Source organism: Xenopus laevis, chromosome 5L (assembly GCF_017654675.1).
Source record: "Xenopus laevis strain J_2021 chromosome 5L, Xenopus_laevis_v10.1, whole genome shotgun sequence".
Taxonomy (NCBI): domain Eukaryota; kingdom Metazoa; phylum Chordata; class Amphibia; order Anura; family Pipidae; genus Xenopus; species Xenopus laevis.
In genome coordinates, this window is record NC_054379.1 from 18,238,511 (window position 1) to 18,348,118 (window position 109,608).

General features: G+C 41.1%; 1 protein-coding gene across 1 annotated transcript; it reads right to left on the reverse strand.

Annotated features, from left to right (window-relative positions):
* Positions 1–7,355: 7,355 nt before the first annotated feature.
* LOC108716491 (inositol-trisphosphate 3-kinase B) lies at positions 7,356–75,548 on the reverse strand. Its single transcript, XM_018262666.2, has 8 exons — positions 73,987–75,548; positions 67,093–68,316; positions 29,414–29,513; positions 27,324–27,537; positions 23,265–23,469; positions 15,076–15,177; positions 12,403–12,474; positions 7,356–7,794 (listed from the first exon to the last, which is right to left on the reverse strand). Exons 2-8 carry the CDS (start codon positions 68,173–68,175, stop codon positions 7,549–7,551), a joined length of 2,022 nt encoding a protein of 673 aa, XP_018118155.1. The 5' UTR covers positions 68,176–68,316; positions 73,987–75,548; the 3' UTR covers positions 7,356–7,548.
* Between the last annotated feature and the right edge of the window lie 34,060 nt (positions 75,549–109,608).

The following is a 109,608-nucleotide window of genomic DNA, read 5'->3' on the forward strand; positions in this document are numbered from 1 at the left end:
ATCTTGAAGCTGAACGACAATTGCCCTAATTTGGATCTGAGTGAAACCTTTAGCTGCTAGAGGATTGTGTGTGTCCGTGTGGGTAATAAGGCCGGTCTTGTCTGTACTGGTTATAGCTGTTCCCCCAACCTCCCCTTCCATAGGATTGATTGTAGCTGTTGCTGGACCAGTTTTGTCTTCCATCCCATCCTCTATAATGTCTATTATCACGATACTTATCTTTATTTCTTTGGTTTCCCATTCTCCAGTCTTCCACAGTTGGGGTTTGTTCTTGTTCTTTTTCAAGATACCCCTGGTACTCCTTGTCATTGGCTGGAAACCGCTGTTCAAACATCTTTTCATAAAGTTCCTGATCTCCAAGTGTCTCAGTCATCCTCAGTGATATCCTTCCACAAACCTGTTCACTGCACACTCCTATCTTCTATATTGAGCTTTTAACTTGTCCACAATCATATTTCATTTTTGTCGGGGTTTCTATCGCCAAAGGTGAGGGAGAGTGATCCTTTCACTGTGTCCTCGGCCAACCTGTAAATGGGTTGGTGGGTCAAACCCCCTCTTGAGATCAGGTTGAGATCGACAACTTGCTGATAATTTCAAAGGTTCCACGTTTCCCCCCCAATGATTTTCTTGATTATCCTAAATCTATTCTTCAATATGAATGGCACACATTTTTTGGATGTTAAAGCCCTTACTTTGGGAAATCTCCTATCCCATACCTCCCAACTGTCCAGTTTTTCACGGGACAGTCCCGATTTTGACAGCTCAGCTCGCAGTCCCGGATTGTTACTGATATGTCCTGACTTTCTCTTTGATCTTCTGCACTGAACAGCCAGAAAAAGATACAACGTTTCTAGCGTAATTGGCTTTTGGCGGAGAGTCCAGAATACGTGGCAGGTGCTCTTGTATACTTTTGTAACAATTTAAGATAAGCAGAGAAACAACTGTAACTATTTAAGATAAACAAATCTCTTAGGGAGACTGTGATGCAGCTTAAAGGGCATAACACATAAAAACCACAGAAATGTGTTCAAACTTTCATAACCTGCCAAATTTTGTAAAATGAACATGGTAATTAGGGGGTGTTCCCCTCTTTATATTTCCAAATGTTGGGAGGTATGCTATCCCCAAGCAGGTGTGAAAGAAGAGGAAGACGAATAAAGGTGATTCATTATGACAGGGAGATATTATGGTATTTTGGATTTTCAAATTAGAGACTAGAATTCCCAAAGGCTTGAATAAAAGCTCAAATATGAATTGATATTACGTTTTTATAAGCTGCATATTATCTTGAACTCTTCCAATTTATAAGCCAATGTGTTTTTATGTATCTAAACTTTGATTGGCTGTGAGAAACATGTGACTATTACTGGGTCTGTCCGTATTTGGGACACCTAAGATTAAAGGGATGGTTCACCTTTAAAGGGCATGTAAAGGCAATAAAAAATAAAATCCCGTTTTTACTTTCTTTAATGAAAAAGAAATTTATCTCCAATATACTTTAATAAAAAAATGTGTATTGTTTTTATAAGAAACCTGACTGTATGCAGTGAAATTCTCCCTTCATTTACGGCAGTGGATAGGAATTGTCAGACGGTCCCTAACTGCTCTGCAGTGAAACAATCATACTTATGAACAGCAGGGGGAGCCACCGCCTTACTTCCCAGCCATGCAGAACTCAAGCAGCTTTGTTTGTTTCCCTGTAGAGCAGTCAGCAACTGTGTAGAGATTTGTTTCCAACTCCAGCTGCTGGGACAAAGATCATCGAGCCAGATTTAAATAGATAAACTGAGATTCTATTTGGAGGATTATTTTGCTGCAGCCACTGGTTCTGCAGAGTTGGAGAAAGTTTATATTAAACAATACAAAAACTATAAAATCCACGTTAGATTACATGACAACACAGGACCCAGTGCAGTCTGTATATTCTGATTATTAATCAGTCTTGCTGTATCGGCTTCTGGCAGATATTATTTGTCTTGTGCTGCTTTGATCATTTATGACGATCCCTAAGCAGCCCAGACCACACTGAGCATGTGCACAGTCTTGGTCTTGTAAAGATGTTTAACTTTGGCCAACTTTGAAAACATAAATCATTTGTTTGATTAGGCTTGTGGTGCAGTAAGTTCATGTTTATGTTTAGTATACAAAATACAGCATTTCTAGCATTATTCTACTTAAGACTTTTCTTTGTTCTTTAAGTTAACTTTTGGTATGTTATAGAATGATTAATTCTAAGCAACTTTGAATTGGTCTTCAATATTTATTTTTTAGTGTTTTTCTTTTTTAATTATTACTTCATCGGATTCTTTGAAGTTTTCAAATTGGGGTCGCTGACCCCATCTATAAATAAATACTCTGTAATGCAACAAATGTATTGTTATTGTTACTTTGTATTACTCATCTTTGTATTCAGGCCTCTCTCTATGCATATTTCAGTCTTATTCAAATCAATGCATGGTTGCTAGGGTCATTTGGATCCTAACAACCAGACTGCTGAAGTTGCAAACTGGAAAGCTGCTGAAAAAAAAGCTAAATAACTCAAAAACCGCAAGAATAAAAAATGAAAGTCAACTGCAAATCATACTAAAAGTTAACTCAAAGGTGAATAAACCTTAAAGCCCCGAGGTCTGAAACGCGTTAGGCAATGCAATTTCTGATTGTGCTCCTTTGCCATATTATGGTTTAGCCTGAAACAAAGATGGATTTCTAAGTTCTTCTCTTGAGGATGTGAAGCTTTAGACCATGTGATAAATCCTCCAGGTATCAATGAAATCTGTGGATTCTGGCAAATGCCAGAGGGGCTGCTGTAAGATGCAATAGACGGTCACTGTTTATTGGACTGGTGGGGACTGTTTGGACCTCAGTATACTTGAAATGCCATGGACTATTTTGACTTCTAGTCTGGACACAGCACTTGGTATTAAGAGATGCCTGGCATTTTACTATGGTTTGAACCCTGGGTCTCCATTTATTGCAATGCCCACCCCAGACCAGCCAAAGCTGAAATCAGACCTTGATTGTAACATACGTGAGACAAAAGACAATTGCTGTTAAACATGAGCATCAGAGGGGTCCTTTCTGCCCTGTCCTAAAGGGAAAGTAATCCCTGCTTACATACTTGAGTTATATTTTCTTCTAAGGCAGTGGTTGTTGGACCCCCTGGAGGTCCAACCTTTGGTCAGGGGCAGCTACGTTCATCACAAGGTCCATGTGAACTTTGAGCTGGACTATCAGCTGTACATAAGAGAGTGAAGGGTCAATATGGGACAATACCCTAACCGTCCCCCAGCGCACACACACATACAGGGTCAGACTGGACCGGCTGGACACCGGGGGAAAAAACAGTGGGCCCTGGCTCTCGTGGATCCTGGCTCTCGTAGGCTCTGACCACCCTCTTGGCCTGTTGCAGCAAAAAATGCTGAGACAGCAACCCCGGTGGACCCCCCAGTCCGACCCTGAAGCCAGCCTCACAGTTCCTACTGCTCCAAACATGAGCAGCAGGGTCGTTTCGGCCCTGTCCTAAAGGGAAAGTAATCCCTGCTTACATACTTGAGTTATATTTTCCTCTAAGGCAGTAGTTGTTGGACCCCCTGGAGGTCCAACTTTTGGTCCGGGTCCGCTAAGTTCATCACAAGGTTCATATGAACTTCGAGCTGGACTATCAGCTGTACAAAAGAGAGTGAAGGGTCACTGTGGGACAATACTCTAACCCTCCCCCAACACACACACACCCAGGGGACCCAGCCAGGCTCAGACTGGGCCGGCTGGACATCGGGGAAAAATGCAGTGGGCCCTGGCTCTCGTGGGCCCCAACCACCCTCTCCGGTCCCTGCAGCAGCAAAAAATTCTGAGACAGCAGCCCCCAGATGGGCCCTGGGCCCCCCAGGCGGACCCTGAAGCCTTACAGTTCCTACTGCTCCAATTAAATGTTGCAAAAATACAAAATTGATGAGGATAAGCCCTGTGATTGGATGATGTAGCCACTAGATGGCAGCTATTGCCTGAAAATGTCTTTTAGCTAGTACAGTAAAAACCCCATTTTAAGTTTTTCAGGGGACCAGAAAAAATAATCCAGGAAAATGTAAAATCATGGAAATGTATTAGGCATAATATATAGATGAGACCACAGAATAGCAATGTAAAATGAGGGAAAACTTAAAATCAGGGGATGTAAAATGGGGGTTCTACTGTATATACTTAAAAACACAATTACTTAATGAGCACTATAATTAGGACTTGTGTTGAAATGACATTTTGACTATTTGTTTAATAAATCCATGTTTTCCTAGAGTTTTGCCATTATAAGGCACTAACTTAAAAGTTGGACTATTTACTGAACTTACAGAAAGTTCTAAATTGAAACTGGCCTCATATTTTTATTTAGAGAAACGACAAAAGCCATGGATATTTCTTAATGACAACAATAGGCAAAATGCAGGTTCAGCATAAGCCCAGTTCATTCAGCTCATGTTGCAAATAGGTGTATACCGCCTCAAAGGATAAGTAAACCTTTAAATTGAGTGAATGTAAAATTGATGAGAGTGTTATTCTAAGCACTTTTGCAATATGCAATCTTGGAAATAATAAAAAAAAATGAATACAAATTGCAAAAGTGCTTAGAATAGCTCGCTCATCAATTTTACATTCACTCAATTTTAAGGTTTACTTATCCTTTTAAATCTATAGTTAATTAGAGGAAGGGACTAGGCCAATTACAGTAGAATACTTTATGTAAATGTTGCACAGGGAATGTATTTGCTGTTACCTCTAGAAGGTGTTATTGCCTCCAGTTTCAACCTTGCCAGCCATAATCCCTGCACATAAACCTCCTATTGTGTTATATTCCCCCTAACAAAAAGAATATAGCTCCTTTCTCCTGTGGCATATCCAATGTTGCCCCCATTCAAATGGTCACCCCTAGTAACAACCTGGTCTTCTGCTTCCCATAATATGCACCCCAAGATGATGGGTATGGCCAGGAGTATAATGGGGATACTTCTAGCAGATCTTAATGATAGCCGATAGTACATAAAATCTTTTTTTTTAAGCTGTTAGGGAGATGCTGGCAATTCAGTAAGATGCTGTAATACTGCAACTCTCACCCTCAGGGAGTTGTAGTTACCTGCTGAAGGGCTGCTCATTGGCTGCAGGATTTGCCCTCCTTGTCAGTACTGGAACTTAGTGAACTCAATAGTAAATGAGGTCTTGGGTTGGTGATGAAACAGGAGAATGGGCGCTCGTGGAAGCTGCCAAATCCTGCTCATTGGCAGAAATCTCACGTCCGGCCTTTCCTCCCTGTGTCCATTCCTAAACGCAGCAATTTCATTCCTTAAAGGGAACTATGGCGAAATATAAGCTTCATCAAATAAGAAACTTTCTAAATACAACCAATTAAATATTCTGCATTGTTTCTGAAATAATCAAGTTTATCTTCACTATCCCTCTCTCAGCATCTGTTTCTCTTCATTCTGTCTTCATTTAGGAGTTGGGTGTCAGAAGAATGATCCAATATATCTTATAGAGGGGCTGTTTTTGCCTAGAAGATGTATTAGAGCTCACTCTATTAAAATCACTAGACATCATGTCTCTCTACATGCAGGATTTGTGCAAAAGGCAGTTATTTTGTTAGATTTTGTTTATACTGGAATCAGTTATTTGAGTGAGCTCTAATACATCTGCTAGGAAAGGAGCGCCCCTATAAGATATATTGGATCATTCATCTGACACCCAACTGCTGCATGAAGACACAATGAAGAGAAACAGATGCTGAGAGAGGAATAGTGAAGATATACGTGATTATTTCAGAAACAATGCAGAATATTTAATTGATTGTATTTAGAAAGTTTCTTACATCAATATGAGGAAGCTTATATTCGATTTTCATTTTTGCGATAGTTCCCCTTTAAAGGGGAAATACAGCAACAGTATATGTGACTTTGGGCTGTTACATTTATTTTCCAGCTTTCATACCTACTTATACTTATGTACTGAGCATGAATCCAATGTTGTGCTGAATAGTAGCTTTACAATAAGGTGACAGGGGCAGCTTTTATACTAACCACACCCCTGAGCCATCACTTTCCTTAGAGAAAAAACAAATACAATTGATGATAAATTCAATTCTATTCATGTTTGGATATTAATATTACATTAAGTTCATGTTATTTCCAAACGGCGGCTCAGTAAAGGCTGGGCTCATTGTACTTGATGTCACACGATGCTTTTATATTCCCGAACTTAACTAAAAAATAAACCAAGCACTCAAAACATCACTATGTATTTCCATCTGCTTAGTAATACGAGTAGTTTCTTTTGAATATGGCTATTCTATGTCATGGATTTTAGGTACAGGGGGGTCTGTAGAACTGTTATACCTGCTATCCCACAGAACCAGTCCCCTCCCAGAGACTATTCTCCACTGTTACTATAGATACCATCTCTCCCTACTATACCTGCTATCCCACAGTCACACTCCCTTCCCAGAGACTATTATCCACTGTTACTATAGGCACCATCTCTCCCTACTATACCTGCTATCCCACAGTCACACTCCCTTCCCAGAGACTATTATCCCACTGTTACTATAGGCACATCTCTCCCTACTATACCTGCTATCCCACAGTCACACTCCCTTCCCAGAGACTATTATCCCACAGTTACTATAGACACCATCTCTCCCTACTATACCTGCTATCCCACAGTCACACTCCCTTCCCAGAGACTATTATCCACTGTTACTATAGGCACCATCTCTCCCTACTATACCTGCTATCCCACAGTCACACTCCCTTCCCAGAGACTATTATCCACTGTTACTATAGACACCATCTCTCCCTACTATACCTGCTATCCCACAGTCACACTCCCTTCCCAGAGACTATTATCCCACTGTTACTATAGGCACCATCTCTCCCTACTATACCTGCTATCCCACAGTCACTCGCCCTTCCCAGAGACTATTATCCCAATGTTACTATAGGCACCATCTCTCCCTACTATACCTGCTATCCCACAGTCACACTCCCTTCCCAGAGACTATTATCCCTCCTGCACATGGAGTAAATATATGATGTGACCATGATCTTTCCTCCACCCTTCTTTCTCTTCCACAGGGCCCCACTATATAAAGGACCTGGGACAGAGGCTTGTACCCCGCTTCATTCAGATCTGGCCCTTGCACTGTTAGTCTTATCAATCCCTAGAAATAAAATCGAATTAAAATTATGAATGTATAAACTAAATAGGTCAGTTGGGTTAAAATAAGATCAGCCATGGTTATAAACTTCCAACCCCTCTAATAAGAAACACCAGAATATATAGATATATATTAAAAATAAGCATTGTCTTTTTTTTTGTTCTGGTAAGAAACTATGTACAAAATCTAAAAAGCACAGATTTTTTTTAAAATAGCTTAGTCTGTTTTCTGGCCTCCCCTGCAGCTGCTGGAGGAGTGGTACATCCAGTCCCTCCCATAAGGGGATAAAGAGGTGCGGTCCAGAAAGTGAGTTGTAGTGCTTTCCTAGAGTATCATTCCCAGGGATGGTGCCTTTAATGTGTTTCTTTTTCTTCTTCTTTGTCTTCTTCTTTCTCTCCATCTCTCACCATCTCCGTTAGGATGTATATCAAATTATCCAGACCCCCCAGGTAACCGTCCTCTCGGTTCCCTTCCACCCAGGAGTTCCGATGGGTTAGGACTTCCCCCTCTGGCAGTGGAGTGGTTTTACCAAAGTCAATCATCCACACCTTGGCGTTCTCCTTCTTATCATGGATAAACAGCAAGGAGCTTCCAATCACCTACAACACAAAGGCAGTCATTACGGCTCTGTCCTATCAGCTAGCTTGTCAGAGTCAGACCTTATTGGTAACTTATGGTGACAGAACCCATCAGGGACTTCTAATATCCTTATCATTTACAGTAGGGGGTACATTATCCCTTATAATACATGAGTGATACTCAGTGTTCCCTTTATAACTCAGCCTGGAGCCTTGTGTCTTTATATGGTCACAGAGCCCCTCAGAGTCCTATAGAGTAACACCAAACATGGCATTACAGAAAGTTTCCCTTTATATTAAAAGCGCATTGCGGTATTGTGGCGTAAAGGAGCTGATTATTAATTTGTTGGTGACAGCAGAAGAGATAAGGATACTTAGCTGGTGCAGAGCAAATGAAACCACAAGACATTTAAAACATAGAAACAGACAAAGGGTGAGACAGAAAATAACAGAACTAAATAAATAACAGGGAAATAGGATTATAGAACTTGGGTAATGGTGAAGGCTGAGTCCTGGAGCTATTATCCTTGGCACAAATACTGTGAACACTTGTTATGACTCCAGACATAAAGGAGAGTTTACAAATGGATAATGACACCTTTTGTGCCTTGACTGGAGGCCACAAGCTGCTTAGAACGTGTGTCTTTAAAGGAAAGGAAAGCAGCAAGGCAATTTATTGCCAATAGATTAGCCACAATTGTGCAAGCTATAACACTTTATTTATTCTGCAGAATGCTTTATCATAAACAGCTCTAGAATCTCTCTGTTTGTTTAGGATAGCAGCTGCTATATTAGCTTGGTGTGACATCACTTCCTGCCTCAGTCTCTCCCTGCTCACTCATAGCTCTGGGCTCAGATTACTGCAGGGAGGGGAGGAGCAAAGGGGAGAGGGAGTGGGAGAGAGGAGCAAACTGAGCATGCTCAAGCCCTAGCCCTGGAGGTTTAAGCTGAAAACAGGAAGTTTGATACAGAAGCCCATGTGTATACAATAGAAGGAAAGAAATGTGGTGTTTCTTTTGACAGAAGACTCAGAGCAGCATTACTTTGAGGGGTTACTAGTGTATTTATATAGACCTTTCGGATAAAGCTTACTTAGTTTTAGCCTTTCCTTCTCCTTTAAGAGAACTGGGCCCAGGGTACCAAGCTGAGAAGGGCCCAACCTGGGAAACATTCATTCTCTCATTGCTATTTAAAAAAGCTGCAGATGTTGATGAAGGTCAAACATTTACACTGTTTTGCACTGTGGGTTGTGGCTGTTGCAAAAAGCTGATTTCAAAGGCCCGGTCTCCCAGCTGTATAAGTGACATAAAATGGGATCTATTATTATTCCTAGTTATGGTATGTGTGTGGATAGTGCTGACCTCATTATATAACCCATGTACGGGGGCGAGTGTCCTTGAGGAAGTTGGGGGGCAGATTCCCACGTGTGCAAGTGCAGAGGCCATTACTCATGATAAAGTAAATAATCGTTGAGCCTATAAATAGAGGCTGGATTTTTCTATGAGCAGAAAGGCAGCGTGCGGAGCTGCAGGGCATCCTGTTTGAGCTTCCCTCCTGCATATTAAGACAGTGAGCTCACAGCATTCCTCAGAAGTCACATCACTGGCAGCGCTCAAAGATCCCGGACCCCCCAGGGTAGGGGCATGGCAGAGTAGAACATTGCACGGCCAAAGTTTCATGGCACAGACAAAATGAAATCCCCCTTCTAGTAATGATTCCTTTGAGCCCCAGGCCACACTCATGCACATATCAAATAGGTGAAGCCTGCAGCATTTAAAGGGGAAGTAAAAGTTCCATAACCTCTATACAGCAGACCTTGTGGGCACAAATGTCCAAAGTAAAACAGGATCCTAGACCATGTAGGTTAAAGGGATTCTGTCATGATTTTTATGATGTCCATTTTATTTCTAAATTACACTGTTTACACTTAGGGTTGCCAGCTTTAGTGAAAAAAAATAACCGGCCAGTGGGGGGCGGGTACAAAAAGGAGGCTGGCCATGACACAAAAGGGGTGGGGCTACATAGCGTGCTGCAAAAAGGGGCGGAGCAACATCGCAGTGATGTGAAGAACAGTACAAAAAAAGGTAAGTTCTGCGCAAATGGGGGCAGGCCGAGGGCTTTTTTTAAAGGATATTACAAATTACCGGCAACTGGCTAGGCCAGTAAAATACCGGCCGGGTGGCAACCCTATTTACACTGCAAATAATTCACGCTACAATATAAAATTTCATTCCTGAACCAACAAGTGTATTTTTTTAGTTGTAATATTGGTGTGTAGGTGCATATCAGGTCATTTTGCCTGGTCATGTGCTTTCAGAAAGAGCCAGCACTTTAGGATGGAACTGCTTTCTGGCAGGCTGTTGTTTCTCCTACTCAATGTAACTGAATGTGTCTCAGTGGGACCTTGCTTTTACTATTGAGTGTTGTTAGATCTACCAAGCAGCTGTCTTGTGTTAGGGAACTATTATCTGGTTACCTTCCCATTGTTCTGTGACTGACATTTATCAAAGCACAAGTCAAATGACTGGGGGCACCTGGGAAACTGACAATATGTCTAGCCCCATTTCAGATTTCAAAATTAAATGTAAAAAAATCTGTTTTCTCTTTTGAGAAAAGGATTTCAGTGCAGAATTAAGCTGGAGAAGCACTATTAACTGATGCTTTTGAAAAAAAACATGTTTTCTCATGACAGTATCCCATTAAGCCTTCCACCTTACCTCCTACTTGCACATTTCAACCTACCTGTGCCCATGCTATCCACACCTTTCAGGTCCATACTGGCATTTGGAAGCTGTGGCAAATGCTATGGGAGTGCATTATAGTGCACTTAAAATGCCAGGTCTTATTTTCGCAGTCTGGACATGACACCCTCCCTCTTTTCTGCACCTGTGCTGTCAGCTGGCTCTAGTCTGCACTACTTCTGAGCAAGTGGAGGGCAAAATAAACTGTAATCTAGGGTGATTTTATGGAGGGTTGGAATATTTTTGCCTGAGGGGCCTATACAAAATTGCTGACTCCTTGAGGGTGGCAATTTGTTAGGAACACCCCGCTGACTAAAATCCCTTGCCCTTTACCCTGAGCTGACAGGTGCCCAGCCACAACCCTCCTCTGGTCCCCCACGAGTACCTGTGCTTTGCATTATGACCTCATGACTATCTCCGGGTGAGGAGGCGGGACCTTTATATAATGGAAAGCGGGGCTTTCACACACACTCACTAATGTGCTGGCAAACAAACAGATGACCCGCACCTGACTCTAAAGCTGGCCATAGACGCACAGATCCTATCGGGGAAAGATCATTGCGTCTATGGCCACCTTCCTGCTCCTTCACCACCTGCACCCAACTCTAACCCAGCACATCTCTGTATTACAGACCTGCGCCCGCCCCGTACACAGGTGTAAGTGTATAACATGGAAAGACTGGAGGCAGAAGCAGCACATAGTAAGGTCGTGTGGAGTGGGCACATAGTAAGCACACACATAAACACACACACTTACTGTTTCAGCTTTGTAGCCACTACTGAAACATATAAACATCATGTTTATTCAAGGGATACCATAAAGGGCCAGTAAACTGTATCTATTAACTTTCCAATGGCATCTAGAGATGATGACTAAATACTGTATTCTATTTGCTTTGCTTCTGGCTCAGCAAACAGGTTCAGTCATATACAAGCTGCTACTGTCCCACATCCTTACACAGCCCTTCTGTACTGTCCCTCTTTATAAGAGCCAACAGTGGCTAAAGGTTGCCTACAACCATCTTTAATAAGGTGCCCACGTCTAACTGGTCTACGAAAGGGGCTGTGTAAGTTTTGAAACAGCAATGCAGGCAGCATTTTTAACCTATACCCTAATAAAGGAAGTTGTTGATAACCCGACTCTAACCTGATGTGGGGGATGGGAAGGTATTCTTTTAGCAAGAAGCTTATAGCCTGTACAGAGAGGTACCAAATAGCTATACAGCATAGAGAGATCCCATAAAACTATGGCAGCATAGGTATTCCCCTGTACTATGCACAATTCAGCAGGAGCAGCCCCTAAGTTTGCTCATTGCCTGTACAGCGATATACCATAAATCCATGGCAGCATAATTAAGCAGGAACAATCTCTTAAAACTGAGTTGGCAGCTTTTCTACCCATGTATTGACCCATCTCGACAGCCTCTGGATATATTTTGGGAAGGTTTGAAAACCCTGTCAGACGAAGACCAAATCTGCACATTGATGGGGTCCTCTCCCAACAAGCCTGTATAGACCTCTCTTATGATTTGATCACTGACCCCTGGAACAAACAATCAGATCGGTCCCATTTGGGACTGTAATGTGTAGGCGCAGCTTAAGTTTGCTCTAACTATAGCAGCATAGTTGTTCCCTGTAATAAGCCCAATTCAGCAGGAACAGTACTGTAAATTTGCTCATAGCGAGTTTAGAGAGATACCATAACATTATGCTGGCTCAGGTATTTATTCTCCTGTACTAATCACAGTACAACGGGACAGCAGGGTATGGTTGCACATCGATCCTTCAATAATCAGATTTATGGGTCTCTGAGCCCATTATTCTTATAAGATGCAGGATCATCAGTACCAGGATCTTATGTTAAATAATATAGTTTATCCCTTCTTACCTCGTGGGTCTCAAAGAAAGGAGACTTCTCCAGCATGGCACGCATGTCCTCCAGGCGCTCTAGGTACAACTTCTGAAAAGAAAGAAACATATACAGTTGTGTGTCACACATATATATATATATATATATTGTGATATGGTAAAAGGAAAATGCAGGTCAGTTCTGGGGTTAAGGGCCCCGGATGAAGTATATTGCAGTTAAGAAAGTGCATTGTTATTCTTTTTGAGGGTATCCAGGGCTGGAATGGAGGAAAGAATCTGGGCGGCCTTCCATTTCATTCCAGACTGACCTGGGTGTGGTGTTAGCAACATACCCATAAATGAGTCAGGTGTTTAATTTTAGTGTGTGTGAGGGGCTGAGAGCTGCTGTGAACTCAAGCTGGAAGTGACACAGAGATACAAATACAGATTTGCCTACTGAAACTACAAGCCGGGGGCCATTGCTTTTGCACACCATACCTCCCAACATTTTGGAAACAAAAAGAGGGACAAAAAAAGGTTAATTTTTTTGACCATGCCCATTTTTTGAGGCCACACCCCCTAATTAGCTTGTTCACTTTAAAAAATTTGGCAGGTTATAAAAGTGTGAACATATTTCTGTGTTTTTTTTCCAGTTATTACAGTTTTTCTAATGGAAGGTGAAATTGCCCTTTAAGCTGAGTCTAACTTTTCCCAAGGGACCTGTTATCTGATACTGTTACAATTACTTATTTGCTTATCTAGATACATTTGAATTGTTACAAATGTATCTTATCTTCTGTTGTAGCTGTTCTGGGCTCTCTGCCAAAAGCCAATTAAGTTAAGAAACGTTGTTGCTTTTTCTGGCTGTTCAGCGCAGAGAAAAACGGGGCTTTCCAGTACATATGAGGGACTGCAGGTTGAGCTGTCAAAAGAGGGACTGTCCCTCTAAAAACGGGACAGTTGGGAGGTATGCATCAGACACTGAAGAAACTGAGCTGAATCAGTAAGTGCTGGACTGTGATAAGTTTTATTACATTTCACGTGCTGAAACCTTGTGTTTATGCTGTCTGTTTTAATGGCTTCAAATAAAGTAGCCCAGGCTGAATTGGACTGAATTAAGGCTCTGTGTATTGATTCTGTGCTACAAAAAATGCCGTGGTCATGATTCCTGGTGATTCTCCAGCTAGAACTATAAAAGTAATCAGCCAGCATGCAGCCCATCTGCCATACACTGTATTGTCTGCCTAATAACAGACCCACGGGCACAGCACCAGGTGGGGGGATATGTACAAATGCCCTGACAGTGAGATAAATAAGTAAAGCGGCAGTGGAACAGTCTGTCAGTGTAAATAATCCTGCCAATCAGCAAGAGAGGAACAGATTGGGAGTCACAGAGCCAAATTGATAGGAACAGGCTAAGTCTACTTCTACCTAAAGGAAAACTCCACCCAAACGTGATTTCTTTTTCCGAAAAACACATTCATTACTAATGATGAGCGAATTTGTCCTGTTTCATCACAAAATTTGCGAAACTGTGAAAAATGTACACGTGTGACAATTTTTCTTGCTCCAAATGCATTAAAGTCAATGGGCATTTTTTCTTATGGCGACTTTTTCGTCATAATGCATTTGGTCAGGGCAAACAGGGAGATTAGTCACGCGGCGACAAAGCTCCTCTTCTTCAGGGCAAATAATCTCCCCAAACTGCCTTCCCGCTGGCTGATTCATTTTCTGAAGTCGCCTGAAGATTCCACTCCGAGTGCCATCCCGCCAGCGATTTACATTGTAGCCGACGGGAAGGCAGGGGAGTCAGTTTGGGGAGATTAGTTGACCCGAAGAATAGGAGATTTGTAGCTGGGTGACTAATCTCCCCGAATCTGTCTGTGTGCCCTGACCCTTAAAGTTTTTCTTATGGCGACTTTTTTGTCCCAATGCATTTTAAGTCAATGGGCGTCTTTTCTTATGATGACTTTTTTCTCCAAATGCATTAAAGTGAATGGGTGCTTTTTCTTATGGAGACTTTTTTTGTCCTAATGCATTAAAGTCAATGGGCGTCTTTTCTTATGGCGACTTTTTTCTCCAAATGCATTATAGTCAATGGGTGTTTTTTCTTATGGTCGTTTTGGATTTGCAGAAGGACAGCCCTACACACCACTTGCAGCACAGAAGTGAGTAGGACAAAGTGCAACACCTTGGATACGTTCCTTAGTAGACGTGACCAAGAGTGCTCACAATTGAGAGAATGACAAAACTGGGACCAAACTGGGGGTTCAAACTGAGCAAGCTCATTAAATGCAGCAGGAAACTCACCCAGTGTTATTATGGTCATAAATATATGTTACTTTATAGGGATGCACCAAATTCACTATTTGGGGTTCGGCCGAATCCAGGAATCCTTCATGAAAGATTTGTCCAAATACAGAAGCAAATCCTAATATGCGTATACAAATTAGGGACAGGAAGGGAAAAAAGGGAAAAAATTCTTACTTCCTTGTTTTGTGACAAAAAGTTACATGATTTCCTTCCCATCCTAATTTGCATATGTAAATTAGGATTCAGATTCAGTTCGGCCAGGCGCTAGGTTTTGGATTAGGTTCGGTCAGGCGCGAGGAGGATTGGGCCAAATCTGAATCCTGTTGCAAAAGACTGAATCCTGGATTTGGTTCATCCCTAGTACTATACAATATCCACATAGTGTGATGCCAGCACTTACCAAAATCTTTTGGTTTCCTTTAGTAAAACCTCGGAATGCCTCCATCACTTGCTCTCGCGTTTTGGTCTTTTTAAAGTCTCTGTTCACTGTTCCATCCTCATTCTGCAAAAGAAAAACAGGAAATGGGGGGGTCATATAAAATGAAATGGTAGAAGCCAAATCTGTGCTATTTTATACTAGATATTGGTAGATAAGCGACATATCTATGCTGGAAGAGCTACTAGAATAGCCTTGGGATTAAAGTTGGCCATAGACGCAAAGATCCGATCGTACGAATCCTCGAACGATCGGACTTCCCCATCTCCCGACCTGCCACTAACCATTCAGATCAAATAAAGTACAAAAGAACAGATCAGCCGATGTTCTGCCCCTGACAGCAATCGTACGAAAGTTATGTCCGACCAAAACTGGTGACAGTCTCCCTCTGAAAATCGTATGATCGGCAATACATGCAGAGTTATTATCGGCAGCCGACAGAAATCTTTTAACCTGTCCGATCGACCAAACGACTGATCTCAGGCGGACGAAAAATGTTGCGACTCTCCACACACAGTCCGAAAATCGTATGAATCCTCGATTCGGATCTTTGCGTCTATGGCCAGATTAAGTTGTACTTTTAGGGGCAGGTTTATCAAAGGTCGAGGTGAATTTTCAAATGAAAAAAATTTGAATTTCGAGATATTTTTTGTGTACTTCAACTAGGGAATACTCCAAATTCGATTGGATTTTGAAAAAAATGTGAAAATTCCAATATCGAAATTTATCATGTACTGTCTCTGTAAAAATTTGACTTTGACCATTCCCCATCTAAAACCTGCCGAATGGCTGTTTTATCCTATGGGGGACCTCCTAGAACCTATTTGGAGTGAATTGGTGAAAAATCGAAGTTTTTTGGGGGGGGGGGGAACTTTGAATCGAATTCGATCGAATGCGCTATTCCTTCGATTCGTACTATTCTATCAAAAACAGACCTATTTGACCAAAAAATAAACTTCAACTTAATTTCGGTTGGTCTTTTTGAATTCGAATTTTGAAGTTTTTTTCAATTCGAAATTCGACCCTTGATAAATATGCCCCTTAGTGTACAGGTATGGGATTCGTAGTAGACTTAAAGGGCATGGAAAGTCTAAAGTAGAATAAGGCTAGAAATGCTGTATTTTGTATACTAAATAAAAACATGAACTTACTGCACCACAAGCCTAATCAAACAAATAATTTATGCTTTCAAAGTTGGCTACTGGGGGTCACCATCTGGTAACTTTGTTAAACATCTTTGCAAGACTAAGACTGTGCACATGCTCAGTGTGGTCTGGGCTGCTTAGGGATCATCATAAACAAAGCTGCTTGAGTTCTGCATGGCTGGGAAATAGTCATGTGCGGGTCGAGAATTTCTCGACCCCCGCCCGACCCTACCCCGCCTGCTCCTTACCCGCATCCGACCTGGGCCCGCTGCTCCCCTTTATTTATAGACCCATGCCCGCCCTGCAGTGACGTCACAAAAGTGGCGGAAGTCTATAAATTCCGGCACCGGAATCCGGCAGTACTAGGTCGCCGGATTCTGGATAACAGGTGCCATACCCGTATATGAATAAAGGCTTATTTTTAACACTTACAGAATAATATTTTCATCCATATATAACAGGCATATATAGGAAGAAATACAGGTGTGGGATCTGTTATCAAGAAAGCCCTGAATTACAGAAAGGCTGTCTCCCATAGACTCCATTTTATCCAAATCTAAATTTTTGAAAATTATTTCCTTTTTCTCTGTAATAATAAAACAGTAACTTGTACTTAATCCCAAATACAGTATAATATAATTCATTCTTATTGGAAGCAAAACCAGCCTATTGAGTTTATTTAATGTTTACATGATTTTTAGCAGACGTAAGGTATGAAGATCCAAATTACAGAAAGATCCATTATATGGAAAACCCCAGGTCCAAGAGCATTCTGGATAACAGGTCCCATTCTTGTTCTCATACTGAACAAAAGGACCCTGGTTGCAGTTTAGCAGCAGCTGGAGGACTGCAGGTTGCACACCATTGGTGTAACTATAGAGCAGTGATCCCCAACCAGTAGCTCGTGAGTAACATGTTGCTCTCCAACCCCTTGGATGTTGCTCCCAGTGGCCTCAAAGCAGGTGCTTATTTTTGAATTCCAGACTTGGAGGCAAGTTTTGGTTGTTTAAAAACCAGGTGTACTGCCCAACAGAGTCTCAATGTAGGTTGACAGTCCACATAGGGGCTACCAAATGGCCAATCACAGCACTTATTTGGCAACCCAAGAACATTTTTCATGCTAGTGTTGCTCCCCAACTCCTTTTACTTCTGAATGTTGTTCACGGCTTCAAAAGGTTGGGAATCCCTGCTATAGAGGAAGGAAACCCCACAGTTTCACATTTCTCCCAACATTTTGGAAATAAAAAGAGGGACAAAAAAGTTTCCACGCACAGTGCGGCAATTTTTTGACCACACCCCCTACTTACCATGTTTATTTTACAAAATTTGGCAGGTTATGAAAATTTTAACATATTTCTGTGTTTTTTTCCCCAGTTATTACAGTTTTGCTAATGAAGGTGAATTGCCCTTTAAGCTGTGAGTCTAACTTTTCCCAAGGGACCTGTTATCTTAAATTGTTACAATTACTTATTTGCTTATCTCAAAATTGTTACAAAAGTGTCTTATCTGCAGCTGTGGCTGTTCTGGGCTCTCTGCCAAAAGCCAATTAAGTTAGAAACAGTGTTTCTTTTTCTGCCTGTTCAGTGCAGAGAAAATCGTAACTTTCCAGTACAAACGAGGGATTGCAGGTTGAGCTGTCAAAAGAGGAACTGTCCCTCTAAAAGCAGGACAGTTGGGAAGTTTGGTTTCAGGGGGGCCTGAGTGACAGTGGGGACCACATCACAGGCTCCTCTTCCTCTAAACTGAAGGAAAAACCCCCTCCCTAGCTGATCCTACTTTACCTCGGCGTGAGTGGGCAGAGACACAAACAGATGGCAGTTGCAGAGGTAGGAGGGATGGGTTTGCAATGCATGCTGGTTCCTCCAAACATTTTCCCCTGATGTCTATACTGAGAATATCTAAAATTATTACACAATTTATGTCTTTTGCATGTTATGTTTATTTTTTTCCCCAGGGGCCCCTCTGCAGCTGGTGGGCCCCGTAGTCCTAAACCTGCCCCAGACTGTGAGTGCCTTTAATAATATGGCATCACATTGTAAAGGTCAGCGTGGGTTTGTGGTGTAATTCGCTTCCTGTTCAGGCAATCGAGCATCACCCTAATTGTGAAACCAATGTGTCCGGTTCCTCTGCCAGCTGCCTATAATGCTGCACAAGTAAAGCCAACCCTCAGCGCTAGAGCGGTAGCAGAACTACAAATCCCTGGATGCTACTGCAGCGCTTGCAAAGGCTGAAGGAGCCAATACAGAATCACACATGCTGTTTGGGTTAGATTTTTAAAGGAGAACTAAAGCCTAACTAAAGAAGTAGCTAGAAATGGAGTACATTATGTTTTGAGTACCAGCCCAAGCCCTTTAGCAGTAAAGATCTGTGTCTCCAAAGATGCCCCAGTAGCTCCCGTCTTCTTTTCTGCTCATTCACTGCACCTGCTCTGTGCTGCTGTCACTTACTGAGCTTAGGGACCCACTCACAATATACAGTACATATAGAATAGAAATGTCATAATATAAGGCTGATTAGTAATTAATACAGATAATTACTACATGGCAGCACAGAAACCAGTGCAATTAGCATCAGAATTTAATAATCAGCCCTGTAGCATCAGTTTATATTTCAGACCAACCTCATTTTCTGCTGGATAATTAGTGACGAGCCCTAAGCTTAGCTTCTCAACAGCCAATCAGAGCCCACTGAGCATGTGAGTGTCACAGACACTTTCCAAGATGGTGACCCCCTGTGACAAGTTTGAAGTCCTGGATCATTGCTGCTATTGACTGAAACTTTAGGCTGGTGCAATAAGTTCAGTATATAAAATATGGCATTTTTAGATATATATTTTTAGGGTTTAGTTGTCCTAAAACTCTAAAAAGATGTGTATTGTTAACTGCATTTTGCATGGGTGCTTAGAAACCAGTGCAGTCTGAGGCCTATGCCAGTTAGTGTTTATGTAGCATGTGGATTTCACATATGCCCTGTATTAGATAAGTCACCACTGCTGCAGGGCAAGTTACAAACAAGGAATACAGTAAAGGGCACATTTATTAAGGGTCTAATTGAAAATTTGAATTAGAATTCAAATTACATTTTTTTATGGTCAAAACTCTCAAATTTGCATTGTAAATTATTCAAACTTGATTCGAGTTTTAATTCGAATTTTGAGATTTATCATACTCTGGCCCTTTAAGAACTCAAATTCAACTATTCACCACCTAAAACCTGCCAAATTACTGTATAAGTCAATGGGAGAGGTCCAGGGATCAATTTGCTGATGTTTGTAGCCTTCCTGACATTCAAGTTTTTTTTATAATTCAAATTCGATTGAATTGAATTCGATTCAAGTTTTCAGGTCGTTTAAATTCGTACGAGTTAAAAAAAAAACCAACTATTTTATTAATAAAATTTCGAATTTATGGGAATTTAGGGGAGTTTCAAAAAACTCCCATGAATTCGAAATTCGACCTTTAATAAATGTGATTCTAAGCGGCAGATTTATCAAAGGTCGAGGTGAATTTTCAAATTTTCGAATTTCAAGCTATTTTTTGTGTACTTCGACTAGGGAATAGTCCAAATTTGATTTGAATTTGAGAAAAATTCGAATATCGAAATTTATCATGTACTGTCTGTTTAAAAATTCGACTTCAACCATTCGCCATCAAAAACCTGCCGAATTGCTGCTTTAACCTATGGGGGACCTCCTAGAATCTATTTGGAGTCAATTGGTGGACTTTGAAAAATCTAAGTTTTTTTGGGGGAAAACTTCTAATCAAATTCGATCGGACGCGCTATTACTTCGATTCATACAATTTAATACGGACCTATTCGACCAAAAAAAACTATGACTTACTTTTGGTTCGTCTTTTTGAATTCGAATTTCGAAGTTTTTTCAATTGGAAATTCGACCCTTGATAAATATGCCCCTAAATGTAATTTATTTAAAATTTCAGTTCAGGCAGGAGACTTTTTTTTTCTTTTTAAATGCCACTCTGTCTAACTGTCGGCATGGGGCACAGAGACGGTTTGTAGGAATTACGTACACGTTGGGCCCTTTGCCAGACCCTAGGGATTTGCTGAGTAAAAGATTCTGTTAATGGAAAGATGAGGTACAATGTTATGGTGGGTCCATTCCTGTTCTCTGCTAGACACGTAGACGGCTGCTGCTGGCGTAACTGCCCCCCACTGAGTGTCACATTGTAATCCCTCTAACATGGGGGCACCAGAGGCCAAGAATCAATATTGGGCTTGTCTGAAGGGGACATAGGAGCTGTGTTTAACCAGACTGAAATGACTAAACTAAATTACATCAGTGAGGCCACGTTGTTAATCAGATTTATCTTCCCTTTTTTACTGCATATTATAGGCATGTCCTGTGCATGATACCCCCATACTTTACTGTCTAAAGGAAACAATATGGCAGATCCTCCCCATATGTATAAATTAATAATTCAGGTATGGTATCTATTATCCAGAATGTTCTGGACCTGAGTCTTTCCAGATAACGGGTCTTTCCGTAATTTAGATCTTCAAACCTTAACTGTCATGGGAAAAATTTTTTTTTCCAAAACGCATCAGTTAATAGTGCTGCTCCAGCAGAATTCTGCACTGAAATCCATTTCTCAAAAGAGCAAACAGATTTTTTTATATTCAATTTTAAAATCTGACATGGGGCTAGACATTTTGTCAATTTCCCAGCTGCCCCCAGTCATGTGACTTGTGCCTGCACTTTAGGAGAGAAATGCTTTCTGGCAGGCTGCTGTTTTTCCTTCTCAATGTAACTGAATGTGTCTCAGTGAGACATGGGTTTTTACTATTGAGTGTTGTTCTTAGATCTACCAGGCAGCTGTTATCTTGTGTTAGGGAGCTGCTACCTGTTTACCTTCCCATTGTTCTTTTGTTTGGCTGCTGGGTGGAAAAGGGGAGGGGGTGATATCACTCCAACTTGCAGTACAGCAGCAAAGAGTGATTGAAGTTTATCAGAGCACAAGTCACATGACTTGGGGCAGCTGGGAAATTGACAATATGTCTAGCCCCATGTCAGATTTCAAAATTGAATATAATAAAATCTTTTTGTTCTTTTGAGAAATGGATTTTAGTGTAGAATACTGCTGGAGCAGCACTATTAACTGATTCATTTTGAAAAAAAAAATTTTTTCCCATGACAGTATCCTTTTAAGACTACTAGAAAATCATATAAGCATTAAATAAACCCAAATAGGCTGGTTTTGCTTCCTATAAGGATTAATTATATCTTAGTTGGGATCAAGTACAAGCTTCAGTTTTATTACTATAGAGAAAAAGGAAATCATTTTTAAAAATTTGGATTATTTGGTTATAATGGAGTCTATGGGAGACGGGCTTTCCGTAATTCGAATCTTTCTGGATAACAGGTTTCCGGATAACGGATCCCATACCTGCACATTCAAATGGAATGTAAACCATCAAAATTAAGTCTGTGAGCAGAGAAAAGTACTCTGATGAGCAATTTATTAAAGGAATAGACACACCAAAAAATAAAAGCGTTTTAAAGAAATTAAAATATTATGTACAATTGCTATTCATTGGTAACAGTTATGCATTTGCTTTAGGAAGACAACTATAATATATGTAAACAGGCTATTGTGCATCTATGGGGGCAGTTATTCAAGCTAAAAAAAGAGAAAAGGCACAGGCTATTTAGCAGATAACAGATAAGCTCTGTATTCGAATACAATGGGATTCTACAGAGAGCATCCTGTATCTGCTATGTATCCTATGCTTTGAATGGCGGCCCCACGGCTACTGAGCAGCTTGTTTATATAAACTATAGTAGTGTTTCTAAAGCAAACACACCAGTTGTACCAGTGCAGGAGAATAGCACATTATATTTTCATTACTGTTCCTTTAAGAAGTGTTTTGTACACACAGTATCCTATAAAGTCTTATTGTACTGTAAAGAACAATGATATTGTCATTAAAGGCAAGTAATGTATGTGGAAGACTCATGTTCCATCATTTCCTTCTCCCACAGGAGATTTTTACTGCTGCTTGACCGCTTGTGTCGGATCTAATTTACAAGGCTTCTAACATTAGAAAAGAAAACTAGGAAATCCATGAACATCCTGCTGGTTAGCAATAATAAGGCAATTGTTCTATACATAGAGTATCCTTCCTCACAGGCACCTGGTAGTTAGGTGTAAGCCAGCTGCATCCAGTGGACATGGGGGGCATATTTATCAAGTAAAAAGTCCGACCAAACTAGAATCCACAATTGCACCTTAATTATTATTAAAAAAGCACAATTTAATCAGATCTGGGACAAACAGGAATAAAGTGAGCGAAAATCCGAATCGTATGAGGAATTGCTTGATTTTTTCTCGCTTTTTTTTCCGAAAAGCCAGAGTTTTTTCGGGATTTTTGCCCGAAAAGCCCGAAATAGTTGGATTTTCTGGCTAATTCCAGTGCAGTCCACTGAAACTTCAAAATAGGCTATGGAGTTCTCCCATTGACTTATAGGTAGGGATGCACTGAATCCACTGTTTTGGATTCAGAGGAACCCCCGAATCCTTTGTGAAAGATTCGGCCGAATGCCGAACCGGATCCAAATATTATTTGCATATGCAAATTAGGGGTGGGAAAACATTTTTTACTTCCTTGATTTCCCTCCTTGTCCCTAATTCGGTTAGGCCAGGCAGAAGGATTTGGGGGAATCCGAATCCTGCTTAAAAAGCCTGAATCCGAACCAAATCCTGGATTCGGTGCATCCCGGATTTTCAGATTCTGACTTTTTCCATCCTCGGGGTATGATAATCTTGAAAAATTTTAGTTTTTTCCCAATAAAAATTCGGATTTTATAGTAAAAAAAATTGGCATTCGGACTTTATTAAATAACCCCCTATGAGTAGGGAATCAGAGGGGCAAAATAATACTTCCTCCCTTTAAAAATGGAAACAAATCAAACAGCATCTTCTACAATCCTAGTTAGTGGCTCATAAAGAAGTATTCTGCAGGCTGCTATGTAATAAAATAAAGTTGCACCTTGATGCCTTCAATACGGAAGCCAAGAGTAGACGTGGAACTGATGGTCTCTCTCCATGTCATGTAACGGGGCTTGGTGACGGCACGTTGCTGGTTCTCCTCCTCTGTCGGGGCTTGCGGGTCTACCTCAATCATTTTGAGATACATATCCTTCCTCAGGCTGGGCTTCTTCCTGGCTTTCATCAGCTCTTCCTCTAAATAAGTCCTGGGAATAGGGAAAATGGACAAAGAACAATTTTAGCCCTACAAAATTAAAGATTAACCCCTGGGGCTGTAAAGGTCATCCACAGGCTTATAAAAGCTGTCCCTCGACCCATGTATGGGGCCTTCCTAATCAGGCAGGAGAAAAAAATATCCAGTAGGGGAGAACCATATTGGTGCATTGATACAACGAAGGAGTCTTCCATTATGAGCTGATCGTTGACCCTAGGGCCATACATTCAGTTCATCCTGATTTAGTCCAGTATGTCAGTGGCCAGATAGGGTAAAAATATCTGCTTTGCCACATGGTGTACCTTAAAGGAGAAGTAAAGGCTAAAATTAAGTAAGCTTTATCAGAAAGGTCTATATAGATACACCATTAAACCCTCCTCTGTCAAAAGAAACACAGCATTTCTTTCCTTCTATTGTGTACTCATAGGCTTCTGTATCAGACTTACTGTTTTCATCTTAAACCTCCAGGGCTAGGACTTGAGCATGCTCAGTTTGCTCCTCTCTCCCTGTCCCCCTCCCTCCTCCCCTCCCTGCTGTAATCTGAGCCCAGAGCTATGAGTGAGCAGGGAGAGACTCAAGAAGGAAGTGATGTCACACCTAGCTAACATGGCAGCTGCTATCCTAAACAAACAGAGAGTTTCTAGAGCTGTTTACTAGCTTGCACTATTGTCGCTAATCTATTGGCAATAAAGTGCTTCAGAAGCTTTCCTTCTCCTTTTACCCTGGAGTGGGATGTCAACATTCAATCTTCCCATTAGGTGATTAAGCCCTGTATCTTAAACTCAACATTCCTAGTGTCTACTGTGTACCAGCAGCTGCCTGCTGCCCGCTGAAAATGCACTACTACAACTGAGCACAGGCAGGGCTGCTTTCACAATGAGGTGCAACAACATTGGTAAATGTATAAGAGTTACTAAAAGAACAGGTCATATATTTCCATCAACAATGTTTGTCCCCTCTAGCAGAGATTACAGATTTAATGCACTAAACAGAGCAAGCTAATGTCCTCATAGCAAAGATAAGGGAGAAGGTTTGAGTGATTTTCCATTGCTTCTGGATTGCAATCAACCTACAGAGCAAACATGCATATCAAATGCAAACCCACGCATCCCACCCTCACAGTGTGTTCTATAGCTCTGCACGAAATGAGAGGCAGAGCTGCCTTTGGTTATCATCTCTCCTTACTATACCTGCTATCCCACAGTCACACTCCCTTCCCAGAGACTATTATCCACTGTTACTATAGGCACCATCTCTCCCTACTATACCTGCTATCCCTCAGTTACACTCCCTTCCCAGAGACTATTATCCACTGTTACTATAGACACTATCTCTCCCTACTATACCTGCTATCCCACAGTCACAGTCCCTTCCCAGAGACTATTATCCAACTGTTACTATAGGCGCCATCTCTTCCTACTATACCTGCTATCCCACAGTCACACTCCCTTCCCAGAGACTATTATCCACTGTTACTATAGGCACCATCTCTCCCTACTATACCTGCTATCCCACAGTCACAGTCCCTTCCCAGAGACTATTATCCACTGTTACTATAGGCACCATCTCTCCCTACTATACCTGCTATCCCACAGTCACAGTCCCTTCCCAGAGACTATTATCCAACTGTTACTATAGGCGCCATCTCTTCCTACTATACCTGCTATCCCACAGTCACACTCCCTTCCCAGAGACTATTATCCCACTGTTACTATAGGCACCATCTCTCCCTACTATACCTGCTATCCCACAGTCACACTCCCTTCCCAGAGACTATTATCCACTGTTACTATAGGCATCATCTCTCCCTACTATACCTGCTATCCCACAGTCACACTCCCTTCCCAGAGACTATTATCCCACTGTTACTATAGACAACATCTCTCCCTACTATACCTGCTATCCCACAGTCACACTCCCTTCCCAGAGACTATTATCCCACTGTTACTATAGGCACCATCTCTCCCTACTATACCTGCTATCCCACAGTCACACTCCCTTCCCAGAGACTATTATCCCACAGTTACTATAGACACCATCTCTCCCTACTATACCTGCTATCCCACAGTCACACTCCCTTCCCAGAGACTATCATCCCACTGTTACTATAGGCACCATCTCTCCCTACTATACCTGCTATGCCACAGCCCCTTCCCAAAGGCTCTTAACTCCATTCTGATGTTTGAGCATTTCAGAGCCACTCGATCTGTCCTGCAGGAATAGGGTTAATGTGATTTGACACTCTGTATGTGTTTCATTGATGATGTAAATCCTACACAAACAGAACAATTCTGTGCCATTTGCATGTAATTACGATGCTCTCAAGACATGGAAATAAACTCAGGTCTATATGTGGGATTTAGCAGATATGGCACAGAGGGGTTCCCAACTTTTCTGGAAAAAAATACCGGCCTATATATTTATCTTTTTACCCTATTAATAACAGTGGGATCAACCATCATTTTTACCGGCCAGGCCGGTAAAATACCGGCCAGGTGGCAACCCTAAACAGAGTTCCTGCTTAACCCTATGGGCTAGAGAGAGCCATGAAATGTTACAGCATCTAATATTTTCCTATGATTCCTCTAACATTCCCTGCCAATTCTTTGCAGCCCTTCACTCTCTGCAAACCCATGGGTGTTTTTAAAGGCAAATTCTACTTTAGGAACAAGGTATCAATGCAATGTAGGTTTTAAATCCTGAAATTATTCCAGGGAAACCCATTTAAGGGACAGTTGGCAGCTCGTGTTATTATTTGCTATGTATACTGTTCAATAGACAGCACTGAAGGAAGGACAGGGTGTGGGTCTATTATGGATATAAAGGATCTAAAAGGCTGTTGACAATGGAAAAAACATGGTATAGTGATGAACTGTAGAGCACAACAATGGGGGTCTACGTAAATAGTCTAAATAAGGAAGTGTTTCCCTTGAGCAAACAGGAAGAGGATACTGACAGACTCACTAAATGGCAACTCATAATCAGCAACTGCTGCCGGGCCTGCAGATCTCTAACTTCTACACACTGGCAGCTTGATGTCTCCTGCAGATTTTGAGGGTCAGAAAATGTCTTTCAGCTTCCCACCATCAGTTTAACGAAAGTGCCTCAAAATCCTCAATTTTTAGGCATTATCTGTTGCACAAATTTCCTTATAAGCAGGGGGTTAACCTTTATGGGGGCCAAGTCTGAAGGACAATAATATTGATATTTGAGGTAACTTATAGTTACCTTTGGAACTATAGTAGGGTGACTGTTACCCCAATGTTTCTATATATCTATAACCTTGTTATGAGCTAGGGGGGCCCAGCCTGAAGGCCAATTAGGGTGAGATTTGGGGTGAGAGCTTATTTTTGCCCTGGGTACCCCTGGTACTATAGCAGGGTGACTGTTACCCCAATGTTTCTATATATCTGTAACCTTGTTATGAACTAAGGCGGCCCAGCCTGAAGGACAGTTAGGGTGAGATTTGGGATGAGAGCTTATTTGTGCCCTGGGTACCCCTGGAACTATAGCAGGGTGACTGTTACCCCAATGTTTCCTATATACAGTATCTGTAACCTTGTTATGAGCTAAGGGGCCCAGTCTGAAGGCTAAATACGCATATAGTGCTTATGAAGGTGCTAAGCAGTTAGACCAAAGTAGCTGACACTTCACATTACACTTAAAATATTACTGTAAGCTGGGAACAACTGTAGGTGATAGTGATAGTAGAGAATGATTCTCAGCACTGCACAAAGCAGCCCTTAATTACCCTCTGAACATGCTTCCCTCAAGCAATCCAGCATTTCCTTGTCTGAAAAGATAACATTATACCTTTAGCTTATGAAGTATGACGTCATAACTCACCTGACACCCATCTTGCAATCCATAATGCAAGGGCTGTCGAATTCGCAGAGCAGATCATCCATTTGATTGTACCTCTCCCCATCTTTCAGCACATCGCCATGATAGGCCGGAACATAGGGCTTTAGAACATCATTCATCAGCTGACTGAGGCAACGCTGCTCACAGTCACAGTGTTTCTTAAGGATCTTCCCGTTGGCTGCCGCCTTAAAACTACCTGTGAGCCAATCAAATTCCAATACTCCGTTACTAACAACGCTTAGCACACCATTGCCTGTATACAATGGATATGTATAGCTATATGAACATAGCAAAGCCTCCACTAGGTCACAGCTAAGCAGCAACAGAGAGAACAAAAATTGTATTTAAACACAGCTAACAGCACAGCCTATACAGACAGACAGTTTGGAGAACAGAAAAAAGACAGAGCTACAGGCAAAAAGTGTTTTTAAATAAAGTCAACGGTGTGATGTACTGGAAATCACTTTCTGCCATTAGTTTATGAACAGAGGTATCATTTTAATAGGTTTAATCACCTTTAAGTTAATTTTTAGTATGTTAATAGTCAAGTTTTCAATTGGTCTTCATTTTTAATTATTTGCCTTCTTCTTCTGACTTTTAGAGAATATCCAACTTTTTCCAGCTTTTAAATAGGGGTCACTGACACCATCTAAAAAACAAATGCTACACATTTAGGGGCCGATTCACTTAGCTCGAGTGAAGGATTCGAATGAAAAATACTTAGAATTTCGAAGTATTTTTTGGGTACTTCGACCATCGAATGGGCTACTTCGACCTTCGACTACGACCTTCGACTTCGATTCGAACGATTCGAAGTAAAAATCGTTCGACTATTCGACCATTCGATAGTCGAAGTACTTTCCCTTTAAAAAAAACTTCGACCCCCTACTTCGGCAGATAAAACCTACTGAAGTCAATGTTAGCCTATGGGGAAGGTCCCCATAGGCTTGCTAAACTTTTTTTGATCGAAGGATTTTCCTTCGATCGTTGGATTAAAATCCTTCGAATCGTTCGATTCGAAGGATTTAATCGTTCGATCGAACGAAAAATCCTTCGATCGATCGAACGAACGTTTAGCACTAAATCCTTCGACTTCGATATTCGAAGTCGAAGGATTTCAATTCGAAGGTCGAATTTCGAAGTATTTTTTACTTCGAAATTCGACCCTTAGTGAATCTGCCCCTTAATGTTCAGTGGCGTAACTACTTGTCAGCGGGCCCTGGTTCAGGATGGGCACCCGGGACCCCATCAGGCGCTACCCCCTATGAATTGTGCTGTTGGTATGCATGCTGCAAAATCTCCCCTGCCCAGCCTCCCACAATAACTGTTATCATGGCTCCTGTGGGCCCCAAGGGGGTGTGGGCCCAGGTACGATTGCACCCTTTGCACCCCTGGTAGTTACGCCACTGTTAATGTTCCTGCTACATTTGATTACTCATCTTTCTTTTCAGATCCTCTCCTAATCATATTCAAGCCTTTTAAGGTGGCCATAGATGTAGAGATCCACTCATTTGGTGATGTCGCCAAATGAGCAGATCTCTCCCCGATATGCCCACATTGAAGTGGGCAATATCAGGCCGATCCAATCGTGGGCCCTAGGGCGCAACGATCGGATCTTAATGGATCCCATACAGGTGGTCGGATCGCGGGTCCTCTGCAATGGGATTTTTTAACCTGCCCGATCGACTTTCTGCCAGATATTGATCAGGGAAGCCCGTCGGATGGCCCCACACACGGGCCAATAAGCTGCCGGCTCGGTCTGTCGGCAGCTTTTATCGGCCTGTGTATGGGGGCCTTTATTCCAATTAGTGCATGATTACTATGTTAATTATAAAATATAAAATGAAAGCCAACTGCAAATTATCTCAGAATACCATTCTCTACATCATACTAAAAGTTAACTCAAAGGTGATCAACCGCTTTAAGAGCCAGTGGCATGGACTTTTTTCACTACAATGGGTTTAATATGTTAAGAGAATACACCCTTTAGCAAATATTGAGATTAATAGAAGCTTAGAGTAGTGGAGCTATAGCGCATCTCATGAAAGACCCATTAGTACTAAACTCTTTACCTGCATGCCCTGCAAGCTGTATCCATGGGTACTTCTTCTTGAAGGACATGACAATTGGTGACCATTGAATCACGTTTTTGATCTTCCGCCATGATTTGCTCTGAAAGACAAAACCAGTAGACAAAATCTAAGAATTTAACCTAAATATCCTTCTTTGAGCAAAATAAATGGAACTTTTTTTGAACTGATTGTTATACATTTGCCTTTTTTGCTGTTACAAGCCTGAGATTCTTTTTTATTTAGTGTATAATACAGAATGAATATGATAGGCTTAATTGCTCTTAGATTGTAATATGGGGCAGGGCCTTCATCTTTTTGTCTCTTTTAACACTTAGCACCTATCATCTTTAATTTAACTTTCTATTTATTTGTATTTATTAATTTATTGACCCCTGTTTGTTCTATCAATTTATGGTACAGGTATAAGATCCGTTATCAGGAAATCCATTATCCAGAAAGCTCCAAATTACGGGAAGGCCATCTCCCATAGACTCCATTTTAATCAAATAATCCAAATTCTTAAAAACAATTTACTTTTTATCTGTAATAATAAAACAGTACCTTGTACCTGTACTTGATTCAAACTAAGATATAATGAATCCTTATTGAAAGTAAAGCCAGCCTATTGGATTTATTTATTTGTTTCAATGATTTTCTAGTAGGCTTAAAGTATAAAGATCCATTATCCGGAAACCCCCAGGTCACGAGCATTCTGGATAACAGGTCCCATTCCTGTTCTGCTGTACAGTGCTACATCCATAATTAGAGCTATATTAATAAAAATATATACATACAATCAATCTGTTATGGCAGCCAGTATGGGTCACAGTGACTGACTTATGTGACATAACTAGTAATCGTATTTAACGGTCTCTCGATTTTATAGCACTATAGCTTGATAAAGGGAATGGATACTTTGTGCTGCCTGTGCTCTCAGGAACAAGACCGCTGAGTTAATAAAAACACTTCAATAACCTAATTCCACTTCTTTTTGAACTAGATTCTATTGAGGATATTGGCTTCACTGTTCTTGATACAGTGTGTACAAAAAAAATATTTAAAAAATGTAATGAAAATAGTAGACAGGTTCTTAGGATAAGGCCTCTATGTCGTGCTTTGAGTCCATGCACATATTTACCCTTTATAATAAGAAAAAGAGCAGAATGGATGGAAAATACCACTTTTACACGAGTGCTAAAAATAGTGACATTTACTATTCCGACGCTTGTTTGGCTTGAGACCTGTTGTGTACACAGAGCATTTGTTTCCAGGGCAGATGTGTTTGCACTGTTCTGTCTGTTTTCCTAAGCAATAGTCTCGCTGCTTTGGGTAGAAAAACACACGAGTATATGGTCAAAGTGTTTGCCTAGGGCATCTTTCAATGGAGAGGCTTTAAATGGAAAGTAGTAACTCCCACCTCCTGTATCTGCCAGGCAGTACCCAGCATCTGAAAAGTCACAGTGGAATTCTCATAGATACACTGTAGCAGCAATTATAAAAAAGTTTTGTTACATGGGCATCATTTCTCCCCCCACAAACGTTTTTTTCCGGCCCCCTCTTCAATTCTGCGCTGCACATACCCGGGGGTCACCCGTGATCCCCTGCAGCACATACTTGCGGGTTACCCGTGATCTCCCCTCCTCTAATACTACTGAGGGAGCAGACCCCTGTTGGGCTCCGTAATTTGTATTTTCATATGTTAAGTCTACTAGAAAATCATATAAACATTAAATAAACCCAATAGGTTGGTTTTTCTTCCAATAAGGACTAATTATATCTTAGTTGGGATGAAGTACAAGTTACTGTTTTATTATTACAGAGAAAAAGGATGTGGGTTATTGGAATAAAGTGGAGCCTATGGGAGACAGCCATCCCATAATTTGGAGCTTTCTGGATAACGGGTTTCCAGATAACGGATCCCATGCCTGTACTACCCTCACCAACTTGCCTCACAGTCACCATCTTGTCCAGCTGCCCCATTTTGATCTGCTCCTGCAATACTTGCTATCGCTGTACTCTTCATACCAACCCGCTGCCCTGCATGGTCCCCAGACTCCCCATTATGTATTTCCCCTCTAACTACATCTCTGCCTGTAACACTTTAACAACTGAGCAGGACCCCCTGACTTCTTTCTCTGGTTCGCTAAATGGCACTGATCTGCAGCAGATAGGGCCAAAGATTAATGGGGTGGTTTACCTTTAAGTTAACTTTTAGTATGTTATGCAATGGCCAACTTTTCAATAGGTCTTCATTATTTATTATTTATAGTTTTTTAATTTGTCTTCTTTTGACTTTTTCCAACTTTTAAGGGGTCACTGGCTACTTTTGATTACTCTATTTAGGTCCTCTCCAATTTATATTCCAGTTAATTATATTCAAATCAGTGCATGGTTGTTAGGGTAACATGGACTCTAGAAACCAGATTGCTGAAATTGCTAGAGCTGCCAGATAAAAAGCTAAATAGCTCAAAAACCACAAATAATTTTAAAAAATGAAAATCAATTGCAAAATGTCTCAGAACATCACTCTCTACATCAAAATAAAATGTAACTCAAAGGTGAACAAACCATTTAACTGTTTGAATGAAGAATTACGGACACTAAAGGAATAAGGAAAAAGAAGTGGATGAGAAGAAAGGATTAGATTTCATGAACAGAGAAGAGATGAGATTTAAGGAAACGGAGCTTCGGTTTACATGCGAGTGACGGATGGAAACTGTTAATGCCAAGATAACAAAGGGAAGTGCAAATGTTTCAGGGAAAATAAAATAAAATAGGAAAAAAAGTTGCTATTGAGAATTGGCAAATGTATGATGTAGTTTACCATGACATTCTGGGGTATTAAAATGCTCTACAGATTAATAAATCAGGGTAACGATGCTTCACCCCAGAAGGTGATAGGTAATCGGAATGTTTTTTTTTTTTTATTTTAGGCCACCCAGAAATTCAAGGGGTGGGTGTCTATGGCTACAAAGCCACCATTTTACTATATAAGAAGTGAGGAACATTGGTTACATGTATACATAAAAAGAGATGGTTCAACTCTAAGGGGGGTATTTATCAAGGGTCGAATTCCAAGGGGTTAAAAGCCTTGAATTCGACCATCGAATTGAAATCCTTCGAATTCGAATATCTAATTCGAAGGATTTAGCGCTAGAAATAGCATTCGATCGATCGAATACAAATCATTCGATCGAACGATTAAATCCTTCTAATCAAACGATTCAACCGATTTTTAGCGATCGATCAAAGGATTTCTATTCGATGCCAAAAACTTAGAAAAAGCCTGGAGAAGGTCCCCATAGGCTTATAATGCAATTCGGTAGCTTTAATTTGGCAAAGTATTAAAATCAAAGGATTTTTAAAGAGACAGTACTTCGACTATCGAATGGTCGAATAGTCGAACAATTTTTATTCGGATCGAAGTTGAATACCTATTCGATGGTCGAAGTAGCCAATTCGATGGCAGCCAAAAATTTACTTCGAATTTCGAACTTTTTGAAATTCGAATATTCACCCGAGGCTTAGTAAATCTGCCCCTAAGTAAACCTTTAGGGGCACATTTACAAAGCTCGAGTGAAAGATTCGAATTAAAAAAACTTCGAATTTCGAAGTGTTTTTTGGGCTACTTCGACCTTCGACTACGACTACGAATCGAACGATTCGAACTAAAAATCGTTCGACTATTCGACCATTCGATAATCGAAGTACTGTCTCTTTAAGAAAAACTTCGACCCCCTACTTCGGCAGCTAAAAGCTACCGAAGTCAATGTTAGCCTATGGGGAAGGTCCCCATAGGCTTGCCTGAGTTTTTTTGATCGAAGGATATTCCTTCGATCGTTGGATTAAAATCCTTCGAATCGTTCGATTCGAAGGATTTAATCGTTCGATCGTTCGATCGTAGGATTTGCGCTAAATCGTTCGACTTCGATATTCGAAGTCGAACGATTTTTGTTCCTAGTCGAATATCGAGGGTTAATTAACCCTCGATATTCGACCCTTCATACATCTGCCCCTTAGTATTTTGTAGAATGGCCAATTCAACTTTTCAATTGGTCTTCATTATTATTATATGATTTTCTATCATTTTTGAATCCTCCTGACTCTTTCCAGAATTCAAATGGGGTGGTCACTAACCCCACCTAAAAAACAAATGCTCTCTAAGGCTACAAATGTATTGTTATTGCTACTTTTTTATTAATCATCTTTCTATTCCGGCCTCTCCTATTCATATTCCAGTCTCTTATTCAAATCAGGGCATGGTTGCTAGGGTAATTTGGGCCCTAGCCACCAGATTGCTGAAATCGCAAACTAGAGAGCCGCTGAATAAAAGGCCAAATAACTCAAAAACCACAAATAATAAAACATGAAAACCAATTGCAAAGTGTCTTGGAATATCACTCTCTACATCATACTAAAAATTAACTCAAAGGTGAACAATGCCTTTAATAAGTTTGTTTGAGGGGGGGGGCAAGATATAACTGATCTGCGTACCTGCAGCAAAGAAATGGAAGGGATCAAGACTGGGGGAATAAAGGTAGTGCAAGATGGAAAATGGCAATATAAAAACACTAAAGCAAGTTGGTGGCAGTAAAACTACATACAAATGAAGTGCTGACTAAACCTGCAACCCTTTCACTGATGATCCGCCAACCTTAAAGCCTTACAATGAAATAGGGAAATGAAACACCTGTAATCTGAGCTATTCACAAACCCTGTCCATAATACACACGGCAAACAAATGCTTCCCAAGCCAGCTGCTGTCTGACTCGAACAATTAATTTTTATCAAACAGCTCACACTTCATTTTCCTGGAAACACGAAAAGAAAACAAAGTATTTCTATAAGTGGAACTCTTACTTTTAAACCGAGGGATACATTTGCCTGGTATTGCCGCTTATCTCAATTAGGAGCAGAGATTCATTGGCATAATACCTCAAAAGGGTCTTTGTTTTCTCTGTATGTATATATGGTATTATGGTCCATTTAATGTATAATAAAAATATATTAGAAATCACTGAGGGGTCTGTGACCATATAAAGGCACAAGGCTGAGTTATACGGGGGAACTCAGAGTATTACTCATGTATTATAAGGGATAATGTACCCCCTGCTGAAAAATTATAAGGATATTAGAAGTCACTGAGGGGTTCTGTGACCATATAAAGGCACAAGGCTGCAGACTGAGTTATACAGGGAACTCTGAGTATCACTCATGTATTATAAGGGATAATGTACCCCCTACTGTAAATGATAAGGATATTAGAAGTCACTGAGGGGTTGTTCTGTGACCATATAAAGGCACAAGGCTGCAGGCTGAGTTATACAGGGAACTGAGTATCACTCATGTATTATAAGGGATAATGTACCCCCTACTGTAAATGATAAGGATATTAGAAGTCACTGAGGGGTTCTGTGACCATATAAAGGCACAAGGCTGCAGGCTGAGTTATACAGGGAACTCTGAGTATCACTCATGTATTATAAGGGATAATGTACCCCCTACTGTAAATGATAAGGATATTAGAAGTCACTGAGGGGTTGTTCTGTGACCATATAAAGGCACAAGGCTGAAGGCTGAGTTATACAGGGAACTCTGAGTATCACTCATGTATTATAAGGGATAATGTACCCCCTACTGTAAATTATATAGGAAAACCTGAACACCCATTCTTTCCTGTGTGCTTATATGGAGGTCATAGAACTTCAGCATGGTTTCTAATATCCTAATTTTAAAAAAAGAGGGTACCAAGGTGACCAGTGTGAAAACTGGAAATTATTCCTCAGTAATCCACCAATTGGTTTTGTTAAGACTGTTTGTCAGACTCTTCAACAGACACATGGAGCAGCCATCTCCACCTCGGTAACATATAATAACAAGAAAATCTGGAGAGTCTTTGCAAGTATGTAGTTTTATTATCTCACTAAATGTTTCAGACCCAACTGGTCCTTCCTCTGGTGCATGTTATAAACGGTTTATAACATGCACCAGAGGAAGGACCAGTTGGGTCCGAAACATTTAGTGCGATAATAAAACTACATACTTGCAAAGACTCTCCAGATTTTCTTGTTATTATATGTGACCAGTGTGAAAACCCTCAGTGGGCTCCTGGTAAGGGATTCTGGCTTTCGCATGGCAGATCTACCAGAGGAATTAGAGATGCCCCATGAGCATTACTCCAACTGAGGGCTCCTTATGCCATTCCAGGCTACTCGTCTCTGTGTTTAAAGACCAGTGGGTGGTTGACCTGTGTATGACGTTAGCGGGGAAAGCACAAAACATTCCCTGCAGATCATAAAATAGACTAAGACCATCAGAAACAAACTGAACCGAGGCTTTGTCTGTAATAAAGAGAGAAATGTGCGTCGACAGGGGCCTCTAAATGGAACAGTTGCCTTTTGAATATTGATTTAATATGGCAGCGGAGAAATTAGGGCATCGCTGAAAGACATTTACAAAAAAAAAAAATAATCTAAAAGCGACGGGAAACCAGGATGAAAACAGTCATAAAAATCAATCCCTCCCGGCTTAGCTGAACTGTTTTATTGCCGCTTCAAAGCAACACAGAACACAGTGGAGGGTTTTGTTTTTTTTTTGGAACTATGTCATGACAAAAAGGTTCAATAAAAAGGTTATTTGTGGCATTGTCAGTCCTATTAACCAAATATGGTATTTATTTTCTCTTACCGACGGGAGACATGGACTCAGATTTGAGTAACACCGTCCTCGAAAAACTACGGGGGGCTGACTCATTTAAGATGACATTGTTTATATGTGCAATATCGGAGATTATATGATGGTCAGATCATTTTTCCACATTGTCTTTAAAGTTATTAAGTTTTAAGTATTGTGAGGTCATATTTGTAAGTCAAACAATAGTCATAAGGTTGGCCCAAGGGGGTTCTATTGGGTACAGCCAGTCATCCAGAAGTGCGTGGCCAAATTGCACAGTATCCAAATCAGCTGATACCTGGAAAATCAGTAGGTGTTGCCTCTTGATGTATTTAGTGCTGGGCAGATACATGGGTTGCAATACCAATATAAATATATTAGGGGACAGATACACCAATACAGGAACTATGCTGCTACATTATTTATTTAACACGTATATAAATAAATAATGTAGCAGCATAGTTCCTGCATTGGCGTATCTGTTCCCTCATATAATTATATTGGTATTGCAACTTCACTTTATCTAAAGTTTGGGAACCAGATATTGGAATAATCAAGAAAATCACAACCTGGTCCAGCAATTCCTGTATTACAGATACCTGGGTTATATATATATTATAATTTTTATAAACATCATAGGGATACTCCAGGGGCTCAGTGACTGCCTCTGCGATCAGGAATGCTCCCCAAAACAGAGCAGATCCGTAACATTTTATAGCCTTGTGTACAAGCCCTAAAAAAAGGAGGGTCGGACTGGGCTAGTGGGACACTGGGAAAAAGACTGACTCAGACCTGATCCCCGTCTGCCCTGTGGCGTCGCTCCCCGCTAACCTCCCTCCCCCGATTGCAGCAAAAGTAAGTGTTACGGTGAGAGGAGGACACTTGTGTGTGCAAGTAGCAGAGGGGTAGCAGAGGGGGTGTGAGGACCCCTAAGGTAGCCTCACACACCCCAGTCTGACCCTAAAAGCAAGTCCCTTATAGCCTTCTGAGGCAACAGAACAAGATGGAGTCAATAATGCCCAACCTGCAGACCTGTATTGGATGCTGAAGTCACCGCTGCTGCCCAACAGCCAGGGCTAAAGGCTTGACAATCTAACGTGGGCGCCTGCAAATATAGTTTTGCCTTAAAGGAACAGTAACACCAAAAAATGAGTATTTTTAAGTAATGAAAATATCATGTACTGGTGACAGTCCAATGCCCAAAAGCCCCTAACACACCAGTTTACATCTGTTCATTTCTTAAATGGTGCATACAAAGTAAAGCTATTAACTGCCATGTACAGACATGGTAAAGATCATCTTGATCCATATTGTGTCCGTCTTTCTGTGATCCTAGAAAATAACCCTTTTCAGGGCTGTTCACAGACTGTAAGTCCCTAGAAAGTTCCAGCCACCTCCCTAGTAGTTTCCATTGTAAGTTTGGCGCCAGACTCCCAGGGGAAAATTCACAAGCTGCACATAGGATCCTAGCGAGCAAACCTGTCTGACACTTCCACCAACAACACTTAATCCTTCCCTGTCAGGATCTGTATTTTGGGTGTTTACGAGGCAATGATTAACTGAGGGTTTCACAGCTACAGCTCTCTCCCTCCACAGGGGTTCCAAGTGGAGCTAATCAACCTGGGCCTGGAGTAAGAACAGTGTGGGAACTGTCAACAACATGCCACATAGTTACATCTTCATTACAAAGGCAGTACCTGTAATAGTACAGATAGTACCACAGCAGTGCGTAGTAGATAGAGAGTAATAGCATTTCGGGGATGACACTGTGGCTATGGGATAACATGTATAGTAGGGAGAGATGGTGTCTATAGTAACAGTGGGATAATAGTCTCTGGGAAGGGAGTGTGACTGTGGGATAGCAGGTATAGTAGGGAGAGATGGTGCCTATAGTAACAGTGGGATAATAGTCTCTGGGAAGGGAGTGTGACTGTGGGATAGCAGGTATAGTAGGGAGAGATGGTGCTTATAGTAACAGTGGGATAATAGTCTCTGGGAAGGGAGTGTGACTGTGGGATAGCAGGTATAGTAGGGAGAGAAGGTGCCTATAGTAACAGTGGGATAATAGTCTCTGGGAAGGGAGTGTGACTGTGGGATAGCAGGTATAGTAGGGAGAGATGGTGTCTATAGTAACAGTGGGATAATAGTCTCTGGGAAGGGAGTGTGACTGTAGGATAGCAGGTATAGTAGGAAGAGATGGTGCCTATAGTAACAGTGGGGATAATAGTCTCTGGGAAGGGAGTGTGACTGTGGGATAGCAGGTATAGTAGGGAAAGATGGTGCCTATAGTAACAGTGGGATAATAGTCTCTGGGAAGGGAGTGTGACTGTGGGATAGCAGGTATAGTAGGGAGAGATGGTGCCTATAGTAACAGTGGGATAATAGTCTCTGGGAAGGGAGTGTGACTGTGGGATAGCTGGTATAGTAGGGAGAGATTGTGCCTATAGTAACAGTGGGATAATAGTATCTGGGAAGGGAGTGTGACTGTGGGATAGCAGGTATAGTAGGGAGAGATGGTGTCTATAGTAACAGTGGATAATAGTCTCTGGGAAGGGAGTGTGACTGTGGGATAGCAGGTATAGTAGGGAGAGATGGTGTCTATAGTAACAGTGGATAATAGTCTCTGGGAAGGGAGTGTGACTGTGGGATAGCAGGTATAGTAGGGAGAGATGGTGCCTATAGTAACAAATGGATAGCAGGTAACACGACTAAGGACTACTCTGGTTTCATCCACTCTCACTAGCACCATGTTGAACCCCTCCTGGGTTTCAGAGCCCGGTGTTTACTCTTCCCTGTAAATAGTAAGGGGAGAACATTATTGAATTTTCCACTGGGAGCAATAAGCAATGTTTTCTCTTAATCTCTGAATGTGCGAGGGTTTCCCTTGGTGACTTTTCTTACTGTTCTCAGGTGAATAATCGATAAGGGCAGCGTTACCTTGTTGACATCCTGTTTGACATAGTCGGCTAATTGCAATGCGTGTGCAAGTCCTGACAGGCCGACCGTGCCTTAGAGCCTCTTCCTGGAACAAGTTGTATCAGGCAGAATAGGCCAAGAACCATTTAACCCCATTCACTGCCTGTTCCAGGGTGCAGAGCTGGGAAGCAGCAGGCGGGTGGGGGTGCACCTTTCCTTTTGGGCGCCTTAGTGCTTTTGCACTACTGTCCGGGTCTAAGTAAATGACACTTTGTAACTGACAACAAATGGTAGTGCAGCCCCACCTGTAGTACTACAGCAGGGAGCCTGATGGGGCTGTTCTTGGGGCAAATTCACTAACGGGCGAATTGTCACCAGCGAACGCTTTGCCACATTCGCTAGGCGAAAATCCGTTACCACTAATTCACTATAATGCAAAGTTGCGTCCTGAGCGTCGAATGCTGGTGGCGTTTCGCTTGCGTTACTTCAGCAGTGCGAGTGTTTCAAATCAAAATGCGGATGGGATTTTTGCCGAAATGTCGCTAGCGTTAGCCACTTCCCCCTATAGTGAATCTGCCCCCTTGAGAGGGTGACGGCAGTGAAGGTGATATGAAGCAAAGGCCATTGGGCGAGTGAAGCAACACACTAGCTCTCACATGTATCTGCACATTAAAGCATATTTCGAATTTTATTCTTTTGCAGCTGTACTGATGAAAGTGACAGGTTTTCTAACCGCAACTGTGGAATTTCCACTTACAGAAATGTTCTAATATTTACTGATCTGCAACTTTCCATCACCAGGTAATGCTCTGCAGACAGAGGAGACAGCAATAACAGTGACTCAGCTCAACCTAAGTGCAACAGAGTTTAATTGCCCCTTTACAGACAGCATTTATCTCTATATAACCAGAATTTATGCATAATGGCTTAAAGGGCACCTGTTGGCCAAAAATATTTTCCTCCACCAAAGGTGTGGGCTAACTGCATTCCAGTTGGGGGCTTCCTCCCGGTGCGAGAGTCCTAGCACTGGTGGGGCCAATTTTTTTAACTCTAAAAACGTACCGAGTGTCCATCTATATTTTTTGGATTTTTCTATTTATGGCATCTGTGGATAGCACCTGGGTCAGCTAACGTTGAAGGTGTGCTGGATGAAATGCTTTTCTGATGCAAAAAGACCCCTGGTGCTGGTGTTTTCTCTCTCTCTCTCTCTACGTTTCAGCCTCCTCCGAGGCCTTTCTCAAACTTTGAGAAAGGCCTCGGAGGAGGCCGAAACGTTAGTCTTGTTTTTACAAAAAAAATTTTTTTTTAGCTTCATATAAGTCCCGAGAGTGTGGTTCTTTCTTGCTGGTTGTCAATTGAAATTTTGGATACTTCACCCAGGCAATTTAAACCTTTATTCGTGAGTGCTGGCTACCCTGTGGACTATATATATATATATATATATATATATATATATAAAAGTTCAAAAGAAAGCACTCACGGCCTTGACCATCAGGGGTATTTCAAAGTGTATTTATTCGTGCATTCAGGACGACGGCTCCTTGAGAGCCGAAACGCGTTGATGCACCATGCACGAATAAATACACTTTGAAATACCCCTGATGGTCAAGGCCGTGAGTGCTTTCTTTTGAACTTTTATTGATTAATTGGTCAGCACCCGGCGAGAATTTCTCTGAATGGTGAGTGCCGTTTGATCTTTCCTATATATATATATATATATATATATATATATATATATATAGATATAGATATCTATATAGATATAGATATATATATAATGTCATTAGAGAGAGCACTAACGGCAAATTAGCAAATTTCAGGAAATATATTAAAGAAGAACATTATTTGTCCTTAATTGTAACGACGCGTTTCGATCCTCAGGGGATCGTCATCAGGATCCCCTGACAGTGTCGGACTGGGCCACCGAGATACTAAGTAAATATAAAGTAAATATAAAAGACTAAGATAATAAAGAGGTTGAGTGAGGAGAGGAGGAATAATAGTTTGGAAAGTGGGCCAACGGTCTAATGTTTTCTGGTGGGCCCCTGGCATCCCAGTCCGACACGGTCTCCTGAGGATCGAAACGCGTTGTTCCAATTATGGACGAATTAAGTTCTAATTTAGTATATTACATAAATTTGCTAATTTGCCGTGAGTGCTCTCTCTAATGACATTGCATAAATATTGGTGAGCACCCGGCCGTTGACGGATGGTGTGGTGAGTGCCAATAGGTTCTTTAGACCTATGAGTGCTCCTTCTTGAGGACTATATATATATATATATATATATATATATATATATATATATATATATATATATATATATATATATATATATATATATATATATATATTGATATAATGAAAATAAACAGAAAACAGAATACCTGCTAACCACCCACAATAACGAAGGCATAATGAGTCTGTGCACACAAAAATAAATATGGTGGTGAAACTAAGAGGCAGCAAGAAACAAACTTATAAAGGGAATACTCAGAAAGTATTTCTGTTCATTATCTTACGCTGAGCTCTGGGGGAAGTGGTTTCTGACCCCAAGGGGAAACGCTCGTTTGTAACAGGAAAATGGAACTCTGACTCTTTCCATTACAGCACAAACACTAGCACAGCGACAAGGCAAGAGCTCGGCGTGACAATGTAACGAGACAAAGGTCGGCTTTTATAAACTGCACAATAATGCAAGCCTACTCTGAAGGCTGGGGTTGGACACGTTGCAGGATAATGCTGGGAACCCAATTATTCATACTAGCTGGCCCACACAGTATCTGGGGGAAGCGTCTTTATTGGGGGATGCTTCATCTTTGTGGAACTTACATAACATGAAATTGCACATGGTGTTTGTTATTAGTAAGAATTCCGCATTTTAACACTCATTTGGCGACTGGGGTAGGGGTTTAGCTCTGCCACTTTAAGGATAATATTTCATTTTACACTGAAAGAGGAAACCGAGTGTTACCTCCTACACATCACAATAAATACATACAGTAGGCAGATATTGATTATTAAGGAGAATATAAATAAAGTGTACTTCCCCTTTACTGTCTGTAAGTAGAATCGTGCCCTTGGGAGTGTGCTATATATACATACACACATATCTACAGCTAGGGACCTGTTATCCAGAATGTTCAGGACCTGGGATTTTTCAGATAACTGATCTTTCCGACGTAATTAGGATCTTCATACCTTAAGTCTACTAGAAAACCATGTAAACATTAAATAAACCCAATAGGCTGGTTTTTGCTTCCAATAAGGATTAATTATATCTTAGTTGGGATCAAGTACAAGCTACTGTTTTATTATTACGGTGAATAACTGGAACAGTGAGTGTGACCTCAGGTCTCTTTAAAAATACTATATAAAAAAGTATTAACCCATTCGCGACCAGGCACTTCAATGGCAGCTGTAAATCTTTGGTGGAGATTGCGTCCCATGTGCCACACAGATATTCTTTAACCCTGGCCTTACTACTCGTGTATTTCACTGTATTTTACGTTTGTCTAGAATTCACACTCACAGCAAACGAGCAGTTTCCATATTAAAAATAACCTGGAACGACTCTTCTCATTTCATTAAAGGGGAACTGTCCTTGCTCTAATCACGCACCTGTGCTGTAGCCGCTCTTTTTCAAAACAGCATGGCAACTCGCTTCTTATCAATATACATTAATACAGGTTTGGGCATTTCAATACCGTATATCCCTGAGCTAAATATCCTACTAGGTATATATTTCACTGGGCATTTTTGAAATACGAAGGTAACATAATCTCTGCTTGGAACCAAAGGTCTGGTGGATAAGACGATGCTCTTACTGTGTCTCTCCTTGCTTCCAGATTCAAGGATGTGTTAGTCATGTTTATACACATTCACACTCTGGTCCAAAAGAATTCTGACTGACTCCCATCACTGTCATGTCTGTGTACAGAACCTCCATTCAACGCAGGGAGACTGAACAGTGGCATTATGATCTGTACATAGAGTTAGCTTGTTAGCAATATTTCTGTTGCAGGGATTCCCTGGTTCTTAAAAGGTAATTCTGTTTTCTACAGAAACTAAAAAAAAACTTTTGCAGCATGGTTATTCCACTCTAATTAGCACAATTTAGCAGGAACAGCTCCCTAAGTTTGCTCATAGTCTGTACAGAGAGATCCCATAAAACTATGGCAGCATAGATATTCCCCTGTACTAAGCACAATTCAGCAGGAACAGTCCCCTAAATTTGCTCATAGTCTGTACAGGAAGATACCATTGAACTATGGCAGCATAAATATTCCCCTGTACTAAGCACAATTCAGCAGGAACAGCCCCCAAAGTTTGCTCTTAGCTTGTACACAGAGATCCCATAAAACTATGGCAGCATAGGTATTCCCCTGTACTAAGCACAATTCAGTAGGAACAGCCCCCTAAGTTTGCTCATAGTCTGTACAGAGAGATCCCATAAAACTATGGCAGCTGAACTATCCCCCTGTACTAAGCACAATTCAGCAGGAACATCCCTCTATGTATGGTATACAGACAGATACCATAAGACCATAAAACTCTGCCAGCATAGGTATTCCCCTTTAAACGGGTGGTTTACCTTTAAGTTAACTTTTAGTATGTTATAGAATGCCCATTTCTAAGCAACTTTTAAATTGGTCCTCATCAGTCGTTTTTTAATTTTCTGCCTTTTAATTCTTTCCAGTTTTCAAATGGGGGTCACTGACCCCACCTGAAAAACAAATGCTCTGTAAAGCTACAAATGTATTGTTATTGCTACTTTTTATTACTCATCTTTTATATTCAGGCCACTCCTATTCATATTCCAGTCTCTCAGTCAATGCATGGTTGCTAGGGTCATTTGGGCCCTAGCAACCAGATTGCTGAAATCACAAACTAGAGAGCTGCTGAATAAAAAGCTCAAAAACCACAAATAATAAAAAATGAAAACCAATTGCAAATGGTCTCAGAATATCACTCTCTACATCATACTAAAAGTTAACTCAAAGGTGAACAACCCCTTTAATGACATGCCTATTTCCAATCAACAGTACATGTAAAAATAAAAAGGTGACATCTATAACTGCAACATAATTCATGGTGAAACGTCAGCACAGGCCGTAACCCTTCTCTTGCCTGAAATAAATTCTGAACTGAAGAAAGGCCTGGTTTTGTTGGCCTATATTACATGAAACCTGTTTCATTTCAGTAGGAAAGGTTTCTATGTTCGCTGTCTCTTTCTTTTCGATTTAGGTTGCAGCTAAACCACAAAAGGTTCCAGTCTCACAGCTCAACATATAACAAGTGTCTGGTGCTATCAATCTAAAGTAACATCTTTTCTAGGTGGGAAGCCATTTTTAATGCGCCCAGTGTCATGTCTCTGTCATTTAAATGGGTTGTTCCCCTTCCAGCACATCTTTTCAATTCAATTGTTTTCAGATAGTTCACCAGAAATAAAGACTTTTTTCCATTACTTTCTATTTTCTATTTGTAGAAAATAGAACCCCCATTTTACGTTTTTCAGGAGACCAGAAAGAAATGGTGTAAAATTAAATAGAAAATGTAAATTCAGGGGAATGTATTATGCATAAATATAGGTGGGACCACAAAACAACAATGTAAAATGAGGGAAAACAAAATCAGGGGATGTAAAATTGAGGTTTCACTGTAGTGATGTGACCCTAAACCGCCCTTCGCCAACCAGCTCTGCCCCGACTTCCAGCTTTCATTTTAAGGCCCACGCCGACTAGCCCCGCCCCACCCATGATGTCACAAAATGGGCGGAGCAGAAGGTGCGCATCTTTAAAAAATTAAGACGGAAGTCGGAAAGACGGCATTTTCGGGTGGCAGGTGGGTGTGGCAAATGGAGGTGCAGGGTCGGCCCGAAACTGCCCGACCCGTGGTTATCGGCCTACCTGCACATCACTATTTCACTGTATTGAAGATTAAACTTTCATTTATCACCTTATTATGACTTTTTAAAGTAGTTCAGGGGCGCTGACTCTGTAATGAAATTGATACATTTAATTGATATATTTCTTATGTTTGTCCCTGCTGAGCAGAATCCCTGAGTTTCATTACAGGCAGCTGTTAGAAATGATACAATAGTTATTTATACTCCAGAGATGCTGCTGAGAAATGTATCAACTAATGGAGCAAATTGTAACTGTTCAGAATCTGCACCTGAATTACTGAGCTGCCAGACTCAAACACCAAGACAGGAATATTAAAGGGGTTGTTCACCTTTAAATTTTCTTTTAGTATGATGTAGAGAGTGATATTCTGATATAATTTGTAATTGGTTTTCTTTTTTTTTTTTTTATTTGTGGTTTTTGGGTTATTTAGCTTTTTATTCAGTAACGCTCCAGTTTACAGTTTCGGCATTCCGGTTTCTAGTGTCCAAATTACCCTAGCAACCATGCATTGATTTGAATGGGAGACTGGAATATGAATAGGAGAGGGACTGAATAGAAAGATGAATAATAAAAGGCAAAATAACAATACATGTGTAGCCTTACAGAGCATTTGTTTTTGTTTTTAGATGGGGTCAGTGACCCCCATTTGAAAGCTGGAAAGAGTCAGAAGAAGAAGGCAAATAATTTAAAAACTATAAAAAAATAAATATGACCAATTGAAAAGTTGCTTAGAATTAAACTTTCTATAATATGCTAAGGGGCAGATTTTTCAAAGATCGAGGTGAATTTTCGAATGAAAAAATTTGAATTTCAAGCTATTTTTTGTGTACTTAGACTAGGGAATAGTCCAAATTTAATTCGAATTTGAAAAAAATTAAAAAATTTGAATATTGAAATGTATCATGTACTTTCTCTTTAAAAATTGACTTCGACCATTCGCCATCTAAAACCTGCCGAATTGCTGTTTTAGCCTATGGGGGACCTGCTACAACCTATTTGGAGTCAATTGGTGGACTTTGAAAAATCTAAGGTTTTTTTGGGGGGGACAACCTAGTATTCCTTAGATTCGTACGATTCAATCGAAAATGGACCTATTCGACCAAAAAAACTTCGACTTAATTTCTTTTTGAATTGGAATTTCGAAGTTTTTTCAATTCAAATTTCGACCCTTGATAAATATGCCCCCTAAACGTTAACTAAAAGGTGAACCACCGCTTTAAACTTTAATTCTGGAAAAAGGGCAAGAAATAAAAAACAAAAAAGGAGAACAATTGAAATTCAATTTAGGAGGAACAATCTGAAAACAACTAAAATTGAAAAAAATAAAAAACCTTCCAGTATTCATTGATTTTCAACGAGTTTATCTATCTGTAAATGTAATTGCAACTGAAAGTGGTATTGCATTATACCTTTCTGTTGTCCTGACTCCTGAAACAGCGTAGCAGAGGTCAGTTCTCCTCTGGGTCTGTTATTCAGCTGACTCCTGCTACAATGTTTCAGCAGTCAGAACCAGTAGTTGCTAAGCATTTCTGCTTTCAATAGAAACTACACTTACAAATTTAAATCTAAGGTAAAATCGATTAATCCATGTATTCATTGCTTAGCAGAGCTGGAGTGAAACAGGTTTCCCATCCCTGCCTTGAAGAGAGGAGCTAGAAGTTGGGCTCACCTACACTTGTGCATATGGTTTATCCTGTGAGCTAGCCCTTTCTATGTGGGGTCTGGATTTAGAAGGGAAACGCAGGTCTTGATGAATGCCAGACATTATTACTCTACTGGAAATGTTACGGGTAATGAATGCTGCAAACAAAACGCCAGCAAAAGAAGTATCAATTAATAATATCATTTAATCCTAATTGGGATATGACTATAGACTAAGGAACAGCTCTTCCATATTCCTGTTCCACCGGGCTGACTTGTACAAAGGGAAACCTTTGGGTCATTTTAGTTCTCTTCCCTCCAATTTTCACTTTATTGGGGCAATTTTGTGCGGTAATGGTGTAATTCTCGTGTGAAGAATGTGGAGGATCCTGCCTTGTCAGGGCGACTGCACCTATAACAGGGAGACAATTGTTCTGAAAATAAAAGGAACTGTTCCACTGAGTATCTACTTTATGATCCAAAGGTGCAATGAGAGGCAGGAAAGATTCCATGACTGCATGAGCACCTCTCAAGCACCAGACTAAAAATAAAATATTGTACTTTTATGTTTTCTGTTCTCATATTTATAAAGTACAGTATGAGGTGCATGGGTGCTATTGCCCATTGTTTCCCTTAAAAGGTTGGTTTACCTTATAGTAAGCTTTTTATATGCTATAGAATGGCCAATTCTAAGCAACTTTTCAATTGGTCTTCATTATTTATTTTTTACAGTTTTTTTTTTTAGTAATTTGCCTTTTCGTTCTGACTCTTTCCAGCTTTCAAATGGGGGTCACTGACCCCATCTAAAAAACAAAGGCTCTGTACTTACAATTCATACTTACAAACAGGGGCTATTACAGTAACATACTATGGTTTGATTGACTTTTATTAGCATTTATCTTTAATAAACCCCCTGCCCCAATCCCCTCTGGGGTGTATTGTTTACTGCGGGCACAGAAAGGTAAAAATAAATACTATGTTAAGAAAGACATCTGTCTACATTGCATTTAATAAGATAGGGGCAGATTTACTAAGCTCGAGTGAATGGTTCGAATTTCAAAAAGTTCAAAGTAAACTTTTGGGTACTTCGACCATCGAATAGGCTATATTCGACCATTCAACTTCGTTTCGAACGATTCTAAGTAAAATCGTTTGACTATTCGACCATTCGATAATCAAAGTACTGTCTCTTTAGAAAAAACTTTGACTTCATACTGTACCAAATTAAAGCTACCGAAGTGCAATGTTAGCCTATGGGGACCTTCCAGAGCACTTTTCTACATTTTTTTTGGTCGAATAGAAATCGTTTGATCGATCGCTAAAAATCGGTGGAATCGTTTGTTTCGAACAATTTAATTGTTCGATCAAAAGATTTTTATTAGACCACAGGATTGCCAAATTTGTTTAAAAAACGTCGAATTCGATATTCGAATTCGAAGTTTTTTAATTCGATGGTCGAATTTCGAAGTTTTTTGTACTTCGAAATTCGACCCTTGATAAATCTGCTCCATGATGTATATTTTTCAAATTACATACGAATTCAACTTAAGAACAAACCTGCAGACCCTATATCGTACGTAACCCGGGGACGGCCTGTACTCATCTTTCTATTCAGGCCTCTCCTATTCATATTCCAGTCTCTTATTCAAATCGATGCATGGTTGCGGGGGTAATTTGGACCCTAGCAACCAGATTGCTGATATTGCACACTGGAGAGCTGCTGAATAAAAAGCTAAATAACTCAAAAACCACATATGATAAAAAATGAAAACCAATTTATCTCAGAATACCACTCTCTATCTACATCATATTAAAAGTTAACTCAAAGATGAACAACCCCTTTAATTTAGATGGTACAGAGGGCATAGGCTATAGCCCAACTAAAAATTTCCTCCCCAGATGTCACTGTCAGGACACACCTAATTCAGAATTCAACTCCTGGAAGGAACAGCCTTTCATAGAAGCATTTCCTGCTGTTTACAATGGAGTCTGACAGGGTGTTATTGCTTTGAGCACCAACCCTGCAATTTCGTCTTTTCGTTCCCTGAGGATTACTCCAAGCTAAATCCAACTCTGCAACAAGTCATCATTAGAAATGGAACTTCTAGAATCAGTAGCGTAACTGGATATTACTGGGCCCCGTAGGAAATTATTTTTCAGGCCCCGGAAATGTCTAAAGGTTGGGCTGTTTTATTGAAATTGTATTTGAATTAGGGCCTTGTGGGGCCCCTATACCTCCTAGGACCCCCTGCAGCTGCTGGGTCCTCTATATGGTCACTGTCTAGAATATCACGAAACTAATAAAAAAAAATCCAGTTTAGCAGGCTGGGGTTAGATGTGTAAAGCGCAACAGCCAGAGCACTCTATAAAACTATTCTTGGGTTTCTTCTACTGCTCTTACACCTAAAAGTGCTTCTTTTCTCTACTTAGAGCTCTTTTGTACTGGGAAAGTGGTTTTCCTGTTGAGAAAATAATGTATAGTGAAAAATATATTATAATTATATAAGGATATGCATCACTGAACAACCATCATAATCAATTACATCACTAAGCACCGTTTTTAAGTATTTATTTTACTCAATATTCATGGTGCTTGTTTATTATAGGTATGGGATCCATTGTCTGGAAACCCCTTATTGAGAAAGCTCCAAATTACAAAAAGACAGTCTCTCATAGACTCCATTTTATCTAAATAATCCAAATGTTTAAAAATGATTTCTTATTATTCTGTAATAATAAAACAATACCTTGTACTTGATCCCAACTAACATAAACTTTATCCTTATTGGAAGCAAAACCAGCCAATTGGGTTTATTTAATGTTTACATGATTTTCTAGTAGATGTAGATGAATTACAAAATGATCCATTATCCGAAAAACCACAGGCATTCTGGATAATAGGTCCCATACCATAAAGATATTAGAAGTCACTAAGGTTTATGTGTCTATATAATGGCATAAGGCTGCAGGCTGAGTTATATAGTGAACTCGAAGTATCACTCATGTATTATAAGGGATAATGTACCCCCTACTGTAAATGATAAGGATATTAGAAGTCACTGAGGGGTTCTGTGACCATATAAAGACACAAGGCAGCAGGCTGAGTTATACAGTGAACTCTGAGAATCACTCATGTATTATAAGGGATTATGTACCCCCTACTGTATATTATAAGGATATTAGAAGTCACTGAGGGGTTCTGTGACCATATAAAGACACAAGGCTGCAGGCTGAGTTATACAGTGAACTCTGAGAATCACTCATGTATTATAAGGGATTATGTACCCCCTACTGTATATTATAAGGATATTAGAAGTCACTGAGGGGTTCTGTGACCATATAAAGACACAAAGCTGAAGGCTGAGTTATACAGGGAATCCTGAGTATTAAAATGTATAATGTATCCCCTACAGTAAATGATAAGGATATTAGGAGTCAAGCAGATGTTATACTGTTTATTTAGTTGTACATATTGTTTTGGTATAGGGTATTCTATACACATCATATCTGTGAATAAACATTATATGTGGACAAATCATCCAAGTACTTGTCTACTTGTTAAAACAGGAAGAAAAATAATAACCTCCCTCCAGGGTGTTCATAGTCTTGAAGGAGAGGGATATGGGCCAAACGGCAGGAACCCAGTTTGATATGGTTGTTGTCAGTGGAAACACTTACACCAGGCCTATGCTTTAACACAATCTAAAGTGTGATCGTTTCAGTGTATATTTACTTCCCCTTTGACTGAATAAGCTGTGCATTATGGGAAGATCCACATATCCTTGCAGCTAAAGCCTAGCAGTGCATTGCATATCGAGATGGCCAAATAAGCCCCCCTCACTGATCCCACTAAGCCCATTTTCAAATAAATAAAACATTAATGCTTTACAGTATAATAAACTCTGACTGGTGATAAAGACCATGCACTGCTCTGCTTCTGCCAACAATAATAATAATTAACATTTGCTCCTTCTGCCAGGGGATTTTCATTGTCCTAAGGAGAGGCTGTGGAATGTCCGGCTGTCAGAGATACATTCAGCAGGATACGAGATGATCCTTCAATGCACTTGAGACTGGGGCACATGTAAAACACCAGCATGTAGCTGTATCTTGTTCAGAGTTGATATATGGGGCAAATATTATGAGTGCAACATCTAGGGGGTACTTGGCTGCACACTGCTCTGCTCTGGTGTGGCAAAGCTTTCTCTGGCAAATAGGTTCTAGGGTTGCACAGAGCTGCACTGTACATTCTATTCTGCTGGGCAAAGTGTCTATAAAGGTGCAGAGCTGCACTATGCATTCAATTTTGTTGTGCAAAGCAGTCATAGAGGCACACAGTCACAGCAACATGGTATATTCCATTATATGGGAAAGCAGTTATATAGCCACATAGTTGCAGCTACATGGGATATTCCATTATACAGGAAAAGCAGTTTTAGAGCCACGTGGTTGCAGCTACATGGTACATTCCATTATACTGGGAAAGAATTTCTAGAGCCACATGGTTGCAGCTACATGGTACATTCCAATAAACAGGGAAAGCAGTACTAGAGCTGCACAGTCGTAGTTACATGGTACATTCCATTATACTGGGAGAGCAGTTCTAGAGCCACATAGTTGCAGCTACATGGTACCTTCCAATATACAGGGAGAGCAATTCTAAAGCCACACAGTTGCAACTACATATATTAATTGAAATTGTATTTGAATTAGGCCCTCATTGGGCCCCTATACCTCCTGGGCCCACTGCAGCCGTAGGGTGTGCTTCCTCTGTAGTTATGCCACTGATTCCATTATATAGGGAGACGGTACCTGGCATACCTCCCAACATTTTTGAAATAAAAACAGAGCCAAAAAGGTTGCCGTACAAATTCTTTTTGACCGTTCCAATTTTTGTGGCCACACCCCCTAATTACCATGTTCATTTTACAAAATTTGGCAGTTTATGAAAGTTTGAACATATTTCTGTGGGGTTTTTTCAGTTATTGCAGTTTTGCTAATGAAGGTGAATTGCCCTCTAAGCTGTTAGTCTAACATTTCCAAAGAGATCTTATATTGTTACAATTACTTATTTGTATATCTTGAAATTGTTACAAAAGTATCTTATCTTCTACTGTTGCTGTTCTGGGCTCTCTGCCAAAAGCTCGAAACATTGTTTATTTTACTGCTTGTTCAGTGCAGAGAAAAACAGGACTTTCCAGTACAAACGAGGGACTGCGGGTTGAGCTGTCAAAAGAGGGACTGTCCCTCTAAAAACTGGACAGTTGGGACGCACTACCTTCCAATATACAGGGAAAGGAGTTCTAGAATCACACGCTTGCAGCTACATGGTACATTCCATTATACAGGAAAAGCAGTTGTAGAGCCAGACAGTTGCAGGTAAATGGTACATTCCAATATACAGGGAGAGCAGTTCTAGAGCCAGACAGTCGCAGCTGCATATACATTCCCACATTCCCCCATGAATTCTAAACAGCATATACCATGATGCTGGCAGCAGTTTTCTCCAGAGTCCTGTTTAGTTCAGCTGACATTATTTGAAAACACAGTAGCAGTCAGAGGTAGCCCAGCGGGTGAAAGTGTGATGACTGCTAATTCTGTTGCATATGAGAATTAAGCAGAAGGTGGTTTTAGAGCACTGCTTTCAGTAATGAGGGCTTATCCCCTGGGAACCGTGCCAGAGCTGTGAAACCGGACCATTTTATACAGGTGACTGACTGGCATTAGCACTAATTATAGTCACATTTCTCAGGGTTTAGTTCAGTCATGACCTCTTTAAAAACAAAAACAAACTAAAAAAAAAATGTATATTTTACTGGTCAAACTACTGTTTGTTGTTAAAACAAACTGATACAAATAGATACTAATGTTTGGCTTATTCATTAAAGGTGCTTTTAGCCCAACATGTTTCTGCACTTCTGTATAGTTGCATTAAGCCCCATTGCATCTGTCCTGCTTCCTCCGCACCCACAGACTTGCACCCAAAGAATCGCACACTAATTCCATTTACTGGAAATAAGGAAAACCAGGCAGGATTCCCTTGATTGACAAGGCGACCGGCCAATCGCCCTGCCCCCTGACGTCACTGACACACCCACCTATGACATGACCCCGCCCTCTGATATCATGGCCCGCCCCCTGCCTGGTCTCAGCCTCTTAAAAAGGTGGCAAACCTAGATGTGTCAGCCAATAGGATTGAACCTTACTGTCCTGTACTAGGCTAGTATCCCAGCAACCGCTGAGTAACTTCACAAGGCGGGAATGGCTCCTTACACACACACACACACACACATACAAATATAAAGATAATTAAACTCATTAAATAAATGTGGTGATTTTGTCCCTTTTGGGTCAGGCAATATTTACAACTAAAAAAGCCTGTCATTCATAACAACAGCTGTATCATACTCCTGTATATGATCTTTCCATTCTTGCGATCCCCCCCGGCCTGTATGTTACTGACAGAAGATCACGTGGGCGCGCAGGGCAGGGCACAGAATGTAACATTTGCTACTTGGCTCTGCAGCTTCAGCTCTTTGTGGTCTTGTGCAAATCAGCTCCACTCTCTCAGGATGTTTAGCCGAGTGCATCTAATAGTAAACACGTGGTTTGACTGAAGGGATTTTACGCTGCAGAGAATTCAATAAGGCGTGTATACACCCATGCTCAGAGTATTACATCACAAAGCCATGATTTATAAACCTTTTGTTACGTGTACAAACTGTGGCCCTGGGCTTTTATATAACTACCATCTACTAAATGTCATCTTTCTTGGCAGTATGGGCCGTAACTGAGTCTAAAGGGAAAATATTCCCCATTAACAAGTATAATTTTCAGCTCTTCAGTTTTAATATTCTATAACAGTGTTGCTCCAGCCAAACATTGCTTGATTCAGTGACGTAACTACCGGGGGAGCAGGGGGTGCGTTTGGGCCAGGACCCGCACTCCCTCAGGGCCCCTGGCAGCTCGCGTGCCACTGGATTCCGGCAAAAATAGCTTATGTAGGGTGGCCCAGCTGCACGTCCCATGCCAGGGCCCGACCCCCTCTAGTTACGTTACTGGCTTGATTCCATCTCCCAGCATCTTCTATGAAGGAATAAAGATGGGAATGTGGGGAGAGTGGGAAATAAAGTCCACCAGACACAACCCTGTTAAACAGAATCACAGCTTCCGGCCTTAGTGGCCTAATGCAAGATCTCCCAGTTGAGTTTTTTGTCCATTCCTCCAGAATACCCCAACCATGTTCAGTTACACCCCACCCATATAACCCCAATTTGATTTATATACAGTGTATAATCCAGGTGATTTTTAGATAATCCAGGTTTATTGACATCTCTGCAATCCTTCAATGAGAATAAAGCATTTAGGATGACTTTGGCCTACTGCTCTATGTTCATGAGAAGCAATACAGTGATTATATTCTAATAGTGACCAACTAAACATCAATATGTCTCCACTCCCAATGTTTAATGAGAGTGTATTATCTACCAGCTAAACCTGCCCTATGTTAGATAATGGCATTGGAGAATCCTCTTCCATCTGTCAGTTTGTGCCGGTGAAAAATTATGGGTTCCAAAGGGATAATGCATTAGGATGTTTACATCCCTTTAAAAAATCTCATAGCACAATCATAGTAATAAACAAATACATCCGGCTACGTACATAGCGAGGCCGCAAGGTTAAAAATAAGAGTGTAAACCCCCCCCCCTCCGATTTATGTATGGATAGTTGGCTAAAGAGACATATGACACATAATTTGCATGTGTCCACCCATGAAGCCCTAAGAATTTGTCCATGAGCCAATGCTGTAGATGAGTAGAGAATGAGGTATTAACTGTATTTATTATAGCGCAGAGGGCCTCTAGGCGAGAAAAAATGTCGTAAAAAACGCCCATTGACTTTAATGCATTTAGACAAAAAAGTCGCAGAGACAAAAAAAGTTGCCACAACTCCCATCGACTTTAATGCAATTGGAGAGAAAAATCGTTGCACGTAAAAAAATTTGCTGCGCGTTGATGATAATGTGATTCGCTCATCACTAATAATGTAAAATCTTCCCTTGGCAGATAGTGTTGCTGTCAATTACAGTATAGAAGGACTCATCACATCCATTCTTGATTCATATTGGACTTGCCTATTAACATATTAACATTATATGCTATTTTCTAACTGAATGATAACCGATATATTAATATGGGTTATTGCCTATGCTAATATCCCAGTACAAGCTATGATTAAACTTATGTAGCAATTCCTGCTGAATTGAGTTTAGTAAAGGAGAATACCCAAGCTTTTATAGTTAATGGTTGGGCCCTGTTCTTGCTAATGTGCTTAGTACAGAGGAATACCTATGCTGCCATAGTTTTATGGGATCTCTCTGTACAGACTATAAGCAAACGCAGGGGGCTGTTCCTGCTGAATTATGCTTAGTACAGGGGAATACCTATGCTGCCATAGTTTTATGGTATATCTCTGTACAGGCTATGCACAGGCAGGTTTAGAGGGCTGTTCCTGCTGAATTGTGCTTAGTACAGTATAATACCTACTCACGACCTGCAAATGGCACAGCCAATTCGGCCCAAACCCACCCGACCCGTGGCTATTGGGCCGGCCCACACATCACTACTGCACTGAATGATAACGAATTCAGTAACACTAACCATGTGCAGCCTGTCAGCATGCATCCCAAAGCCATCACAACCCCTAAATGCAATTGGAAATGTCTTTGTGACTTTACTGCACATGTCACAAGTTAGTGCAAAGCCCCTTTACTGTTATATGACTATAAGCAGAACCCTGAGCAGGAAGAACCAACTGCTCTGACTGTCAAGAGAAAAGAGATGAAGCAGGAATGCTGGCTTTGTTGAAACACGTTCAAGGGAAGAAAAATGGAGGCGCCTGAATACACACACACAGCACCTCCAACAGCGCTGGCAGAAGTGGAACAGAAACAAAATACCAACAGACAATAGAAAACAGGATTTTCAACTACATTAAACATGGTTGCAACCAAAAATTCATAAGGCAATAACTAAATGTCCTGTACTCAGTGGAGTATTATAATACAAACTACTCTCCCCAATGGCCTAGTATGTGCCATTATCTAAATGTGATGTTCTCCTCCCAGTAGCAAGTTTTACTCACATCTAAATGTGCTGCTCTGTTCTCCAATGGCTTGATGCTTACAAATGTACTGCTCTCCTACCAAGTGACCTGTTATACCCGCCTCATTTGAATCTACTGCTTAATCTGAATGTACTGCTCCCCAGGGACCTGATATACCACCTCATCCAAATGTACTACTCTCTTACACAATGGCCTTATAGGAGAAGGTATAATCACCGAGGATTTCAAAATGTTAGGCACACCCCAGTAATTATAATGAATTTGCCAATAACCCTGGGAAGTAATCCTGTATGCAAAAAAGATGCACCGGCCCCGGGGTACTTCTGTAGATGCTCATCTTCACCATCTTCTACGGCTTCTTGCAATTCGTTCAGGGCTAGCACATGTGCAGTAGCGAAAGCAGAACCTGTATTTGAAAAGCTGGCAATTTCACTCTACTTTGCATGTGTCTGTCCAGGCCCGAAGAAAACAAGGAAAAAGTATCAGATTGAGGCAAATGGCTAATGCTAAGGCACTTTTCAATTGACCTTCATTTTGTCTTTTTTATAGTCTCAAGTGCCTTCTTCTTCTGACTCTTTCCAGCATTTATATGGGGGTCACCCATCTAGAAAAGGAATGCTCTGTAAGGCCACACATTTAGTGTTATTGCTACTTTTTATTACTCATCTTGCTATTCATATTCAAGTATTATATTTAAATCAATGCATGGTTAATTTAGACCCAGCAACCAGACTGCTGAAATTGCAAACTGAAGAGCTGCTGAATAAAAAGCGAAATAACTCAAAAAACCACAAATAATAAAACATTAAACCCCATTGCAAATTGTCTCAGAATATCACTCTCTACATCATAGTAAAAGTTAATTTAAAGGTGAACAACTCCTTTAAGGTAGGATGGAAACAGTACAGCAGGATGGGTTCACTAATATTACTTCTCATTGTTTCCCAGCTTGTAGCCTTTTTGTTATTGTTGAAGTACAAATCCCAGTATCACCCCACATCAGCCAGCTAAAGATGCTGGGAGTTGTTCTTCTACGGCAGCTAAAAGCGCCAAATGCAAAACAATGCTACTTTCTATAATAATGTAGCAACTAATAAAGACATCGCACAGTTAATGAACAACACAGAGTTGTATAGAGTTACTCAGTAGTCATGCACAGAGCATCTACTAAACACTACTGCACAAAGCTGAACAATAAAAACATTACTGCCAACCTCAAACTACCAATCTATCACCACAGGGCTTGCGCTCCTTCAGCCCCACTCTCCCCAGACTGTCACATTCAATCATTAACATCATTAAAGAAAAAATAATTACATTCTCGTGCAGACTTATTGAGGAATTATTGATGGGAAATGCAGAGAGAATTCAGAACATAGATTCCCTGCATGTTTTGTCCAATGAATATTCAACATCATCAGTATATATACTGTATGTGGTATGGATAGATCCCTCTATCACTAATGTATTATAAGGGACAATGTACTCCCTGCTAAGGATATTAGAAGTCACTGAGGGGTTCTGTGACCATATAAAGGCACAAGGCTACAGACTGAGTTATACAGGGAACTCTGAGTATCAGTCATGTATTATAAGGGCTAACGTACCCCCTACTGTAAATGATAAGGATATTAGCAGTCACTGAGGGGTTCTGTGACTATATTCAGGCACAAGGCTGCAGGCTGAGTTATACAGGGAACTCTGAGTATCACTCATGTATTATAAGGGATAATGTACCCCCTATTGTAAATTATAAGGATATTAGAACTCACTGAGGGGTTGGTATGTGACCATATTAAGGCACAAGGCTGCAGGCCGAGTTATACAGGGAACTCTGAGTATCACTCGTATTTTAAGGGATAATATACCCCCTACTGTAAATTATAAGGATATTAGAAGCCTGTGGCTGTATAAAGTCACAAGATGGTTCATTACAAGTCTCCGTGATTCTACACATCCTCTAGTAGCCAAATGTTCTACTGGTTTGCCTTTATTTTCATTAATAGCTCTTTTGGAAAACAAACAGATCTGCAATTGGAAGAACAAACACATTGAAAGCAACAAGTACAAACAGGTGCTTTTCATACTGTCATCGCAGACTTCTTTACATACAAATTATGCAAGAACCTCAAACTGGAAAAACAAATTACAAACAGGAGAAAGAAATTACATATTCAAATTGGTTTGAGGTTAAACTCATTAATAAAACAAATCATTCACCTGTCACCTATTTTTTTTTTCTGAACCGGGGGGGGGGGGGGAGGTGCTAATTTATTTAGATATATATGACGTTTTCATTGGTCTAATTCTCTGTAATGGGGAGGCCCATTTATCAAAGGTGGAATTTCAAATGCATGTGAATTTATTTGTACTCTAATAAATCCGAATATACTCAAAATTCGACTGGGAGGTTATTTAAGAAAAAATCCGAACGAATATTCCCGACCCAAAAACTTTAATAGAATTCAAATCAAATTTGACTAAAATCTAATTTAGTTTTTTCTCAAAAAAAACTTGAGTATCAGGAAAGCTATTAACATCTTCAAATGGGTCACTGGACCTCTGCTATTGACTTCTACAAGAACTCGAATTTGAATTGTTCCCAGGGTCCAGGTATGATAAAGCTTGAATTCAAAATCGAGTTTGGATTATTCCCAACCTGAATTTAAAAATCCTATTTGAAAATTTGAATTTCCAATTCAAGCCTTAATAAATATGCCCCCCTAATATTCATTTATGCGTAAAACGAGGCCACATTTTACTGCAGACCAAAAGAATACGGCATCACGGCATGTAGTTCATTTTAATTATGTACTATAATAACACATTGTTTGAATACTATTTCGTGTGTGAGATTTATCCTGTGATAAACTTATTATCCAATATATTATAAGGTCACCGAGTACAAAGGCAGGAGTAGCAGAAGATCTATACATAGTCTTTTATAACTAATTTTAAACTGTAGGAAGAAAAAAAAAAAACAGTCTGGGACTAGAGTCCCAACCTGCAAATACTATTATTTCCTATACAAGACTTTACATTCATTCCCACATCACCACTTATTCCAATTGTCAAACAGAGCAGACTAGGAAAATACACATGCTGACTTCGTGTTACTCAGCCACGTAAAATTCTTTGGTTCAGTTCACAAATTCCATGAAACTAGTCTCCAGCTAGGAAACTTGTAACTTCATGGAAAAATGACATTAGGGGGCAGATTCACTAAGGGTCGAATTTCGAAGTAAAAAATACTTCGAAATTCGACCCTCGAATTGAAATCCTTCGACTTCGAATATCGAAGTCGAAGGATTTAGCGCTAAACGTTCGTTCGATCGAAGGATTTTTCGTTCGATCGAACGATTAAATCCTTCGAATCGAACGATTCGAAGGATTTTAATCCAACGATCGAAGGAAAATCCTTCGATCAAAAAAAGTTTAGCAAGCCTATGGGGACCTTCCCCATAGGCTAACATTGACTTCGGTAGGTTTTATCTGCCGAAGTAGGGGGTCGAAGTTTTTTTTAAAGGGAAAGTACTTCGACTATCGAATGGTCGAATAGTCGAACGATTTTTCGTTCGAAACGTTCGATTTCGTTCGAATTCGAACGAATTTAACCAATTCGATGGTCGAAGTACCCAAAAAATACTTCGAAATTCGAATTTTTTTCATTCGAATCCTTCACTCGAAGTTAGTGAATCTGCCCCTAGGTGTATTGAGGCGACGTGGGACCTCTACTAGACCCATGTAAATTGGTTCTATCCTGGATACAGCAAAGGCAGCGCATGTAGCATCTGATGTACGTTCTACTCAAAGATAGAAAGCTTGCACATCTTGTAACCTTATAACACTGGGATAACAGTAGCCTGAAGGCAGTTAGGGTAATATTTGGGGTAAGTGAACATTTGATGCACATGGTGACTGTTTGACCAAAGAAATTGTTTTTTTTTGTTATACAGGGACTATACCTAGAGTTGCCACCTTTTCAGGCGATTTCTACCGGCCAGTGGGGGCGGGAACATAAGGGGTGGGCCGTGATGTAAAAGAGGGTGGGGTCATGTCCCGAGAAAAGGTACGTTTTGAGCGGAGGGCCAAGGGCTTTTGTTAAGGGTATTACAAATTTACCATCACCTACATTGCCAAATTTGGAATACCAGCCTCAGCAGGTGTTTTACCAGCTAGGCTGGTAAAATACCGGCCAGGTGGCAACCCCAACTGTAACTGAGTCTTTAATAAGCTTCAGGCTTATTGTAGGGGGCAAATTCACTAACCTCAGAAAATTCACCAGCGACGGCTTCGCTCACATCGCAACACTTCGCCAGGTGTAGATTCGCCAGGACAATGGAAATTCACTAAAATCCGAAGGCTGGCGAAGTTGTCCTAGCGTTACTTCAGCAAGCAAAGCGAAGTTGCGCTAGCATTGGCTAATTTGCATACAGCGGGAAGTTAAAGTTGAATGGACGTATATGTTGCAGCCAATACATTATACTACACAAGCCCAGGGAACCTTAATAAAATAAAATAGAGTTGTTATATTGCCCTACACATGAGCCCAGTGTAAAGTTTATGTGCCATATGTAAGGAAATGTAGGGGGGAAGCCGGGTACCCCAGAAAAGAATTACGATCTATTGCAGCCTATCACCCTGAAAAATAAAAAGTCGCCAGCGTTTTTGGGACTTCGTTAAATCCGTTCAGTAAAATCCGCATCTTAGTGATTTTTGCGAAGTAACACTCTTTCGTCAGAGCGAAACGTCACATGGTGTAAGAGTGCGAAGTAGTGCTAGAGTCTCCTTCACTAGCGAAGTTATGCCATCGTCCGTTAGTAAATCGGCAAAGTACCAAAATGACGTCACGCTGACGAATTTTGGCCAGCGTTAGTCACTTTGCCCTTTAGTAAATTTGCCCCTATGACTCAACTGTATGCAACAAAAATTTTTAAAAAATGAATTTTCAGTTATCATCCTCCTAAAATGTCATAAAGATACTGATACATAACAATAACAAAAAGTCTAAATCTTCCCCACCATAGGTGGTGAACATTTACAGTTCAGTATCATATATCTAGGACAGTAACAGATTGAAACACAGAGGGAAGCCAACTTGGAAGCAGAAAAAGGAACCTATTTCTTGTCTGACCCGTTAAGCCACCCACAAATGAGCTCCCCTATCTTATATCAATAACCTGGAGAACACAGATTCAGACCTTGAGGAGTAAAAAGAGATTGCTGTGAAACGAAGGGATAGAGGAAGAAAACGCAGCCAGGGCTCTATCACGGAAACCCTGCGGAATGGAAAATTGGCAGCTCTTGGGCTTGGGAAACTAATTCTACCTGTCAGGGCAGGGGGAGAGAACAAAGGGGGAAGGGGGGGCATTTGCTGGGAACGGCTGTAGGGAACGGATGAAAAGGACACTGTTCACTCATTTGAAACCTCGGTAAATTGATCCCTTTAAACTAAACAGTTGAGCGCTGTGGACAATCCTCCCCAGGATGGAAAATGTCGAGTCGCGGATATACAAATATTCTAAGCTCTTCATTATGGGGACCGGGGCTGATATTCCATCGTGATTTGTTTACTTTATATAGTGTAATAGGGAAGCCCTTCTAACTGCAGATCCTCTGTGCGGAAAGGCCTTTGATCTGCATATTTTGCAAACAAGCTCGTTTCCTGCATATTTACATGTTTGTTAATGCGATTTTATAGCAACTGAGGTTTCAGACTTTGAAAGTGAAATTTATTGTAAAACAATCTAAGAGCAGCACCAAAATTTATACAGACCACTTGCCCTTTAAGCACCTCCATAAAAAAAAAAAAAACGTACTCATTTGGTGTCGAACAAACAAACATGCTTGTATATGTGAACTTGTGTCTATGTCCATACCCTCAAACTTTTTTGAATTTATTGACCCAAATCTGCCCAAACCAAACCCCCAATCTGTACAAACCCAGATGTGAAAATCACATATTAGCCCTAACCACAACCACTTTTTTTTTTTTTTAAAGCAAGCTGAGGGGAGATATATATACCAATATATAGGGAGAAAAGAAAAACATAAACAACATTGCTTGTCCTGGGCAATACCTTTCCAGTATAATGATGTTTTAGAATCATCCCAATATTTTATTCCAAATGAGACTCTACTTCTTTAGTACTTGGTGTCTTGGGGTTACTAGCTTATACAGACTTAAGACTTTTCCCCCTGTCCGGTTTCCCCATCTGAGACCACCTACGATCCAGTTACAGGAAATAGCCCAATTAATATTTAAGTCTGCCCCCTCTAACAACCGGGGCTGGGGCATTAGCTATCCTGCTTTATCCAAGCTGTCTGAGTTCACAATTTCTGTTCTAAATTCCTGTCCTGTAAGTCTGTTTCTGCTCTCCTCTGTTCCTCTCTGGTTTGAACACCCTGGTTTCTGACCCCTGGCATATTATTGGATTTATGTTTGTCTGACCCCCTACCCCGATTTAGTGCCTGTTCCATAAACTCTGCTTTCTTGCTGTCTGCCCTAACCCTGTGTCTGAACCTCAGAAACTAGAGAGTCAAAACCAGAAGAGACAAGGGCAGGAACCAACTAACAAAACAGAAACTCTGAACCCTGACAGGTTGGCTAAAGGGGGATGTCTAATGTGCTTAAATATCCTCTTAATGGGGCTATTGCCTGTAGCTGGATGATAAGTGGTTTCAGATTGGAAATATTGGACAGGATGGAAAATCACTGCACTGCAGTCTCTGACTGTAGCACAAAAAACATGAGGCCTCAATTGGTTGAACAAGGAAGAGCTGGGGTCAGCCAACAGTAAGTTCCTGGTTCTAAACATGTATTTGGCCATCCCAGTGCACAGTCACATTGCAATATTATACCTTAGAGGTTGGACCTGGTATGGTCACTGTAGTAGTACCATGGGGACAGGGGGTGCACCTCTACTGGGGCTTGCCCCATGGGTTCCATAAGGTATACTGCTGGGCAGTCCTATATGAGATATAGTACAGTACAGAGGTGTATGCAAATGTGGCTGAGCCAGTGGTCTTAAAGTTATGCCATTGGCTAACTCATGTCTGTCCCACTCCCTAACCCAAGATAACAGCTGCCTGGTAGATATAAGAACAACACTCATTAGTAAAATCCAGCTCCCACTGCGACACTCATTGAGTAGGAGAAACAACAGCCTGCCAGAAAGCAGTTCCATAGTGCAGCACTGGCTCTTACTGAAAGCACATGACCAGGCAAAATGACCTAAGATGACTGCCTACACACCAATATTACAACTAAAAAATGTATACTTGTCGGTTTGGAATGAAATTTTACACGGTAGAGTGAATTATTTGCAGTGTAAACTGTAAATTACAGATAAAAAAAGACATCATAAAATTCATGACAGAATCCCTTTAAGGATTCAGATTCCGGTCCAGCACTGGGATTCGTCCGAATCTTGCTGAAAAAGTCTAAATCCTGACCAAATCCAGAACCAAATCCTAGATCGGGTGTATCCCTAGTATTAACTGGGGGGTGATTAACTCATTGGCCCTTCGCCCCTTTTACTTAAACCTTTCCTTTAAATCATCCTGCTACGCTGTTTTCAGAATTCAGAACCAGTAGTGCAAAGAATGTAAACAGCCAGACAAAAAAAAAGCTTTAAAACCACTGAAACATTTTTCTTTCTTTAGGCAAAAAACTGCTTTTGGGTGGAGTTTCCCTTAAAAAAAAATTAGCATGCTCATTTAGAGTCTCGGCGCTTTAATTTCTGGAAATGTGCAAATTGCATCATTATCACCATTAAAGCCAAACGTTCTCTTTAAAGTACAAGTCAGAAAGGTGCACATCAACTAGTACTTTAGTGGTATTATTGTTATGACAATAAATGGTTGGTGGTATGCATTTCACACATTCCCTCCTTCAGTTTCACTTTTCATGGCAGTTCTACCATCAGTGGCAAACAGAATTCGGTATTTTAACCAGGATCTAATTGCAAAAAGTCATTTTAGTTTAATGGCAATTCATGGTGCAATGCAGTAGTGTTCACAGCTGACGTTTCATGCTACAAAAATGTTTCTTTTGCCAACAAGCTTGATGTGAAAGCTTGAAACTTTCTGCAGAACCATAACCACATTTAAGGTTTTTTTTTCCACTCAGTTACAATGCTCTGTACCTCGCCCACGCCCTGCGCACCGAGCCTCAGCCGCTCTACTACAGACAAACAGAACAGACAGAAATGGCCTGTGCTAAACTGCTGTTTAACTTAAAAAGGGGAAGTCATAATTAGCCTGAAATAATGTAGGATATAGAAAATAACACCCTATTTATTTTGTTTTTACAAAATAAATGTAATTAGCAGAATTACATATATATATATACATATATATAAATATATAAAGAATGTCACATAGAACCACACTTCAAATCATTTAGATGAATAAAGTCACATTTATTGCATTCAATTTTGTGTCTCGGCCCTCCTTAGGGCCTTTATCAAGGATCATCATCATCATAATGACTTTATTCATCTAAACGATTTGGAGTGCGGTTCTATGTGAGATTCTATGAATACAAATTTTTGATCCAGCACCCACCATTAGACAACAGATCCGGATCAGAGTGTGGCTGCTCATGCGAAATTATATGTATATATATATATATATATATATATATATATATATGTAACTATATATGTAACTTATGAACACACGTTTCTACTTTAACGATGTTGATGTCACTTCCTGTTCTGTTCCAGTGACTGCACAGATACTATCTGATCCCCATTGTAAGCAGCAGTCCTGCCCTGCTTTATGGCTGAGATTCTAGCTATCTGTATAACAGAGCATTCTGTCCCAGTGGCTGCACAGATCCTATCTGATCCCCATTGTAAGCAGCAGTCCTGCCCTGCTTTATGGCTGAGATTCTAGCTATCTGTATAACAGAGCATTCTGTCCCAGTGGCTGCACAGATCCTATCTGATCCCCATTGTAAGCAGCAGTCCTGCCCTGCTTTATGGCAGCTGAGATTCTAGCTATCTGTATAACAGAGCATTCTGTCCCAGTGGCTGCACAGATCCTATCTGATCCCCATTGTAAGCAGCAGTCCTGCTCTGCTTTATGGCTGAGATTCTAGCTACCTGTATAACAGAGCATTCTGTCCCAGTGGATGCACAGATCCGATCTAATCTGAAACACTTCCAGTTGCAAATTATAAAATAAGAAGGGAAACCCATGCCTTCAGCTGTCAGTGGATAGAAGTTAAAATTCAACAAGTAGAGGGCCACAAGCCCTGACCACTGAAAACAGGGTATGTTGAAAGTTGCAATGTATCAGTTGAATTGGAGACATTTTTTACTATTTATACAAATATTTGTATAGTTTTAATCAGACCTCTAGTTTCAGTGCAGCAAATGTGTCACTAACACTAGACCCTGACGCAGTTCCTGGGCTCATGCTTATGAAATGCAAATTAAAGAGAAGTACGACCGACAAACAGCATAAGGCTTGTGATAAAAGGAAAGCTGCTCTTACGTAGAAGTGCCACACACAGCATTTACAGAGACGTGTTTGAGTTTCCATTGCTGAATAAAACGTCAGCTATAAAGTTCCTGAGTGCTGTTGTTCTGGCGGCTATGTAAAACTAGTTTCCATTTGCTCTGACTGCTTCCTGGGAAGACCGCAGGATACTAGGCTTTGGCTCTGAATCAGTTGTTGCTACCAAGGCCCATGTTACTTAGTATTACTAGCAGCTGGACCAGGAGTCTATTTGCATACCTCCCAATTATAAGGGGTGGTTCACCTTTGAATTAACTTTTAGTATGTTATAGGATGGCAACTTTTTAATTAGTCTTCATTATTTATTTATTTTTTATAGATTTTTAATTATTTGCCTTCTTCCTCTGACTCTTTCCAGTTTTGAAATGGAGGTCACTGACCCCATCTAAGAAAAAAATGCTCTGTGAGGGTAGCGGCAGACGGGGAGATTAGTCGCCCAGCGACAAATCTTCTCTTCTTCGGGCGACTAATCTCCCTGAAATAGCTTCCCGCCGGCAAGAATACGAACGGCAGAAACAATATATTTGTAGCCTTTCACAACATGTGTTGTTTAAATGGGGTCAGTGACTCCTATTTGGAAGCTGGAGAAAGTCAGAAGAAAAAGGCAATTAATTCAAAAACTATAAAAAAATAAAATAATGGAAGTTGCTTAGAATTGGCCATTCTAGAACAAGTAAACTTCAAGGTGAACCAACCCTTTAAGTCTACACAGTTATTTGCTGTTTTCCGATTCCCAGAGGGGTTGGATTGTTTTATCTAATGATGTTAGCTTTTCTGCATATTGAGGTGACGATGTTTTCAGGAGGTAAACAGCCCCAAACCATCGTATGCCGTCTCAAATATTTTGAATTCTGCTAAAGTAAAGGAAAAGAGTTGACATCTAACTTAGGAACAGTTCCCATTTAAATCTAATTTCTATTTTTTGCCTTTTCCTTGGTGATAAAATCATATTAACGAAGCGGAAAAAAACTGTGAAGTGGAAAATACACATGAAGGTTTTGGAAGGGTTTGGAAAATTATTGACTTATGAAACTGCCCGGAAGATCAGCTATCCTACAGCACTGCAAAACAAACCCAGCTGGGCCACAACTACAGCTGTTTCAAGTGGTACTAGGGGTTAAGGTAAACAAACATTGTATTACATTATTTATAATGTAGGAATGTATAACCTTTGCCCCTTTAGCTCCGGTTTTAGTAGTACTGGGAGTGGCACCATAACCTTCAAGAAGTGGTTCACCTTTGAGGTAACTTTTAGTATGTTATAGAATGACCAATTCTGAGCAATTTTGCAGTTGGTCTTCATTATTGATATGTTTTACTTTTTTAGTTATTTGCCTTTTTCTTCTGACCCTTTCCAGCTTTCGAATGGAGGCCCCTGACCCCATCTAAAAACAAACGATCTGCAGGGCTACAAATGTATTGTTATTGCTACTTTGTATTACTCATCTTTCTATTCATTCCCTCTCCTATTCATATTCCTGTCTCTTATTCAAATTAGTTTATGATTGCTAGGGTAATTTAGACCCTAGCAACCAGATTGCTGAAATTGAGAGAGAGAGATGCTGAATAAAAACCTAAATAACTCAAAAACCACAAATAATAGAAAATCAAAAACCAATTGCAAATTGCCTCAGAATATCACTCTCTACATCATATTAAAAGTGAATTTAAAGGTGAACAGTCCCTTTAATTATAGGCCAGTACTAATATCCTGCTATTTTAGGCAGTGCTATAGGCACTTTTTTACTATACTTTACTATAGCTGTTCATGTACTGTTATCTCAGCAACCTGGACAGTCAAGAACAGTATATACAATGCATTATCAAGGTTTCACAAAGGCTGTCTCTTTATGGACAACTCTAGGCAGAAATATCAATATACACTTACCACCCGTGGCTTTGGTTGCTCGATAGTCTGCAGGAAAGGAGTGCTCTTCTCTGGGGACTTCTCTGGGTCACTGGAGATATCATCCTCTGATTCATCCCAAGAGGAAGAAAAGCCAGTGGAGGAAGCAGAGGAGGATGACAGTTTCCTAGGTAAAGATGTTGGATTGGTGTCTGGGCTAATGCTTTCTGCTTGTTCTTCGCTGTCTTCTCCATGGTCAGTCACAATGACAGCAGGTATGGGTCCTGGCTTTGCATTCCCAGGTGAGTTTGGTTTTTCAAAGTCATTCACCTGGAGAGAAGGGTTGAACAGCTCTCCTGTGCATGGTGCACTGTTAGCTATACATGGAGAAATCAACATTGGTGATGGAGGAGCCGTTGATGTTTCTTCCTGGCTTGAGCAAGACAGCCTGCGGCGTGTTTCTGGTCCAAAGTTAAATGCTGTCTCTTCTATTCTGTTTCTGCGTAAAGGTGATGGAGACCGACTGCCCAGTCGGGGACTATAACGCACCGGTGAAGTGGGACTGTTTTGGGCTTGAATGTGGGCTTCAAAAAGCTCCACATACTGAGTGACCTGCACATTCTGGAGTTCCCTCTGAATCCGAGACAGACGCCTCTTCTCTTCGGATTCCGTTAACCATGACCCCTGACCCATTCCAGATCCCGAACTGGAGCCTTGTCCAAGTTCTGACAATGTCCTGGAACGTGAGGCTATCAAAGACCCTGTTTCTCCCAAATGCTCTCCAGGAAGCCTTAGAGGAGAAGGACTGCGGTCACCTCTTGGCATTTGTCTGTCTCTCCTATTCCAGCTTGGGCTGCAATTTCTCAATGAGAGTTGATCTGGCTCTTCCGTAGGGAAAATAAAAGCTCTTGAGTTGTTCTTGGGAGAGCACCCGGGGCTGGAGGGACCAGGGCTACAGAGTGGCATAGACGGGCTTGCTGGATAATAGGCACTCCGTCTCTCGGGTACAGGCAGCACTGGTCTCTGGCAACTAGGGCTAGATTTAGTCACACTGACACTGCCTGCATTCACATTGCTGTTATTCATGATCACCAAGCTATTCAAGGCATAACAAAATACAGCCATAGTAGTGTAAGGAGGTGGCTCTGCACTGGAGTCTTACGTGCGGGGTTCCCAATGGCTTCTCTTCCAGAACAGCATTGCCCGAAACGCTCAACTGAAGAAAGCGGCTCTGGGCTCTTGCCCAAAACTCCATAAACAAATCAGCTGTAAAAAAAGAGAAGGAACGACTAGTAAATGACAGAGCATCTCCACATGGTCACAGTGATCATAAAGCATATTGAAACTTACACAGATATGTAAAATAAACATAGTAATGATGTTCTTGAATTGGTGCTGGGCTCTTGGCTTTGATTTATCTAAGTTCCTGTGTTTGACCCTAGTTCATAGTAGCAAGCCATTGCAACCAATCTGGTTGTATTCCTTTATTCAGCTTTGCCTTTGTTTTTTTACCCACCCTTGTCCCAGCTGTATGTCCTTCAAAACAGGCTGTTGATTGGCTCTGATAAGCTGGGCTACTGTTTATTTTTGCACCTCAGCCTTCTGGAGCTTTGTGCCACCTGCCCAGCATAATGTCCAACACTAGATATTTCAAATGGTTTCTCAGGATATCCATATAGGACAGAAAGGGCAACTATTTTGAAAAATTAAAAAAAAAACATATGGTATTATATAACTAATTGTATATAATATCAACTTCTGACTTCCCCTTTAAAAAATAAAGCGAGTCCCAGAGGCAGCTGGGTGCAGGGTAAACACAAGATGACGCAGGGGTCAACGGCGTGGTTTAAGAGAGAGAGATGTCGTTTTTCTTCTGCTGTGTAAAGTTCAGGGTTGTTGCTTTATATTACACCTTGTTGTCGTCTCTATTACGTTGATGCAGGCAAACAGACAGGCAAACTGCAGATAGAATATAAGACAATCCAGGGGGGGGGGAGAAGGAGTGGAAACACTTTAATACAGAGCATTTTACTGCTAAAAAGGTAACCCCCCCACAACTGCATTAGGCTCAGCAATGTGGCAGTAATATTCAGCATTTTACTGGTGGATTCTTTGTGGCAAACTCTCTTATGTCACTGGGCCCTTAATGAGTAATACAAACATTAGCAGTTGATTTCTGGTAATAAAGATGAGCACAACTTCACCAATTGAGCAGCTCCTTCCCTAATTTGGCCACCCACCTAGAGGGTCAAACCAGATTGATTTAATTGGCACCATGTTGATGGCATCTTCTAACCTGATCAGATATCAGCTGGGACGGCTGTTGGTTTGGCCTCCATTGGGGCACTTGGGACCCACCAATGAACTTGCCCTGCTCAATGCATCATGTAAATTGGTGGCTGCCTGCAAGCAGGAACAGAATGAAATGGGGCAAAAAGACTGGTGATGCACCTACATTATCAGGGGCTTTGTTAAGTAGTGGGGGTGTACTCTGGAGGAGAAGTAAAACTATGCCCACAATTCTCACTAGGATTTTTCCTGGTATCCCAGTGGGGCAGTTGAACTGTATATTTGTCAATAAGTTACTCCGTCTACAGGAGCCTATATCAGCCCCGGTATGGCCCACTACTCTAGATCAGTGTTCCCCAACCAGTGGCTCGTGAACAAAATGTTGCTCACAAACCCCTTGGATATTGCTCTCAGTGGCCTCACAAGTGTTTCTCTTTGAATTCCAGGCTTGGAAGCAAGATTTAGTTGCATAAAAACCAGGTGTACTGCCAAACAGAGCCTCCTCTGCCAATCCACATAGGGGCTACCAAATGGCCAATCACATCCCTTATTTGGCATTCCCGGGGACTTTATTATGCTTGAGTTGCTCCCCAACTCTTGTTATATTTGAATGTGGCTCACAGGTAAAAAAAGAGGACCCCATGCCCTAGAGACTCTAATTCTAGAACAAACTTCATTCTGGTAAGAACCTCACATAGTTAAACTGGTAGATTTGGTGAAGATCCACAATATGACCTGAATCAGTCCATGATTTGGGGACAACATTTTCACACTGGGACAGGATCAGAGGTAGAGGAACCTGATGCTCACACACATCAACAAAGCAAATCTCAGATTACTATTGAATATATTACTATTATTATATATTTTAACTTAGTTCCTTCTCTGTCCCCTCCCAGAAAGTTAGTCAAAGCAGTTATCAAGGGCTACTGCATACAGTGTACAACCAGAATGAAGCTTTAATTGATACCAGCACATTCCTATAATGAATAGTCCAGTGTTAGTAACAGCACTGGGCACTTTGAGCAGGAAGGACAGGTTCTGTCACCTACACTGGACTGGGGACTGTGTAATCCTTCTATAGGCTGGAGGTCATTTATAACAAATAGTATAACAAATAGAGCAGCCTATCGCCCCCAACCAAGCCAGAGTGACAGAACCAGTTCATTTAGTTCAGGGGCCCCCAACCTTTTTTTACTCGTGAGCCACATTTAAATGTAAAAATGAGTTGGAGAGCAACACAAGCATGAAAAAGTCCATGTGGATGTCAAAGAAGGGCTGTGATTGGCTGTTTGGTAGACCCTATATGGACTGGTAGCCTACAGGAGGCTCTGTTTGGCAGTACACCTTTTTATTTATGCAACCAAAACTTGCCTCCAAACCAGGAATTCAAAAATAAGCCCCTGCTTTGATGCCACTGCGAGCGACATTCAAGGGGTTGGAGAGCAACATGTTGCTCGCGAGCTACTGGTTGGGGACCACTGATGGAGCTGTTGGGCATTGTGTGTATTTATGTCTGGGGATGCCCCAAGCATCATAACTTTACCCACACAGAGCTGTGCCCTCTGCCGGTGAGTCTGACCATAATTACCACTCATTCTAAAGCAGTTCAGAATCTTAACTATCAATTCCCTGTAAAGTAGCCCAATACCTCAAAAAGGTGATCTTCAGCTTTATCTGGATGAGTACAAGACTTAAGTTGAAAGCTATGACCCAAGAGGTGAAGTGGGGGAGGGGGTAACAAAAATTACCCTCCACTTCCTCCCTTAGGTCTTTGGAAATAGATACTCTTCATCCTTTTTGGAACTGGTGGTTCTGAATCTTAAAACTATGTACTAGAATGGTGCTCCTCCAGCAAGACAATGCCTTCCCGCAATGCCTGCATTCTGTTAATCAAAGGATCCTCAACCACCAGGCCGCAGACCGGTAGCGGGCTGTGGGCTGTGCAGTCCTGGCTGCAGTCTATAACTGCTGCAAAAACAATAAAAAAGGCCCAAATTACCTGCAATCCCAGATCCTTGACTCACCATCACCATTATAACAGCTATGACAAGGACTAGGAAGCATTCTACCGATTGCCACAAGAACCAACATATTGTTTGGACAGTTTTTGGTAAGCCTAAAATGTGCCCATGCATCTTCCCCCCCACTCACTGGTCCATGGAAAAATAGTTTTGCTTGAAACTGGTCTGTGCTGCATAAAAGGTTGGGGCCATAATCAACTGGCTATCCCTGCAATGTTTCTATAGTCAGAACCAGTTGTGCAGCCAATATAAAAAGACAGCAAGCAAAGGCACTAACAACTTAAAACCATTGAAAATGTGGAATGAATGTAAACTGGGAAGTTGATTGGTTGACAACACCTTTAGGGCTCTTACACAAGGGTTTTTTTTTCTGTGTTTAATGTGTGTTTCAATGCAGGTTTGAGCACAAATAAATGCATTCGCTAATTGATTTCATTATACTCTGCCTGGTTGTACTCATGAGTGTTCAGAGTTGCGTTTTAATCCATTTGTGTTTTATTGTTTTTGTTTAGAAGCAGCATGTTGCATTTTCTAGCGTTTGATGCGCATTCAGCTATCAATAAAACAGAGGGTTGTGTTTGGAACAGAAAAAAAAGCACTTAGTTCCATAAAAAACCTTGTTTATATGTAATTTTTCATGTTTTTTCATGCTCAGCATGTGTTTGAAAAAGTGCAGAAAAAATGCCCGAGTTTAAGACCCCTTAACATTGTCAGAGCAGTTGGGACTATTCCCTATAGTCAGTTCTTTTCCTGTTTTCACTTTACGGTAGGGAAACTGCATGACCCATCTTATCTTCTTTATCTACGCAAGCAATTACTGGCAGTGACTATATAAAATTACAAATATATTACAATGAAGTCTGTCCGTCATCAGATAAGTGTCAGAGGCAGACGTGAAGGTTAGTGGTGTTTCTCCAAATTTGATGCTCCGACCAATCTTTAACATGCACTGCAGCTGCCCGTCATTGTGCACACGGGGCAGATTTTGGCACAAAAACGCGAAAGCATGAATTTTCATGCCATGGAACGCAGCAGAAACATTGTGTGTGACACTATTTGTTGATATATTTTATTTTGAAATAAAGTAATTCTCTACTATTTTTTTAGTATCGCACAGTCTACTGGGAAAATGCCTCCCCTGGACTCATCATTATGTAGTTTATTGATGGAAGATAAAACTGAATTTTTACTTGTGTACCTGGGTCCAAGGACCAACACACGGCGGTGGGAATTCGGGCGTTTATGTTTTGTAAGGCTGGACCCACAATTTTTTTCCCGGTGCAGGCAACCTAAATGCTATGGCAGGGTATAGATTCTCACTAAATTAAAGCTAGACACAGGTTATGTACTATTAGAGCAGGGCACAGATTATATATCTCTATATAATAGATGAGCCATGTATTTAAAATTATAAAAATGGTATCCTTATAATCAGAGCTTAGTGATGTCATTTCTGTCACATGACTCACTGAAACGTGTTTATTATAATAAATAAAGTACCCCCTGTTGCAAAACATAAGGATATTAGAAGTCACCTTGGAGTTCCATGACCTGTATAAAAACACTCAGCCTTTGGCCTCGTGCTTTTATATGGTTATGGAACTCCTCAGTAATTAGGGATGCACCGAATCCAGGATTCGGTTCGGGATTTGGCCAAGATTCGGCCTTTTTAAGCAGGATTCGGCTTCGGCCGAATCCTTGTGCATGGCCGAACCGAATCCAAATTTGCATATGTAAATAAGGTGTGGATTCGGTGCATCCCTACTTATAATATCCTTATATTTTACAATAGGGGGTACTTTATTCAATACATATATATATATATATATATATATATACTGTCTGTATATATCTACGTAAATAAAAAGTTCACATTATATAAACTGTTAGGATATTATATAAAGGTCTATTTTAAGCAACTTGCTATACTATTAGCTTTCCTGTTCTTTCCCTCTGGCCAGCAACTGAATGCTATTTGGTTGTCAGGGTCACTGTCCCCAGCAACAACAAATAAAGCGAATGGACTGTGAGGCTTCACTAAAAATAATTAAGGCAAACTGCAGATTATTTTAGAATGTTGTCTACATTGTACTTAAAGGGTGAACTGCCCATTAAAAATACACTTCTTCCTGTATAATGTCAAGTAGTTGCTGGACACTTTTGAAAACTTCTTGTGGCCTTGGGCAAATCACTGGATTATTTTGTGTCTCAGGGACAATGCTTGGATTGTAAGCTCTATGGGTCAGGGCCTTTCTGCACGTGGACTGTTCTTATCTGTGTATTAATACAAGCTACAACAAATGATATATGTTTGCAGAGCATCACTGTAATGCATCCAACCATACCTACACATTCCTGGTACAGTATCCGTACACATCCGCATCCATACTCACACGGGAACACCTCAATAATATCTATGTACTTGCCTATAGGGGAAATATTTAAGTACAGCAGACATATGCCAGGGGGTAACGCAGATCCATCATGCAATATCCATGTTACAGGGGGTCCAGAAATGAATACTGTAGCAGCTTTATAAACAGGGGGTACAGCAGATCTGTAAATGTTTACTGCATGCACCATATAAAAGACCCAGGAGATGGTACAGTACTATAACCCTTACCAGTGTTGTCTCTCCTCTGGGCACCTCTTTCTGTGAAGTAATTGCCAATTAAAGAGGTAGAGGTGCTGTCATCTGCTCTTGCTCTTCCCCAACTTGTAAAGCCTTCTCTGTGACCTTCGTTCCCTGGTCCCCAACCAGTGCCAGTGAGATGTACTCCGTGCCACTCTACCTGACCATGCAGTTAATGCAAAGCCTTCTACGTGACTCTCCTCCAGTCTCAGTACAATGTGCAACTCTCTGTCCTATTGCAGCCAGTGATGTTACTCTGCTCCTGCAGTATAAGTGATGTTATCCTCCTTGTACTGTCACTACGATGTTACTCTCATGCTGGATGTTACTCTCTCTCTCTCTCTGTGCAGTTAGTGATGTTACTCTGCTTGTGCAGTCACAGTGTTACTCTCCTGTCTGTGCAGTCACAGTGATGTTACACTCCTGGTGCAGTCACAGTAATGATACTCTGTCTATGAGCAGTGACAGTGATGTTTCTCTCTCTCGATCTCCCTGTGCAGCCACACAGTTACGTTACTCTCCCGGTGTAGTCGCAGTGATGTTGCTCTCTTTCTATGCAGTCACACAGCGATGTTACTCTGCAGGCGCAGTCTCAGTGATGCTACTATGTCTCTATGCAGTCACACAGTGATGTTACTCTCCTGGTGCAGTCTCAATGATGTTACTATGTCTTTATGTAGTCACACAGTGATGTTACTCTCCTGGTACAGTCTCAGTGATGTTACTATGTCTCTATGCAGTCACACAGCGATGTTACCCTGTCAGTGCAGTCTCAGTGATGTTACTATGTCTCTATGCAGTCACACAGCGATGTTACTCCCCTGGTACAGTCTCAGTGATGTTACTATGTCTCTATGCAGTCACACAGCGATGTTACTCTCCTGGTACAGTCTCAGTGATGTTACTATGTCTCTATGCAGTCACACAGCGATGTTACTCTCCTGGTACAGTCTCAGTGATGTTACTATGTCTCTATGCAGTCACACAGCGATGTTACTCTCCTGGTACAGTCTCAGTGATGTTACTATGTCTCTATGCAGTCACACAGCGATGTTACCCTGTCAGTGCAGTCTCAGTGATGTTCCTGTCTCTCACTGTTCAGTCAGGGAGATGTCCCCGTGTGAGAGCAGCAGCAGCAGCAGGAAGGAAGCTGAGCAGTCAGTCTGGGGTTGAACTCAGTGGAACGAGCTTCCTTTTTCTGGGGCTCGGCAGGAGGGGAACACTGAGAAAGTTTCCATTGTGCTCAGCCCCTAACTCTCCATCTTTCCGAGGGCCAGTGCCAAGGCGTTGGGGCTCTGCACCGCTTTTCTCGGTTCATAAGTTGTTTTGGTTCCAATATCTCCGCGGCGGCTCCCTGTACTTTTTGCTATGAAAAAGGGGGAGTGTTTTATACTTGGAATTCTGGTTCCGTATTATCTTGGCAGTTAGCAAAGGGCGTGAAGGGCTCGGCTAAGAAATACTACATTTATAGAACGTGTTTTGCCGGAGAGGTAACACTTTGGTCTCTGTAGTAGTTACGAGAGGAGATCCTTCTTCTCACACTCCCCCTCTCTGACACAATGAGCTTAGCCCTATAGCAAGGGGCGGGGCTACAACTCCTGCACTAATAAGCACAGCCTGCAGCGGACATTCTCTCCTGTAACAGGAATGTGTGAAGGTGTCAGTGTGCTCAGCGCTGCTCTTGCCCACCTGGATCCTCACACTAAGGGTCCCTGTCATGCTGGGGACCCAGGGCCATTGTGCTGAGACATAATTTGTGAGAAGAACAAGAAGTTATACACAGTGTCGCACTGGCCCACCAGGATACCAGGAAAATTCCCTGTGGGCCAAGGTTTCAGTGGGCCCTTCTGCTCACCCAACTCTTTGCCTTTACAACAGCAATTGCCCCATTTCTATATAAGAATAAAGAAACAAAATGGAGGGAGATACTGAAGATAATATTCGAGGAGAAGTGATTAAAAGAATAAAGAAAGTGAATGATAAAAGAAGGAAAACTAGTTTGGTGAGTGGGCCTGTGGCCAATGGCTTAATGTTGGGCCCAAGGCATCCCAGTCCAACACTGGTTATACACAGGCTGTGAGCTGTGTGGTAAAAATGGCCGCCAATTTCTGTATGTGAGGTGCTTAAAAGGGAAGTACGCCTTTAAATTAACATTTAATATGAGGTAGAGAGTGACATTCTGAGATTTGCAACTGGTTTTCATTTTTTTAGTATTTGTGTTTTTTCAGTTATTTAGCTTGTTATTCAGCAGCTCTCCAGTTTGCAATTTCAGCAATCTGGTTGATAGGGCCCAAATTACCCTAGCAACCATGCACTGATATAAATAAAAGACAGGAACATGAATAGGAGAGGCCTGAATAGAAAGTTCAGGAATAAAATGTAGCAATAACAATACATTTGTAGCTTTACATTTTTTTTAATGGGTCAGTGGCCCCCATTTGAAAGCTGGAAAGAAAAAGAATCAGAAAAAAGGCAAATAGTTTAAAAACGATATATATATATATATATATATATATATACAATAAATCAGACCAGCAACACCGGGTTTTCTTATTCAAGACAACTGTATTAAAAGGTGCGTGTACAGCTGTACACCTTTTTGGTCTGATTTATTGCATATGGAATGACTTTTCCTTGCACACATAGAAGCTGTGTGCTGCCCTACTGAAAGAAAGATATATATATATATATATATATATATATATATATATATATATATATATATATATATAGTGTTTAAAGGAGATATTTAGTGTAAAAAATAAGAACCTACCAGTGTGTTATACTAATTTATACTATAGTAGAATTGTGCTTAAAAAAGTAGTGTTTCAGGCTGATTTATTAAAAACCCTAATAATCCCTGCCTTCTCTTCCACTTCCTGCTCCCTGAACTCCCAGGCTGTGCAGGGGAGCCGGCGGCACTCAGCTCACTGCACTGTAGGACAGGAACCAATCAGCAGCTAACAGGACCTGATAGGGAACTGAAGTCTGTCTGTGCTTGTGAGACTGCAGGGCTGTGATTGGCTGTCCCCCTCCTTCTGTGCTTCTGGCAGGGACCATTACGACACACCCACCCCTCATTTGAAACACAGACAGGGACCAGAGAACATCTATAGAGAGGTCCAATAAAGGGGCTATTTTTAAAGATAATCTTAATTTTTAGCACCATGTAAAAGCAACACCATATATTACTTATAAATGCCTACAAATTACCTTTTTTTTTTTTTCATTTATCCTATATATCTCCTTTAAAAACTATAAAAAGTAAATAATGAAAACAGATGGAAAAGTTGCCATTCTATAACATGCTAAAAGTTAAAGGTGAAGCACCCCTTTAACATTCATTGCCTTTGCAATCAGCAATAACATTCTCAGAGCCCAGACCATATAGGCTGCAGAGTGGCAGAATAGGGAGAAAAACTAAGTTTAAAGCGGTCTTCTTAATTGTACCAATGCATTAGCATTCTCCAATATCTCTGATATGTTTAGAAAGGAAAGCAATAATCACTTCAGTGGTACTTAACCATGAGCTGCAAGATCTATGTATTCAAACAAATGAATACATTTTAAACGAATGTCAGGGTTTAACAGTTGGTATGTATCCAATCCTATTAGTTGAGTGCATCTTCTTTTTTCTTAATTTCTGATTAAGCAGGGCAGAACTGCTGCTTACAATGGGGATCAGATAGGATCTGTGCAGCCACTGGGACAGAATGCTCTGTTATACAGATAGCTAGAATCTCAGCCATAAAGCAGGGCAGAACTGCTGCTTACAATGGGTATCAGATAGGATCTGTGCAGCCACTGGGACAGAATGCTCTGTTATACAGATAGCTAGAATCTCAGCCATAAAGCAGGGCAGGACTGCTGCTTACAATGGGGATCAGATAGGATCTGTGCAGCCACTGGGACAGAATGCTCTGTTATACAGACAGCTAGAATCTCAGCCATAAAGCAGGGCAGAACTGCTGCTTACAATGGGGATCAGATAGGATCTGTGCAGCCACTGGGACAGAATGTTCTGTTATACAGATAGCTAGAATCTCAGCCATAAAGCAGGACAGGACTGCTGCTTACAATGGGGATCGGAAAGGATCTGTGCAGCCACTGGGACAGAATGCTTTGTTATAAACATAGCTAGAATATCAGCCATAAAGCAGAGCAGGACTGCTGCTTACAATGGGGACCAAGCAGGATCTGTGCCACTGGGACAGAATACTCCGTTATACAGATAGCTAGACTCTCAACCATAAAGCAGGGCAAAACTCCTGTGGAAGAAATAAATGAGATTTAATCAAATAACCATTCATTATGGGAAACTAGCATTTACTGGTCCATTGCTGAGTTGGATTCTTGTAGTTGTAAATCCGTAGACAGCTAGATTGGAAGCTACCTATGATGGATATAGATGCTTAGGAACAGCTGAACAAGTACAATTGAGGAAGGGTGGAAATTGTGTATTGTCTCTATCAATTAATTTAGGCTCCATGGCTTTCACCCCTTCAGAAAGACGTTTGATGCCCTGTGCTAAACTATGTTGAACCCAGACCCCATAACCATTGGAGCATCAATAAGGAGTGGTATGAACTTTGGATGTGGGAGTGCCTATTTAGAAAAGACAAAGAAAGTGGTGTGCAGTCTGACCCATAATCAACACAAATTCAACATCTGATTCTTGTCTGGGAATAACAGCCATTGAAGGATTTATGGCTTGGCAACTCCCTAACTTTACCTACAGTTACTCTAAGAGACCTCAGTGTTAACTCCACAAGGACATTAGAAAGGTTTACTATTATCGGTGTACTTTCATAACAAGTCATACTTCCCCTTTAAAATAAAATACTCACGTGTTTGTGTGTGTTGCCTGGTTACTGTGCATTATTGTTCCTTCTTCTGTACACCTGTTGTGCCATAAGCCCCAGTAACATATTCCTATTGTTCAGCACTGAGCGGCTGGCCGTACTGACAGTGAGAAGGTTAACCCTGGCACAGTGAATGTTGTCGTTTGTCAAACAGAAATCTGCGACTGGGAAGCATAAGTGCGCTGAGCTCATTCACTTGCTGTTTATACTCTTAACATAAACTGTGCCAAGCACTGCACATGGCTCTGGAGGAGTAGGAACAATGTGGGTGTTAGTGTGCGGGTGAGGAGGAAGCAGTGGGCATTTTGTTGTAACATGCAGCACTTGGTAGACCTTGTCTAGAAGTACATGGAGCTTTAAGGCTGAACTCCATGGCGCGTTGAAGATCGATTCGTCACCAGGTGATGACACGCATGTGACATGTTGGACATCCAGAATATAGTGAGACTGATTTAGAAATCGCAGGTACAAACTTCATGTACTCGACTGTCAGATGCATGTAGCTTGTACCTGTATATTCTGGACATAAAAAAAAGTACCAGCAGCACACTGAAATACACTGTAATAGTGTACATAAATAATTTATTGAGCCCACATACAAGAAGGCAACGTTTCGAGCCTACCAGGGCCTTTATCAAGCTGAGCCTCCCAGAGGCTGCCAGTCCACAAAGGGGCTACCAAATAGGCATCCCTAATGGCTTTTTTCATGCTTGTATTTCTCCCCAGCTCTTTTTACATTTTAATGTGTTTACAAGTAAATAAAGGTTAAGGACCCTTGTTGTAGAGCAAGATTGAGACTTTAGAGCAATAAGAAAACTGCAGAGCAAGAAATAGACTGTAGAGCAATAAGACAACTTTAGAGCAATAAGAAAACTCTAGAGCAAGAAGGAAAATGTAGAGCAAGAAAGAAAGCTGGAGCAAAAAGGAAACTGTAGAACGAGAAGGAAACTTTAGAGCAATAATACAACTTAAGAAAACTGTAGAGTAAGAAGGAGACTGTAGAGCAATAAGAAAACTACAGAGAAAGAAAAAACTGAAGAGAAAGGAGACTGTAGGACAATGAGACTGTAGAGTAAGATGGAGACTGTAGAGCAAGAAATATACTGTGGGACAAGGAAACTGTAGAGCAAGGAGACTGATGAATAATAAGACAACTTTAGAGCAAGAAGGAAACTGTAGAGCAAGAAGGGACCTGTAGAACAATGTGAAAATTGTAGAGCAAGAAGGAGACAGCAAAGCAGTAAGAACAATTTAGAGTAAGAAGGAAACTGTAGAGCAAGAAGAAAACTGTAGAGTAAGAAGGAAGCTGTAGAGCAAGTAGGAGAATGTAGAGCAAGAAATATACTGTAGGGCAAGAATAAGGTTGTAAAGCAATAAGAAAACTGTAGAGCAATACGAAAACTGCAGAGTAAGAAGGAAACTAGAGTAATAAGAGAACATTAGAGTAAGAAGGAAACTGTAGAGCAAAAAGAAAACTGTAGAGTAAGAAGGAAATTATAGAGAACAAGAAGGAAACTGGAGAGCAATACAAAAAACTATAGAGCAAGTAGACTGCAGAGCAATAAGACAACTTTAGACCAAGAAGTTAACTGTAGAGCAAGAAGGAAGCTGTAGAACAAGAAGGAAACTATAGAGCAGTACAAAAAACTATAGAGCAAGAAAGAGACTGGAGTGCAATAACAAAAGTTTAGAGCAAGAAGGAAACTGTGGAGTAAGAAGGAAACTGTAGAGCAATAAGGAAACTGTACAGTGAGAAGGAAAATATAGAGCAAGAAGGAAATGTTAGAGCAAGAAGGAAATGTTAGAGCAAGAGTTAGGTTACAGCCACTCTGGGCTTATTCTCATCCTGTGGATAAATCAGCACTCTTCTGTGTCTGCACCCGGAAGCAGTTTGTCTGCTGATTGGGACGTAGGGGCTGGTTCTCGGCCTGTTTTTATCCAGGCTAAGAGTCAGCCCAGTGTGACCGTAGTTTAAGGGCACATGAGGCACAGATTCGGGTTCTCTCCACCTCTGTTATATCATACAAGCATGGTGTCGGCCTGTGTGCAGACGCTCCTTGTGACTGCCACAGGCTGATGATTTGCCTGTCTGTGTAGAGATATCACAGAATGGATAGGAGCACATCGGCATTGGAGAAGCTGAGGCTGTGCTTTCAATGACAACCACAGCCCCTAGGCTTCACTAGGGGTTATTTGATTGGAACAAACGTTTTACAGTGTTCACATATCAAGGGTCGTTTATATTACCCCTGGGCTCAAATGCCAGAGTGCAAGAGCGTGCCCATTAGTGCTCACTAAGTAAACATTTGCACCCCACGGTAACTGTGGTCTGCTCCTCGTCCCTTTTTTGCACTTTGCACACTTTTACTGTGTAAATTCCCCTTAAATTTGCTTGCTGCATGTGTCAATGTTCAATAGAATATGTGGCACATAACTCAGTGAAGCAAAACATTGAACCTGATTAATGTATCTATTTAAACCTCAGCTGCTATGCAATTATGTAACTCGGAATAATACAGTTTCTTTAAGACATTTCTGTATGTTTTGAATTCTTTTTTCTATTTTTGTCTTTCCCTGATGTGTGAAACACGATGTGCTGATAAGTGATATGAAGTATGAAAAATATATTAACTTAAATTAAAGAACGTGCGGAAAAGATGAGATGAAGAACAATGAACTGGCATGAAGCCTTGTTTTTAATCTCGCCCTTGAGTTTTGGGGCAGGTCAAATAATCAACATGTAACAATTGTCAATATAGTCAATATTTACATCAGGGATTTTAAACAAACCTGCAGCCCTCCAGCTGTTTTTAAACTGTAACTCCAATGACAGCCAAAGGCTGGGAGTGGTATGTCAACAACATCTCAAGTAGACTGGGCATTTCTAATTTTATGAATTTCCTTTTTCACTTTTTCTTCATTGCCAGGAGCTCCTGTTCTCTATTTGGTGCTATGACTAACTAGTCCAGTAGTGCTTTACCTACTAGATAATCACTATTAAGAAACTGCACAAATATTATGACCCTAGAAAGGCATGGCTACAAAATAGTAGTTGGAAATAGTAGAGGTATGGGATCTGTTATCAGGAAACCCGTTATCCCAAAAGCCGTCTCCTATAGACTCGATTTTATCCAAATAATCCAAATGTTTCTCTGTAATAACGAAACAGTAGCTTGTACTTGATCCAAACTAAGATACAATTAATCATTTTTGGAGGCAAAAGCAGCCTATTGGGTTTATTTAATGTTTACATGATTTTATAGTAGACTTAAGGTATGAAGATCCAAATTACGGAAATATCCATTATCTGGAATACCCCAGGTCCCAAGAATTCTGGATAACAGGTCCCATACCTGTATGGAATGGAGAAAAGGTGCATTCCAACTCTAATCCCAACACGTTCACCCACAGCGACAAAGAAATAAAGTTCATGGTACAGTTTGTAAGCATAAAACCTTATTTACACAGCAGACATTCCACTAGATAAGCACATGCTCAGACACAAAGAAAATTGCATAACTCCCAACATTCTGGAAATGGACAGAGGGACTAAAAAAAATTGCTGCGCTGCAGAAAATTTTTGACTACGCCCTTTTTGCTGCCACACCCCCTAATTACCATGCCAATTTTACAATACTTGGCAGGTAATGAAAGTTTGAACAGATTTCTGTACTTTTTATGTTTTATTACAGTTTTACTAATGAAGGTGAATTGCCCTTTAAGCTGTGAGTCTAACTTCTCCCAAGGGACAAACTGTTACAAATGTATCTTAAGTATCTATTCTGGGTTCTCTGCCAAGAGCCAATAAAGTTGGAAACATTGTATATTTTTTAGCGATTCAGTGCAAAACACAGGACTGCTGGTTGAGCTGTCAAAAGAGGGACTGTCCCACTCAAAATGGGACATTTGAGAGGTATGAAATTATGTGAGTAGTGAAGAATTGTACCTTAGGCTAATGCCACAAGAGGCTCAACATTGGCATACTGAATTACGTAGACAGAAACCCCCGAATCTCCAGGTGTGCCCTTACCCTTAGGTTGTACCCATCTGCAGCCCGCTGCAATAAACCCCTTAACCAGACTGCCGTCCATGCGCTTTTATTTCAGATATGAATAATAGACTGGAATAGAAAGACGTCAGAAGAAGGCAAATAATAATAAAAATGAAAAAAATAACTAAATAATGAAAACCAACTAGAAAGTTGCTTGGCCTTTCTACATACAAAAAATTAACTTAAAGGTGAACCTCCCCTTTAAGCTAAGTGTGTCATATGTTATTATGAGAGTCAGGTAATTGTGGCAGTCTAAAGACGTGGTAAGCACTTGCAGGAAAAGGGTTAATAGGCTGGAAAAGTAATTTTGATAGGTGGACTCCTGAAGAGGTCACATACAGGGGATATATGAGTTGTGTATAAAGTCATTGCCAACAAGAGAATTTCCTGTTTCCATCCGCCATTGTTTATCTCAAGGGTTCATGACATTCCAGGCAAGTGGAAGGAAGCATCAGATTCATATGTCTTACGTCTGTCCTACCATTAGGCTGCTCTGTAGTGTAAGAGTTGCCCAGAGTCTCCATGGCAGCTGTGCGACAGTTAAAGGAACAGCAGCCATGTTTAGCCTAAACCTAGTAAATAAAGTGTGGTTAAAAATGTGCATTGCTTATGTCGACATATTAAATTTACTGTACCAGCAGAGAGGTTCAGCAGCCCTGTAATAGTATCCAGACCTTCTAAACTGTTCACGGGAACTCCCCATCTTCTGATCTGGTCAGGCCATAATTTATGAGTCACTGGCACTGCACATGCTCAGTGGCTGTTGTTGAGGAACTAAGCACAGTGGTCGTCAAACATGATCATGCAGAAAGGGACTTTTGTCTGTCATAGAAGCTGAGGCATTGCAGACTGCATTGATTTATATGCTGCCATTTAGCATAATTCTAAATGATTTATTACTATTAACAGGCCTGGATTTGTGGAAAGGCCACCAAGGCCCTGGCCTAGGGCGGCAGAATTTTAGGGGGCGGCATGCTGCCCAACCACATCGGTTTGGAAGCTCTTGTGCCAATCCCCAGTGTTCCCGACCTGTTGATGAAAATTTGTGCATGTGCACGAATGAAGGGGAGGGGACAGGGATGACGAATGGCAGCGGGCCTATGGGGTGCCCGCTATGTAAATCCGGCCCTGACTATTAATATTATTAATTAGGCTTCTACAATGGCTTTTATATTGTATAAATAATGTATATTGTGAGTAGGTCCCTAAACTCAGGCCACATTTATCAGCCTAGAATATGAGCTGTAAATCATTGGCAAAAATTCATTGCCAGTGATTGTTAAGGCTTTGTTCTACTTCAGAGAAACATTATATTGTTAAATACATTTAAAACAACAACAATTTTGAAAGTAACCTTTTCCCCCTTATATCCTTCCAGATATATAAGGCATCTACCTTATACATCTAATTTCTGTAATGAAAATGAAAGCAAAGAAAACATTAGGTTAATGACAGACAGGTCATTTTTTTAGCATTTTCATGCTGAAACCCACTGTGTGTGCTGTTTAAACTAACTTAGGAAGCGGAAAGTATTAGGTTGGCTTTTCTCCACTGCTGTAGAAAATGACCCATCTGCCATTAGCCTTATATGTCAATTCCTTCCTCCCTTATCTCTGTCTTTTGCATCAGCCCTTAAATTCTCCTGGGTTGCACCCTATCATTGTAAACCGTTCAAATCCAGGAAGCATCTTTGCAAGGTTTAGATTATCCCAAAGTCAGGCCTGGGAGAAAGAATATTTATTAATTTACTGAAGCAGTGGTGAAATATTGGCTCCATACGTCTATATGTTCAGGGGCAGTAAACACAATATTTGTAATATTTTAAAATGAATTAAACATTTTTGGCAATCTCTTCACATGTATCCTCTTCTCTATTCTCCTACAACTTTGAAACCTATGGTTATGCCCTGTAGCCAAGTCTGAATATTCATAAATCTAGATCCTTGCTATTCACAAATGTAATGTGAGTTAGCTAGTTATACAGATAGCTAGAATCTCAGCTAGAAAGCAGGGCAGGCCTGCTGCTTACAATGGGGATCAGATAGGGACAGAATGCTCTGTTATACAGATAGCTAGAATCTCAGCCATAAAGCAGGACAGGACTGCTGCTTACAATGGGGATCAGATAGGATCTGTGCAGCCACTGGGACAGAATGTTCTGTTATACAGATAGCTAGAATCTCAGCCATAAAGCAGGACAGGACTGCTGCTTACAATGGGGATCAGATAGGATCTGTGCAGCCACTGGGATAGAATGCTCTGTTATACAGATAGCTAGAATCTCAGCTGCCATAAAGCAGGACAGGACTGCTGCTTACAATGGGGATCAGATAGGATCTGTGCAGCCACTGGGACAGAATGCTCTGTTATACAGATAGTTAGAATCTCAGCCATAAAGCAGGACAGGACTGCTGCTTATGATGAGTAATTGTATGCACAATTAAAACAAAGAGGAAATGGTGCCTGTTGCTGTGCCCTGCAGGGATAAATAAAAAATAAAACCAGACCTGTAATGCCGCAGCCTATGTACTTCTTTGACATTAAATGAAACATTTGAAGCCACTCACACCTACAGAAAATGTTACAGACAGAGGGATAAAGAAATCTTTATCTATGATTTTTATCTATTTCCACACCTCATACAATGGTAAATGTCACGATTCAAGTTAAGCCTCTTTGTAGGATTATTTCTGAGGACTTATGAATAGAGTTCCCTGCAGGCATGTTGCTCATCGCCCGATGGCATAGAAACATTGAAAAACGTAAAACATTCTCCATTCAACAACAATTCTTTCATCTCACATTCATCCAAACGCCTCAAAGTTTTGTTCCATATTTCCCAGCACAGCAAAAAAGATTTTACTAGCAAACATACAGTATATATATATATATATATATATATATATATATATATATATATATATATATATATATATATATGGTACTTTATGAAGCTAGTTTAAAGGAGTGGTTTACCTTAAAGTTAACTTTGCAACTTTTCAATTTTTTATTTATTTTTTATGGTTTTCTAATTCTTTGCCTTTTTCTTCTGACTCTTTATAGCTTTCAAACGGGGGTCACTGACTGTCTAATGCTATTTTTAAATTCTAACCCTATCTCTCCTGAGTTTAAAGTAACCATTACAGTGCTCAATCCATGCAGGACTTGTCATCATAGTAAATTCTGCCTGTGTTATCTTGTAATCTTCAATTGCATGAACTTTACATCTCATATGCTGTTTGCAGATATAAATGCACTGATGATGTGTCAGAGGGAAAATGGCCCCGGGTAAAAGCTGCTATTTGTTTTAGAGAAATGTAATGATGCTGGGAAATGGATGGGTTATATGCAGAACAAATAATGCCATTTGGGTGGGGGAGAAGTGCCCAATTTATATACATGGTAGGAAAATGTAGGCTTTACATGAAAAACAATATGGAAAAATAATATGGCTCCCTGTTATACAGTCATGGAACGCCTCATTTACTTATTTTAAAATAGGCAGAGGCACATTATATATATATATATATATATATATATATATATATATATATATATATATATAAACAGTTACAAATGATGCCATTAGATTTGGGGATGCATAACATATAGTGATGGGCTAATTTGTCCCGTTTCACTTCTCCACGAATTTCCGCGAAATTCTTCAAAATTGGCGCCAGAGTCAAAGTTGACATGGGCACCGATTAACAGACTCCCATTGACTTTAATGAGCGTCTGGTAATCGGCGCCCGTGTCAAAATTGCCACCAGTGTCGGCGTCTGAACCGTTGCTGCATCAACTTTTTTTTGACATCTGCGAATTTTCTCTGCAAATTCACAAATTTATTCGCCAGCAGGGAAATGCACAAATTAGCCGCAAATTCGCGCCTGGCGAATAAATTTGACCATCACTGATAACATGACCTGTTGAGAGTTTTGCAACCCTAAAAATCTGATTGATTAAGTTTTTGGTGAAAAAAAACCTCAAATTGCTCGATTCATTCGAGTTTTTGGGCAAAATCCTCCAAAAAAAACCCCAGAACATCATGAAGGCTATTAACATCTTCAAATGGTTCAAGCGACCTCTACCATTGACTCCTACATGACCTTGACAGGTTTTAGATGGTGTATTTTCGGATTCAAGCTATTTCCAGGGTCAGAGTATAATAAATGTGAGGGTTTTTTTGAACCTGAAAGTGTGAGTTTTGACCAAAAAAAAAAACAACTCGAAAACACAATTCTATCCTTAATAAATCTGCCCCTAAAAATATGTATGATATGCTGCTTGTAGCCTAGAAGAATTACCCTTTCTTCCCTACCCTAAAACTTGGCCTGGAGCAATGTGGCCCTTATGATAATTTTTGGTTAGAGATTACTTAAATGGTAATGCTTACCAATGTGATTGACATTGCTGTTATTCCCTACATTATATATCTTGGGTTAATGCAATACACTGTATTATTGTTCTACTATTATAGTAATGATCCCATAGCCTTACCCAGAGAAGAAAGAAAGAAATGGCCTCCCCTCTGCGTCAGTGTACAAGCTGGGACTCGTCCCTATTGTTCTGCATAAAGGTGCCTTGTTGTCAAACGCCCATCTGTGCTGACGCCCACATTTACTATTAATTTGCAGAATGCACCTTCCAACACAGGACTTTGAAGACTCAGTAGAAGGTTCCTTCCCTCCCAGAACTGCCCCCTGCAGGCCGGGTAAATACTTTTATTTAATATAATATATTTAATATATTTTTTGATATATGTGCAACAACTATATAGTTCAGCAGGCAGACATTGTATACAGAGGAATGTAATTGAAAGCAATGAGCCCATTTTGATACCTTTTTTAGAGCAGAGAACAGTCAAGTGCCATGAGCATTGATTTACTAAAGCAAAGAAAAGAGCAGAAAATCAGTGCAATATACAACATAAATATAATTGATTATAAGAATTGAGTTTAATTGATGCTGCCCAATCCAATAGAAAGATTTTGTAACTTGTGGGTGCAAATGGGCGCAACTTGCCTTTTTACAAACGCGTTGCATGTGGGTTGCACATGCATGGGCTCATCCTAAAGATACGTATGTATGTTTCAATTATATTTAATTATTGTACAAAATGACCAATGGTCACAGGAAAGATCATAATTGTAACCAGCATTGGATTGGAGGGTCAGAGACCCACTGGGCTTCCAACACAGTAGCCCCAGCCCACTCCCCTCCACGCCCCCACCCAAGCTGCAATCCCTGTCTTGGCCCCCCGTATACCTGTTCTCTTGATTGGGGCCGAGGGGGGGGGGGATTTGGACTGGGCAGCAGATGAATGCGGATTTGGTCAGCAGGGCCCATGGGGTTTTTAACCGGTGTTCCGCAGGCCCAGTCCGACCCTGATTGTAACATGCATGGCCACTCAAGGGCAAATTATTGAAGGGCCCTAATTCATTCTGGCCCTAGCAATTGTAAATGATGCCAATAGTCTATAAATATATTATTATATATTATTGAAGTACTTTTAACACCCAAACAGGATTCATGAATAATTATAGAATTACATATTAGGCTGATGGCAGACCAAATGATTTACATTATTGCCGGTGGGAAAACATATGCGTCACTTTGGGTTTCCGAAGTTAGTCAAAGTTTCTTCGGGAGGCTTACCGTATGTTTTTCCACTGGCAATTAACCTTATTATTGGTGTTCTACTACAGGAATCTCTCTGATCCTGATTCTAGCCAATTGAGTACTTATACTGGCAGCATTGACACAGCAGGGTACTAACCTTTACTAGTCTCCTTGTTGGAGCCTCTGGCTGCTCTACTAACTACCCTGATCATGTCTCTCATTTCTAGAGTGAGATATTACTTTCCTGGCACTTACTTCACATGCTGGAATTTACCTCCATACCAGGCCCTCCAGAACCATCTCTTGCAGTAAGTGGGAACCAAAAGAGGCAGAGCAAATGTGGACTTCCATTTTTAAAAACTATGGGAATCCTGACACCCAATGGACAAATAATGAACTGCCATGTCCTTACACACTCCCCCCCCCCTTCCAATTATATAACTAATATAGGCCCAAACCTAGTTGGCCACTTGGGCACTAAAGGAATTAATAGTTGCCAAAACCTTTAACTTCTTACTAGTGATGTGTGGATCAGGAAAAATCCAACCCACAATCAACCCGCATCCTTCCTGAACCCACAAAATGTTGCCAATGTAGGACCCACACCCCGTATCCAGGTCTTCTCTCTACTTCTGTGCACACCTCTCATTCAAACACAGCAAATATTTGGAAGCAGATGAGTGGACTTTCCCAGTCTGACCTGCACCCAACCTTAACCTGCAATGTTCGGCCAAATTTCAACCTGCACCCACCCAACTTATGGTCATGGGTTTCGAGTCAACCCGCACATTACTACCTACTACATTTACTATTAACAAGATTAGATTTATTATTAGATCAGATTTCATAGGACCTGGATAATGGTTAATGAAAGGTTAACCAGTATACTTACAGATAAATATGATAAATTCAAAGAAATATGGGAACCCTGGTACCGATATTCTTTCCCAAATACATGAACCCCTTCAATCTTCCTGTAATCGTCCTATAATGACTATATAGAGCGATAAGTGTTTTGTTATACTCTTTTATTTTTTTATATAGCTTGAAACTAGCTAATATTCACAGGTTATATCTCAGGTAAGTCCTACAACTGTAAGCCCATATAATTATCTTCTATAATAGTAAACAAGGGACGTCGAAGAAAATATCTTAGAACAAGCAAAGCTCAATACTAATTCATGAAACACAATATGCCGTCAAAAGTTATTTTTATCTATTTTCTTTATTTTGTTTCTCTCTTTTATTCAGCCCTCACCAGTCCGAGTTAGGACCAGTTCTATCTTTATCTCTCTTTCTCTCTTTCAATTTTCCTTTTCTACGCAAACACCTGAAGATACTGCGTGAATGTAACGATTGCTTATCTCTCTTAATATGTTAAAACTCAAATAAAAACTATTGAAAGAAGTGTCACAGATTTTTATTGGACCAATTCCAAGGCTGAAAAATACCAGAATTTTGTATTTATTCCTATTAAGTAAAACAAAGGTGTCCCTGTCATATAAGGCAATCTATGGCGCTGTCAGTGACATGGCCAAGCTGCTCTGTCTGTCATCTATCTCTGCTTTATAGGAGATGCTGGTGAGACATGTAAGAGGGGGTCTCTTTTTAAAAAGATCTGAGAAGGCCATGAGCAAGACTTGAAGGCCAGGAAGCTTATATTATGAAAGGGAAAGTTATACATATCAGATCTGCCCAATTCCCAGCATCAACCAAAGGCTGAAGATGAGAAAAACAGCCACATTAGATATATTGCAAGGAAGGATGGCAGGGCTGAAACTATAGAGTAAGCAGACCATGCGACTGCTGGGTGTCTCCGATCAATCTGCACCAACTCTGTATATAACTATGTGCGCTACACAGATTCTGCAGACAGACAATAAATTTAGAGCTTAGTGTAACAGTCTCTGTCTGTTCTGCACTGGCTCTAGGAAACAGCTGTGCTTTAAACCTGTAAATTTGGCATTTGCTGTTTATTCTGAAGCAGACAGCAGCTTGCCATAAGAATCAGCACTGGAGTCATAATGAGTACTAAAGGGGATGAAAAGAGTAAATCTGGATCACAGAGAAGGCGGTACTTTTGTTTGGAAGGTTTATCAGAGAGGGTCCCATTGAGGATGCTAGTCACCTTTATAACACCTGTGACCCTGGCACAGATATAAAACACGTTTTTTGCATCACCATGGTATTTTGAGAAAATACTGAGATATGGAATACTTTTAAAATTAGGAAGCCCACAGTAAAAGCAGGGGGGCTGTTACAGACCCTAGCTATCAAATATATAGGTTTGAAGGGGGAAAACAGAAAGGCAAATACTTTACACACGGCAGATAGACCGATCTATACAGGATACTAAATTTCTTTTTAGTGCCAAACTTCCCCTTTTAGTTTCTGTGCCTTTTTGGGCTTTATATACATTTAAACAAAGTAAGGTCAAAACTACTTTTAGGGCAGAAAATTAATATCCCTGGGTCCCTTGCTTTAGTGGGGTTGCTTGACTCACGACAAGTCTAAAAAGTAAAGAAAATCATATTCTTAAAAATCAGATATTTTCAATACCTGCATAACAGATGCACAAAATGTAGTCCTACTGCTGATGGCTGTCAGTGAGTGCAGGTTCAACAACTTTTGAACCGTAGATTGGGTAACAGTGTAATAAAGAGATACTGTCACCTACTGTTGCTATTTTGTATCACATTCTTGTCCTTCTGTCTTGTTCTTGCCCTACAATTGTCCTACTCTCATCATCTTTCCCTACTATTGCAAACTCATCATTAGGGTGGTACTGAGTGCCCATGCCCAATCAAAAAATAAATCTGCTCCTACCAGGGGCGTAACTACAGAGGAAGCTGACCCAGCAGTTGCAGGGGGGCCCAGTAGGTATAGGGGCCCCATAAGGCCCTAATTCATATACAATTTCAATACATATTGGTCAATACAGGTCCACCTCTAGACATTTTGGGGGCCTGAAAAATAATTTGCTGTGGGGCCCAGTAATATCTAGTTAAGCCACTGGCTCCTACCACCATATACATTAGAGTTGCAAGCACAAACAGGAGAGAGGTAAATGGGAGAAATCAGGTCCTTACAAGGCCCTCTAATGTTATGTCTCTGATAGACATCCTGAAATACTGTCTCCATTTATCTTCTATCCCTACTATTCCAACCAACCACTGCTTCTCTACTGGGTACCTATTATGTGCCAAGCCCAGTGCAGTCACCCATATTTGCACTTCTGTAATGGATGTTCTGATTCCAGGAACCTTTAGTGACATTATACCTGCATACAAGGGCAACCCTGTAGGCAATACGTGTTCTAAGGAAAATATATTTCTCAATAATAATTTCCTGAAACATAAATATCAGCCCTGCCCCATAAGGCACATCCTTGCTTGTTTCTGCAACCCAGGCAAATTTGTAATCTGTTTTGCATTGAAATCTGAATATCTATCCTACCTTTATTCAGACCAGAAGAAGGCCAATTAGGCTGAGATTTGTTAAAGGAGAAGTCTGAAATATTAGAGGGTACCAAATGTTAGGCACCCCCAGTGATTGTAATCACTTACTCTGATATCCCCAGTGATTGTCATTACTTACCTGATACCCCGTGTTCTGGTTAACGGAAAGCTGTACTGGCCTGGGGTACTTTTCAATCCTCTACTTCTGCTTCTTCTTACTTCAATGTCCTGAGCCAATGCATGTGTAGTAGAGTGAAAAAGAAGGGTTTTTGTTGTTAAAGTTCAACTTTTCACCCTATAGCAGCACATGCACACCCCCTCATGATTAAGACTTTCCTTCTCCTCTAAGAGTTAAGTGGGTGGGATTAGGGGGAGATTTAGGGGGAGACTTTGGATGAGTGCTTTTTTATGCCCTGGGTACCCTTGGAACCGTATCAAGGTGAATGTTACCCCAATGTTTCTATATATCTGTAACCTTGTTATGAGCTAAGGGGGCCCAGCAAGAAGGCTATTTAGGGGGAGATTTGGGGTGAGTGTTTATCTGTGCCCTGCATACCCCTGGAGCTATAGCAGGATGACTGTTACCCCAATCTTTCTATATATCTGTAACATTGTTATGAGCTAAGGGGGCCCAGACTGAAGGCCAGTTAGGGTGAGATTTGGGGTGAGTGCTTATTTGTGCCCTGTGTACCCTTGGAACTATAGCAGGGTGACTGTTACCCCAATGTTTCTATATATCTGTAACCTTGTTATGAGCTAAGGGGTCCCAGACTGAATGCCAGTTAGGGTGAGATTTGGGGTGAGTGCTTATTTGTGCCCTGGGTACCCCTGGAACTATAGCAGGGTGATGGTTACCCCAATGTTTCTATTTATTTGTAACCTTGTTATTAGCTAAAGGGGCCCGGCCTGAAGGCCAGTTAGAGAAAGATTTGGGGTGAGTTCTTATTTGTGCCCTGGGTACCCCTGGAACTATAGCAGAGTGACTGTTACCCCAATGTTTCTATATATCTGTAACCTTGTTATGAGCTAAGGGGGTCCAGCCCGAAAGCCAGTTAGGGGGAGATTTGGAGTGAGTGCTTATTTGTGCCCTGCGTACCCCTGGAACTATAGCAGGGTGACTGTTACCCCAATGTTTCTATATATCTGTAACCTTGTTATGAGCTAATGGGGCCCAGCCTGAAGGCCAGTTAGGGGGAGATTTGGGGTGTTCATTTGTGCCCTGGGTACCCCTGGAACTATAGCAGGGTGACGATCACATCCAATGTTTCTATATATCTAACATTATTATGAAGAAAGGATGGCTAAACAAATGAGTAAAACCTAACAGCCTGAAAACAATCTGTAACAAAAGGAACTACATTTTCCACACTGTGATTCTCCTCCATCGCTTATGAAGGGAAAAAAGAGCTGCAACAACTACAGTGGCATACATTTCCCTTTTAGCTAACTGCATGTCTTTAGTGGCATCTTGTGGACAGAGAAGGAGTTGACTGAAGAGACTGAAGCAATATTATAATCAATAAGAAGCATGAGGACACAGTATAGAAAAAAAAATATGTTTTACAATGCAAGTTAATGGTCACAGAACCCCTCAGTGACTTCTAATATCCTTATCATTTACAGAAGGGGGTACATTATCCCTTATAATACATGAGTGATACTCAGAGTTCCCTGTATAACTCAGCCTGCAGCCTTGTGTATTTATATGGTCACAGAACAACCCCTCAGTGACTTCTAATATCCTTATCATTTACAGTAGGGGGGAACATTATCCCTTATAATACATGAGTGATACTCAGAGTTCCCTGTATAAGTCAGTCTGTAGCCTTGTGCCTTTATATGGTCACAGAACCCCTCAGGCTCTTCTAATATCCTTATAATTTACAGTAGGGGTAAATTATCCCTTATAATGTATAAGTGATACATGAGTTATATATTATTATCTTTTTTATATAACTGAGATTTTCTGCATCATTTAAAGAGATTATACAGCATTTCCATCTGTCTCTAACCCACATTGACTAGGGTCAGTTTTAGGAGAAGCCAATTAATCTACCAATATGTTTTTTTTTTAGTTTGGAAGTGTGGAAGAATCCATTGAAAGTAGAGGAAGGAACACAGGAAAGACATACAGAAGGTCTGATTCTGGCATTAGCCTATGACTAAACTGGCCATAGACGCAAAGATACCATTGTATGAATAATATCTCTGCTTGTACAGGTATTGCTGACAATATCAATGGTATTTACAGTTTACCATTGATATTGTAAACTGTAAATACTATTTGTCGGACATAACTTTCTTACTATTGCTGTCTGTCAATTAATGGCTTGAGCATCGTGAGCATCTGAATGGTTAGTTGCAGGTTGGAAGATTGTAACGGACGATATAGGCTATAATCTGTACGTCTATGGCCATCTTAAAGGGATTCTGTCAGGATTTTTATGATGCTGTTTTAATTTTGCTTACACTGCAAATAATTCACTCTACAATATAAAATTTCATTCCTGAACCAGCAAGTATATTTTTTAGTTATAATATTGGTGTGTAGGTGCATCTCAGGTCATTTTGCCTGGTCATGTGCTTTCAGAAAGAGCCAGCACTTTAGGATGGAACTGCTTTCTGGCAGGCTGTTGTTTCTCCTACTCAATGTAACTGAATGTATCGCAGTGGGACCTGGATTTTATTATTGAGTGATGTTCTTATATCTATCAGGCAGCTGTTATCTTGTGTTAAGGAGCTGTTATCTGGTTAGGGAGGGGGTGATATCACTCCAACTTGCAGTACAGTAGTAAAGAGTGACTGATGTTTATCAGAGCACAAGTCACATGACTAGGGGCAGGTGGGAAACTGACAATATGTCTAGCCCCATGTCAGATTTCAAAATTAAATATTAAAAAAATCTGTTTGCTCTTAAGAAATAGATTTCAGTGCAGAAACAGTGCAGTGCTGGATCAGCACTATTAACTGGAGTGTTTTTTTTAAAAAAAAAAAAAATTCATTTTTCATTAGTACATAATCATTCATTATTTAATTTTTTATAGTTTTATAATAATTTGTCTTCTTCTTCTGATTCTTTCCAGCTTTCAAATGGGGGTCACTGACCCTATCTGAAAAACAAAATCTCTGTAAAGCTACAAATGTATTGTAAATGCTACTTTTTATTACTTATCTTTCTATTAAGGTCTTATTCGTATTCCATTCTCATATTCATATGAATGCATGGTTGCTAGGTTAGTTTGGGCCCTAGCAACCAGATTGCTGAAATTGCCGACTGGAGAGCTGCTGAATAAAAAGCTAAATAACTCAAAAAACACAACTTATAAAAAATGAAACCAATTGCAAATTATCTCAGAATATCTCTCCATACATCATACTAAAAGTTAACTCTGAACAACCCCTTTAATTGACATTTACCCTGCAAGACCAAGTTAGGGAAGGTAGGATAATGGTCAATTCAATAGAGGCATACTGTATATCAGAGCTGTCCCCTTCTGTGGCCCCCCACATGCTGTGTCTGTTTACCATATGTAAGATTTAAAAGATCATATACAGAGATTAACTGGCCCCTGCATTGTTTAAGACTCAAATTCAGACTAATCCCCTGTATTGTTCACACCCATGACACCTCTATTGTTTATATCCTAAAACCCTGTACTGTTCATGCCTGAGACTGAAACTGGCCACACTGTTCACCGGTTCACACCTTATTCAAAATGCTAATGGAGGACCAGCACTGTGTCACTGTATGTAGTACATATTAGAATGATAGGTTTCCCTGTCTCCTGCTCTGTTCTGCCTTCCCTCCCTGTGTGTGCCATTCTCTGCTTGCCCAGTGCTGCTTGTGTGTGCCATTCTCTACTTGACCAGTGCTGCTTGTGTGTGCCATTCTCTGCTTGCCCAGTGCTGCTTGTGTGTGCCATTCTCTGCTTGCCCAGTGCTGCTTGTGTGTGCCATTCTCTGCTTGCTCAGTGCTGCTTGTGTGTGCCATTCTCTGCTTGCCCAGTGCTGCTTGTGTGTGCCATTCTCTGCTTTCCCAGTGCTGCTTGTGTGTGCCATTATCTGCTTCCCAGTGCTGCTTGTGTGTGCCATTCTCTGCTTGTCCAGTGCTGCTTGTGTGTGCCATTCTCTGCTTGTCCAGTGCTGCTTGTGTGTGCCATTCTCTGCTTGCCCTACTCTACCTGTGGAATGTAAGCCTGTTAGGGGTTTGTTCTTGGGGTTTGTTAGCATTTGGAAATTGTTGTTAAGGGCCCCTAAGGTGTTTAATCATGTGTTGGGGGGTTGTTGTATTATCTACAGGGGAGGGTGAGGCATATGGATTTAAGGGTATGTTTTAACATGACTTCTATTTTTCACATATGAGTGATTTCCCTGCAGTGAGCACCAACTATTTGGTTTTTTGGTGTGCTGCCACCGTTAATATGGATATGATCTTAAAAGTTCAACATAGGCCAGTAAAATTTTAGCCCTCGCTCGGTACCACAGAAGTTGGACAGCACTGCTGTATATGATCTGTTATATTGTGTCTGTTTTTGTTCCTGGCATAAATAACCTTGGTACCTACTTTGCCCTTGAAGACTGAGGGTTTCGAGTGACAAGACAAACAGATTGTGGTGTTCATCACTGACACAGAGTGCTAATCTGTACCGGCAAATGTAATGTTGACTTGACATTTAAGTGGCACATTCCCTAAGTGCCCCTTCTTGTATCGCCTTCTAGGTAATGCCTTTCTCTTTATTTTTAAAGCTGTATGTTATTTTCACTCTGGCTGTCTTTATAACTTGTCAGTCTTATGGCAGAGACACACGTGGAGATTCGGGAAGATTTAGTCGCCCAGTGACAGATCGCCTTATCTTTGGGCGACTAATCTCCCTGAACTGCCTTCCCGTCGGCTAGAATCTAAATCGCCGGTGGGATGGCACTCAGAGCGCTTCGTTTTCCGAAGTCGCCCAAGTTTCCTCGTGAGGCAACTTCATAAAAAAAAAATCGATCCGAGTGCCATCCTGTCGGTGACTTAGATAGATACTAGCCGGTGGGAAGGCAGTTCGGAGAGATTAGTCGCCCGAAGAAGAGGCGATTTGATGCCGGGCGACTAATCTCCCCAAATCTCCACGTGTGTCTCTGCCCTTATAAATCTTCATGTAACAGATGTCTTGTCCATGTAAATACTGACACTGCACAAAATGTGGGTCTATCTTTATCCTCTTGAAGGGTAAAGCTGGCCATAGACGCAAAGATCAGATCATACGAATCGTCGATTCATACGATTTTCGGATGGTGTGTGTGGAGTGTCCTGACCAGTGGCGGGCCAAGTCGGCCGGGCGCCCTAGGCAACGTCGCCCCCGCCACTTGCAAGCAGCGAGAAAGCACTAGTGCGCATGCGCGGAAGAGCGCCAAGGATGTGCAAGAATGCACCGAAGTGCGCACACTACCAAGAATTTCTCCACAGTTACTGAACACAGTGCATCAGAAGAGGTATCGTGCCTGGCACCCCTCTGCCTTTGCGCCCTAGCCTCTTCTGCCTACCCCTAGTTCCGGCCCTGGTTCTGACATCTGTCGTGTCATGCCGATCGGTCGTTCAGTCGATCGACAGGTTAGAAAATTTCTGTTGGCTGCCGATAATATCTCTGCTTGTATTGCCGATCTGACGATCTTCAGTGGGAGACTGTCACCAGCTTTTGTTGGACATAACTTTTGTACGATTGCTGAAGGGGCAGAACATCGGCTGATCTGTTCTTTTACAACTTTATTTGATCTGAATGGTTAGTGGCAGGTCGGGAGATGGGGAAGTCTGATAAGTCAGATCGCTCGAGGACTTTATTTCCTTTTCGGCATGATGCAGCTTGGCTCAGAATGGGTATATATTCAGTAGTTAATATAAACAGAGTTGATCTATTCAGAGCCATTGCTGTATTAAAAATGCTGGTTCAGTAGCAACAAGTTACCCACATCTTAATGGATGCATTTAAAGCACTATAAATGCTATGATTATCGGTAACAGCTCTACTTTCAGTCTAAAGCAGTGATTCCCAAACTGTGCGGCTGTCCTACTGGGGGAGCTTTGAGCAGTGGCTGGAGGGCTCAGCAAGAAGTCCATTTAGGGTGAAATTTGAGGATAATGCCTATTTTATAATATGAATACAACCAAAACCCAGTTTAAAGTCCATAAGGGAAAGATTTGGGGGTTTTGGACCTATGGCTCAGTGGTTTATACAGGTATGGGATCAGGAAACCTGTTAAGCTCCAAATTACAGGAAGGCCATCTCCCATAGACTCCATTTTAATCAAATAATTAAAATAAAATTGAAATGATTTCCTTTTTCTCTGTAATAATAAAACAGTGCCTTGCATTTGATCCAAACTAGGCTATACTTAATCCTTATTGGAGGAAAACAATCTTATTGAATGTATTTAATGTTTTTATGATGTTTTAGTAGACTTAAGGTGTGTAGATCCAATTTACTAAAAGATCCCTTATCTGGAAAATCCGAGGTCCTGAGCATTCTGGATAACAGATCACATGCCTGTACCTGTATCCACGCTAAAGGGGGTCCTGACCAAAGGTTGGACTTGCAAGGGAAGCTTGTACTGATATAGTCCAACAAACACTGGTCTAGACACTTGGGTCCTAGGTTGATGGATTTCACTGGGATACTAATTTATTTATTATAATTATACATATACCCCTCAGTGGAGCAATAAGTTGTTTAACTACATGGGCCTGATATTTGTTTCTAGAGCTCCTCAACACGGATCTGTTCTAGTCTTATACTTGCTATTACTCACTCAAAGGAATCCTGCCTCCACTCTAATACTCTGGGCTGTGGATTTACCTTCTTATTGAGAGTGCTCCTCCAAGAGACTGAACATGAGTCATCCCCTACCTTTTATACAGTCGGTAGGGCCACTTTTTCTTTACAGCACATGGGATACTTAAAATGCTCCCATATATTTACCTCGCCAGTAGGACTGTACTAGGCTCTCTCACTATCTCTACCCCCATAAGATACCCCCTACTCCTGAAAAATAGCTTCCACGTGCCATAATATTCATGGGAAGCTACCATAGCAGGCACAGATTATTTATGGATTTGCTACATCCCTACTATTGATTTGTCATAAAACACTTCCAGTGCATTAAATGGGGGCTGCCATATATTGGCAATGCATCCTTCCAATCATCATCGCAATACTATTATCGAAATATTGGTTTAGAATTAGGTTTTAGTAAAAGTCCCACTTCTTGGCAATTTTTAGCTGTTAATTAATACTTTACCATATTGCCGTGATATGAGTTGCATCAGTTTACTTAAAACTAAAACAAGGGACGGCATACAAACTGCACTCTAATAGTGTCCTGGTCAGAACCGAAGCTAGAACCGAACACTTAGAACTTAAGTCAGAGTAAGATGATGAATATATGAATTGTGTGCATTCCTAGTCATTTCATTCCATAGCCATCTCCCTTTTATTCATGCATATCACTGCTTTTATCTTCTATCCTTATACACATATCTTTATGATCTATTCATTATACGAGTTTTTTGCAAATCAATGGATGGAAATGTTTGAGGGAATAGAGGCCTTTTATTAGCAACTAGAGGCTCTACACTCTATATCCAGCCAGCCATTTGGGGAGGTGCATTTTAAAATTCAACCCAAAGGAATTAACAGATTCTTGGGAAACTGCCTTCTCAGTCTCTCTTACCATGATCTGCGGAACAATATTTCTTTTATATTTGACCAGGAGTTGCTGTATCTTTAAGACAGATAGTGACGGTACAGGTGTAGGACATGGACCCTCTTTAGTCACCTTTATCTCCCCCATTGAGATGAGTATGATGGAAATGAGAATTCAACAACATATCTAGGGCTGTGATTGTGATATCCTTAGGATGGGGTCACAGACGGAGGGATTATTAGTAAAGAGTCTTGACTCGTAAATCCTCCTGAACTTGCAGCCTGAGCTCTGGAATGTTGGCTCCTTTTCTCCTGCTGGAAAGCTGGGTGTGACCTGCAAACAAAGGTGCTACAGCCATGCTAATAACATACAGTAAGCCATCTATCAAGCCAAACACTACCTATATGTTACAAAGTGATTTTTGGTTCTTGTACTTTTCCAAAGATAGGAGCCAGCACTGAAAAATAGGAAATATCATAAAGAAGCTAAGCTCTCACCATGAGTTGCAATAGCTTATATTTACTTTATATATATCTTTCAACTGGTGTATGTTTGGAATCAGGAGCACTGGGGCTTATAGCACTTAAAGTGCATTCTCTTTTTTATCCTTCGTTTCTGTTCCCAGCAGAAAAACATTGTGCTATCTCCCATCACAGTTTACAATATAATCTTGTCTGTAATGTAAGAACAACTGTCTCTCGAACAAGGTATGCATTTGTTATAAGGTTTAATGTGTGCAAGCAAAATATGTTGCTATAAACTCTGCTGGGAGACAATATATGGTATTTTGCCTGTATGACCTTTCTTGGGGAACACTGACAAATCCAACATGAAAATTAGCCTAAAGCTAGCCATACATGTACCAATAATACTGTTTTGTACGAGAATGTGTCCCTAGGATAGAGTCCTGCAGCGGGTTGAGTACCCATGTGTTACCTGCAAAAACCTGCGGTACCCTGTGGGTTTCCGGTAGAAGTTCCAGGTGCGTTTCTGCGGGTTTGCAGGTTGGGCCCCAGATCTTCTCAATAGTGATTTTTACTTCTTTTTTCTGATCACGTCTACTTCAGATGATGTCACTTCCGGTTTACAATGACAGCACACCGATTCTTGATGGTCGCGGGTCCAGGTTGCGGATAAGGTGCTTGCGGGTCGGGTAGCGGATCCAAGCTATAAGAATGAGAGTTTGAAAATTTCATCTGTTGAGTCCCATGTTGGCCAGTTCATGGTGCATTGGCAGATGAGGAAGGAAAGAGGAGCTGAACATTTTTCTCAATTCCTGCTATTCTGATTTTGCACAAAGAATGGCCACTTTAAAATCCATACATGATCTAACATTCCACCTGGACTGCCTAAGTAACTGCATTCTTACAGAGGGAAATGCCTTCCCGCCAGAAAGAATGCAAATTCCCGGCGGGATGGCATACATGTTGGTTCTCTGTAAGGATCCGCTTCCGCGTTCCTTCCAGCGCAGGCGCAGGCGCGCTCATCGGGGAACCGATGCGCGTCGGCGCGCGGCGTTGGTCGCCGACGCAAGGGCGTCAGCGACGGACGCCAATGACGGACACACTGACGTCAGCTGTGCAACGCCAGCGTGAGGACGCCAGTTTGGCGCCAAATAAGCTCTATTTAATCCTAACCTGTACTGTGACTCTTTGCCTGGTTATTAGGTTATTTGACTGAAACCCTAGCATTGTATTCTACTGATCTTCTGTGTTTGACCTCAGCTTGTTCCCGGATTGTCTTATTGCCGCCTGCCCTGATCTTCTTGCCTGACTACGTTTACGATTCTTCGCTGCCTGCCCCGACCTCGGCCTGCCTGACTTCGCTTCTGCCTGAACCCTCTGTACTTCGCTTTGGTTAGTCTCATTGGCTACTCGTCACTTCACTTCTCCCTGTTCCACTCCAGGTGGGTTAGTGTTGTGCGAGGCGCTTGTGGGTTCGTGTTCTACAAGTTCCTGCTCCTTCTTCGTTGGATCAGACGGTAAGCCTGACAGTATAACCAGGCCATGGATCCAACCGAAGGGGCTTCTCCATTTGCTGTCCTGACGCAACAGCTGTCGTCTTTGACCCAAGCCGTTCGGGAGCTGCAGAGCGGTTACGCTCAGCTACAGGAACACATCAGAGCACATCCCCCGGCTGCAAACCCTTCCTCTGCTGCAGCATCCTCTTCCTCTGCTCCAGCTGAAGTACAAGTGATCACTTCCGAGATTTCGGAGCCGAAAGTCGCCTTCCCCGAAAAGTTTGCTGGGGACCGGAAGTTATTTCGCAACTTTAGAAGTAGCTGCAAGTTGCTATTTTTGCTTAAACCCCACACCTATCCGAATGAACAGACACGAGTGGGGGTTGTCATTTCCTTCCTGACTGGCGAGCCCCAGACTTGGGCCTTCCGTCGGTTGGATCGGCAAAGTCCTGTTTTGGCCACAGTGGACTCTTTTTTGACGCCATGGCAGTGGTCTATGATGACCCACACAGAACCTCCACTGCTGAAGCCGCCCTGCATGCCTTGAGGCAAGGTAACCGTCCTGTCGAGGACTACACTCTGGAGTTCCGCCAGTGGGCTGAGGATAAGGAATGGAATCCTGCAGCTCTGAAGAACCGCTATCGTCTGGGCCTTTCTGCTGAATTGAAAAATGAGTTGGCCCGTACAGGCATTCCTGACACCTTGGAGGAGCTTATCCATATATCCATTCAGTTGGATCAAAGACTGAGAGAACGTAGGGAGGAGGAAAAGGCTGAAAAAGCTGGTCTTGTGTCTCCTACTTGGCTCTTACCTTCTGCTCCACCTCCTAGCCGTATGCCTCCTATGATGACATCTACGGTTCCTACAGCCACTATCAGTACTGCCCCAGAGCCGATGCAGATTGGAGCCATTAAGTCTGCATTAACCCCTGAAGAGCACCTCAGACGCCGCAGGCTTAATCTTTGCCTGTACTGTGGTCAAGCGGGTCATCTTCTTCGGAATTGTCCGACCCGTCCCTCGGGTAAGGAGGCTTGTGAAAGAGACTTTAACGGTTGCAACTTTTCTGTGTCCTTACTCACAATTTCTCTATCCTTGCAGTGGGGAGACAAGGTGGTGGAACTTCAAGCAATACTTGATTCCGGGGCAAGTGGGTGCTTCTTGGACCGTGAAGTTGCTCTTCAGTTCCAAATTCCTCTCCAATCCAAGAAGAACCCTATAGCACTTTGTGTGGCGGATTTTGCCTTTCTAAATGTACATTAGAGAATTCGTCTTCTTCAATTAAAGTATGTTCCATTTCTTCTTCTTCTGAAATTCATGATCTTCTCCCTCTGGCGTATTGGGAATTCGCTGATGTCTTCAACAAGAGAGGGGCCGATAGGCTACCTCCCCATCGTATTTATGATTGTCCCATTAATCTTCTTCCAGGAGCTCAAATCCCCTTTGGATGTATTTATCCTTTAACTGAGCCTGAACTCTTGGAATTGCGCACTTATTTGGATGAAAATCTAGCCAAGGGATTTATCCGACAATCTTCTTCTCCTGCCGGAGCTGGGATCTTCTTCGTTGAAAAGAAAGATCATTCTTTGAGACCGTGTATCGATTATAGAGACTTAAATAAGATCACGGTCAAGAATCGTTACCCTCTTCCTCTCATTCCGGAGCTGTTCCAAAGATTTAAGGAGGCCAAGATTTTCTCTAAGCTTGATCTTCGAGGGGCATACAACTTAGTTAGAATTCGGGAAGGGGATGAATGGAAGACGGCATTCCGTACCCGTTATGGTCACTTTGAATATCTTGTCATGCCGTTTGGACTTTGTAATGCCCCCGCAACATTTCAGCATTTCGTCAATGATGTTTTTCGAGACTTTCTTGATATTTTCGTCATCATTTATCTGGACGATATTCTAATTTTTTCTAGTTCTTTGGAAGAGCATAGAATACATGTGAAGAAAGTTCTTGCCCGCCTCCGTACTCACCAGCTCTATGCCAAGGTCGAGAAATGTGTTTTTGAATAGACATCTGTGGACTTTTTGGGGTTCTTTATCTCTCCTTTAGGAATTCAAATGGATTCCAAGAAGATCTCTGCAATTATTGATTGGCCTATTCCCTCTTCTAAGAAAGCTGTTCAACGCTTCATTGGATTCGCAAACTTCTATAGAAAATTCATAAAGAATTTTTCTCGAATTATTTTACCAATAACTGAACTCACACGTTGTAATCAAAAATTCTCTTGGTCACCACAGGCTCAGATGGCTTTTGAGAGATTGAAAAAACTCTTCACGTCGGCTCCAATTCTTCGTCATCCAGACTTGGCTCTTCCATTTACGTTAGAGGTCGACGCCTCGGAAAGTGCTGTGGGCGCTGTTTTATCACAGAGGTCTGGGATCCAAGAAGAACTCCATCCAGTCGCTTTTTTTTCACGTAAATTGGCCAAGTGCGAATGCAACTATGACGTGGCGGATCGTGAATTACTTGCTATTAAATTGGCATTAAAAGAGTGGAGGTATCTCCTCGAAGGGTCCAAACATCCAATTCTCATTTTCACTGATCATAGGAATTTGGAGTACCTGCGTTCCGCCAAGAGATTAAGACCTAGACAAGCAAGGTGGGCCCTTTTCTTCATGCGATTTAATTTTCACCTTACTTACCGGCCCGGGTCAAAGAATGTCAAGGCAGATGCTCTATCCCGCATGTTCTCCTCTGAGGATGAGATTCTCTCTTCTCCTGAGACAATTCTAAACTCAAATAACTTTCTTTTGTTACAATCTGTTCTTGTAGATCAAATTAAAGATGCGTCTAAAACTGTTTGTGAACCTTCTCTAGTGCCCAAAGAAGGGTTTCTTCTTCATGAAGGGAAAATCTTTGTTCCTGAACAGATGCGTTTGGAGGTTCTCAAGAACATTCATGATTCTAAGCTGGCGGGTCATCCAGGTATAAAGAAAACTATTATTTCTGCTAAAAGACTGTTTTGGTGGCCTGGGATGACTAAAGACTGTTCGAAATTTGTCTTTTCGTGTGAAGTCTGTACCAGGTCCAAGGATTCTCATGTTCGACCTATTGGCCTCCTGCAACCCCTTCCAGTTCCTTCTCGTCCTTGGGGCTCAGTGTCAATGGACTTTATTTCTGACTTACCACTCTCCTCTGATTGCTCCGCTATTGTTGTTTTCATTGACCGCCTGACCAAGATGGCTCATTTTAAATCTCTGCCTGGACTTCCTTCTGCCTCTGAGACGGCTGATTGTTTCATCAAGGAAGTAGTAAGACTTCATGGCCTTCCCGATGAGGTAGTATCCGATCGTGGTCCACAGTTTACGTCTCAATTCTGGAAAGCTTTATGTGGTGCTCTTAAGATTTCTGTGTCGCTTTCATCGGCCTTTCATCCTCAAACCAATGGCCAGACGGAGCGAACTAATCAGACTCTTGAGCAGTATTTGAGATGTTACTCATCGTATCTCCAGGATGATTGGGTTAATCTCCTTCCTCTAGCGGAATTTGCCTATAATAATGCCCAACATTCTTCTATCAATCAGTCCCCCTTCTTTGCAAATTTGCAAAAGCTCCAGAAGAACATGAGGAGAGCGCAACAGAATTTCAAGATTTATGCAGACAAGAAACGAAGAAGTGATCCAGAGTTTAAGGTGGGGGACCGCGTTTGGTTATCTACTGTTAATCTCAAGTTGTCCTGCCCCAGTAAGAAGTTGGGTCAACGTTTCCTGGGTCCTTTTCTTATTACTCGGCAGATTAATCCTGTGGCTTTCCAACTTAAGCTCCCGGCTACCTGGCGTATTCATCCAGTTTTTCGAGGTTGAGAAGATCCTGGATTCCCGTGTTAGGGGCAAGCATCTACAATATTTGGTCAGTTGGAAAGGCTTTGGTCCGGAAGAGAATTCTTGGGAACCTGTTTCGAACATCCATGCTGCTGAGCTATTGAAGAATTTTCACAAGAGCTACCCTGATAAACCTTCTGCCAGTTGCGTCCTGAGGCCGCTCCTTGACGGGGGGCAATGTAAGGATCCGCTTCCGCGTTCCTTCCAGCGCAGGCGCAGGTGCGCTCATCGGGGAACCGATGCGCGTCGGCGCGCGGCGTTGGTCGCTGGCGACGGTCGCCGACGCAAGGGTGTCAGCGACGGACGCCAATGACGGACGCACTGACGTCAGCTGTGCGACGCCAGCGTGAGGACGCCAGTTTGGCGCCAAATAAGCTCTATTTAATCCTAACCTGTACTGTGACTCTTTGCCTGGTTATTAGGTTATTTGACTGAAACCCTAGCATTGTATTCTACTGATCTTCTGTGTTTGACCTCAGCTTGTTCCCGGATTGTCTTATTGCCGCCTGCCCTGATCTTCTTGCCTGACTACGTTTACGATTCTTCGCTGCCTGCCCCGACCTCGGCCTGCCTGACTTCGCTTCTGCCTGAACCCTTCGCTTTGGTTAGTCTCATTGGCTACTCGTCACTTCACTTCTCCCTGTTCCACTCCAGGTGGGTTAGTGTTGTGCGAGGCGCTTGTGGGTTCGTGTTCTACAAGTTCCTGCTCCTTCTTCGTTGGATCAGACGGTAAGCCTGACATTCTCTTTCCGAAGTTGCCCAAAGTTTCCTTGTGAGGCAACTTTGGGCGACCAGAAAACTGAAGCAATATGTATGCCATGCCAGGGAAGGCATTTCGGGGAGATTAGTCACCCGCAGTATCAAAGATTTGTCGCTTGGCGACTAATCTCCCTGTGTACCACCACTAAAGTATATACGTTTTTATAAGCAAGTCTGCCTTCTGAGTTAAGTTACATCCATGGGCACAGCTTGTGCACCCATGTGTGCTAATCTCTCTAACAAGTCAACAAAACTCTTTAGTGGTTATCTCTGAGTGCACATGTTTAACATAACATTATGTTTAAAGTACATTGATAATATCCCGCTACTGTGTGATGAATGGAAGGTCAGGAAAAATAATATATAATTAAGGAAGCAGAATCTTTGCAGGGATGGTATATTCTTTCTTGATGATAACTTTTAACTAATAAGTTATAAGTACTAACAATTGCACCTATAATATTCTAAATAGATGGAATAAATGTCTCGGGTAAATGCATTTTTCTTTCACTTTTTCACTTATTGTATTTCAGCAAAATAATGAAGTGGATTAAAGGGGATCTTTTACCCAAATTCCTTTTCTATCATGTTAATTGAGCAAAACAAACTTGATTTACACTATATAAATTATTTAAATCTTGTTTCCTTCGGTCTTGGAAGCACACAGTGACAGCAAGCAGGCGCCATTTTGTGGACAAAAGTTTTGTATCACCCCAAAATCTTATTTATGATTCAGAAAGGGACTTAGCGCCAATGCCTATGCACAGGATAAACTAAAGGCCGTGAGGAGGGAGGGGGAATGTGAGGATTGCAGTAACAACTAGGAAATACTGAATAGAAAGTGAAAGTAAATTGAGTGTCCCGCCCCTGTGTCTGAGGGATAGAGTGGGGCAGGCAATATATGATTGACAGCTCCGATTTTTAAAAAAATGTATAACAGGTATATATGTTCTATTAAAAATAGAATGTTGGTGTCATGTTTAATTTGCAATGGATTTTTATCATACAGCTTTTTATGTGTGGATGACAAATTCCCTTTAATCCCTTAATTTAGACAGTCTAAACAAAGATGCTACTTCCACCATCTGCAACCTGTTAGGCTTTCTGTAGGCTGATTTGTTGTGATTGTGCTTGCAGGGACATTGACCTATGACTTGGCCTATCTTGGTCATGGTAGTAGCATATTTGCGCTACAAAAGCCCAAAATTGTCCTCTTCCCCAATTTAGTCAGTTATTATTTAGCCAGAGGAGAAATTCCTATGGCCCAAGACAACAGTGGCCGACTGGTGTGGTCTGTGGATAATATCCCTCAATGGGTACCCCATGTCATCCAGTTCTTGGCTTATTCAATCCTATACGATTTAGCCAATCCCTTGGATGAACAATCTAGGCAACCAGAGCAAACATAGTCAGCTATATATTAAAAAAACTATCAGAACCAAAAGGCTTCAGCAGCCTCTCAATGGCCCATAAAGCATCTACCACCTCACGGATATGTTGGACAGACATGCGTTGCAAAACTAATGTCACACAAGTTGTGTTCCGTTGTCCTAAGGCAGAGATTCCCAACCAGTGGCCAGTGAGCAACATGTTCTTCACAACCCTTATTGATGTTGCTCCCAGTGGCCTCAAAGCAGGTGCTTATTTTTTAATTTCTGGCTTGGAGGCAAGTTTTGGTTGTATAAAAACCAAGTGTACTGCCAAACAGAGTCTCCTGTAGGCTAACAGTCCACTTAGGGGCTACCAAATAACCAATCACAGCACTTACTTGGCACCCAAGGAACTTTTTTCATGCTTGTGTTGCTCTCCAACTCTTTTTACATTTGAATGTGGCTCATGGGTAAAAAGTTGTGTGGCCCCACCCTAAGATAAAAAAAATGTGTACTTACAGATACATGGCCTTATTCTGGTGTCCACTGAAACGAAAGTATGTCAGCACAGTAGCACAATGCCTGGCAGGGTATATACCAACAGCGGCATGCCACAATCCCTCCTATAACACTATATACAACAGTCTCTCTGTAATGCAACTGTTATATGTTTACTTCAGGGTAGCACCTCTGCCAAATCTTGCACAACCTGGAAGTCTAGCAACTTAACGTGGTTCATTAGGTACTTCCTTCTGTCCGGCCAGCACAAATGTTATTATTCTACACCTGCTCATACCTCCCAACTGTCCCTTTTTCGGAGGGACAGTCCCTCTTTTGACAGCTCAACCCACAGTCCCTCATTTGTACTGGAAAGTCCCTCTTTTCTCTGCACTGAACAGCCAGAAAAAGAAACAAAGTTTCTCACTTAATTGACTTTTAGCAGAGAGCCCAGAAGAGGTAACAGGTGCAAATAAGATACTTTGTAACAATTTTGAGACACAAAAACACAGTTTAGATAAGGAGAAATATTATCAAACTATCATAACCTGCCAAATTTTGTAAAACAAACATGGTAATTAGGGGGTGTGGCCACATAAAGGGGTGTGGTCAAAAAATTGCTGCGCTACATGCGGGAAAATTTTTTTTGTCCCTCTTTTTACTTCCAAAATGTTGGGAGGTATGCCTGCTGAGGACAAATACAATGCCTACACTTATACCTGGGTAATGTGCCATTGCATGTATAAGACTAGTCTACTGCATGTAAAAGAATACATTTGCAAGTGTGTTTGCTGTTCATAAATGAGCCCCAGTGTATTTCCTTATCTGCTGTCTCATTGCGAGATTAAACTTGGTGGAGAGACAGGGGAAAGCTCAGCCTGAAAGCCAGTTAGGAACATTTCTTTCCTAGATACCAATGATAGTCCAGCTTGAGGTCAGTTGCATTGAAACTGATGGGGTTAATACTCAAATTGGCATAGGGAAGCAAAGTGTGTGTTTTCGGGGGTATTGTACTTGATGTACTGGGGCACATGTTCACTGCACCCATAAGTGGACAAATGGAAGGTAACTTTGACAACAACGCATGGTGTTCTAACTTAACGGGGTTGTTCACCTTTGCGTTAACTTTTAGTATGTTGTAGAGAGTGAAATTCTGAGCCAATTTGCAATTGGTTTTAATGTTTTATTATTTGTGGTTTTTGAGTTATTTAGCTTTTTATTCAACAGCTCTCCAGATTTGCAATGTTTGGCACTCTGATTGCTTGGGTCCAAATTACCCTAACAACCGTGCATTGATTTGGACTAGAGACTGGAATATGAATAGGAGAGGCCTGGATAGAAAGATGAGTAATAAAAAGTAGCCATAACAATAAATGTGTAGCCTTACAGAGCATTTGGTTTTTTTTTTAAGATGGGGTCTGTGACCCCCATTTGAAAGCTGAAAGAATGAGAAGAAGGCAAATAATTCAAAAACAATAAATAATGAAGACAGGGTTGGACTGGAGCCTTGGGGGCCCACCGGGGCTTCA

Bases quoted from the DNA above. Each gene is read 5' to 3' on its own strand.
- LOC108716491 (XM_018262666.2), bottom strand. From the start codon at position 68,175: ATGGCTGTATTTTGTTATGCCTTGAATAGCTTGGTGATCATGAATAAC. The intron at 29,514-67,092 runs GTAAGTGTATAT...TTTGTCTTTCAG, and splicing joins AGCAACCAAAGCCACGGGTG to AGCAAATCATGGCGGAAGAT. The intron at 15,178-23,264 runs GTGCAACTTTAT...TTTCTTTTGCAG, and splicing joins TCCGTATTGAAGGCATCAAG to AATGAGGATGGAACAGTGAA.